The sequence below is a fragment of the Phocoena phocoena genome, chromosome 15 (genome assembly GCF_963924675.1).
Source record: "Phocoena phocoena chromosome 15, mPhoPho1.1, whole genome shotgun sequence".
Classification (NCBI taxonomy): domain Eukaryota; kingdom Metazoa; phylum Chordata; class Mammalia; order Artiodactyla; family Phocoenidae; genus Phocoena; species Phocoena phocoena.
Genome location: NC_089233.1, coordinates 558,655 through 696,657, shown reverse-complemented (window position 1 = coordinate 696,657; position 138,003 = coordinate 558,655). Strand labels below are relative to the sequence as shown.

At 58.9% G+C, this 138,003-nt stretch overlaps 4 protein-coding genes and 1 pseudogene across 5 annotated transcripts; 1 reads left to right on the top strand and 4 right to left on the bottom strand.

Moving 5' to 3' along the window:
- The first annotated feature begins 32,776 nt into the window (after nucleotides 1-32,776).
- C15H7orf50 (chromosome 15 C7orf50 homolog) lies at nucleotides 32,777-119,955 on the top strand. Of its 2 annotated transcripts, XM_065893154.1 has the most exons (6): nucleotides 32,777-32,905; nucleotides 34,626-34,633; nucleotides 97,327-97,355; nucleotides 113,357-113,513; nucleotides 117,501-117,582; nucleotides 119,770-119,955. In XM_065893154.1, exons 1-6 carry the CDS (start codon nucleotides 32,777-32,779, stop codon nucleotides 119,953-119,955), a joined length of 591 nt encoding a protein of 196 aa, XP_065749226.1. The 2 variants fall into 2 exon arrangements, with proteins under 2 accessions (XP_065749226.1, XP_065749227.1); XM_065893155.1 differs by lacking the exons at nucleotides 32,777-32,905; nucleotides 34,626-34,633; nucleotides 97,327-97,355; nucleotides 113,357-113,513 and having other exon boundaries at nucleotides 117,569-117,586.
- Nucleotides 60,552-61,766, bottom strand: GPER1 (G protein-coupled estrogen receptor 1). Its single transcript, XM_065892779.1, has one exon. The coding sequence runs from the start codon at nucleotides 61,614-61,616 to the stop codon at nucleotides 60,552-60,554; it is 1,065 nt and encodes a 354-aa protein (XP_065748851.1). The 5' UTR covers nucleotides 61,617-61,766.
- LOC136135011 (homeobox protein OTX2 pseudogene) lies at nucleotides 72,722-73,583 on the bottom strand (annotated as a pseudogene).
- Nucleotides 81,227-82,222, bottom strand: GPR146 (G protein-coupled receptor 146). Its single transcript, XM_065893702.1, has one exon. The coding sequence runs from the start codon at nucleotides 82,220-82,222 to the stop codon at nucleotides 81,227-81,229; it is 996 nt and encodes a 331-aa protein (XP_065749774.1).
- A 7,056-nt stretch (nucleotides 119,956-127,011) lies between the features above and the next one.
- Nucleotides 127,012-132,795, bottom strand: CYP2W1 (cytochrome P450 family 2 subfamily W member 1). Its single transcript, XM_065892261.1, is given in 11 exon segments — nucleotides 127,012-127,208; nucleotides 127,336-127,478; nucleotides 127,815-127,960; nucleotides 127,963-128,006; nucleotides 128,093-128,231; nucleotides 128,565-128,738; nucleotides 130,008-130,165; nucleotides 130,233-130,382; nucleotides 130,697-130,859; nucleotides 131,762-131,959; nucleotides 132,769-132,795. Coding segments are annotated over 11 exon segments (1,539 nt in total).
- Nucleotides 132,796-138,003: the final 5,208 nt, after the last annotated feature.

Sequence of the window (138,003 nt, the reverse complement as noted above, 5' to 3'; positions counted from 1 at the left end):
TTCTGCTCCGGCCTCTCCCCCATCTGCCTGTCTGCCACAAACTGTGGATGAACACGTTTTAAAGTACAGTGTGTGCAGCCAGTATAACGTCAATGTGTTTTCTCTTCTCCATCAAGACCATCAAGGCCCTGGGACTTCCCTGGTGGCTCACTGGTTAAGACTACACGCTCCCAATGCAGGGAGCTTGGGTTCAATCCCTGGTCAGGGAACTAGATCCCACATGCATGCTGCAACTAAGAGTTCGCACGCCGCAACTAAGGAGCCCGCGAGCCGCAACTAAAGACCCAGTGCAACCAAATAAATAAATAAATAATTTTAAAAACACAAAAAAGGCTAGGCCCTGCAGTGACACTCATGGCTCCACGGAAGGGTCCATCTAGACCAAAGAAGTCGTTGCTCAGATTTGAGTTTTAAACCTAAACTTTTAAGAGCTCATAGCAAGCCTTAATCTTAGAAGCAAGGCTTTCAAGAGAGAGGAAAGGGAACCATGAACCGAAGTTTGTGAGATTCACCCTTAGAACAAGAAACCCAAGGCGATGATGTGAGAGAAATGCCCCGCAGCATAAGGAGAACATTACTTCCAGGGCTGGGGAGAGATCTGATGGGCTTTGAAAGGGAGACGCCAAGCTTGTCATGCTGGCTGGGTCCCTAAGAATGGACCCCGGCTCATCCTGCAGCCCTCAGATGTGGGACTTGCAATGATAAACAACCTGGGCTTGGACGGGGTGCTCTGAAGGCGTGGGGCTCCCACCTGTACCTCTGGGAGAGGCACACACCTTCTCTGTGCCAGCACAGGGAGGGTGCGGTGGATGATGCCTGGGGCGCAGCCAGGCAGGGAGAGGACCTCAGCTGGTGCCCCAGAGCCGCAGTCCCCGCACACAAGCTAGAGGAGCTCCCCAGCCCCGCGTGCCCTGGCATGGAGGGCGGACAGGGTCACTGGACCTGAAACCGGGGGTCAGGACAGTGCACGTGATGAGCTTGGGATCAGAGGTCACGACGGAAGTCCTGACACCGGCAGCAGGTGCTAGCACCTGACCAAAGGCTGTGGACAGGGCATCACCTGCAGAGGCCAGAGCCTCCACCCTTCACTGCCACGGGGTTATATGCGCACCTCCGAGCCCAGGCGCCACGGAAGGAGACGGGAACGAGGGATTGTAGGAAGAAGGCTTGAAATGACTGCGGTTTGAGCTGGACAGTGACCAAGGTCACCAAAGGAACCGGATCTGAACAGACTGGTGACGGGACGGGGCCCGTGTCTGCCGGCGGCAGGCGTCTGGGGCTCCAAAGGAAAGTGGAGCTCAATTTTAGAAAACTGAGAAAGTTGCAATTATTTTTCGTTCAGCTGTGTAAAGTATGTGTACTTTATACATATTGTCTCCTGCCCACCCCTCAAGGTCATGCTTAAAGCTTTTCGGCAATACCCCTTTGCACTCAAAATAAAGCCCCGAATCTTTTCATGACGCTCTGGGTCCTATGACCTGGCACCTGGCTGCGTCTCCATCCCCACCCCTGGCTGGTGAAGGTAGCAGAGGGGAGTTAGGAATGTGGACTTGGGGTGCGGTCTGAATCCTGGCTCCTCTTGGGCGTGTCCCTTCTCACCTCTGTGCCTCAGTCTCCTTGCAGGTAAAACAGGGATCACAACAGTGAGCTGTTGGTGAAGGGCACTGTGGTCTCTTGATAGAGAATCACGTGTCTGGACACGCACTCTGGCCTCTTCTCTCAAGTAGAACTTCCTGAGGTTTGCTAACTAAGGCTCCGAGGTCCGCCTCCCCTCCCGTCCCCCGGGTCACAGTGGTACAAGGTCCTAGCTCCCCTTTATCGGGATGTGGTAAATTACTTAGGTGGATGGTGGTCACCTAACTTAACGCTTTGGGCATCTCTCTTTGTATGAAGGCAGATGTTCAGTTAATGACAAAAACACTGCATTTAAAAATTCTGACTGATGGTCTTTTGCTCTCATGACAGTTTGGTGTCATCTTGGCTGCATCAGGAACAGCAGAGGTGGGCCAAGTGCCCGCCTGTGACACCCCCGGGGTGTCCGCTCTCACACCTTCTCCTGACCTTCCCTGATGCTGGGTGTGAATTCTGGTTCTTCGGGTTATAAAGTCAGGGTTAAAAAATAAATGGGGAAGGCAAATCATTCCCTTATGGCGGAACGCCAACTAATAAATGTAGAGGAAATGATGGAAATTTTAAAAAGCATAGTGAACGTAGTGATACAGGCAGAAGCGACTGACAGAGTCAAGGTTGTCAGAGGTTCATGAAGAATAACAATGGTGGAATCTTGGAATCTCTCCCTACGAGATACTAATTAATTCACAAATGAAAAAGTGGAGAAACTTAGCAAACATCGGGATGACGATGTCAAGATAAACGTCACCCATGCTAGGAGGGGTTGCAATCCTGGGCCGGCGATGAGCGCAGTACCACTTCTGTGATGTAACCACCAAGAAAGTATGACCCGAGTCTGCTCCTGAGGAAACGTGGATGTACACTGCCTGAGAGTCACGTTATATGAATGAAAGTCTGTGATCTTTAATAAAAACCGTCGGGGACAGGAAGACACTCAACGGGTAACTGGTGACGGGCTCCTGGAGCACAGAGGAAAGAGACATCGACGACACGGTTGGCAGAAACCTAAATGGGGTCTGCGGGTCGGACCTTAACATAGTGTCACCACTGATTTGCGTGCCGGGCGGCTGGAGTGGTCACGTAGGGAGTATTGGGGGCGGGGGGGGGGGGAGGTGATGGGGCATCATGTCCACACCACGCTCTCACGTGGTCCAGAACACGGGTAAGGAAAATGCGCACATACACGTACACACACACGGTCGATCCTTCATGGCTGTGGTTTCCACATCTGTGAACTTGCCCACCCGCTAAAGTTCCTCTGTAACTGCAAAATCAGTGCCTGTGTCCTCCCCCCGCACCCCGGCCCACCCCGCCCGGACTCAGCGCCCCGCTCCGGGTGCCGGCCCAGTGCGCCTGCGCAGAGCTGCCTCACCCTGACTCCTCAGCCCGAGAAGCCGCCGGACTGTTCGAGAAGAGGCGAGGAGTGGGCGGGCCGACGGGGCCGCGGAGGGCGCGATTGGTCGGCCTAGCGGTGACGTCTAGGGGCGCGCCGGGAATGCCTGGCCGCGGAGGGCGCGATTGGTCGGCTCGGCGGAGACGTCGTCGGGGGCGCGCCGGACACGCCCGGAGGGCGGTGGCTCTCTGACCCGGCGGCTGCGAATAAGTGGCCGGGAGGTCCTGGCGGCGCGATGCTGGGCTCTCCCGCGGACTCGGACCGGCCTCGGCCGTCGCTCGGATCCTGTTTTCTTCGTCCCTTTGGCCTTGTCCCCCGCGGCTGACCGCGGGCAGGGAGACAGCTCTTGGTCTCTGCCACCTTCCGCTCCCCTCTGCGGCTGCCCAGGCCTCAGACGAGGGCCAGGTACGGGGTCGGCCTGGGGGTGCCGGGCGGGGGTCGGACGGGGCCGCGAACCTCGGACTGGCAGGGCGTTAGTGTCCTAGCAGAACGGGGCTCTCACACCGCGGCTGCGGCGCCGAGAGCGCGACCACGTCGGGATTGAGTTCGGCTTCTCGTCGGTCCTCGATCGGTCGATTCCCGAACGTCCGCTGGGTGTTGCTGATCCAGGATGGGCAGACCCGACCTGGGCCCTGCGCTTCGCGGAGCCGAGAGTAGGGAACGAAGCTGCAGTGGGAAGCCGAGCGAGTGGGTCCTGGGAAAGGACTTACAGAGTAGAGGAAACGCGATTTGGGTGGGGCCAGGTGAGGGTGTTAGGAAAGGCCCCGAGTGACGCTTTAAACCGGGCCCTGAGGGCATGAGCGGATGTCACCTGTGGCCAGAGTATCCCAGGCCTCCCGGCAGCGGGAGAGCTGATGGGCAGGTCCGGAAAAGGCCCCGGGGACGTGAATTCTGGGAGGGACAAGAGTTTTGAGAGGTTTGGTGGGTGCCAGATCACGGAGGGGCCCCTGTGAGGCGTGCCGTGGACTTCAGTTTTCTCTCAAGTGCAGTGACATCACCGTTTGTCCACCTGTTTTCCACTGGTGAGTTAACGACTTCCCCTTCCCCTGGTCAACTCCAGGTTGATTGTCATTAAGGAATAAATTCTGAGTAAAACTCAATGCATAAGGGAGTTAAAGGCAGCAACAGGGGGCTGAGTCGAGTGTCCCCGGGATAGTGTAGTCAAGTAACGTGACTTAGCACCTGGTAACAGAGTTTTGTTTGTCAGGTATATTCAGCAGATGAAATTGCGATTTAAAGTTCACCGAGGCTGTAACTTTCCCTAGTAGCTGTGTAGTTGAATATGGGACATCCCTGTCAATATGGGTCAAAGTATGGATTGATGAAAACTTAAATTCGGGTTGAGCTTGATAAACTAGGAATTAAAAGAACTGAAAAACAATCTGTCTGCGAAGGGGTTTGATTCTGAAGGAGCTTGTACTTACGCTAAACCTCCCATTTTCTGTTCGCTGAAAGACAAGAATTTGTGACACTTAGGCCCCTGCGGGAGCCCAGATGACTCGGGCATTTAATGCTCCCTACATGTTTACTTATATCAGCTGTGCGATATAAACCCTGGTGACTGAAATTCGGACCATCCTTGCTTTCCTCCTAATTATTTCTAATTCTTGCAGGTGACATTTCACTCTGTCATCTGTGTTTTGGATATTTTCTCATAATGGAGTTCCCTGATTTGGGGAAGCATTGTTCAGAAAAAACTTGCAGGCAGCTAGGTAAGCACTTCTAGGAGAGCGTTAACGGGAAATGGGTGTCTCGTCATCTATTTGGGAGAAGAACTGGCCACTGTCTTCATTAGCTGTTGTTCTCTGGGCCTTGGCCTTTCCGGCTTTTCAGTAAGGAGATGCTGGCCTGAGTTTTTGGTTCTGTACAGCTAGGTACAAGGCTGGCTGCCAGCACCGAGTGGATTTAAATGCTCTGCTTAAATACGTGGTACCCCGTGAGGTGGGGTCTCTTTGGAAAGGATAGCTATGCCGGTTCTTCAGTGTTGCTGGCATTGTCAAATTCATGGCCCCCAATTTTTTTCTCATGTGGTACCTCGAGGATGTATTTGATAGCATAATGTGAACTCAGCAAAGGTAATATGATCTATGATTCTCCTGTTCTAGTCTTTCAAACACTTTACTGTTTTTTGTGTGTTTTTTGTTCTTTTTTTTTTAGATTTTCTTCCGTTAGAGTGTGATGCATGTAAACAAGGTTTCTGTAAAGATCATTTTACCTGTGCCGCACATAAATGTCCCTTTGCATTCAGGAAGGTAATTGGTCGTACTTCATCCTAAAGATTCTCATGCTCGCTCTCCAAAGCTGCGCTGCCCAAGATGGTGGACACTAGCCGCATGTAGATAAAACCTAATTAAAATTAAATAAATCTTAAAAGTCCTGTTTCTCAGTGACGCCAGCCACGTTTCAGGTTTTCGGGAGCCGTGTGTGGACAGAGCAGATGTGGAGCTTTTCCATCGTTGCAGGAAGCTCTGGACGGCACAGCTCTAAAGCAACAGATTATTTTCCTGGAATCAAATTGTTGTACCTAAACCTTCCGAGCTTACTTTACATGTGGAAACAGTTCCTTTTATTCAACACACGAGGAAAAACAGCTCTGTCTTCATGGGGCACAAGAAACGCAGCGCAGCGCTTGATGGGGGCTCTGATCTGGGCAGAATTGTAAATGCTTGCTTGTCTGGGTAACCTTGCAGCCTTGGCATCCTCCCTGGGTGATTCAGACAGTTCGTGGTGGAAGCTGGAGGATGGCTGTAAGGAAACAGACCTGCCTAAGTCCAGAGGTTTAAGACCGTGCTTATTGACTTTTCAGGTGGTCCCAGCCTGAACTCACTTTGTTTTGGGTGCTTCAGGGAGCATTTTCGTGAGCTCCTCAGTCAGCGCTCTGCTGCTCCCCCAGGGTGGCAGTTAGAAGTGCTACACCCTTTGACCAGTGTCGGCTGGGCTCTGGCCCTTTGCTGATTCATGGGGGCGGGGCAGGGTGACCCATGTTCACCCGGCACCGATGACCAGGCCAAACTACCTGGCCTGTTGCCTTGACCTTCCTGTGTCCCTGGATAGGGAGAGTCTGCCTAGAGGTGACTGAATGATGCTTTATTTCTTAACTTGGCCAACTTGCCAGCTGCAGGAGCACCGCTGGGTGGCTTTCCAGCTCAGTTCCCAGACAGCTGGCCTTGCGATTCTGTGATTACCTGTTACTGGTCCACATGTCACTTCAGTGTTCTCGAGCTAAATTAGCTCAGCTCCTGCCCTGGCCCAGAGGGATTTTAACCATGCTGCGCGTTCCCTCCAGAGCCCCCCAGTGCTGGCCTTGGATGGTGGTTCTGAGCCTGAGAGCTCAGCCTGGCCACGTGCGCCCTTGACTGATGAGCTAGTCTGCCTGCGTGGCCGCGGCGGAAGCTACAGGAGCATCGGGGAGGCCGTTGGCCGGCGAAGGAGCTGAGGCTCTTCACGGCTGGTGTTTCTTCCTGGCAGCCCCACCCTCGAGGTGTTTGGGCAGCTTCACTGCTCACTACAAGGTGCTGGACAGATAGCCCTGTCCTTCTGGATCGGTTCACCAGCTGCCTTCGGGGGCTGCGCTTGACCTCTGTCTCAGGGTCACTTCTGCGGGTGGTTAATAGTCTGTTTCTTCAGTTCTCCTGGGTTCCGCTTCAGGCAACTGTCTTCAAGCCCTAGGGATGCCTTGCTCGATCCCCTGTGCCAACCACACTCTCCTCTCGTGGGGGGCAGATGTCAGTGTTTGTACTCTGTTTGCTTTTCAGTGTGCTGTACCACTGTGCCTTTGTGTGTGTGTGTGTGAGGTTTGATTGTCTGAATCTGGAATATCATCTTATATTTGTTATTTTTAGGATGTTCAGGTCCCAGTGTGCCCACTTTGTAACAGCCCCATCCCAGTAAAAACGGGAGAGGTCCCAGACGTGGTGGTCGGTGAGCACATGGATGGAGCTTGTAAACACCACCCCGGGAAGAAGAAAGAGAAGGTGAGGATAGAGTCTGTGTCAGCCCTCTGGGGGCTGGTTTCTCCTCAGAGGAAAGAAGGTCAAGTTATCCAGCGAGGCTAATTAGTTTTAATAGTTTTTGTACAGAGTAAAACGCTAACAGTTGATCGGTGTTTTCCTGGGTTGTGAACAGGATGGGTTTTTACAGTCATATGAGCATATTTCCTAAACGTTAGGGCCTATGTTAGGATTTGCTTTCGTTACAGGAATTCCTCCCAAGATGGAAGGTTAATGTGGTTTTCTAGAATCCTTCTGTTAGTGTGTGGTTTCTCCCAAGCTCCGCCTGGGAAATGTCAGGGTTGTAAAATCAAACATGGGCGTTCCTGCTCTGGTTGCCTTGGTGCTCGTTCTGAAGTCCCGCGTCTGTCCATTTGGAGTCGGCTGTGGTGGAAGGAGCGGCCACCTGCCTCTCCTTAAATACGTGGTACCACGTACTTAAGCAGAGCATTGAAATCCAGCTCGCGTTTGTCTCGTTCACCCTGTAGTGCTGGGTGACGCCCGGTCCCCGCGGTGCGCCGGCCGCTGGGCTCCGGCGCCCTCGCTGCGGCTCGCCTGGGTGTTCGCTGGCGTCGGGGGTTTTCCCGCTTCTGCTGCTGCTCAGGGAGTTCCCGTGAGGGGCCAGCTGTCCTCCTTGTCCCCGGGTATGGCAGCTTCCCCCGGCTGACCCTGTCGCCATCTCCTCTGGACTCTCCCTCCATGGGGCTGGACCTCCCGGGCCGGCCTCCTTTTTCCCCTCAAGTTCCCTTTTCTCTGTGTGACCCACGTGCAGGTGGTCTTTCCTACGTCGTGGTCAGTCGTCCCCATGCGCCAGGTCCACAGCTGACCGCGCGCGTGCGCCGGGGACAGAGCGGCTCTGCCGTGCGGGCGGGGGTCCTCCCAGACGCGCGGCCTCCTCCCGGGCCCCGCGTCACCCGCGCTGCCTCTGCTGCTGTCGATTTCTGAGCCTTCGGGGATTCTGTGTCACACATACGCTGCTTCTTGGCCCTCCCTGCCGGCTCATAGTTCAGCTTTTTCATGTCTGCTGAGTCCATTACTGCTCGTCCACGTGCTTTTTCTAAAATCTTGTGGCTGTTTTGGGCTTCCCTGGCGGTCCAGTGGTTAAGACTCTGTGCTTCCACTGCAGGGGGCTCTATCCCCTGGTCAGGGAACTAAGATCTCGCGTGCCGCGTGGCACAGGCAAAAAAAAAAAAAAAAAAAAAATAGAAATTAAAATCTTGTGGCTGTTTTCTTTTTATCTTTTGCCCTTTGGGGTTCATCCATCCTTTTTCAGAACATCTCTTTGTGGTCACTTTTATAGAACTTCAGGCAGGATCGGAGCCGCCACCTGTGGTCACTTCTCCATCCTCAACTAGAGTCCAAGGAGACTCGGGTTGGACATGGCCCGTGGCAGCTGGTCCACTCCTCGGACTGGAGACTCTCGGAGCCCTGCACGCGTCCCCAGGCCCAGCCCAGCACTGCACGCTCCCTGGGGCCTCCGGGTTTATTTGGGTGGTTTCCCTAGGATGCGGGCTGCGCTGCCCCCTGGTGTCTTGGCCTTTAGAGCTTATCTTTAGGGCACTGGCTTCTGACCACCTTACCTCACGGTTTCTATATGTTACACTAAATACAGAGCAAATGCAATTATGACAAATAACCTGGAACAGGAGAGGGTGAAGTCTGTCCCTGAACTTCCGTCCCAGACCCTCTGATGGGAGCCCCCCCACCCCCCGACCCCTTCCTGGCCCGTCTCCTCCAGCCCGTTGCTGCTGCTCGTGCTTGCCGTGCCTCCGAGCCTTCCGGAAGCTTCGGTGACCAGGCCCTCCTCCCTCCTGGCTCCACCCTCACTCCCCACCGCGCGCTGCCCCTCCTCGTCTTCCGGGCCCCGCTGGCACGCACCGGGTCACTCGCCCTTCTTGGCCAGAGGGCTGCCCCCAGGCTGCCGGCCCCCCTCCTCCCTGACACTGTCACCCGCACAGAGTCGGAAGTGCCTGGGAGTTTATATCACCCCAAAGACCCCGCAGTAACTAACGGCTGCGCCAGCTCCCTCTAGGGCTGTGCGTCACGCCTCGTGCCTGGCCTCCTTCCCCCTGTGTCCCCGTCCCCTGCCCCCCCGTCTTGTTTTTTTTCCTGGAGTACCCCCCCAAGCATCTCACATGAGACCCCAACTTAAAATGCTGCTTTTGTATTTACCACTTGTTAAAACTTTTCTGTCTCCTAAACTAGTATTTCCTAGTTTACCTGACGGAAAGACATCTCAGTGAAACCCCGGTGCCTTCATTCTTCATTCTGTTTAGCTAAGGACCGTTTCTAGTTTAAATGCCTATGGTCTTATAGGGGGGCGGGGGCTTGTTGAATGATTGCTCGGTGAGGCTGCTGGAACATTGAAGCAACTTGTACTTTCTCAGATTTTCACGTACCGCTGCTCAAAAGAGGGCTGCAGGCGGAAAGAGATGCTGCGGGTGGCTTGCGCCGAGTGTCGCGGCAGCTTCTGCATTCAGCACAGACACCCTCAGGACCACGGCTGCACCCGCGGAGGCCCCGCTGCCAGCACGGCGGGGTGAGGAGAGGCCCGGCTCGGCCTGCATGGCGTTGGGACAACCTGGACCCGTGCTGCGCGCTCAGCGCTTGGTGTTGAGCATTCGCTGTAGGGGTTTGGGTGGATATGATCTTAATTAAAAGCGGATTCCAAATCGAAGGCGGATTCGAGTCATCGTTTGCTGGGACTGCAGTTCTGGAGCCAGAAGTGCCTGCTCACCGTGCGGGGCCATGGGGAGGGTCTCCCCCGGCCTCCCCCTCGCGAGGGTGCTTCCCGTAGGCTCGGGGCTCTCTGGCTTGTGGACGCGTCACCCTGGCCTTCCACCTTCCTGTGGCGTTCTCCCTGTGCACGGTGCTGTCCAAGCGTCCCCTCTGCATGAGGACACTGGTCTGTGGGGTCAGCGTACTGTGAGCTCACCCTCCCTAACCTCCAGCGACCCTCCCTCCAAATAGGTCCTGGGTGTCGGAATCCACCCCCACCTTCTGATGGGGGCAGTTCAGCCCCTTCACCCGTTATTTACAGGGAGAACCTTCCTCAGGTCGGTGGAAAGGTCTGCCCCCACCTTCCGTGGGTAGAAATGGAAGCCCGAGTCACCTGTCCCTTCCACTCGGCCGTTTCTCGTGGTGTCTGTGCCCGAGCCGGGCTGGGGGGTGACCTCGTCCCTGCGTGCGTGGCTCTCGGCACCGGTGAGGGGTTGGCTGAGCTCTGACCTGACCCTTCTGCGCAGGTGCTCGGCAGCAAGGGACTCGGAACCTGGGCCGTCGGGGGCTTCACGCGAGGGGCCGGGCGGCTGGCTGGCTCGGCGCTTCAGGTACTGGTCGGGGGCGCGCGGTGTGGCTGCCCCTGTGTCGGGCGGGGCGGTTCTCTGTCCCGCCGGTGAGTGCTCAGCGGTTGTGGTACGGCTCATGACTGGCCACCCGGAGCTCCGCGCTCCGTCACAGCTGGATGGGATGGAGCGGGACGCACGCCCGGCCTTGGGCTTTGTCAACCCCGGGTGCGCACGCAGGTCCCGCCAGCACAGGGCGACGAGAGTAACACTTTGTAGCTGGTTTCTGAAGCACTGTGATTAGCGAATGTCTTTTGTACGATCACCCGCTTGTAGTTAATCAAGACAAACCTAAGAACATAAGCTGTTTTCTTCTCTTTCAGGTGGAGAGTAAAGCGTTGATGTGACTGTATCTGTTCAAACTGGCCTCTTTCCGTACATGATTTGCACTTTGTGGATACTTTTATGCTCTAGCACTTCCATACTTCCCACCGTGAGCAGCTCTGCCCTGAGCTGAGTTGGTCAGGGGCTTCTGTCACTTAAACCACTGACAGTGGATCTCACTGTGTCTTCCTCACGCGGCATCTGAGCTCAGGCACGGGGGCGGGACTACACCTACCCTGTTAGGGGTCCTTGTCCAGAGGTGGCCCCCAGCCCACCGCTCCTGTTCGACTGAGAGAACAGCCTGTGACCCTCTGACTGCAAGCATTGGGGTGACACCGAGGGCTTTGGGGCCTGTCAGGAGCGCCGTCATCTCCTGGGACCTCAGGGAACCGGATGAAGAGAAATGCCATCCCAGGCATAGCCCCAGGGGCACCCAGCCATGCGCTCCAGACATCCCACTGCTTGCGGATTAACAAAAATCCAAGCAGTTTCTCTTCCTTGTTTGGTTTCATAGCCTCAAAATATAATGTTTGTGACCAGCTAGAGGGGTGGGATAGGGAGGGTGGGAGCGAGGTGCAAGAGGGAGGGGATATGGGGCTATATGTATACACCTAGCTGATTCACTTTGTTGTATGGCAGCAACTAACACACCATTGTAAAGCAATCATACTCCAGTAACGATGTTTTACACACACACACACACACACACATACACACACATATATATATATATATATATATAGTGGTTGGGGGGTGTATTCAGTTCCCATCCCACGGGGGGGTTATCCAGCTCTTTCTATGCCCTGTCCTGTTGGTGGCGTTAGATCTGGACCCGTGGTTGTCCAGGTGCACCAGAATCGTGCGGGGCCTGGTAGAGCAGTGCCACCGCCCCCCACCCCACCCCAGCGGAGTTCCTGACGCTGTGGGTCTGGGGACTACATGGACGGAGCCCTTTCTGCGGTCCAGGGCCAGTGCAGCGGCCACTGGCCGCTAGGGAGCACGTGGAGCCAGCGTCCAGCGTAGCCGCAGAGCTGTCACCTTCATTCAGTCATTAGGAAACCGTGTTGAGTATGTCAAGAACATGAATATGTGAATCTGGTTTTTCAGCTGTAAATTTTATAAAATCTAAGTACAGATCAGGTCTTTCTCAAGTAAGGTTAATGTCCAAATTGAGACACTGGGTTTTGAAGTCAATGCCAAAAAAAAAAGTGAAATATCTTATTGCTAAAAATATTTACAAGTCGAAATAATATTTTGGATATGATGGATTAAATAAAACATTAAAGTGAGTTTTACCTGGTTTTGTTTTGTTTTTTAATTGTGGGTACTAGAAATTTTAAAAGTAGGTAGATGGGGCCTTCCCTGGTGGCGCAGTGGTTGAGAGTCCGCCCGCCGATGCGGGGGACACGGGTTCGTGCCCTGGTCCGGGAAGATCCCACATGCCGCAGAGCGGCTGGGCCCGTGAGCCATGGCCGCTGAGCCTGCGCGTCCGGAGCCTGCGCTCCGCAACGGGAGAGGCCACGGCAGTGAGAGGCCCACGTACCGTTAAAAAAAAAAAAACAAAAAAAAAAAACGGGGCTCACGTCATACTTTTTAGCGCCATTCTTGATCATCCAAACTAAAGGACAAAAGACGTGCATGTTTTATCAGGAATTATCAACTTAGGAGTCCACTCATGTTTCTTAACTGTGATTGGAGTATTTAAGAGCTTTCTGAGAAGTTAGTATTTTCCTTAAGGACCTGTGTGAATAGACACTGAAGTGGCGCAGAGGGTGAAAGGTCAGGAAAGCAGTCAAGGTCACAGGCATCCTTACGGCTGCTGCGTGGTCTCCCAGGACCTGGGCGTGTCATCGCTCCTCTGCCCGGCTGCTCAGAGAGGGTTTCCTGGACGGCCTTGCTGTGCGGGAGGGGACGTGTTTCAGAGTTTGGTGGAAGGTGCCAAGTTGCCATCCAGAAAGTCATGCCAGCTTCCTCTCCATCAGTTTCCGCACACCCTCATCAGCTGTTTCATTGGCTTAGTTTTTTCTTAATGTGATGAAAACATGGTGTCACCGTGCTTTAAATGGGTACGTCTTATATTAGTAAAGTTAAGCATTTTCTGAGAATTGCCCATTCGAGGAGTTTAAGGGCGTCAGTGGGCGTGGCCGAGGGACCAGGAAGCCACAAGTGTATTTTAAATTTTCATAGAGAGTGCTAACATGAGAAAGTTCAGAGAATTCCTTTGAGTGTCACAAGTTTGCATGCATTTTTGAGAGAAGGCTTGTCAGGAAGTCGTGTGGTTTGTGGTCACCCGTTGGGCGGGAAGGGCTCACTTCCTTAGCTGCTGGGGCGCTTCATTGGAAATGTTTGCAAGACGTGGGATGATGAGGTCGTGGCTCGGCCACTTGATGAGTGACCTTGAGCACGTAGTGTAACGTTGGCTGTAGTTTCTTCACCTACAAATGGCAGCCTCAGGTGGGATGGGGTGAGGCTAACAGGCACTCTAACAGGTGCCCCGAGGCACAGGGCTCTCCAGGTGTGCAGGCTCTGTCTAGGCCTCGGTGCCCGGCGGTGGGCCCACCACTGCCCTACTGGACGAGTGGGCGTCAGGTCGGCCTTTTCAGGGAGTCGATCGCGTCTCTGGAGAGGGTCTGGCTCGTGGGGAGGGAGAGCCAGGGAGCAGCTGAGCGTTTTCTCCCACTGGCTGGGGTCTTCACCCACGTGCGGCCGCGCCCTCCCTGCCGAGGCTGCGGTCCTGCCTCTCAGTTCCGAGCAGGGCGAGGGGCCAGGCTGCCTGCCCAGTGTCCGGTGACTGGTCCCCCGGCCGAGGTGGTGCGCGGCTGCGGTATCAGAAGTGCCCACAAGGTGTCACTAGAGGGCCTCCCGAGAACTGAGAGCTGGTGGACTAGGTAGGACCTTAGTTCCTGCTGGAAACTGGGCCCAGGATCCTGGGAAGGACAGACGCGATCAGCCCGTCAGCCCCAAGTCAGTGTTTGCAGGTCATTCATGTTAAAAGTGATCGGGGGTGTTTTTAAATGCATCTTTAATCCGGCTTCCCCATTCATTCTTGGCAGTAATGCTATGACCAAATCTGAAAGGTAGGTTCTGAAATGAGTTCCTGAAACGTTCGTAGTTTTCCAAGTTTTAAGCTTGAGAATGAGCACCGTGGACATTTACTCACCTTTGCAAATGTTGTGAGACGTGGTGTGTTTGGGGAAGGTGGTGAGAGGGAGACTAGTCTGACTTTTCTACTTGGTCTGGTGTCAACGTTCCCCAGATAAATGTTCATTTGTTTGCTTTATTTCACTGAAAGGCTGTAAGAACAGCAATCAGTTTGCTGTACGAGGTGAGTAGATGCCCTGGAAGAGCCGAGAGGAGAGCGTCGGTGCTGCAGGCGGGGTTAAATGTTGTGTGAAGAGCGTGTTCGCTGTTTGCCTCAGTTTCTTCTCCTTTGATTTCTCCCTCCCTGTCGTTAGGGCGTCTGGGGGCTCCCCTAAAACCCACGTTTGTAGAATTCACACACATCCCTATCTACGTGACGAGCCATCCTTAGAATGCGTTAAAAGCTAAGATCTTCTTGCGACAAATGCTACACAAATTACCTTTACAAATGGTCTTTTTCAAATCCCATGCCGACGGCAGAGCAGCTGGTTACTTTCACATTCTGGAGAGTTCTTTGTCGTTCTGAACTAAACTGAAGCTACTTGTACATTTGTGCAAACATTGCCTGGAGAAAGAGCTATTAGCAAGGTCACTGTGCCCGTCACGGTCAAGGAGAAGCTTATGGGACCCCAGGGAGAGGGAGAGCCGCCAGGCGTTGGCATACACCGTGCCCAGTTGTAAATCACTTGCTGGGTGGTGGTTGGCTGCCGTTAGCTGAGTGTTTGCTTCCTCACGTCCACCTAAGCTGTGCCACCTGCACTGCCCACCACAGACACGGGCCGGGCAGGCAGCCTGCTTCCCAGGAACCAATAGCCTTCATTCCCGCAAATGATAATCAGAAGATAGAATGGGGGGCTGCCCTGGTGGCGCAGTGGTTGAGAATCAGCCTGCCGATGCAGGAGACACGAGTTTGAGCCCTGGTCCCGGAAGTTCCCACGTGCCGCATCTACTGAAGCCCGTGCTCCTAGAGCCCAGCTCCGCAACAAGAGAAGCCACTGCAATGAGAAGCCCGCGCACCACAACAGAGACCCAACACAGCCAAAAATAATAAATAAATAAAAATAAAATAAATTTATTTTAAAAAAAGATAGAATGGAAGAGAAAAATCCAATTTACAATGGCAATAAAGATTAAATACTTGGGGGGCTTCCCTGGTGGCGCAGTGGTTGAGAATCTGCCTGCTAATGCAGGGGACATGGGTTCGAGCCCTGGTCTGGGAGGATCCCACATGCCGCGGAGCAACTAGGCCCGTGAGCCACAACTACTGAGCCTGCGCGTCTGGAGCCCGTGCTCCGCAACAAGAGTGGCCGCGATAGTGAGAGGCCCGTGCACCGCGATGAAGAGTGGCCCCTGCTTGCCACAACTAGAGAAAGCCCTCACACAGAAATGAAGACCCAACACAGCAAAAATAAATAAATAAAGAATTTCATTTCTTAACAAAAAAAAAGATTAAATACTTAGGAATAAACAAGATATATGCAAGACCTAGATGAGATAAAACTTTAAGACACTCATGAAAGACACAAAAGTAGACACAAATCAGTGGGAAAAAAGTCCTTGTTCTTAGGAAGAGTCAATCTTATAAGGTGTCTGTTTTGCCGAAATTAATTTTAAGTCTAAGATGATCCCAATAAAAATACCAACAGGCTGTTTTCTGGAACTAGACCAGTCAATACTCAAGTTTACAGGGAAAGTCAACGTGATAGGACAGCAAAGGCAGCCCTGGAAAGGGGGCCGTGAGAGCCCCTGTGGCCTCCGTGATCACGCCAGTGTCCTGCTGGTGCAGGAGGCAGGAGGGAGCGCAGAGCCCGGCCAGGTGCGTCAGGACAGAGTGTGTGAGAGGAGGCCTGTCTCAGAGCACTGGGGCCAACGTGGATTTTTTCAAAGTTGGTGTTGGTTCAACTGGACAGCCATTTAGAAAAAGGTAAAATTCGACATATACCTTACATCACCCACCAAAAAGGACTCATATCAGAAATCTGAATGTAAAAAATGAAACCAAACCAGCCCTAGAAGAAAACACGGGTGGTCTCTCCGAACCTGGGTGTGGGAGGGCTTTCTCACTCAGGTTCAGAAGTCAGGTGAGGCGAAGGGAGGCCTTCACGGGATGCAGAATGCTCGCATCAGGAGATGGTGTTTGCAGCGCACATCACAGATAAAGGTGGATTTCTCTAACACGTAAAGGACTGGAACATTGAGGGGGAAGGATCAGAAGCCAGATAGAACGATGGGTGAAGGACGTGAACTGACCGGAAAGGGTGGATCCTTAAAGGGGTGTCTGACCTCACACGCGTTGGGAGATGTGAACGGAAACCGCACTGGGTGCCTGTTCCTCAGGTTAGATTAGCAAACGTGCAAAGCTGAGCGGCTCTGCTAGCCAGGCTGGGAGGCGGCAGGCACTTCCACACCCTGCTGGTGGGGATGCCAGATGGCACAGCCGTTACAGAGGAAAAGTTGGCAAAATCTGGCAAAATGAATGTCTACGTAGCGGTCCCACTTCTAGGAACCCAACCTGGTTTACCACCAGCAATCTTCAGAGGCACGTGCACTGCAGCCTGGTTTACCGTTGCAGAATTGGAGACGATCTCCACGTTTGCCCTCACGTGGACAGTGGTTAAGTGACGGTGGCAGCCCCCCCCCCCCCGCCCCACGGGGCACTGTGAGGCCGTAGGAAAGGACGGAGAGGATGTTGGTAAACCGATCAAGATTTCCATGATGTACTGTTGGTGTAAAGGACTGCGTAGCATGCTACTTTTTTGGGCAAGACAGAGGGGATAAATACCCAAACACCTGCTTACTTTTGCCGGGAGAAACACAGGATAAAGCAGAAACGAGTGAAACCGGGTACCTGAGTCGGAGGCGGGGGAGGGAACGATACCCTCCGGTGAGCTTTTTCTGTATTCCACAAAATCAACAAAGGCGCAGAGGGCCGGAGGCGCCTAGAACTGGAGATGAACAGAAACAGATGGACACAGGCCTCTTTCACGTGAACAACAAAACCACATTAAAGGGTGAACAGACACTTTTTATTGTAAACACATAAAACTCACCGCTCTCAACATCTTAAAGTGGGTAACTTAGCGCCATTTAGCACACTCACAATGTTGCAGCGCCACCGCCACCATCTGGTTCCAGAACATTCTCAACCCCCAAAGGAGACCTTGTACCCGTTAGCCTTCGCTCCGTTCTCCGCGTCCCCCCTGCCCCCAGCGGCCACCTCCGGTCTCCTTCTCGCCTCTGCGGATTCGCCTGTTCCGGACGCCTCCTCGGGACAGGATCATACTCTGTCTGGTCCTCAGGACTGGCTTTTTTGACGGTGTCACCCGTTCCTGGTTCATCCTCGGGGTGACGCGTAGCAGAAGGTCATGCCTTCCATGGCCCAGTAACAGCCCGTCGGGTGGATGGGGCACATCTCGTCCCTCTGTTCACCCGCTGGTGGGCGTCTGTGTGCACTCGCCCCTCCCCACGGGCACCGACGCCCTGAGGCACCGCCGAGTGGAGCAGGGCGTGGCCCGGAGCTGCTGGCTGGTGGACACAGGGTTGGAGTTGACACTGGTCCCAGTGACCTGACGGGGTCCAGGTGGTAAGTAGGGTCCTGGCCCGAGCCTGTCTCACGGTAGGTCCTGTGGCTGCACAGACCCCCTCGGGTCACCCGTCTCTAAATGCCGGCTGACGGGGGAGTGCTTGCGTAATAGCCGACAGAAGCTTCCCGTCAGAGCTCCGGTCTGCAGAGCAAAGTCCACATGGCAGCCACTCGGATCTGCCCTCCGGCCGGGCGCGTCCGTTAGAAGCGGTACCTGGTCCTGGGTGGAGCTGAGAGGTTGGGCCCCTCAGGTACGAGTGATTTCCAGATGGGTCGTGGTGGGTGGCAGTCAGCTCTGTCAGGCGGCTAAGCGGCAGCCCCAAACCACAGCTGCCACGATTATAAGCTGTGCTATGTCTGTCCAGCCAGAGCACAGCACTGGGCACCCGGTTTGTCCCTGTCTGCGTTCCCGTGGGAGGGGCGGAGCCCATGCTTGTGGGTCGGCTCAGGGCCATGGTAAGTCCCTGCTCCCTGTTGGGTCTAATGGACGGGGCCTCACCTTCCTCTGGTCACTGTGTTGGTGGTGTCAGGCTGGGCGGAGCTGGTGGGGCATGAGTGGCGTGAGCTGTGGATGCCCCCTGAGACGTGTGCGTCGGAGCCCCGAGCTTTGCGTCTGCCACATCACTGAGGTTTTAGGGGACTGGTGGTCTGGGGGAGTTAGAACACCCCTACAAGGCCAGGCCCCTGCTACTGCACCTTCCACCCCCTAGCTAGGAAGCCTCTCGATACCCCCATGACCTGCCCACTCTTCTGCAACCTCCTCCCTGTGAGTGGGGCTGGCTGAGGGACTTGCTAATGAACCAAATGCAGCAAAATGATGGGGTGCCCCTCTGAGGTTAGGTTACGAGACTGTGACTCCATCATCTCTGGGCCCCTCTTGCTCGCTTGCCCCGGGGGAAGCCCATGCCGTGCTCCAAGCCTCCCTGTGGGGAGGCCCACGGGGCAGGCGACTCAGGGAGGCCTCTGGCTGACGGCCAGCGAGGAGGTGACCCTCGGCCCCACGAGCTTCGAGGGGCAAATCCTCCCGGTAGCCAGGTGAGTGAGCTTGGAAATGGACTGTCCCCCAGGCCAGCCTGCCCAGGAGGCTGTAGGAAAGGATGGAGAGGATGAAAAAATCCCAGTTTTTTCCAATCACCTCTGCCCACAGACCTGGCGGCCGCCCTGACCCCACCTTTGTGGGAGCCCTTCTGGCCAAGGCACAGAGCTAAGTCACGCCCGTATGCCCGCCCTGCGGAGACTGTGAGCTAATAAATGTTTGTAGTTTTCAGCTGCTAAATTTTGTGCAATCTTCCGTCACGAAGAAAGAGCCCTGCTGCCCGTGCTTGGCCCCTTCGGGGTGCAGGCAGCATAGACCACATGCAATATGACCACCGCCCATTTGTGGGCTGGTTTTGAGTGGGGCCCAAAGCAAGAGATCCAGTTTGTAGTACAAGTGGTCCCGCACTTGGGTCACATAACCTGGAAGATCCAATAGTGCTAGAGGCACACGCGGTGAGTGAGACCCTGGCAGGGGGCGGGGTGGTGTCCGGCACAGGCCCCCGGAGTGTGGAGCAAAGCCAGGCCTCTGCTGCAGGGGATCACACGTCAGGCTAAGAAGCTCCAAGGCTTAGTAGAGACTGAGCCCCTGACCAGGGGCGTCATGTTAGCACGTGACTGTGAGGCCCTGGGTCAGATCCATTTTACCTGCTCAACTGGTCAAGGTCGTTTTAAGACTGCATGTCCTCCAAGCGGCATGGACCCTAAACGATGAGATGCTCGCCTGAGTTGTTTTTCAGGAACTTGGAGTCAGTTGTGTCTGGTTCCAGCTGAGCTGGTTAAGAATGGATGGGAGGACCACCGACCCTCCAATGGCCATGGTCCTCTCCGTGACCTTTTGACGTCAGAGAGCTGAAAACTCCACCCTCAAGTCCGTGCTCCCATTTTTGAACGTGCAGAGGCCTGTGGCTCAGCTACACCTTTGCGGAACGAGATTATCCCAGGTTTTTCCAGTCGCCTCTGCCCACGCTCCCCGCCCTTCCCAGGCCTCAGACCGCCCTGCTTCTTTATCCCATAAATACCCTGAGCCCCTTGCCTTCGGGGAGGTGGAGCTGAGGCTTGTTCTCCCATCTCCTTGCTTGGCTGATTTCCTGCAAACCGCAGCATCTCAGCGTTTTGGCTTGCTGTGCTTTGGGCAAAATGAACCTGGTCCAGTAGTAACTGGGGCGGTCTGCCTTCGGATCCATGAAGCCACGTTGGGTGGGTGGGTCAGCAATCCAGTGCATGCTGACAGTGGTGGTTTTTCTTGGTTTTCTATCACATTGTCTCCTTGTGTACATAGCTATTTTCTCCTGAGCACGGGTCATGCTACATGAGCAATTATAATTTGGGGTATAGGACATTATGGTCTAATACAAAGACTTTAACTTTTCTTCTTTCAGCAGGCTAGAGGCACCGACAGTAAACCCTGAATCACTTAAATACAGTTTCAGAAATTGAAATGAATTCAGAATGGATTTTATGAAGTTCCTGCAAGGGCTGGTCTCTGTTCATATTCACACCGACATTGTAGCCTTTCAGGGTTTCGACCCAAAGATGGGACACTTACAAGGACCCTCCCCCTTGGCAGCCCTAAGCCCGCAAAGCTGACCAAATTTTGTTCAGGTTCTCAGCCTTTCAGCTGTTTCTTCCGAATTGACTGACCCTTGAGGGAAGAACGGCCCCAACTGGAAGGCTCACTTCTCTGGGCTCCTCTTTCTTCCCGTGTTATTGGCCCCATAATATTTCACTGCCAGATTAGCACTCTGATGTCATCAATATATATGTATTTGTTACATAGGTTTTTTTTTTTTTTTGCGGTACGCGCCTCTCACTGTTCTGGCCTCTCCCGTTGCGGAGCACAGGCTCCGGACGCGCAGGCTCAGCGGCCATGGCTCACGGGCCCAGCCGCTCCGCGGCATGTGGGATCTTCCCGGACCGGGGCACGAACCCGTGTCCCCTGCATCGGCAGGCGGACTCTCAACCACTGCGCCACCAGGGAAGCCCTGTTACATAGAGTTTTGAACATTTTTTTAAGCTGTTCTCAATGGAAGGCTGATCTGAGTCACCTCTCCCTTTTACTGAACCAAACTTGGGTCCTCTTGCCCCGGGGCGGGGGGCAGCAAAGCCAGGCTACTGACACTGGGTTGTGGTGAAGGAAGATGCAGGACTTGTTGCAGGCACCAAGCAAGGGGGCCTGGCAGCTAATGTTTAAAAGACCTGAATTCTCCAAATTCTTTCAGGGAAAGGTTTGGTTTTTTTTAACATCTTTATTGGAGTATAATTGCTTTACAATGGTGTGTTAGTTTCTGCTTTATAACAAAGTGAGTCAGTTATACGTATACATATGTTCCCATATCTCTTCCCTCTTGCGTCTCCCTCCCTCCCTCCCCCCATCCCTATCCCACCCCTCTAGGTGGTCACAAAGCACCGAGCTGATCTCCCTGTGCTGTGCAGCTGCTTCCCACTAGCTATTTTACGTTTGGTAGTGTATGTATGTCCATGCCACTCTCTCACTTCATCCCAGCTTACCCTTCCCCCTCCCCATATCCTCAAGTCCATTCTGTAGTAGGTCTGTGTCTTTATTCCCATCCTGCCCCTAGGTTCTTCCTGACTTTTTTTTTCCCTTAGATTCCATATATATGTGTCAGCATACGGTATTTGTTTTTCTCTTTCTGACCTACTTCACTCTGTATGACAGACTCTAGGCCCATCGACCTCACTACAAATCAGGGAAAGGTTTTTAAAAACACGGTGAGGGAGAGGGTTGTGGGGTGCATGACCAGCTCGTGGACATTCTTCTGATTGGTTGGTGGTGAGGTCATCGGGAGTCAACATCATCAGCCTTCTGGTTCCAACCGGTCTGGGCTCTACTTGCTCGCGGGCAGCATGCACTACCTTCTTCCACCTGGTGAGGTTTCAGTATCGGCAAAACAGCTCAAAGGACGTGGCTCAGAATATTATCCATAGCCCTTGAGGAGGAACCAAAGGTCCTTGACTTTAATGGCTAAACTATTATTATTTTGTCTTGCTTGACTGTTTTCCTTTCTGCCTTTTCTCACTTCTCAGATTAAACTTATTCTTCGACTAAAGCTTTTCTACAGACAAGAGGCAGGCAGAAGACATTGGGTGAGTGGGGTCTGTTCCCTTCCAGGAAGGCTCCATAGAGTTCTGCTTGGTTACATCCCTACATTACCAGAGCTAAAAATAAAAGCAAAAGTAAACAATACAAGGTAAACATACTTATATTTTTATATTCTATATTAGTTAAGCTTAGGTATGGATGAGAACTTTCTATTTCAGTGGTCATGAAGCCAGTTGGAGCAGTTTGAAAACGGAATGGTTTTTCCTGGAGTTGGTAAAGTTGGACATGCTTACACCTGTGGCCCAGTCTCCGTACGTGCCTTTCAGACTCTCACGTATGTGCACAAGAGAAAAGCAGGGTGTCTGTTACTCGATTAGAAACAAGTTAGTTGTCCGTAGAGAGTGGAACTAGAGAATCCTGAGTTGCTGTCGTATCTCCCACCCCCAGAACCTCCCCTTGATGGCACAACCCCGTCCAGCGGTCCCCAGATTAAAAGTCCGCCGCACCGGCTCTCCCTTCTCTCCCGTTTTCGGTGTCGAGACTATAAAATATTTCTAAGAACCGAACAACGATTTAACTCGTGGTTACTTTCACCGGCGTGGCGTAGCCTCCGACCCCAGACACCCTCCGCGGTTGGGCCCGCGTCTGCCTTCATCCCCTCCCCAGGTGACCTAACCTGGGTTTACAGGTGTCTGCAGACACACCGCTGCATTGGCAAACTTGCGCGCAGGTGTAACGCTGGGCACCTCGCAACACTGCGCCCACTTTTTAAGTGACAGCAGTTATAATCTACATCCTGTTTGAGACCAATCCCCGTGGACGGACAGGCGTCGTCCGCTTTGAGTCCCGGGAACCTTGGGGAAAAACCCGCTTAGCCCCCGACCGGAGGGTTGCCTGGCAACCGGCGGCTCCCGGCGCCCAGGGGCGCCCAGCGATGACGCCACAGGCCCGCGCCCGGCCCCGCCTCACCCCCCTCGTGGCTGCCGCTCGCCATTGGCCGGCGGGGAGACGGAGGCGGGCCCCGGCCAATAGGCGGTGCCGCTCCGGTGGGCGGGACCGCGTTACCTGGGCGCCGCGTCTGCCGGAAGCCGGCGTCGGCAGCCACGCGCAGGTAGGCGAGGGCGGCGGGTCGGCGGTGCAGTGCTTGGGTACGAGGCCTGCCGGGCAACCGGGGGCGCGCGGGGGGCTTGGCTGTCCTCCCGTCGGCGGCCTGAGGAGGACGCAGGGCCCCGAGCGCCGGCCGCGCCGGAACTCCCCACAGCCCCATGGGTGCCTCCCGCGTGTCCGCGCGACCGGCAGCCCCGAGCCAGTGAGCTCGCCTGGGGTTGGGGGGAGTGGTGCTGATGAGGAAAGGAGATGTTGCTCAGCGTGGAGGAGAGAGGTGAAGCGGGGCGGGGCTCCGGCCGGGGGAGGGGAGGAGAGAGCCCTGGGGGAGGGTCCCAGAACTGGTGGGACCTAACCCGGCTTAGGTATTTCACGAGCCCTTCAGGATGCTGAGTCGGAAAATGGCCTGGAGGGGCTAGGGGCGGGGCGGAGGCCAGAGACCAGTTGGAGACTTTCGAATGATCCAGGTGGGAGACGTGGTTGGACCAGGACGCTCGCGGTAGGGGCAGTGAAGGTCCACGTCTGGATGTACTTCGGGGGTGGGGCCACCGGGGTTTACTGTGGGATGGACGGGTGTTTGAGAAAGAGCAGTTGTGGGTGACACTACGGTTTTTAACTTGAGCTGAAATACGCATTTCACCAGCTGGTCTTTTATTGAGGGGGCAGACCCTGCAGGAAGGTCAGGTTTGTGGAGGATGCTGGGGAGTGTGGACTTGACACGGTTTAGTTTGAGACGATGTGTGTGTAGGTGACACACGTGAGTTGACAGTGTAGTTGTGCAGTTCAGGAGAAATGGGGACGTCATCAGCCTGTGGTTGGTGTTCAAAGCCACACGACTAGGTGAGATCTCGGAGGAGTGCTGAGCTCAGGGCCCTTCTGTGTCCAGGGGGCGGGGAGGTGAAGAGGTGGGAGGAAAGCGGGAGAGCGTGGTGTGTCTGGGAAGCGGGGAAGCGGAGCGGAAAGGGCAGAGTCAAGAGGAGGGACCAGCTGTGGCAGATGCTGCTGGGAGGTCAGTTATGTCCAGTCAGTGATGAACAGAGATGAGCAGAGCCGGACTGGAGGTGGTGTAAGTGGTGAGGTCGCATTTTAATCAGGGGTAACTACTGCAGCAGGGGCCTTGGACTTGTGCAGGGGAGAGGGCGTTTTAAAGGGAGGGTGAGGGAGTGGCAGGGGGTGGGGGTGGCACTCTGTAGAGTTGGGAACTGGATAATTACAGTGAGCAGAAGGGGGTCGGTGGTGGTGTGAAACCCTTCGGGGCTTGCTGACCTGAGGGGGCGGTGCTTCGGGAAGTTAGGCTCCTGCCCTCCCACAGGGGTGGGGCTGAGGATGGGGCTCTGTCTTCAGGTGTTGGCTGGATCCTCTTGGTAGCCTTGAGTTTTCTCAGGCAGGAGCTTTTTAGGGGGGCTAGAGTCACTGTAAAGATGTGGCCTTGAGCTGCTAGAAACTTCAAGTCTGTACAGGCCCAGGTTGAGGCCTGCTGAAGGAGGGCTTAGAGGGGCCCCGGCCAGGCTGTGATCAGAGAGTCTGGCGTTAGCAGACGGGTGTCCTTGGTGGTCGTTGGTGGTCTCAGTAAGAACCATCTGGCCAAGTCAGATGGCAGCCTAATGGGAGAGTGGCTGGAAAGGAGGTAGGGACCGTGCCAGTGGACAGCTCCTGAGGGTTTTTGTGCAGAAAGCACCAGAAACGGGGTGGAGAGCACGTGGAGTCAGGGTTTTTAGATGTGGGACCTTGTAGTTGACTCTGTAGAAGGACAGCTGATGGGGAAGGGGAATTGCTTAGAGCCATGCGTGCCCCTGGGACCAGAGCGCGGCAGAGGCTCGGCCCTGCTCGGAGCAGGCACGGTTCTGCAGTGTCGCACGAGGGAACGGTGGGAGGGTCTGAGGGGAGCTTCTGGAAGCTCAGTGATCAGGAATGAACGGAGGAGGCGAGGATGTGTTGGAGGTCTGAGAGCTTGAGAGGCAAGAGGAAGAGCTGGTCGTCTGGGCGAGTGGCCGGAGTCGGGCCACGGGGCTTGTTGGGCACCCCTCGAGGCTGGGGCTGTGCCATGTACAGTGAGACCAACCGTGTGGCCCTGGGGACTTCCCGGCCAGGCAGGAGCCAGAGCTAGAGTTGGGGCTTTGCCAGGAGAGGGGCTGAGAGTGTTTGTAAAGGCACGATTGTAATGATGGGCTGTGGAAATGAAGTTGTGGGAACGGGAACATGAGAGGTGAGGGGCATTGAAATGTGTAGGGTCGGTGGACTGCGGGTCCTGGTGAGGCTGGAGGATCGCGCCCCAGGGCACCGAGGGGGGCCAGCTGGCAAGATGGGAGGTGGGCTCAGTGAGTGGGATGCTTGGTGTTAGGGGTTTAGGCCACAGGAGGGAGGGTGTGGGGTCAGGTAGCAGAAGAGCAGAAGCTGGAGGCCGTTCATCCGAGTGGGAACTTTGAATAGTCCTGGGTCAGGGTGGACAGGAGCATGACCGTGTCCTGGGCGCCCGAGCTGGGGCTCCAGGCACTGATTCCTGTGGATTCCTTCAGGGGGCCTTCCCTGGACCTGCCGGCTCACATCAGAGGTGACTCAGATGCACCGGGTGAGAGGGGATGTTAGGGGCTACAAGTGATACTTTCAGATTTTAAAAAAGATGTTTTCCCTGAGGCTGATTTATGTTTTAGGTCCTGTGGAGCCCGGGCAGCCTCAGCCTGTGGGTGCTCACTTGTCCTAATCAGTGACTCCAGCCCAGCCCAGCGCCTTGCTGTCTTCCTCCTGTTGGTCAGACCTGGGTTAGCAGCTTTCTGCTGGTGAGGTTACTTTGCTTCACTGAACACTTCTGAACTGATATCTTAAAATGGCTTTTCTTTCTTTCTTTCTTTTTTTTTTTGGCTGTGCCACGTGGCTTGCGGGATCTTAGTTCCCTGACCAGGGATTGAACCTGCGCTCTTGGCAGTAAGAGCGCGGAGTCCTAACCACTGGACCACCAAGGAATTCCCCAAAATGTCTTTTATTGTAGAAATTGCTGGAAAGTATAAAGGAAAAAAAGAACACTTATAATTCTACACCCTAAAATGTTGATGTTTAATGTATTACCTTCTAGTTTTCTCCTTTGTGCATATCTGCATATAATTGTTCTTAAAGACGAGGGTCGTGTTGCACGTACACAGGTTTATAGTCCATCCTTCCACTTTACGTTGTGTCGTGAGCACCCACTCGAGTGATGGAACAGTTGAGATCACAGTTGTTGCTGGGTGTATGGGCCCGTCCCCCGGCACGAAGGAGTCAGCCGTTCCTCAGCCTGCTGCTGGGCAATTACAGTGTTTTCCACTTTTTAATATTAGAGGTAGTATCATCCTTTATATCATGTCATTATCATCCTTACATAAATCTCCGTCTGTGATTATTTCATTAGGGTGAGTTCCTTGACATGGAACCACTGGGCCAAAGCACTTGATGAAATGTTTTCAAATTACCTTGAGAACGGCTGTACCGATTCTTTCTCCATCAGCGGGGCACGATCATGTCCTCTTCATCATCCTCTGGCTAACGCTGAATAATGTAATTTTTCAAAATCTGTGTAAAAGACACTGGATCTGTCAGATTAACTAAGTGATGTGTGCATATGGCTAAGAAACTCCGTGGTCCTGGAACTTACCAGAAACCAGCAGGCAGACTGCTCCTCAGAGGCGAGCACAGTTTCGTCTTTCCACTGTTTCTACTGGAATTACTTCCATATTTCTGAATAATAGGCAAATTGGGTGACTTTTTTTGATTTACCAGTTTTAGGCCCAATCTGTTGATTTGCCCTGAGACGTGTGCCTCTGTGACCTCACCTGTGTGCCCGCCTCGTCAGCCACAAGAAGCACACGAGCTAACACGTGGAAAGCACCAGGAACAGGGCCTGGCACACGGGAAGCTCTTGGTCAAGTGATGGTTATGATGCCGACCAGCTCTAATTCCTGCCCCCCAGGTCCTCCTGACCACCAGGTACAGGGAAATCTTAAGTTGGTGTTGCTCATAGAAGTTAACCTGAGTCACTGGGATTTTTGCAGAAAGGCCGGTAAGGAAAGAAAACACAATAAAGGTCTCGATGCTGTGACACAGCAACGCCAGGCCACCCATGACGGCCAGTGGACAGAGTGAGGGCGGGGAGGTCCCAACAGGCCGGGGGACGCAAGGAACGCCTTTGACGGCATATGTACATTCGCTGAAACGGTGGTGGTAGGAAACCGTACTTTTCCCTGTTTATTTTTACAAACAGTATTGGGGCCTTATGTGTTTTAATTTACAGCAAATAATTTGGGATTAGAGGTTTTTTTTTTTTTTTAGTGGTACGCGGGCCTCTCACTGTTGCGGCCTCTCCCATTGCAGAGCACAGTCTCCGGACGCGCAGGCTTAGTGGCCATGGCTCACGGGCCCAGCCACTCCACGGCACGTGGGATCTTCCCGGACCGGGGCACGAACCCGCGTCCCCTACATCGGCAGGTGGACTCTCAACCACTGTGCCACTAAGGAAGCCCTAGAGGGGTTTTTTAAAAGTATATTCACAGGGTGTGCAACCATTACCACAAGCTAATTTTAGAACATGTTTCTTTTCCCAGAAGAAACCTGGTACCAACCAGTCACTGCCACTCCTCCCCTTGCCCAGCCCTAAGCAAACACTGATCTGCTTCTGCCTCTGTAATTTGCTTATGCTGAACATTTCATATAAATGGAATTATACAGTCTGTAATATTTTGTGACTGGCTTCTCTCTCTTAGCATGTTTTCAAAACGGTTCATCCATGTTGTAGCAGGTGTCAGTGCTTCCTTGCTTTTTGGCTGAATAATCTGTTGTGTGGATAGAATTCAGTTGTTTATCAGTTGATAGACATTTAGGCTGTTTCCCCCTGATGGATATTAGGACTTACACTGCTGGGAACAGCCAAGTTCAGAGTTTATGTGGGTCTATTCATTTCACTGATTATTTACATCTATAGGTAGTACTGCGTCACATAACTGTTCGACTTCTTTTTTTAAAAAATATTTACTTATTTATTTGGTTGTGCTGGGTCTTAGTTGTGGCAGGTGGGCTCCTTAGTTGTGGCATGCAAACTCTTAGTTGCATCATGCACGTGGGATCTAGTTCTCTGACCAGGGATTGAACCCAGGCCCCCTGCATTGGGAGCGTGGAATGTTATCCACGGCGCCACCAGGGAACTCCCAACTGTTTGACCTTTTGAGGAACTGCCAGACTGTTCTGCAAAGTGGCCACACCATATTCTGTCCCGCCCGCAGTGATGAGCGCTCCAATTCCTCCACGTTTTCACCAACGTTCCCTATTATGTGTCTGATTTCAGCCATCCTCGTGTGTGTGAAGTGTGTCATTTGACTTGCGTTTCCCTAATGAGGACCATTGTTGAGCTTCTTCATGGCTTCCTGGCCATTTGTATCTCTTCTTTGCGGAATTGTCTGTTCAAGTCCTTTGTCCATTTTTTGTAAATTTTAAATTTATTTTTAAAGATTTTTAAATTTTTATTTATTTTTGGCTGTGTCGGGTCTTTAGTCGTGGCACATGGGATCTTCCTTGAGGCATGCGGGATCTTTTCTTGCAGCATGTGGGCTCTTCACTGCGGTGCATGGGCTTCTCTCTAGTTGTGGTGCTCTGGCTTCTCTCTAGTTGTGGCATGCGGGTTTTCTCTCTCTAGTTATGGCGCGCAGGCTCTAGGGCACGTGGGCTCTGTAGCTGTGGCACGCGGGTTCCAGAGCGCGTGGGCTCTGTACTTTACGGCACGCAGGCTCTCTAGTTGGGGCACGGGAGCTCAGTAGTTGTGGCACGCGGGCTTAGTTGCCCCACAGCATGTGGGATCTTAGTTCCCTGACCAGGGCTTGAACCCACGTCTCCTGCGTCGTAAGGCAGATTCTTTGCCACTGGACCACCAGGGAAGTCCCTGTCCATTTTTAAAGTGAGTTGTTGGCCTTTTTTGTTGAGTTATGGGTTCCTCATACATTCTAGATACAAGTCTCATGTCAGATATGACTTGCAGACATTTTCTCCACTCCTGTTGATTGTCTTTTTACTTTCTTGCTGGCATCATTTATAGCACAAAATTTTCAATTTTCATAAATCCAATTTATCTTTTTTTCTTCTCCTTATGTTTTTGGTGTCGTAATGAAGAAACTGTTGCCTAATCCAAGGTCATAAAGATTTACTCCTATGTTTTCTAAGAGTTTTATAGCTTTAGCTCTACATTTAGGTTTTTGCTCCATTTTGAATAATTCTTCTATGTAGTGTGAGGTAGGGGTCCAGTTTCATTCTTCTGCATGTGGATATCCAATTGTCCCAGCACCACCTGTTAAAAAGACTGTTCTTCCCCGTTGAATTGTTGTGGCCCCCTTGTTGAAGACCAGCTGACGGTAAATGTAAGGAAATGTCTTTCCTACAACAAACACTCCTTGTCTCAAAGGTATGAATCACCGTCTCTTGGGACTAAAAAAGAAAGCTTTTTTTTTGTTTTGGTACGCGGGCCTCTCACTGTTGTGGCCTCTCCCGTTGCAGGGCACAGGCTCCAGATGCGCAGGCTCAGCGGCCATGGCTCACGGGCCCAGCCGTTCCGCGGCACGTGGGATCTTCCCGGACCGGGGCACGAACCCGTGTCCCCTGCATCAGCAGGCGGACTGTCAACCACTGCGCCACCAGGGAAGCCCAAAAGCTTTTTATAATATGGAAAAGTCTCTCCCCCCTTTTTAGCAAATAGACTTAGTGATTAAACTTTATTTATTTATTTATGGCTGCGTTGGGTCTTTGTTGCTGCGCGCGGGCTTTCTCTAGTTGCGGCAAGCGGGGGCTACTCTTCGTTGTGGTGCATGGGCTTCTCACTGAGGTGGCTTCTCTTGCTGTGGAGCACGGGCTCTAGTTGCGCGGGCTTCAGTAGTTGTGGCACATGGGCTCAGTAGCTGTGGCTCGCGGTTCTAGAGCGCAGGCTCAGTAGTTGTGGTGCACGGGCTTAGTTGCTCCGCGGCATGTGGGATCTTCCCAGACCAGGGCTCGAACCCGTGTCCCCTGGCGGGTGGATTCTTAAGCACTGCGCCACCAGGGAAGCCCCCTGATTAAACTTTTTAACGATAACTCTCAATGAATGTAGATTTAACTTTTATGGTCACCGGTGTGTAAATATTTGCTAGGCTTTTCTTACTGTCCAACAAGGTAATTGGCTGGCAGAGCCCTTTGTCTTTTCAAAACCCTGTGTCAACAGTCTAATTCCTTCAAGATTTCTTATTACACTGCTAATTGAAGCTTGCAGCCTCTGGCTTGGGACACTTTCTTAAGATAAGGCTTAATTAAAGACCTTGGCACCTGGCAGTTTTCTGATGGCACAGTAGTGATATTCCTTCGGTGTGCTGTAATCAGTCATGGCCCCAGAGCGTGCAGAGGGGCCCTTCACCCTGGCTCCGTGTCCTTTCCGCCGTGGCCCTGCGATTGTCTGGCTCGGTTTGTGGTGCAGCTTGATACGCTGGTTCACCCTACGCGTTCCTTGCTCCAGACGGGAATCTTAAGGCAGTCTGGCTCTTTTTTATAGAGAATGGTATTTAGAACTCAAATCTGGGTTCTGGGCCCTTTCCGCTATGATCACCCTTTTCATAATCACCGTTTCCCATAGCCCTTTCCTTCATTCCTTTTTTTTTTTTGCCTAGCATCATTCTCATTTTCTGACATGTTTGTCTCCCCCATCAGAACGCGAGCTGCGTGTGGGTGGGCACTCTGGACCGCGTGGTCCAGCCTGGAGCCGCTCCTGCGTGTGGCCAGCACTCCGCGGTGGAGACGGTGACCGACAGGTGACGAAGTGCAGGGGCCTGTGGGGTGGGGCTGCTGGTGACTTGAGCGCGCTTCCCCTCCCCCCCACGTTGATGTCCTTTGTCCGTCTGTCCCTGTGGAAAGTTTTGCTTTGGGGGAAGTTAAGGTCTCATTAAGTGGTTCAGTGAGACTGATGCCTGGGTGAGAGACCGGAGGGCGGGCAGCTCTGCTCCGGACGCCCCTCCTCCCCCTGCGGACCTTGCTCCTCTGGGTGCTACCTGGCCCGGGGCCTCCTCCAGTTCTTCACACGCTGCCTCCTCTGTCTGCCTCTGGCCCCTCAGAGGCCCCTGAGCCGCCCTTCCCGTGGCTGCCAGCCTCCGGGGCGCCTGCTCACTCAACCCGGGTCTGCTTTCTCGACAGTGTTTGTCTCTGTGTGAAAGCACTGGCTCGCTCACTTAAATAGGTCTGGATCTCACACCAGAAGGAGGCTTCTCGAGATCGAGGCTCTTCCTTCCCTTGCTGTTTGCTCTGTGTTCAGCGTGCAGCAGTGCCTGGCACAGAACTGGCTCTCGATGAACACTTGTGGAGTGAATGAGTTGCCTTTTCGAGCATTTGTGGATGGAGTCCAAAATGAATTCTGGTGTCAGAGGAAGAAGGTATTGGGTTTGTGTGTCCATTCCCGTGCAGACAGCCTGGGACAGCGTGTCCGAAGTGAAAACACCTGTATTATAGTGACATGAGCGTGAATATTGTGGGTGTGTGTAACATACATGTTACATGCTTGTGTCTGTATAATACATACAGTACACATGCATGCAGATGAAGCCAGTGGAGTGACTTTAGGATAAATTAAACAAAATACATGCTTGTAATTTGTTAGAATAAAAGCTGATACTAGCAGCCCTTGTAGATAGAGTTTTAAAGGGCTAGTATTAAAAAAATGAGACTGAGCTGTGGGTGTGGGGGAGTCCCTCGCAGTCCCGTCCCAAGACAGAAAGGGAGAGCTTTGGCTTATGTCCTTCAGACATTTGCCTGTAAGTACGTGCATAGCTTTCTCTGTTGTTATTTTCTTAAACAAATACAAAAGTGCGATACTACTCGTCGTGTTCTGTTCCATCCTGTACATGTAGCGCTGCCTCATTGATTTCAGTTATTGAGTGATATTCCTTTTCCAGGTTTATGCTGACTTACTCACCCCCTGCTTGACTGACGTGTGACGAGAAGCGTGCGCGCACGTGTGTGTGTGTGTGTGTGTGTGGCTTGTACGAGCTGGCCATGGCCTCTGTGCCAAAGCGCCTTCTACCCTGCACCTCGGGGTGCTCACGCTGTAGCTGCTGGGACTCCGAAACTTTCCTGTGTTTTCAGCTCCTTTTGGGCTCCATCCAAAGGGGGCGGGGTGGGGAGGATCCGGTCAGTTTCCCGCATCCCCCTCGGGGTGGGCCTGGGGCCCTGCGGGCGGCCTCCCCCCATCCCCAGCCCTCACGACGCCCCTCGGAGGTCCCCGCAGCCAGTGACCCTCGGGTGGAGGCCTCTCCCCCGACCCCTGCCTAGTTTCTGGTGCCCTGACCGTTTCCCTTGGCTCCCATCATCCGGCCCCACAGGGGAAGCTGGGTTTGCAGTTCATGTTCACGGGCGTTCTTCTGTCCTTGTGCGTGGAGTTCTAGATACTGCTGTGCTTGAGGAGGGAGATGTAATCAGAGCCTCTTGGACCTGTGTCGCTCCTTCAATGCAGCCCCGGTTGGGGCTGCTTCCACAGTCCAAGGAGGCCACCCCAGACTCATCATGGCCACCTCCAGCCACAGGTGACCGAGGGCCTAGTGACTGCATGGTGGTCACTGCCAGCCGGTGTAGGGCTGCAGCATCCCTAGTTGATGGGGAAGTGAGTTACTCCGTAATAGTAGAAAATGAAAATAATCCCAGATAGTCATCAATTAGGGAATAGACAAATGTTCGCAGTTTTCACTTTTGGAAAATTTGGATACTGTCACTAAAAATGCTATTTCTTTTCCTCTTTTTTTTGGTGAAGGGGCCTGCACTGCGTGGCATGCGGGGTCTTAGTTCCCCGACCGGGGATCAAACCCGTACCCTCTGCAGTGGAAGCATGGAGTCCCAACCACTGGACCGCCATGGAAGTCCCTTCTTTTACTCGTAAAAGCTTATGTTCATGTTGAGTTAGAAACAGAGTATATAATCTGTGTGTGATGGCAGCTATGTTAAATAAAACACTCAGAAGAAAGACAGGAAATCCACCACAATGGTTAAGTTGTCCACAGGTGATGAAACGAGAGCTGGAATTTGTAACAGTGATTGTATGTTTCCCACACTTTCTGAAATAGCTTTGTATCTTTTATAATGCCCTCCCCTCTCTGTTAATTGAGAATTTTTATTTCCTGTGTCTTTATAGTTTACTTTCTCTGTTACAGGATGGCAAAACAGAAGAGAAAAGATAGCCAAGTGACAGAGAAGAAGAACAAAAAACTGAAGAAGGCGGCAGCAAGAGAGACGCCTCTGGCACCTGCGGCCCCGCCGGGCACTGAGGGGGCCCCAGCCGAGGTAGGTGACGTGGGCGCGCTGGCCTCGCCTTGTTTCTGGACCTGGAGGGGGACTCAGTAGTCACGTGGCAGGCGTCAGGGGGTGGACAGGCCCCCATGGACATGCCCAGTGCCTTTTAGAGGCAGTTGTAGGGCAAATAAGACTTGCAGTAAACTGTAGGTTGGAACCGCACAACTGCCGTTCTTCAGCTACCAGACCTCAGGTTGCTGTTGGTGTCCCCGGTGTGACAGGGTTTCGATGGCATGGTGGCCCGGTGGAGGCCTCTGTCGGCCTGGCCGCAGCCGGGCCTTTGAGCCCGTCAGACAAGGGAGGGCCCTTCACATGGCGCCGCGTGGACCGTGGCCTGGGGTCTGTATTTACGAGATCACAGCTGAAAGTGGTCAAGGCCCACCACAGAAGCATGTGTCTACGTTTGAATTTGTTTGCTGTTACCTCTCAGGTTCTGAGTGTTCATACTTTTCTTCTGTATTGAGCTGACTCTGCAATTCCTGGTGTGCAGTTCCTCGTCGTCCTCGCCTTCTGTGCCACTGGAGCCCCAGTTTTGTCAGGGCTTTTTGGTTTCAGTTTTAACCCTAGTGTGTAGGGTTAGGGTTAGGGTTAGGGTTAGGGTCAAAATGGCGTAAGATGTTACAAATCTTGACAAGTTATTCAACATGAAGTAAAAGTTGATGGGCGACTCACGTCATGAGGGGCGGCTTTGCTGGGCCCTGAGCGGTGGGTGAAGGTGCCGACCGTGCATGAGGCTTGCCTGGTGCGGCCTCGAGCCCGCATCCCACGTGAGCGCCCGGTGACCCTGTGCTCACCCTTGGTCCACGGGGAGGGAAGTGTCGTCGGAGCCGCGCCGCATAGCGTGTCGAGTGACTCGGGGCCATCGTCAGACTCGCCTGTGAGTATCTACCATTAATCGGCGACTAGATCAGGTCCTCGTTTGGGTCTTTCTGAAAGGATGCGATGGAAATCCCCCGACAGGATGGGTGGTGTGTGGCTGGTGGGTTTCATCACTCTTTTTTTTTTTCGGCTGCGTTGGGTCTTGGTTGCTGCGCGCGGGCTTTCTCTAGTTGCGGCGAGCGGGGGCTGCTCTGTTGCGGTGCGCGGGCTTCTCATGGCGGTCGGTGGCTTCTCTTGCTATGGAGCACGGGCTCTAGGCGCGCGGGCTTCAGTAGTTGTGGCTCACGGGCTCTAGGTGCACGGGCTTCAGTAGTTGTGGCTCACGGGCTGTAGGTGCGCGGGCTTCAGTAGTTGTGGCTCACGGGCTCTAGGTTCACGGGCTTCAGTAGATGTGGCTTGCAGGCTCAGTAGATGTGGCTCATGGGTTCTAGAGCACAGGCTCAGTAGCTGTGGCTCACGGGCTTAGTTGCTCCGCAGCATGTGGGATCTTCCCAGACCAAGGCTCGAACCCATGTCCCCTGCACTGGCAGGTGGATTCTTAACCACTGCACCATCAGGGAAGTCCCGGTTTGGTCACTCCTACGCCCTAGTGTTTCCAGCTCTGCCTTTGTTTCAAGCCTGGGCCGTGCACGCTGCTGAGACTCGGGGCGCATGTACCCCCTTCATATAGCGGAGGGGCTGGGGCAGGAGGACCTGCCCATTGGCCAGCCCCTCCTCGACTGCAGGCCCAGCCGGGCCCTGGGGTGGATCCCAGGCCACTGTGCTGCGGGCTCCATGCAGGACTGCTGGTCCGACCCCCAGGACACCGGCTGGCTGGGCAGTTCTGTGCCAGGGGGACGCGTGACGGCACTTTTCCTCTGTGGTGGGTGGGCAGGTGCAGGGCCTGTGCCGACAGAGAGCGGCTCCACTGGGTCTGGGGTCGTCTCCCAGCTGCCACCTCCGGGTGTCGGGGAGGAAGCCAGGCCGGCACTCAGGCCCGTACCTATCCTGGGTGCCCCTTCCTCTGCCTTCTCTCCGGCTGAGAACCGCAGGTCTGGTGCCACCCGAGCCCGGGCGCCTCTCCCTGCACAGAAGGCCCGCGCTTACAGGACCCAGGTCAGCCAGCCGGGCCGCATCGCTGGCCCCCATGTCCTGCTCTCACCCGGGCTCGTAGCCAGTCCCATGTCCCCTGGGCCCCTTCTCGTCGTCGTCGCCTTCTGTGCCACTGGAGCCCCAGTTTTGTCAGGCCTTTTTGGTTTCTAGACCCTAGAGGGAAGCTGTTTTTTTAGAGCTATTCCAGTTCCCATTCGGTGGTCTGGCCCCCAGTCCCTGCAGAACCTCCAGTACATGTGAATTTCTTGGGCCTTTCCTGGACAGTTTCCTACTTTTTCTAGACTCCTCCAATTTCTTTAAAACGAGCTCCAGGTGACTTCAAGTGACAAGTCCTGGTGACGTGTAACTTTGTTCTAAATCTCTAGCTTTCTGAGTGGTCTCTGCTTGCCGGCTGCTGGCCACTGGCAGGACCCCCCAGACTGCGTGGGTTTATGATAAGTAATGGCACAGCTTCAAGGTTCTGCCTGAGATGGGTAATGATTCTGAAATTCAGGCAGTTTTTTAAAAAGTGATTTTTTTGTTGTTATTTAAGTACATGTTGATTAAAAGAAATTTGGAAAACAAAAGCAGGAAGAAGAATTTGGGTATGTTTCCTTCCAGTGTCTCTTGCTGCCTCAGTTTTTGGTTGGTTGGTTAGTAACTTGTGCACATGGTCCCCATGGGGTCTGTGCTCTGCAGCTTCGCCTTGGTCCCCAGGGGTGCTGGGGGAGCTCGGGTGGGTCCCTGCGCGGTCAGTGCTGGGCTCGGGGCTGGTGTCCGGAGGAAATGGAGACTGTGCTTCCTCGAGACCACATCCTGGTCTCTGCTCATCAAAATCCTCTTCACCCGCTCTCTCTCCGGTTCTCGGTTCTCGTGGGAAGCTGGGGAGCTGCTGTGTTAGGCCTTTTTAAAGGAGGGACCCTTCCGTCTGCAGAGGGTGGGTGGCCAGAGCCTGGAGAGAGCGTTCCGTCGCTGGGAGCCCATGGAAAAGTACTGCACCGTCCCCGCCCCAGCTCCTGCGCCAACCCCCGCAAGGAGCCCCAAGGAGCCTCTGCCCCCTCTTGGGCCATGGTGCTGTCCTCCCGGAAATGCCCGTCCAGGGACCCTCGGGTCCCTGTGCAGTCACTTCCCACAGCCCAGGCCCTGAGCCTGCGCCAGGAGGGCTGAAGGATCCCCCCGGGGGCGGGGGGGCGCTCGGCGGGGGGGACCCATCCCTCTCCTGTCCTGTCCAGTCCCCGCTGCCCTGGTGCCCTTGTCCACAGCGTGTGACATCTGTGTGGCTGAGCCCTCCGTCCACTTCTTGCCCCTGCCGTTGACCCGAGGGGCGCGTGGGCTGGGAGAGTGGAGGAGGGGTGGCCTGTGGTGCCGCTGAGGCGGGGACAAGTCCTCCCGGCGCCGGTTCTGTGGTGCCAGCTGCTGCTCCCGGGAGGCCCTGCCCCGCGCCTGTCCTCTTCCCTGTCCTGCTAGAGGGGCTTGCGAGGTGGGGGGTTCGAGGGTCTTCCCTCTTCCGAGGGTGGTGCTCGAGCACAGGGTTCTCGGAGTTGGCCCATGTCTGCCCGTCTGGTAGCTTCTTAAGCCTCCCCGTGAGCTGGGCTTAGGGCTGGGCAGATGGGGTCCGGTTCTGTCTTCACGTCCCTGGACCCCTTCCAGAGGAGGCTCCGGCTTGAGAGGGTCGGGCGGACAGGTCTAGCGAGCACGGCTGTGTGGTGGGGAGGGGTCTGCAGGCCTCAGCCCCCCCCACCCCGCCCTCCCTGGGGAGGTACCGCCCCAGACGCAGAGCCAGACCTGGGGGGTGGGGAGACACACCAGAGCAGCAGTCACCCTTGGAGCCAGTGACTGCCGCCTTGGACAGGCACCTAGGCTGAGCTGGCTGCCTCCCGCTGCTGTAAATACACTCAGGCTGTCTGCAGATTGGGGGGGGCGGAGTGGGGGGATCTTGGGGGGTGTGAGGGGAGCTTGGGGGGAGTGGGGGGAGCTGGGGGGAGTGGGGGAGCTGGGGGTGTGTGTGGGGAGCTGGGGGGAGTGGGGGGATCTGGGGGGGAGCTGGGGGGAGTGGGGGGGGAGCTGGGGGGAGTGGGGGAGCTGGGGGGAGTGGGGGAGCTGGGAGGAGTGGGGGGAGCTGGGGGTGGAGCGGGAGGGGGAGTGGGGGGAGCCAGGGGCTGGTTAGCTCAGCTCTTGGCTCCGGGTCTCGCTGAGAAGAACCTCTCATGTCTGCAAAGCACGCTTCTGTTCACAGAAGCACTTTGACCTTGGGTTCTGGCAGCCCTGAGATGCCAGGGGCGGAGGTGTGGGTGCGCTGCCGCTTCACAGGGGAGTTGGCCCGAGAGGCCGGGTCACGGGCATGGTCCCTGGGCAGCTGGTGGAGAGGAGCTTGCTTGGGTTTCCTGATGGTGGTCGTATAAGGACACGGGCTGAGGTGTCACTGCCCTCCCCGGCCGCCTGGCCCAGACCGTGTGGGGAGTGCGTCCGGCTCGCCCTTGGCTGTAAGCGCTGACGTCCAGGGAGGAAGAGCTCGCACGTGTTGACCAGATGGCCCTCCGTTGGTTGGAGTGACCCTCTGGAGTGGGGAGTGACGCGTACTTTTGGAGGGATGGGCGCCACTTTGTGCCTTTGGAACACGATGTGCGCCACCCCCAAGCCCCGGGCTCCCGAGGGCCCAGCGCAGCCATGTGTGTCTGTCGTGTCCTCGTGGGTCCTGCTGACACGTGACAGGGGCAGCTGGGCTGTAGGAGGCCACGCCGTGTCCTTCGTGTGGAAAGGAAGCAAAGCTCAACATGGGGCATCTTTTCTCCTTCCTTTTCAACCTGGAAAAATCAGAGGAATTACATGGGCATTAAGCCCACAAGTGCTTCAAAACCATCAGACGAGGTTGTGAACCTCATGGCCTTGAGAATTTGCTCAGCAAAATGACTTCATACCAATGGTATTTTGCCTCAAGAAATGTTTCTGGTCTGGCAGCGGACTCCTGGTCGTTAAACTAGCCGGGTGAGAGGTTGTGATCTTTACAGACAGCTCCCTGGGAGCCTGACTTGTTTTCCTTTAGCAGAAATTCCCTTGTTCCACTGTTTTCGTTTCCTACTTTGTGAGCACTGAGTGCTCGGTGATCAGCCCGTGGGAGCTGTAAGCTGTGGGCTTGCGGGGCTAAGAGGGGTTCCGAGACTGGGACCCTGAGACCAGAGAGGCTCTGTGATGCCCCGAGGCCCTGTTCCTGCCTGGGGGATCCAGCCTGCTAGCCCACCCCCTCCCGCCCTGCTCCCCGTGTCCCCCTTTCCTTTGGACTCATCACACTGCTCTCTCCATCACCTGGTCTAGACGTTTGGGTTGTTGCCAGTTTGGGGCCGTTTTGAGTGTGCTGTGTACAAGGGCCTCTGTTTTCATTTTTCTTGGGTAGATTCCTAGGACTGGGAGGGATCGTATGGAAGCGTGTGTTTACCTTACAAAACCGCTGAGCTGTCCTCTAAGGAGGCTGCGCCACTGTGCACCCCGCCAGCCGCGTGGAAGGTTCTCGGTGCTGCACGTTTGCCACCACTTGGTGTTGTCGGCCTCTCTTGTGGGTGTAGTTGTGTCTTCCTGTGTGTGTGGTTTTTCAAAACAGCTTTATTGAGGTGTAATTGACAGAGTAGACTGTATATATTTATTTATTTTTCAGTTTTATTGAGGTATAGTTGATTTACGATGTTGTATTAGTTTCTGCTGTATAGCAAAGTGATTCGGTTATACATATACATTCTTTTTCATATACTTTTCCATGCTGGTTTATCCCAGGATATTGAATATAGTTCCCTGTGCTCTACAGTAGGACCTTGTTGTTTATCCGTTCTATTTATAATAGTTTGCATCTGCTCATCCCAAACTCCCACTCTATCCCTCCCCCACCTCCCCTCCCCCTTGGCAACCACAAGTCTGTTCTCTGTGTCTGTGAGTCTGTTTCTGTTTTGTAGATAAGTACATTTGTGTCATATTTCAGATTCCACATAGAAGTGATATCATATGGTATTTGTCTTTCTCTGTCTGACTTACTTCACTTAGTATGATCATCTCTAGGTCTTCATGTTGCTGCAAATGGCATTATTTCATTCTTTTTTTACGTCTGAGTAGTATTCCACTGTGTATATGCACCACATCTTCTGTATCCGTTCCTCTGTCCATGGACATTTAGGTTGCTTCCATGTCTTGGCTATAGTGAAGAGTGCTGCTGTGAACATAGGGGTGCACGAATCTTTTCCAATTAGTGTTTTTCCAGTTATATGCCCAGGACTGGGATTGCTGGGTCATAGGGCAGCTCTATTTTTAGTTTTTTGAGGAACCTCCATACTGTTTTCCATAGTGGCTGCACCAATTTACATGCCCGCCAACAGTGTAGGAGGGTTCCCTGTTCTCCACACCCTCTCCAGCATTTATTGTTTGTAGACTTTTTAATGATGGGCATTCTGACCGGTGTGAGGTGGTACCTCGTTGTGGTTTTGATTTGCGTTTCTCTAATAGTAGTGGTGTTGAGCATCTTTTCACGTGCCTGTCGGCCATCTGTGTGTCTTCTTGGAGAGAGGCCCATTTAGGTCTGTTTGCCTGTGTGACGCTTCTCTTGGAGACGCAGCATTTGAAGTCTGATACATGATGCCTCAGGGCCCCAGCATTCATGTCCTGGCATTATAGCGTGCACTGGGTACCTTCCATCTTTTATTCTTACCAATCTGGTGGGTGAAGAGTAGAATCTGTTCTTAATTTATATTTTCCTGGTCCTTGGTGAGATGGACATTTTTCGATTAGTTATTAATCATTTGTCTTCTATGAATTTCCTCATCACATCTTTCGCTTGTTTTTCTGTTGAATTGATCACCTTTTGTAAAAAAGGACTTTTTGTGTGTCTAATACATGGACTTTCTCCCCACGTGTCTTTTGTCTCCTGAATTTGATGTTTCCGTGGGGCTTTCAGTAGTGCAGGCGAGTGTCTGTCAGTTTTGCTTTGTGGTGGCTGTTTTTGTTCTTTTTTTGTTCCCTTAAAAAGCCCTCTCTTGCACAAACGTTTTCTTATATTTTTCTCCACTTTTTGTAGTTTTTTTTTTTTTTTTTTTTTTTTTTTTGCGGTACGCGGGCCTCTCACTGTTGTGGCCTCTCCCGTTGCAGAGCACAGGCTCCGGACGCGCAGGCTCAGTGGCCATGTCTCACGGGCCCAGCCACTCCGCGGCATGTGGGATTTTCCCGGACTGGGGCACGAACCCTTGTCCCCTGCATTGGCAGGCGGACTCTCAACCACTGTGCCACCAGGGACGCCCTGTAGTTTTTTAAATGAATTGAAATTTGTGTTATGTGAGGCAGGGATCTGACATTTCTTTTCTTAAAGAAAGATTCGGTTGTCCCGTATCATTTACTGAATATTCTGTCCTTTTGATAGAACATGTTCTACCCTCCAAATTTTCTAGGGTCTACATTGTGTTCTACTAATCTGTTTTTCTTTTCTTGTTTTTTTCTATAGTGCTTTAAAAACAATATTTATGTTTTTATTAGGTAATGCAGGACATGATACAAAATTCAAAACATTCTCCCACTAGGCCAGACTTGCATCAGTTTCTTCTGTTTCCTCGCACTTTTATGGGTGTTAGTCTCTTTCCAGACTTTTTTTTGTGCATAGCCATGTCTGTGCACGTGTTTACACAAATGGTAGCATGTTGTCTGTCCCGTCCTCTTTCTCACTTTATGTATTATGGGTGATGCTGCTATGAACACAAGTTTTTGTGAGACGTATATTTTCTTTCTTTCTTTCTTTCTTTTTTAACATCTTTATTGGAGTATAACTGCTTTACAATGGTGTGTTAGTTCCTGCTATATAACAAAGTGAATCAGCCATATGTATACATATATCCCCACATCTCCTCCCTCTTGAGCCTCCCTCCCACCCTCCCTATCCCACCCCTCTAGGTGGTCACAGAGCACCGAGCTGATCTCCCTGTGCTGTGCGGCTGCTCCCCACTAGTTATCTGTTTCACATTTGGCAGTGTACATGTGTCAATGCCACTCTCTCGCTTCGTCCCAGCTTCCCCTTTCCACCCTGTGTCCTCAAGTCTGTTCTCTATATGAGACACGTATTTTCATATTTATATTTCCAGGAGTACAGTTTTTGTGTCGCATTTTCCCCACCTCTCTGCCAAGCCCTGCTGTCCATGGTTGATTTTGGCTATGGTCCCTCTGCTGGGCGTGGGGCGTGTCCCTGGGCTTTGATTGGCATTTCCCTTGTGACTGATGTTGGGCATCTTTTAAGCTGCTCATTGGCTGGCATCTCTCTCTGCAGAAACGTCTGTTCAGACCCGTTGTCCATATTTGAACTGGGTCCTTTGTCTTTTTATTGCTGATTTGTAAGATCAGAAGTGTCTTAGTTTCTTTTGAATCTCTCATCCGTCTGTTTATCCAAACTGACCCTGTGGAGGCTTTTTCTAAAGCAGACAGTCACGTGTCCTTTTTAGGGTAGTTCTGTTTTTTAAAGTGCTGGTTGCCAGGATATTCAATTCATATATTTAAGAATTGAAATGGGGATTGTTGGTGCACAGAGACGGACACGGCAGCACTAACATAGGCGGAGCTCAGGGGGGTGTGGTGACTGAATGAAACGTCCGGGATTGTGATGGGAGCTGACAGGCCAGGTATAAAGCTAACCATTTTACAGCAACACTTCAGTACACAGACGTGTTGTGTGACCGTCCCTCTGTCTAGCCACACAGCATCGTCCTCACCTGGAGGGAGACCCTGAACTTGCAGGGCGCTCCCTCCCGACCCTGCGCCCAGCTCCGGTTCCCCCCCGTTCTGTCTCCCTGGGTTACCTATTCCTGTACAGGGAGCGTACAGTATGTGACCTGCGTCACACATCGTGTCTGAGTCCCCTCACTTAGCATCAGGTTTTCGAGGTTCATCCATGTGGTCGTGTGTGTCAGAGCTTCACTCTTGAATTTTCGTGGCTGGATAACATTCCTTTATGTGGATACGCTGCATTCTGTCTCGTTACTGGTCAGGCTGTGTTCACCTGTGGCTGCTGTGAGCAGTGCTTCTGGGAGCATTCGTGTGCCCGTTGTTGTTTAAATACCTGTTTTCAATTCCTGGGCTCTAGACCCAGGAGTGAAACTGCTGGACCGTATGGTAGTTCTGTACTTAACTCCTAACCACCAGACTTCTCTGCAGCATCTGCGCTGTTTTACGTCTCGTTCCACTACCAGCCTCGTGTAAGAATTCCACTTTCTCCACGTCCTTGCCAGCACTGTTCTCTGGTTCTCGCCGTCCTGCTGGGCGTGAAGTGGTGTCTTCTCGTGGTTTTGACGTGCATTTCCTCAGTGGTCAATAGCGTTGGGCATCTTTTCATGTGCTGCTTGGCCATTTGTATATTTTCTTGGGTCAAAGGGTTTGAATAGACATTTCTCCATTTTAAAAATTGTCACATTTGGGGCTTCCCTGGTGGCGCAGTGGTTGAGAGTCTGCCTGCCGATGCGGGGGACACGGGTTCGTGCCCTGGTCCGGGAGGATCCCACGTGCCGCGGAGCGGCTGGGCCCGTGAGCCGTGGCCGCTGAGCCTGTGCGTCCAGAGCCTGTGCTCCGCAACGGGAGAGGCCACGACAGTGAGAGGCCCGCGTATCGCAAAAAAAAAAAAACTGTCTCATTTATTAGTTGTAAGAGTTTTTTATGATTGCTAGGTACAATTCTTTTATCAGATTTGTGGGTTGCAGACATTTTCTAATGTCCCTTGCCTTTTTACTTTCTCTCTGTTTTGTTGTTTTGTTGTTGTTTCTTTTTTTTTTTGGCTGCACGTCTTGGGGGATCTTAGTTCCCCGACCAGGGATCGAACCCAGGCCCCTGGCGGTGAAATCGCCACGTCCTAACCGCTGGACCCCCCAGGGAATTCCCATCTTTTTACTTTCTTGTCCTTCGAAACACAGACATTTTAAATTTCGATGAGTCTAATTAATCTGTTTTTTCTTTTGTTGCCCGTGCTTTTGGTGTCATATATATCTAAGAAACCATTGCCAAATCCAGGATCGTGGAGGTTTATAGGAGAAGATGTACCTTCTTCTGTGTTTTATAGTTTTAGCTCTTACATTTTAGTCTTTGATGCATTTTGAGTTAACTTTTGTGTATGGTGTGAAGTAAGGGTCCAGCTTCATTCTTTTGCATATGGGGGTCCGGTTGTCTCAACACCATTTGTTGAAAATACTATTCTTATTGAATTGTCTTAGAATTCTTGTTGGAATAGCCTATATCCTCTTAAAAAGTTGTATAATATTCTGTTATCTTGTTGTACCATAATTTAACTTGCTCCTTGCCACACTGTTTAATACTTTAGTTCTTAAAAATACGTTTTAATATCTAATACACTAAGTACTTATTGTTTTTTGGGACAGGGTTCTGGGCCTTTGTCATATTTTCTTTTTGGTTTGAATTTTGCAATCCGCTTTCAGATTTCCTGAGAAATCTTTCCTGCTTTATTGAGGTTGTTTTTTTATGTCATTCAGGAAAGTTTTATGGTTTTCTCTGGAGAGATCTAACTTGTTTCTCAGTGAGTACGTGACCTGGACAGTGTCCCTATAGCACACCTGGTGTGGACTTCGTTTGTCTGTTTTCTGTGTAACATACCATTAAATGCACCACTGTGGTGAAGGCGGGTCTGTGCAGGACTGCACGCCTGTTGTGATCCAGGGTGGAAGATGTCCTGGGGTTCTCGGTCCCCCCCCTTCTTCCCGTCAGTCCTGACTCAGCCACGTGCTGTGCTCCTCCACCGTCCGGCACATTCCCTCTGCCCCACTTCCTTTCTGGAATTGATCCTCTTGGCCTGGCCAACCTTCTGGTTTTTCTTCTTCTCCCTGTTTTCTCACATTCTCCATGTTGACCCTTAACCTAACTTTTCTTGAACCGATAAAACTTAGCAGCAGCTCCCTGAGATCAAATTGCGACACGTGTTCAGCAAATACATATTAAAAATTGGGATTTTTGTGCTGCTGAAAACAGATTTTATTTAATGTTGCATTAATTTATATGTAATATAAATGTAATAGGTTGTGGGAGTGTTAATTATTACATCTTTTTTTCAAAGAATTCTGATAACCTGAGAGTTTTCTAAAGGCAGGTGAATAAGGTGAGGTGGGGAGTGGGGTAGAGGTTAGGGAGCTTCAGGGTGTCCTCCTAGTGGTAGTGATTTGCAGTGGCTTTTTCAGCCTATACTTGTAAGCCAAAAAATAGCAGGTATGTCAGATTCTACTCGTTTTTAGATGGAGCTGTGGTTAACTTACCACGTCGCTTAATGTCGGGTTTACAAGCACATTGGTTCCTGTTTGGGTGGAAAAATCTCACGCAACATAGAAAATCTGATAGCGAGTGGCTTCCGACCGTGGAAGTAGTTGCTGTTTTTCACCAGTTTCCTCTGATTTGCACTAAGTAGCAGACAGCGTGTGGGTGGCTTTGGGAAGCTGAGCCTGGCCACCGGTAACCCTTAGGTCGGACGTGTCCGCGAGGATGGTGGCAGGCTTTTCTGTCCCCACACACACCTGGAGAGCACGGGGTAAGATTCAAGCTACCAACGCGATGGAAAACACACAACCCCTCCCCTCAATAAAAACCTCTCCCCAAAGAACCAGTTACGGCTTCTAAAGTCAGACACACCTTTTCGAATCTCTTTTATCTCAAAAGGTGAGCATTTCTCAAGAAACCAGAGACTTCAGTGTGATTCCGCCAGATCATTCACTCTGAAACGTTGACCGCAGCCCAGTGTGAGACACGTGTCTTACACGTGCGCACAGCGACACAGGGACGGCACGGGAGCCCCGGTCCCTTGGCCAGAAGGCGTAGCTAGGGGCTGGGTGCTTACCGCCGGTCGGGGGGCATGAGCCGGCCCCAGGGGCCCTCCCGGATCAGTCCCGCCCTCTGACCCTCCACCCGGGGGCCCTGAGCTGCATTTCCGGCCCCTCGCCGCTGCCGGAGGCCGCCTGAGCCCAAGGGCAAACTCCCGGCCCTGCGAATCGCTCAGGCTGGAGCAGCCCCGCGGCGGCCCATGGTTCCTGGGCTCCAGACGCCTCCCCTCCTGCCGGCTCTTCGCTTTCCAGAAGTGGTTGGTTTTGTACTTCTGTCGATGGTTTTGGTTGCCGTCCCCTCTCCCCCCTCGTCAGAGTTAGTCTAAGTCAACTCAGGATCTGGGGAGCCCCTCCTGGGGGGCATCTGGGCTCGGCGGCCCGGGGTCTCTGTCGCAGCCAAGCACTGCCTCCGGGGCAGGAGCCCCCAGGGCCGGGCTGGCGGTGCCAGGCGTGGGGCCGACGTTGACGCCCCCAGAGGGGCGGTGGAGGGGCCCTGGCCTGGCCGGAGTCCCCCCACAGCCGGGAGGACAGCCCCTCCCGGGCCCCCCGAGTCTGAGCTGCTCCCCGGCTGCAGAGCAGCCTCTCCCCAGCCGACGTTGCTCAGGCACTAGATCTTTCTGCCCCGAGTTCCGGGCTCTCCTGGTCTCCGACGGCAGGAAGCCCTTCCCTGGGCCCGTGGCTTCACCGACCTGCCGCCGCCCCGGGAAGGTCGGGGGCCTCTGGGCTCTTGGCTGCCGTTTGAAGGTTGCCGCGGGCACCGCCCCACACAGGGCTGATGACAGGAGGACCGCGGCATCGGGGAGCACTGAGGTGAGACGCCCGGTGGGCAGGGGGCTGCCGCTGTCCTTCCAGATCTTACTCCACCACGCGTGCCCTGGAGCGTGGCGCTGCATCGTGGCGTCGGGTGGTGTTGGTGTGGACTCTTCTCGCTGTGACAGGAGCCGCGTTCTGAACTCCGGGCTGAGCCCCAGGCCTGCCTGGAGGGTCCTGGACGGGTGGCCGAGGGGCTCAGCGTTCATGTCGAGGGCCTGGGGCTCTCGCTTTTGTTAAAGAGAATTTATTTTTGAAATAACTGTAGGTTACGTAGCAAGTTGCAGAAGCTATAGGGAGGCCCGTGTGCCCTGTGCCCGGTTTGCCCCATTGGTAACAGACTGTGGTGTTGCAGCCAGGAGGGACATCGATGCCGCACACAGAGCTCGCTCACATGCCATTAGTTTTGCGGGCGCGCGTGCGTTTCTGCACAGTTTTACCGCAGGTGTCATGACACAGAGCTGCTGTCACCACTGGCTCCTGGGCCACTGCTCTGCAGCCCTTCGCTGTTCAGTGAAGGACACTCGGGTGGTTTCCCGTCTTAGCTTTCCCACCAAAGTGCTGTGAACATCCATGAACGTGTGTTCCTCTCTCCGGGGAAATCGCCCGGGAGCATAACGGCTGGTCGTGTGGTCCGTGCTCGTGTCGGTGCTCGGCAGCTACCCACCTTCGTGGCGGTCGCCCCGTACGTGCCCCTGTCGTGCGAGGGATCCGGCTTCTCTGCATCTCCACTGGTGTTTGGCGTCTCGCTGCTTTAATATTTCAGTCTTTCTGATCGCGGCGCTCACGTTGATGAGGACGGCTGGAGTTGTCCTGGGAACTGGCAGGAGCAGAATTAAACTCTCTTTTTTCCAGAGTTTGGTGATATGTGTGCTGTTGGCCTTATCAATTCTGGGTGCTGCTGGGTGGGCCGTACGGGAGAGCCTTCCCGGCCTGCTGGCGGCACCGTGCTGCTGCGTCCGTGCTCGATGTGGCCCTTGTCATCCCTGCTGTGTGACGTCCTTGTCCCCTTTTCCAGGAGCTCCTCGCGGCTGCGGCCCCAGGGCCCATGTTCTGTTAGGAGGCTGGCTGCGAGCTTGTGTACCTCTGTCTCTAAAATGGGTTTTGCCGGCTCATTTGTTGACTCTGAACCGTTAGGGAAGAGTTGGAAACTGCTCAGCGTCCTGCTGCCGTGGAGACCCATCGCCTTTGTCCCCTCCCCGCCCCCAAGTCCAGCTGTCCACATGTCGGTTTCTAATGCTTTAATTGCCGCTTGGTCAGCCAGGGCCGTGTTTGTGAGCTTTGCTTCCTCGTGGTCAGCAGAAAATAGCTCAGCAAAATGTACTTTTAAAAAAGGAATGTTTATTATTTTTCCTGAGTTATATATACATGGCCAAATGGAAAAAAGAAATAGAAACATACAGAAGAAACCAGACAGATGAATCCTGCCACCCCGAGAGAGCTCTGTGGTTTATACTCTGGGGTGTGTCCTCCAGTGGATACAGTGTCTTCTCCGTGTGTGAGGGTGCCCACACCAGATCTGGGTGTCATAACGTCTTTCACGTTTCCTAGTGTGACAGAGAGAAAAAGGTCCCTCGTGGTTGTTGTAACTTCAGTTTCTTTGATTGCTACCGTGAACCGTCACTTGTTTCTCTCGTGAGCTGCCTGTGTGTTTCTACCAGTTCTGTCACAAAGTTCACCTTTTCTGTATAGATTTGAGAAAACCCTTGTGCTGAGAGCTCTCTCCTAATGGTTCAGATATTTTTCCAGCCAAGTTATTTTTATGGCTTTTGCCCTAGACAGACAGCCCCTTGGCCACTCCCAGGCTGCAGGGCCCCGCTGCCGGCCGCCAGGTTGGTGCCTGTGCCGGCCCTTTGGTTCCCTGGTCAGTGTAGGAAGGTGGGGGGCTCCCAGGAGCACCAGCTGCTCCGTTTTCTGTAAGATCTGGAGGAACACCCCCCCCGCCCCCCATCAGAACGTGGCCTGTTCGTCCCCGCCAGTGACCTCTCTCTGCTGCCTGGGTGCACTGTGGTCTGGCTCCTCTCCACCGGTCTCTCACTTGGTCCAGCTGCCCAAAGACCAGCGTGGGGGGTTGCCTGGAGGTGCTCACGGGGTGTGTGTCTGAGCGAGCAGCTAGGTCTCAGGGTCCCTGTCCCCCGGGTAGCATGTTCTCTGGCCGCTTTTGCACTGTCTTCTCTACGGTAAAGGACGTCCTAGATCTGACCGCTTCCCCCCAAGCCCTTCCACTCGGACTGCGCTCCTCCCGACTCTTCTCCCTCCACGCGCCCTGGCCCACGCTCCCTCCACGCGCCCTGGCCCACGCTCCCTCCACGCGCCCTGGCCCACGCTCCCTCCCACGTGAGCAGAGGCCTCCAGCCTCCGCCTGCCTGTCGGCCTTCCCCTCCGGCCATGGGCAGCCAGGACAGATGGCCTCTGCTGTCCCCTCCCCCAGTGCAGACCTGGGACGAGGAGGCAGGTCCTCGTTCTGGCTGGTCCAGGTCTCCCGCTGGTGCCCACGTGCGCCCTGGAGTCCGGGAGGTCCTGTAACGTCCCCACGGGCCACTACCCCGGCATCTAAGATCGTGGGAATGAAAGCCCCTCATCCCAGTGAGGACTTCGTGCTGCGTGCCCTGCGCCGCTGTGCCTACTTCCTGAATAAAGAGCGTCGAAATCATAAAGGAAAGTTGAAAAAGGGAAGCTCCCCCCTCCTGCCCCCCAGTTCCGCCCTGAAAGCCCCGCTCTCTCCCTCTCTGGTCCCTCTGTGAAGGTCCCTCTGTGAAGCGCATCTGGCACAGGGGCCTCTTGGTGCAGGCTCAGTTTGTAGTGTCATTTCCAACATCATCCTTAATTTAATTTTAAAAAACCACCTTATACCAGCAGAACACACCCACTGGGGGAAACACAGGGAACGTGAAGGAGCACAGAGCGGGGCCGGCCCACTGACTGAGCCGGGGCCTTCCTCCCGCCTGGCTTGCAGGCCTCCCCACCCCTCTTTAGCCCAGACGGTCTGTGACGTGAGTGACGATTAAACTCTCACTGCTGTGTGGTCCTTTGGCCATTTTGGGGTCGGAACCACACTCTGACCTGGGGTCAGGCAGCCCCATCCTTCTGCCGCATCCCTTGAAGCCCAGGGTTGCCCCCCCTCGTCCCCGAGGGAAGCTGGGGCCGGGACCACCCCCTTCTGTGCGAGGAGGGACCTCACGCGGTGATGGCAGGGCTGCCCAGAGCCTGGTCTCCCGGGGGGCTCTGCTGGGGGGTATTCTGTGTCCTGGCGTTGGGAGGAGGCCGCAGTCACTCCCTGGACTTACACATCACTGCGACCCCCTGGCCTGGGGTTCTGTCTCTGCTGAGATCACCTCCACTTCCCGCCGTTGACAGGAAGCCACTTGGTTTTTTGTTCTCGGTTAAGTGAGTTGACACCACATTTAGTTCAGGAAGCTTATTTCGTTAGAAGGTTCACTCATGATTACAAGGAATGTTAGTCACTGGTTCATCAGACCACGTACTCAAGAAAGTTCTCCAGTTTTGGGTCTAAAATACCAGAATGGACAGATGAAGCCGAATATTTGTTCAGTCTTTTCAAAAGTATTTTTGCAGTGGAATGAAAAGCTTTCCCAGGATGGGGTGTTCACAGCTGGGAAAACAGTTGCTGCTTTGAAGATGGTTTTCCCAGGCACAGCGCTCATGTCTCCCGCTGTGAGGGGCAGAAGTGGCGTCTGGTGTAAACGTATGGCCCCTGGGGGGCTTCTGCTGGCCGAGGATGGCTGGTCTAAGCTGGGCCAACCCCAGGAACATACACTGACGGACGTTTGCCCAGATGCACACCTGAGCGCGGCTGTGGAGGTGTGGGTGTCAGGACACACCTGCATGTACCGGAGGCCCTGGCCTCTAGGTATGGATCAGCTCTGAGTGTGTGCTCAGAGGTGATGTCTTAAAAGGCAAAGGAAAGTGGCGGTTGAGGTCCTTGCTCACCACCAACGCCAGGTTTGGCCCGACGATGCTGTCTTTGCGTCCTGAGCCTCTGCTGGCCTGACAGAGCCCTGCCCGTTCTTGAGGGCTTAGCACGGTGGCCACCAAAGCCAGGCGCCTCCACGCAGCAGCCTGCCTGGCCTGGAGGTGCGGGACGGCTGGAACCAGGCCCCACCTGGCACGGGGCAGGGGCTGAAGTGTGTGACTGAGGGACCTGGGTCTGGGGTGTGTGTCGTGGTACCATGGCCAGGAATGGGGCGGGCGCCAGCACAGGGCTCAGCGTGCAGGAAGGACCAAGAGCTGGACACAGATGGAGGCTTACGGACAGACACGTGTCAGGGCACAGGCCAACTGCCGTGACGCGGAGACCCCAAAAGCCAGCGCCTTACACAGGGTGGAAATTTCACAGTGCGGAGGCAAGCGGCCCGGGCTGGCGCGGCTGATTCCTGGGGTCGTCCAGGGACGCGGCTCCTCTGGCCTCGCCGTCCTCACGCCCCTGGGCTGCCGCCCTGGTGTACGGTCAGTGGGAGCCCCCCCCACATGTGTGGTTAGTGCCGGGCGGGGCAGACAGTGAGGGTCAGTGGCCTCATCTCCCGGAGCCGACCAGGAAGCTGCGGGCAGCCTGGGCCTGTGACCTCCAGCTGGGCAGCAAGGAGCCCAGTCAGAACAGGCACCCGTTACTGGAAAGACGGGGGGTGCCGGGGAAAGGCCCGCCTTCGTCGCTGGCCAGAGCTCGCCGCCCCACTTCCAGGGTCAGAGCAGGGCTGTGGGGTAGGACTTGGTACCGCTTGGCTCAGGTGGACAGAGGCTTACACAGGGCGCCGGGTGGTCGTGACCTTGGGCACCACGCTTCCACCGTCAAGTGGAGACAGTACGGCCTGATCACACGGGGTCGCGCAGGCTGCCGCGGGGTGACGTGCTAAATAGCTGACACGGTGCCTCGGGGACACGCTGTGTGCGGAAGCTGCGTGTGTTCTGTGGTGATGCGGGCGGGAGACGTGTTGGCGTATGTCCTTTCCGGAGGGTGGAACTACTGTTTGTGTAGGGGGCATGGAAACTGATTTGAGCAAATCTCTACATCTGTTGGGATTTAGCAGTTTTATGAATTAGTCCTCCGTTTACACTGAGTTCTGGCTGCGGGCTCAGACCCCCCGGAGCCCCCGGCCCCTCCCCCGTGCTGTGCCGCAGAGGAGCCGCAGCCTGTGTCGGTGCCAGGAGCTCACGGGATGGAGGGCAGGCGAGGGCGGTTTGTGTTTTAACATAAGTAGTGAATGCAAGTGTGCGTCCTGGACTTCATACCAGGAAGTCAGCCTTGGGCAAGAGTCTCATCAGTAAATGCCTGACGATACAGCTGAGCGCAGGGAGCCAGCGGACAGATGAAGGGTGACTTGTGTGACAGTGACCTTTCGGGCACGGAGCCTCCAGGGGACCACAGCCCGTCTGCCGCCGTGGCAGCCTGGGGGCTGCTGGCGACCCTGGAGGCGGGGGCCTCCCGCTCAGGTAAAGCGCAGTGAGTTCTGTTGGCCCACGCGCGGCAGACGGTGCTTCTCCACACGGGCAGCTCTTGCTCTTCCTTCGCCTGAAAGAAGGCTGCACCCCGAGCCCTCCAGCCGGGCCGGCCGCTGGCCTCGCCCTGAATGTCTGCCGTGTGGTCAGCACGGGGCCCTCCGCAGTGGGCTCTGTTCGGGAGAGGTTAGTGGAGCACCACGCCTGGGGGACCAGAGGGGGGTTTCGAAATGTGCCTCCCGATGGCGCGGAGGGTCCCCCAGGGCAGGCTCAGGGACCCTGCCAGCCAACATGCGGACAGCGCACGGGGAGTGCGTGCGTGTGTGCACGTCTGCACGAGCGTGTGCTTGCGGGTCTTTGTCATGAGGGCATGTGTGTGTGGCTGTGTCTGTGTGCACGTGTGTGCAGGCACACTGGCGAGTGTGGACTGGGCTCCGGCCCTGGCAGAGTATGTGTTCCCCGGGCATGGGCGTGCGTTCCGCCCCATCTGGCCGAGCAGGGCTCCTGGCCCTGGAGCCTGGGCTGTGTAGCTGGCGCCAGAGCCCTGCCAACCATCGGGGTCCCCAGGGTGGAGGCGGGTTTTCTGAGCAGCCGGGCTGCTGGCACGCTTGTCCTCTTCTCTCTGGTCGCCCAGGTGCCCCGCGTGTCTGAAGAGGGAGTGGGAATTTGTAACTGGCGGGGAGGTTCCATGATTCCCGTGCATGTAAACTGCATTTCCCTGTAGTTTGTAAGAAAGACACTCATCCATGTGCCATTTTCTGTGTGTCTTGCTGCCCCGTGTTCTCCCCTGGCTGGAGCCCTGGGGGGCCCCCGGGGACTTGGGTGGGGCTTGGGTTAAGTCAGTGTGGTGGGCTGCTACCCCCGCACCCCAGTCCATCTTCCTGCCCTGTCGCTCCTCTATTCATGTGCAGCTCTTTCTTCTCAAGCTTACCCATTTAGGGGAAATTCTTTCCTTCAGACTGTATTTTGAGGCAAAAAAGAATCGCTGTCCTTTTCTCATTGAAGTTTCTAATTCTGGGTCTGGTGTTACCAGCATCGTATCTAATTTCTAGCCTTTACTTGACCTAACTTTCAGAAACAGGTGCAGGGAGTGTGGGTTAGTGAAGGTGACCCCTTTACCTGGGAAATGGTAGTGACTTTCGGTATTAAATTCTGATTTGAGCCTGGAGTTTTAAACTGAGCAGCTGTGATTTACGTGGAAGAATTTCATTTATGGCCGCAGACAGGCATACTTTGTATGGTGGATTTCTTTCCTTCCTTTTTTATTGTAAAGTAAGCAAATAGGAGGTACATACAGCTTAAAGGAAACCACAGCTGGGTCGAGAAACAAAACTCAGCGCCTCTTTCATCCCCCTGCTTTTCTTTAGACTTGTATCAATATTTCCTGCGATGCATCCCTAAATAATAGTTTGGTTTTGCTTGCGGTTGAACTTTACATGGTTGGAATTGCATTCTACTTTTGTATTTTGCTGCTTTTTAAAAAAATTTTATTTTATCATTATTTTTTTATACCACAGGTTCTTATTAGTTGTCTGTTTTATACATATTAGTGTATACATGTCAATCCCAACCTCCCAGTTCATCCCACCGCCGCCACCATCCCCGCTTTCCTGTATTTTGCTTTTTTTTTTTTTTTTTTAATAAATGTATTCATTTATTTAGGCTGCGTTGGGTCTTCGTTGAAGTGCGCAGAGTTCTCATTGCGGTGGCTTCTCTTGTTGTGGAGCACGGGCTCTAGGCACGTGGGCTCAGTAGTTGTGGCTCACGGGCCCTAGAGCTCAGGCTAGTGGGATCCGCGGCATGTGGGGTCTTCCCGGACCAGGGATCGAACCCGTGTCCCCTGCGTTGGCAGGAGGATTCCTAACCACTGCGCCCCCAGGGAAGCCCCTGTGTTTTGCTTCGCTGACTAACGTTGATTGTGAGCGTTCTCCATGCTGTTGTCGTAGCTCTAGATTCTTACTTTTTATTGACGCAGGAACATACTTCATCCATTAGGTCCTCTGAGTTGTTGGCAGTTATGGGTGATGCCCTCACAGGTAGACACAGCTTCTCTGGGGTGTTGGCCTGGGGTGGAATTGCAAGGTCTTGGGATTTGCAGGTCTTCGCTTCTGCCGGATAAGCCCTATATGTTAGTCACCTCTTGCTGTGTAACAAATTACTGCACAATTCTGGGGCTTCGAAGAGCTGGGCGTGGGGGTCTGGGTGGGGCCTCTCTACACTGTCTGGTTCAGCCCTTGGGCTGCAGCCTCGCCTGAGGGCTCGACGGGGACCATCTGCTTCCACACCCCACCCTTGCTCCCCATCAGCGAGGAGAGGTCCACTCTCCTCGCCGGCCGTGGACCAAGGGCCTCGCCCACTGTCAGCCACAGGCTGCCCTCCGCTCCTCCCCGAGGGGTGCGCGCTCCATGGCGCCCGCTCCCTCCACACGAGGAGCCCTCTTCTCCCCCCGCGCCGCCCCGCGCTCCCTTGGCATCTTGGCTCTCGGGGCTGCTGCCACACGCCCGACGTGTGTGGCTCCCGCAGACTTTCCGCGTGCGCCACACCTGTAGCCTCGCCCCTCGGCGGACGCCTGGGTGCCCGACCGTGACCTCAGACTTCGCTGCCCAAAGTCCAGGTCTCCATCTCCCCGGGCGTTCATCCACCACCTTCCCCAGAGAAATCACAGCAACATCGCTGCTCAGGCAAAAACCCTTCTCTTTATTCTTTTTAATTTGATTCTGGTAAAATATGCGTAACGTAATCAAATCAACCGCTTTAGCCGTTTCTCAGTGTCCAGTTCGGGGGCATTAAGTACACTCTCACTGTTGTGCAGCCGTCACCACTGTCCGTCTCCAGAACTTTCTCATCTTCCCGAACTGAGACTCTGCCCCCATGAAACACGGACACCCCCTCCCCTCCCCCAGCCCTGGCCCCCACCCTCTACTTTCTGCCTCTGTGACCCTGACTCCCCCGGAGCCTTGTGAGTAGAACCACACAGTCTGTCCTTCTGTCTCTCATGTTCCACGTCTCTTCCATCCGGGCGTCCTGCCGAGCCCTGCTGACTTCAGAATGTACCCAGAGTCCAGCCGCCCTCACCACGCCAAGTGCCCCCCTCCTGGTCCAAGCCCCGCCCCACTCGCCGCAGCGGCCTCTCCCTGCTCTCTGTGTCCCCTCCCTGGACACGCTGGACGCATTCATCCAGTTCCCCCTCCCCCACCCCCACCCGCAGCCGCTGCTTTCGAAAAACTGTTAATGGCGTTTCCCAGCTAGGCCTGTGGCGGCTTCACACTCCATCACTCACATCCCCTGTTTAAAGCTTTCTTCCAGAAATTGGTCTGGGAGACCCCGGCCTTTCTGATTTTCCATGTCTTTAAGGGGCTGACTTTTACACATGTTGCCCAGTGCAGAGGTTACCACGGTTGTCAGGGTGGGGAGATGGGACTTCTGGGGGACCTCACTGGACTTGCTCAGCGGGACGTGCCCTGCAAGCCACTCTTCACACCCAGGGAAGGTACGGCAGCCGCCCTGGGGAGAGTTCTGCGCTGTGGCTTCAGGGACAAAACCGTGCTGTTGACTCTGCTAAGGGTGAGACTAGCGACCTGAAACCGTGGCTGCTGTGATTTTCTTCATTTCTGGGCGGTTTACATTGTTGAGTCGGCAAAGAAAACTGTCCTATCTGCTGAAGACCGAATGTTCTGAGCAGGGGGCGGGGCCCACCTCCTGTCTGGTTGGCTGTGGGCTTTGTTGTGACCTCCCTGGAAGAGCCCGAGTCTCCTGGGGGTGGGGGACCCACATGTGTCTGGTGGGGGGCGGCCCAGCATGGGACCGAGGCTCCCTCCATGTAGGGGCCCAGCCCGTACAGGAGGCCCGAGCCGTGCGGAGCCCTGTCCAGACCAGGGTATGGCCCACCCTCTCACGGAGCTCGGGCGGCAGGAGGTGGGAGAGTGCAGTAGTGGGGTCCAGGCAGAGGGAGCAGTGCGGGAACAGGGACTCTGCGTGAAGGGTCTGTTCCCTCTTCAGAGACCTCGCATCCGATGTCCACTGTCCTCGGGACCAGACCCCTGGACAGATGGGGACGGCGCTCTTTCTAATAACTGGACTCTCCAGGACTCCCTACAGCTGATTTCTTGTGATAAGTTTTAGATCGATTCCACCTACTTATAAAGGCTTAGAATTTCAGTCAGGTTTTCGTCCACTTTTGTTCTCTGTTCCTTTGGCCTTTAAAGCCCTTGTTCCCGGATGAGATCCCCACCCACTGGACCTTGGCAAAAGTCAGATGAACTCAGAGCAACTGACCTTTTCTGACGACACTGAACTGGGCATTGAAGGCAAAGGCTCCAGCAGGTGCCTGTGGGGCGCGTGGAGCGTCCTGGGACGGAAGAGCCTTTCCCAGACTCTCCAGGCCTCGTGGTGCTGTGTCGGCCGCAGCGCCTGGTGTTGAGGAGCCTGGGCGGGTCCTGCTCTGATGGCCGGTGTCCCCACTTCCTGGGGACCCCTGTCTTGCGGACCCACAGCCGTTCCCTGAGGGCCTGCTGGTTGATGCAGGCTGCATCGGGCCTTCTGGGGTCTGCAGGCTGTGCCAGCAGGCAAGGTGGGCTCAGAGGCTCAGACACCTTTGACCAGGAGGCTGGTGGGCACTCAGTGGGGAGCGGGGTTGGCGCAGGTGACTCTGCCCTCCTCCTCCCCCTTTCCACTGTCCCTGGAGTCCCCCCAGCTGCGAGGCTAAGTGCCAGCATCATCTTCAGACAGGCCTCGGTGATGCCCCAGAAGGGTGCTTGGCAGGCAGGCCTCCGTGATAACGACTGATGCAGGAGATGTTCAGACAGACACCTCACCTGGCCGGAGAGGAGGCGCTTCTGTGCGGCCGCCGCGCCCCGGCTCAGGAGGCGCTCTATCACAGATCGGAAGTCGCTGGGGAGGAAGCGGCACGGGAGTAGCTGGGACGTGCCTATTTCCCGGGGCTCTGAGCCAGCGCCCCGGCGAGACGGCGCTCGATCCGCACCCTTCTGCCCTCGCGCCCTTCCTTCGTGCCGCAGAGAGCTGGGGGTGCCTGGGGAGGCGGTGGGTGAGGGATGCCCCCCTGGCCCTGCCCGGGTGCTGGCCATACTGCCAGGCCGCAGGTCCCTGGGTGCCCCATAGAGAGTCGTCACAGGGACAAAACCGGCCTTCGTGGCTTTATGAAGCGCCGGAGCGTGACCTAGTACATTCAGCTATAGTTTTGACTGAAGTCTTTTTCCCTTTATTTTTGATTTAAAAACATATCAAAAGACACCCCAGATGATTAGTCTCCCACTGTGGAAAAGAAAAGAAAACCTGAACTACTAGGCAGTAAGGAAGAAGAGAGAACTTTATTGAGAACACCTGCAGTACACGTTAGCGGAAGCTTCTCAGATCCCAGACAGCTTAAACCTTAACGTTTTCAGGCCGTGCAGGCTGTCTCCCCTCTGTGGGCAGAAGCGGACGGTGGCCTCGAGGCGTGTTGCAGGGCTGAACGTCCAGCAGGGCAGGCAGTGTGGGAGAGGACCCAGTACTGCGCCCGGTTCTTTCCAGGAGCAGCTTCCCTGAGATGCAGCTTGCCTACTGTCCCCGCACCCTTTGCACTTGGGTGCGACGGTGATTCTCAGGGGCTCACAGCGGTATGGCCGTCATGGGTCACTAACGAGAGACGCTTGCTTCACCCTGTCCCCGTTTGCAGCCCCTGCCCACCCGTCCCCCAGCGCCGGGCACCTACTTCCTGCTTCCTGTCTGCGGATTTGCCAGCTCTGGCGTTTCACGTCAGCGGACTCACCCGGTGCGGTCCTTTCCTGACTGGTTCTCACGGAGCACCGTGTGTTCAGGGCTCCCCCGTGTTGCAGCAGGTGTCATGCTTCATGCCCTCCTGGGGCCAAGGAGCCGTGTGGACGGACCGAGTTGTATTCCCCTGTGGATGAACAGCTGGGTTGTTTCCACCGCCAGCTCCTGTGATGGGAGCTGCCGTGGACACTCGTGCACAAGGACTTGTTGGAGCATCTGCTCTGACCCCTTTGCGTGTGCACCCCAGCGTGGAGCTGACACTGTACACACTTGGCCCAGTTGCTTTGCCGCCTCAAGTGCTCATGCCTTCTCGCGCTGCGTGTGTCCCCTTAGCGTGAGGGCATCACCTCACGTCCCCCAGTGGCAGAGTGGCCCTCGGTCTCGGGGAGTCGAGCGTCAGTGTGATACTTTAGTCTACTGGGGGGTCCACTTCCACCAGCTGACCCCCTGCTTGTAGCACTTTTTCTTCCTGGGACCGTCCTCCCCAGGACCACGTTCCGGTTTAGATGCTTGTCTCCCGACCGTCCCTTAATTTGGAGCAGCCCTTCGCCTCCTTTGTCTCTCGTGATGTGGTGTTGTGGGTGGAGGCTGCCTCCTGTCCCTGTTTCGGACCGGGTGGTGCTTCCTCCCCATTAGATTCTGGCTGTGATCCTGGATTCGGACGTGGGGATGCACTCCCTGCCCTGGGGTCCGCGTCTGGACTCCCGTCGGGTGGGCTCCTCGGAAGCCCCGAGTTGCGGGCCGTCCCGTCTCTGTGCTGTTGGTCACTGTTCCCCGCGGTAAAGCGGTCGGGCGTCCTGCTCCTGGTCCAGCGAGTGCCCCTGCTTTAGCCACGTCAGGGGTCTCGCCTGTCCCAGGCTGCGCGACAGTCGTGTGTGACGAGCCCTCCAGGACCCTCTGCCGGACCAGTCAGCCGGCCTCTGCTCTGAGCAGGGTCCTTCCCGTCTAGTCACTCACTCCTCCCTTCAGTCCTTCCTTCATTTCTGTGGGTTCTTGTATTTACTTCATTGCTCAGTTTATGTAGGTGATATTTATGTTTGTTATCGGGTGGACTCGTGGATTCTCATTTTTCAGTAGTTGAGGGTTACTTACCCGTCTAATGATCTCCATGTTCAAACTGCCCAGGTCGTCCAGTGGGAACCCGTGAGCTGGGTCCCTGTGTCCTGGTGATGTGGCCCTGTCATTGTCCTGATGCTTCCCGCCTCCTGGCAGGACACCCTGTCCAGGACCCCGAGGCGCCTGCCTCCTGTGAGGGTATGGATGCTGGAGGCCCAGGCCTGGGCAGGGTGGGCTGGGGAAGGTACAGGCGCCCGTGGCAGTGTGTCCGCACACACCCCGTCCGCGTCTGAGGTGCTCACGCCCAGCAGGCACACGCACACCACACGCGCCCGTGCACGTTCCCGCCACAGACACTGGGGCTGAAGCCCGAACTCCAGTTCCCACGCGCGCCCACGGGTGCTCGCCGCCTGCCCTTCCCCCTCCCGTCTCCGCGTCCGTCAGGGCAGCACCCTCGCTAATGTGCTCGGCCATGGTGGTTTAGGGTCGTCTCAGAGGTGCCCCCACACCCCGGCCAAGACGGAGGTTAGGGCCCAGCCTTCCCTCCAACGGGGTGGGTACACAGCCCTCCCGCAGGGCCCTCCCAGGCTCAGGGGAGTGACTTACTAAGCACAGGGGACGTTAGGAAGCCGCGTTCGGCGCTGACACCGTGCCTTCCGTGCTGGCTGCTCTCCACTTCTGTGCTCTTGGTGGGGTTCGGAGAGCGTTGCTGCCCGGGAGAGCGGGGTTACCAGGAAACAGCAAAGCCGTCGGACGCCTTGACTTTACCTTGTGCTGCTCTAGCGAAAATCGTGAAACCAGGCTCCGCTCTCAGATAAACGCCCCGAGAAGGACGTGTGTGCGCCGGCGGGCAGCTGTACTTGCTCGGAGCCCGCTGGGGGCGCTGATCGTGGCTCTGCCCCCAGAGCCAGGGCTCTCGGGTCTCGGCTGAGAAGGGACTCCGGGAGCACCTGGTCCAGCTTCTGGTTCAGTAAGAACCCCTTTTGGTTAAGTCGGGGCCTCTGCCTTGTACCTGCCTTCCCCCCGACGGGCCCTCGGAGCCATTGTGCCGCTGTTTTTGCAGATCAGGAAATGGGCTTCCAGAGCTGAGTGGCAGGTGCTGCGCGGGGCCCTGTTTGACTCATGTCTCTGCCCGCAGAGCTCTCGAGGCCTCGGTGCTTGCTTGGGTGTGTGTCAGGTGTGAGGAGCACAGGTTTGCTCTGTGATCTCAGGTGAACCAGGGACTGCGGGATGGAAGCTGCCTCTGATTAGCCAGCGGGGGTGGGGGGTGGTTCTGTGAACACCCAGCCAGCCCACGGAGTGAGGGCTGCCCCGTCCCTAATCAACACTTTAGGGCCTCGGTCGGACGCAGTTCCCACCCAGATATCCTGATGTCGGGCACCTCTGGGGAAGGACGGGGAGTGTGACCTCGGGTGGCTTTGCATGGCTTCCGCGTGGAGACCAGGGGAAGCCGAGCACACAGGGAGGGGGCCTGGTTCCTGGCTGTGTCGTTACTGCTTAAGGTTTCCAGCGGTCAAGTCAGACTCTTGGGGCCGCGCGTGCACCTCCTGGGTTTGCTGGAGGGTCGGGGACAGGCCCCGTTCACTAACACGTTGTCTGTCCCTGTCCCGGCCATCACCACCCTCCCAGCGGGGATGAGAGCAAGTGTGCACTTGATGGAGCCCTCAGTGCTGGGGCTCCTGCGATGGGGACTTGCGGGGGTCAGGGAACTTAATAACAGCTCTCACCTCGTAAGATGCGAGTCTGTGTGGAAAGCGAGGCTTCGGTGGAGCTTGAGCCACTGGAGACGGCGCTTGTTGAACGCAGATATTTCCTTGGGACAGATACTCTCTGTCGGAGGTTTGCGCTCATCGAGAACTGTTAACACTAAAAACGCCTCGCTGCCTGTCACTTAAACATTGCTCACCGTGCTCCCGGCGAGGCCAGCTGCGTCCCATCTTGGTTGTACTTCTGGGGAGGAGGGGGCCCTGGGCAGGGCGGGTGGGCCCAGCCCTGTAGAACCCCTAGAAGAGCGAGGCTGTGTGATGCGTTTGCAGTAGAGATTATCCTGGCGCCCAGAGAGCGTGTGGCACCCGTGTCAGGCACCGTCCAGGTGCCAGGAGCGTCCGGGGCTTGGGCTGGAGTCCGCAGAGTCCTCCGGGCAGTGAGGGCGCCTCCAGACGCTGGGGAGCTTTTTCTTGGTGAGGAAGGGGTGGTCCTGCTGCTGGGGCTCTGAGTGCCCCCCCACCCGGCCCCTTAGGGAGCTGCTCAGGTGGAGAATTCGGAAGAATCGGCATGGTTGTACTTTATTGACAAAGACTGGACATTCCCAGACTCAGTTGGTTTTCTTTTTTACGTTTTGACGAGAGGGGTCTGCGTTGTCGTTGTTACCGTTGCGTTCACTCTGCCCTTCAGGAGGCGCACGGCAACATCCCTCCCCAGGCTGGCGGGAGGTGCAGGGCACCCGGCGTCCTCCCACTCAGCACACACGCACACACACACACGCCGGCGCGGAAAGTGTTCCGCCACCTCCAGTTCACGCTAGCTGCGTGAGTTCTGTTCCTCTAAAATGGCAAATGTATGGCACGTCCCAGTGTCCCCCTCCTTTTCGCTCTCGTTGGCGGTGTCAGAAACATCTGCCACATGATCCAGCGTGTGCGGGGGTCCGTGCCCTGTGCTCATGACCCAGATGGATGGAAGCTCTGTGTGTGAGTGGCCAGCGGGAGGGTGCCTCAGGGCTGCGCGGGGCACAGTGTCCGGCCCTTCCCGCCCACCCCACCCCCCACCCCACCCCCCTACACGGCACTGCTGAACTTCACCTCGGCCTGCTCGGTGCTGTCCGGGACCGCCGCCTTGAGGGCCGCGTGGCAGAAGCGGTTCAGGGCGGACAGGCTGGTCTTCTGCTCCAGGTAGAGCCGCAGCTTGTCTCGGAAGGTCTCCCCGAGGAAGCTGTAGACCAGGGGGTTGAGGCAGCTGTTGGAGAAGGCGGCCAGGTTGACCACGTGGCCGGCCAGCGGGTGCGCGTGGCGGGGGGACCTCTGGCAGGGTCCGGCCCCGGGCGGCGCACGCTGCAGCAGGTGCACGCTGATGAAGACGTTCTCGGGCAGCCAGCACACGAAGAAGACCAGCACCACGGCCAGGATCATGCGCAGAGCCTTCTGCCTCCGCGGGCGAAGGCCGTGGTGCCGGTGCGCCGTCACCAGGACCCTGACGATGAGCGAGTAGCAGAGGCCGATGATGGCGAAGGGGACCACGAAGCCCAGCGTGACCTCCAGCCACTGCACCTCCCTGACGTCCGCAAAGCAGAAGCAGACGTCCTCGCTGTGCTGCAGGTGCACGGCGGTGAAGGGCACCAGGGTGGCGGACACGGAGGCCATCCAGATGAGGCCGCAGCTCAGCCGCGCGCGGGGCTTGGTGCGGAACGGGCCGCAGCGCGTGGCCTTGGCCAGGGCCAGGTAGCGGTCGAAGCTCATCCAGGTGAGGAAGAAGACGCTGCTGTACATGTTGACCTGCAGGAAGAGCGACATGAAGGTGCAGAGTGCGGTGATGTCGTAGTACTGCTCGTCCAGGTTGAACACCTCGATCAGCGAGTCTGCCACCAGGACGAGGTCCGCGGCCGCCAGGTTGGTGAAGTACAGGTCGGGGATGGTCATCTTCTCCCGGAAGCGGATGTTCACCACCAGGATCAGGAGGTTGCCCGCGAAGCCGATGGGGAAGAGGAAGATGGTGTAGAGGCAGGACAGGAAGAGCCCGACGGCGCGCTGCTGCTGCTCTGAGAGCGCGGCCGAGCTGTTGGCCAGCGCGCGGGGCAGGCCGAGGCCGCTGGAGGAGCCGTTGGAGGCGCCCGGCGGCGTCTCCATGCTGGGCCGGGCGCCCGGAGGGACAGCCGGCCTCTCAGGATTTGCCGCAAGGCTCCCAGAAACCGTTTTTTAACAGGAAATCCCTCTTGAGAAGGAAAGGGGATGCTCTTGGAAGCGAGCCAGGCATCCGGAAAAGCGGAGCAGGCCCCAGGGGCACTTGTGCAACCGGAGGTGGAGGTCGGCGCCTACGCTCTGGCCTGTGCTTCTGCCTGGCCTCTGGGTCTGCGGCTGTGTCCACGCCACACCTGAGCCCCTCACTCCCGGGCACCTGGGGAAGCAAGAGCAGAGGATTCAAGCCCGGCGGCTCCAGGGCTCGCTGATGATGCGGGACGGTGCCGCACACGAGCGCGCGGGGCAGGCCTGGACGTGTCCCCTCCGCTTGGAGGGCCGGCCGGCCCTGTGCTGGAGCAGGGGAGTCAAGGGCAGAACACGGCCCGTGTTCTCTCCCCAGGGCCCCCAGGGCCACCGGGTCTGAGTGCAGCTGGCGGTGACGCGCGCTCAGGCCCCCGGACACAGCTCAGGAGGGAGCACGGCTGGATGTTCGCGTGGAAGCCTTAGGAGGGCTGTGCTCAGGAGACGAAATAGTTTTATTTCGGCGGCTGCTGAAAGAGAACTAAGACGGGAAGGGGAAAAGCGGCCTTTTCTGGAAGGGAGTGGGCCCAGCACGCTTGGTGAGAGGTAGAGCAGAGTCTTTTTTCTTGCAATAATACAGATCAAAGAAGTCTAGCATTTTCGGCTAACCCTAAGTTTGGGTGCCGAACACGGAACTGTTTTCAGAACATGGAATGAGAGAACATGAGAAATAAAGGTGGTCATTGTTTCAGGAAATAAGATTTGAATTTTTTTCACTGTTTTGACAAATTATTGTAAAACCGAATGTATTTCTCCACTGCTGTTTGCAACCTAGAAACGCTGTGACTTGGAGGCTAGGAAGAGCAACCCTCCCAGACCTCTGCTTCTGACCGTCTCGCCCTGGTGGCCGCTCACGCGCTCGGCCTGACACAGGCTCTGCTCAGCGCGCTCCCCAGAGGCTCTGCGGCGTTGACGGGGCACCCTGGGCAGGGTCTGCGGTCTCGGGCATCCCGGCTGGGGAGGGGCAAGGTGGCCCCAGCTTTGTGGGGTGGCCCCGTCGGCAGGGCCGGGGTGGAGGAGCCTGAGTGACCACCTGGGAGAGTTTCTGCCTCTCCTGGGAGGTGGCCAGGGAGCGTTTTCAAAGTTGCCAGAGCAGCCGGTGCTTACTGACCTATTGCTTGAAAATAGAGTTTCTAAAAAAAAAAGAGGCAAGAGATGAATCGGGACCTTGGTGTCAGTTATTTTAAAAGGGTTCAATAACCTCTGCTTCACTGGGGTTGACAAACTGGACTTTACTCGTTGTGTTGTGTTCTTTATTCATCTTTGGTAGGTATTCCCAGTTTGAGCCACATGAATGCCGTTGTTCTCAGGTTCCATCTGTAATGTTTAAAGCCTCTGTTTGTGAATTTCTCTGTAAAAACCCCTTCGAGTATTTGTTTTGCTTTTTAAACGTGGGAATTTTGGCAAGTTTTGCGCTGATTCTCAGGAAACTCCAAGGTGAGCAGAGCCCTTGAGACACACCTGCCCTCCCCTGTGCTCGTTAGGTGTTGGCCGTCACTTTTTTCCCGGGTCAACGGGTCTTTGATCCTTGACCAATGCTGTTTTCATGGTGGTTTGATGAAAAGGTGAGCACGAATCTTACTGCTGACACACTTTCCTCGGGAAAGTTGGCCACGAATTTACAAATAGAAAGTTGAGTATAAAGCAGTCAGGAATCATTTTGTTTCAGATTGCCACTGCTTGTCCAGATCTAGAAAAATGAACCACATTTTTGTCAGGCCTACGAGGTATCTTTTATACATTAAATTAATCTCGGGTTGGCGGGCATCCTCATTGAGGGAGTAAGTGAAGCGCCGCCGTCAGAGCCCTGGCGATCTTCTTGGAGAAGATGCTTGTTTGAACAAAACAGGACGGAAAGCAGCTAGCATTGTGTTCAGCCGGCGTCCTGAAAGACCCTTCCTGCTGAGCCGCCCTCGCTGAAGGCGCCCGGTCTGTGCACATCTGCCCTGGCTGTGCACCGTCTCGTGCTGCACCCAGCCGAGACGTCCTGCCCCGTCTGCCCGGCCCGTCTCCGTCCCGGCGCCGACCCGAACACAGACCCAGAGCCTGGGTCACGCTTACCTGCGCGGCCGCCGCTGGCCACCTGCGTGTGTCCTCTGAGCAGACCCGTCCCCCGTCCCTGGGAGGGCAGCTCAGCCAGCCTCCGGGATGCGCTCACGGCTGGGGGGTGGCAGCGATTCTGGACTTGGGGGTGGAATCGGGACCTTCGCGGGACGCCAGAGAGGAGCGTGGAGGCTCCGGAGGCCAGCCCGTTGTCCTCGGCAGGCATCCCGGTCGGTTGTCGGCAGTTGTCGGTTGGTTGGCCCCTGGCGGCCGCAGGCAGGCTTTATAGGCCCGCGGCTGGCGGGCGGGCACCTCCCACAGGTCCGGATGTAACCCCTTTTTTGCTGGGCCTTTTTCTCCCCCTCTGGCACTGAGCTCAGTCCCACCAGTCTTCAGGGAAGTTTCCAGTTGAACAGCTTTTTTTCACCCACTGATACAAACCTCTTTTTAAGTTTGAAGGGATTGTAAATGGGTCTTATCTTTTAGATAAAAATCTGTCATCCTTTGGCGACGCTTACATATTCTTGCTTGTTTTAGCAATGGACTGCCTTTAAAACTAAAAGTAGATTTCCTAAGTTCGGAGAGTAGTGTGTGAATTATACATAGAGAATTTCACCCAGGAGTTTCACAAGACACTTGTAGAAAGAAATGTAAACCCAGCGAGTAGCAGGTATTTTCGGCAGGTGAGCTCAGAGTCGGGTAGACGAGTAGCCTCCGCTCCCCTTCCCTTTGCTCCCGAAGCCCCCGGAGGTGCCTGTCCTGCAGGTGTTGCCTAAGACCCCTCTTTCCGCCAGGGCTCCCGCCCTCCCGCTGTGCGCCTGCCCTGGTGCCGGCAGGACCGGCCTGACCCCACTTCCAGTGCCGACTGACCATGCGCCCCACCTACCGGCGGATGGATGTCACCATCGGCCTGGAGAGGCTGGCAAAACCGCCCCAAGCGTCCCCGGACACGCTCAGCTCGGGGCCGAGAGCTCTGCAGGCTCTCCGTGCCCTGGCTGCCGGCGAGAGTTGCGTGGTTGTCATCAGCACTGCATTTTAATCCATCTCCTACCTTCCTCTGGGGTGCCCCTTTTTTCACCTCTTTGGTTTTTGAAGCTGTGGGACTGAACTCCGAGTGGATGAACGAAGCACACCGCTGCAGTGTGAGCCCCCGCCTGGTGGGACGGGAGTGTGGGGTGAGGGCAGGGTCCCTGAGCCCCGGGGTCAGCGCGCTGTGAACCTTCTGCTCTGTTCCCAGCTGAGTGCGTGTGAGCTTGAAGGTGCTTTTTGAGCGATGCTGATTTAACATCCTTTGGGAAATGTGCACGTTTCCACAGAAGACAGTGTTGAATTTTTTATGGAAAAGTACTAATGTTCAGGGTTCTTTCCAGCTGTGCTTCTAATAGGTTCGCTTTTTAAAGAATGGCGTGATCACATAAATGGGGCTGATTTGATTTTAGACCTGTTTCTGGCCAGCTGCACACGCAAGATGGCTTCAACACCAGAAATGCTGGAGACACCATTTTGAGAGCAGTGAGTCATGAGAAAGTACAGTTTCCCCTTGAGTTAAATAAATGACTAAAACACAAATTCAGACCCTGAAATAGCCGAGTCACGTCACTGAAGCACAGCCGCTCCCTCCTGGCGGGAACCACGGCCTGCAGGCCTGCCTCTCGTCCGCGTGTCCCCGATCTCACCTGGGGCCGATGGTCCCGGGCCGAGCTGGGGCCGCTAGGCCGCGGGCCCCCTTTTCTCGTGGCCCCCGGTGGATAAGTAATGGTCAACCCTCCTGCAGCTGGTCAGCGTGAGGGCCAGCCCACGGTGTTGGGGGGGCGTTAGGCCACTGAACCCCAGTTGATGTTCGCACGGGCAGGGCCCAAGAGGCCTCGTAGACGTTTTCGTGAGGCGAGAAGCCCGTCTGTACGTTTTAACATCCAGCCTTGAAAGAGCGCTTACTCCGCACTGGGCAGCGTGGCGCCCACTGTCTCGGAACCCTCCGTGAGCTCCGTCAGGTGAGGCGGTATCCCCGTGTACTGATGGGAAAACCGAGCTCAGAAGGAACGTCACCGGGGCCTCGGAGCTGGGGCTCGGCCCGTCTGAGGGCCTCCGAGCCCGAGGTCTCCTCTCCTCGCTGGGAGCCTCCCACATTGACCGTTGGCCTGAAGGGTGCTCGTCTTGGGGCAGAACTGCATTTCTTGGGATCTTCCTGTCCATCCCCGAACTGGGTCAGCAGCTGGGTGGTGCCCCTTGCCGCCCCTGCCCCGCCTCACACAGCTCTCTGCTCTGTGTGGGGCTGTGGGGCGGGGCAGCCGGAGCCGCGGCTGGCGCTCCCCTCGCCGGGCTCCTCGCATCTCGACACAGCCGTCGTGCCCCTGTTGGTGTCGCGAGTCCCGGTCCTGCACGTGCGCAAGTGCGTGTGCCCGACAGCTGCCGGCGGAGGGCAGCCCCGTCGTGGGAAGGGTTTGCTGCTCCCCAGCCCCAGCGCAGGTGCCCACTGCGCGCATGGCCCCGCGGTATTTACGGTATTTACGACTCGAGGCAGCGGCCCAGGGCCCGGCTGGTGTTGACTCTCAGGCAGCTGGCTCCTCTGTGCCGTTGCCAGGAGCCTCCTGGACGTTTCCTTTTGGCCTTTGAGAAGGACCTGCCAGCAGCACAGGAACAGGGGTCTGCCCAGGGAGGGGCTGTCCCATCCCTGGGGGCTCTGGGTGGAATGCTCTAGAAGGCCTTGTCCCAGCCCCATGCTAGTGGCCCCAGCAGTGTCCTGGGAGGGGCGAGGAGCCCCAGGAGGCGGCTTCCCACCCCGTCAGCCCCGCTTTATCCCACACACCCTCTCCTGGAGTCAGGTGCCCCCCGCCACCAGAGAGCCTGTGTGTTTGCTTAGCTCTCGGTTGGCTCTGGAGCTCTCTCTCCGGCTCTGTGTGTCCTCACGGGGTGCAGGATGCGGGCTGAGTGGAGCAGAGACGTGGGGGCGGGGACGGGGTGGGGGGTCTGGGGGCCTCGACCTTCCAGCGGTCAGCCCCGCCCCCTCCTCCAGCCAGAGCAGCCCTCTGTCGTCTCAGGCTTTGTTTAAAGAAAGGCTCCTGCTGCTAAAAAGAAAGTTTGGGAGCCACCAGTTTACATTCTTCTGGCGGGTCCTAAGATGGTTCCTTTAGCCTACATACTTAGAAACGCAGCGTGAGCAGCTTCTCCAGGCTTGGCCGCCGTTTCTTCAGGGAGCCCTGCACACTCGTGGACTTGCCGTCGCCTCGTCTGGTTCTAAGACTGGCAAGCCGTTGGCGTCTGTTACTGGGAATTGATTGATTGAGGTCCTTTCCCTTCTGGCCTGCACTCCTGCCACAAACCATAGGAAACTGGATGGACTCTAGGAAAGGGCTCTTCTCAGGTGCTGGCACCACAGGCCGAGCAGCAGGTGGACCTGAAGGGAGGTGGGCTGGGGAGTCTGTGTGCCTGCCCCTGGGCCAGGAGGGGCTGTTCCCGGGCGCTGGGGGCACAGGGCTGGGCTTCTGGGAGGCTGAGCGCGGTCCTGGAGGGGAGGGGCCAGGTCTGGGTAGCAGCCCCTGGACTCTGGCTGCATCTGCCTGCGGGGCACGAGCGTCCTTGGAGCCACAGGCTGAGCCCTCCCCCGCCGCCCCAGCCCCCAGAGGCGGCCTGTCCTAGCCCCGCGCCATCTGTGAGCAGTCACGACAGTGCGCGGAGACCCTAGGATGGACCCGCGTCTCGAGGCTGCTCTGCACCTCGACTAACAGCCTGAGCACAGCCTCCAGAGAACCTGCCGCCCAGGCAAACAGTCAGTGCTCTGTAAGGACGCCGGCGATGCCCTGAGCACAGCCCTCCAGAGAACCCTGCCGCCCGGGCAAACAGTCAGTGCTCTGTAAGGACGCCGGCGATGCCCTGAGCACAGCCCTCCAGAGAACCCTGCCGCCCGGGCAAACAGTCAGTGCTCTGTAAGGACGCCGGCGATGCCCTGAGCACAGCCCTCCAGAGAACCCTGCCCGCCCAGGCAGACAGTCAGTGCTCTGTAAGGACGCCGGCGACGCTGAAACACCCAACAGGGAAAATTTCACATCCAGCATCTGCTGGTAAATGTGTCCCACAAAGAAGCAGCCTTTCCACGTCGGCGCCAACGCTGCGTGTCCTGCTGATGGTCTGGGTCGGGGGGCGGCTCACCCCTGACCCCCAGCTCTGTCCCTGGTGGGCGTGCTGCATGGGGTCCGTGGTAGAGGTTTCATGAATATGTGAGTAAGTGACAGAGAAGTAGTAGATGTCATTATACACCTGTCTCAGCTGGGCGGCGGGCACCACCCAGTGCGCCCCAGTGTAGAGGCTGTACCGGGGCCGTGGAGGTGTGTCAGTGCCGCTTCATCGGTCGTGACACCTGGAGAGGGACGGCTGTGCCTGCTTGGGGGCAGGAGATAAATGCAAAATTTTAAAATTCTTCGTATTTTTGTTGTGAATCTAAAAACTAAAAAAGCAAGGCCTTAATAAAAAATAAAAAAACCGAAGCTGTCAAAGGTAGAGGTTTCATAAAGCCAGAAAGATGCCTTCCCTTTGCGTGTCCCTGTTCTCTGCTCAACCAAGAAAACCGTGATGTAAATGCAGTGAGACTGATGGATGTAGCTTTGGAGTAAGACTAATTACCCTCCCTTGGATTTTTATGTTTCCTGTGTTACTAGCCTTTCTGCACGTACTGTCGAATAGAACAGATGAGGCTTTTGAAACAGCTTTTTGCCGGTCTATCCAGAGCTCCTGGTGACGGGCCCCTGCTGTCCGCCGGGTCACGGACAGCATGACAGGTGTGCGACGGTCACCACGGGCTCACACCCGTCGTCTTAGTGCTGGACACCTGTGCCTGTGGGTGATGTCCTCAGACCCCCAGTGATGCTGCATTAAAAAGACAAAACCAATGTTTGTTCTTGCTGAGATCTGTGCAGCCCCTGCTTCCTGGCAGAGCTGGAGGTCAACCAGCCACGACCGTTTAGGGCCAGGGTATGACAAGCCCATAAAGTTATTTGAGTAATGTTTTTATCTTCAAGATTCCTTCCTTGCCCTTTGGTTGGGGTAGGGGAGAGATGCTGGCCAGCAGACAGGCTAGAACCTTCCACCTGGTCAGGTGTCAGCCCGCACTCACTCCCCACTCCAGCCTCAGGTGTGAGTATTGGTTGGGCTAAGGTGTCATGCTTTTGTATAAACTGAGTTGAAAGCCGTAAAGCTCGTTTTCAGTAAGCACCTTCCGGACAGCCGGCATCCCTGTTGGCTCTCAGCACGCCGCTCTGGGTTTCTGCAGGGCTGGGAGAGCCCCCCGCTGGCCTGTGTGGCTTATGTCCACGGGCAGGGGCTCCTACTTGAGCCCCTTCGGGGGGAAGCTGTTGCCGGCCTCCCCGGCCTGCACCTCTGCCAGAGATGCTCCGACACTCAGCGGGGCCCAGCCACACGGCTGTGGGGAGGAGGGTGGCCGGGAGCCTGCACAGCTCTCCCCAGGCAGGGCCAGCTCCGCGAGGTTCCCAAGCGGCTCGTCCCTGGGGGAGCCTCCGTCTCTCTGCAGCTCAAGCCTGGCCTGCTGGAGGAGAGCCTTGTGGTAGGGGAGGTGGAGGGCGATGGTGGTTAGGGCGACCAGGAACCACCAGCTGAGCGGAGGCCGCGCCCCTCTGCGTAGGAGCTGCCCGCCTGGCCCGCTGGACGCCGAGCGGGACGCCGAACGCCGGCAGCGGGACGAAGGCCAGGCTGTCATCTGGTCTGCCTGACACAGCCTGGTTTCGCAAAGCTCCCCAGACGTGCCCCGGCAGGGCCGCTGCCCCCGATGGCCGCTAGGCCAGCCCCCGCGGACAGGACAGAGGGCGCCATGGCAGGAATGCGAATGGCATCGCCAGCTGCACGTCCTGCGTGTTGAGGTAGCAGATGTTGGGCAGAAAGGAGAGGACGGCACAGCCCAGGTCGGCCGTGGCCAGGAAGTCTGGTTGGCCGATGGCCGCGAGTGACAGCACCGTCGCCAGCAGGCCGGGGCTGTGAAGTCCAGCAGGCAGGCTTCTGCGCCCCAGCCTGGCGAGGCGCCGGAGGAAGGTGGTCGGGTTAAAGAGCCCACGGGGACAGAGCCGCGTAGCCAACGCCACACTTTGCGCGGCCACGACGTCCTCCCTGGCTGTGGACACACGTCATGGGAGCCAACTCTCACCAGGGGGACCTGGGCTGCCCTAAGTTAGGGACGCCCTGTGACCTCATTGAAAAGTTTTCTGGGTCCCACCCCGATTGCCGAGGAGGGTGGGCGGCCGTGGGAAGCGGTGGATCCCGGGCAGGTGCAGGTGGGATACAAGGACCCCCCAGGACGCCCCCACCTCCCTCGGCGCTGATGGGGCGCATTCTGAGAAGCACGGTCGCGTGTGCGCCGCAGAAGGGCTCAGTGCCAGCTCTCCAGGGCGGGCTCACGGATCTCCGTTTCCAGCCAGTCGGTGCCTCCTGCGGGCCTCATGGGGCCTCTGCCCTCGTGACGGGAACGAGCAGCCAGAGCCCACGCTGCTGGAAGGCGGGTGTCGCCGCCTTTGGAGCCAGAGAAGTTCTGACCAGTTCTGGCCTCTCCCTGGGGATGGGGGCTCTGCTCAGGCCTGAGTCCTGGAGAGGGAGGCCTTGAAGTAACAGTGCCCGCGGGCTCAGCCTTCCCGGCTCGGAAATCATTTTGTTTCCACGTAAATGTCTCCCCTCCGCAAACTTCACCTACATTGAGGAGGCAGGGAGAGCGCTGCTGTTGTTCAGAGGAAACTGAAGGCGGTAAGCTGCACACCATTTCCACAGAACGCCCAAGGGGGCCGGCTCCGCCCACGGAAGGGCCGCGGCCGAGCTGCCGGTGCTGCGTGACTTGGCACAGGCCCCGCGCTTGTGACGGCGTTCTCAGGCACGCTGGCCGCCTGACTGCGGTCTCCGCATCCACGGGTTTGCTGTGGCCCTCCTCCTTGCTGTCTTCGGCACACGCGTGTGATTGTACACACATGCCTGTACACGTGTGTGCAACGCTGATGCCCTGCCTGAGTGCCGCTTGGTGTGCTGGCTTTGTTTTGACCCGCAGAGAGCACTGCCCACGTCCTCACCCTGCTCTCCACCCTACGCGCGGGCAGGGGGGTCTGGACCCTGGAGCCGCTCGTTCCCAGGTATGTGCCCGGCTTTCTCCGTCCGAGAGACACAGTGCACAGTGATGTTTTCCATGTGCCGGTGCTTAAGGCCGTGAGCGACTGCCAGGATGCTGGGTGACGTCAGAATTAAGATTGGTGACCAGACTGAGAGGAGATGAGTTGGCCTGTCTCTTTAATTAAGGCAAATCGGAAAAAAGATCTCGTGAACATCGACCCCAGGTCAGAAGACGGCATCAGGCTGTCCTGGTGTCTGATCTCCACGGCGGCCGGCGTTTCAGGCCCCTTCGGGCATGCGCCTTGGTCCCTGCTGGTGGTGTGGGGTCAGGGCCACGCAGCTGTGGCTGTCAGCTGTCACCTGGTGGCCGGGCAGGGGGAGGGTGTGTGTCCGAACCTGGCCCCAGAGTGCCTCCCGGCCTTCCCTCCAAGGCCAGGGCCTTCCTTGGGTGAGGAGAACCCCAGTGTGTGTGTGTGTGTGTGTGTGTGTGTGTGTGTGTGTGTGTGCGCGCGCTAGAACCATTTTAATATAATTATACATACCTGCCAAATCCAGGAAGAAAGGTTCACGCGTATATAACTTTTCCAGTTAACATCTGCAAGCATAAACAGCGAGGATCTCAGCTTGTAAATACATCAGGGTCAGAGCAATTGACCAACGTCTCTTTACGGCTGGGCTCACCAGCAGCAAAGTACAGATGAGTTAGCGTCCTTTTGTTTCTCTTCGCTCACTCTTCTTGTCCAGAGACATTCAGTTGTAAAGGTTCAGTGTGGCTCACCTCCAGCCAAAGGTGTAATCTTTCTAGATGAGTACTCAGTTGCTCTGAATTTGCTTGTAATCGTAACCCATTTAATCACAGAAGAACCCCTGCAGAGGCGGAGTTCAAGGTTGCTCTGCCATAACAGGAGATCGCCGTTTTGAAGCCCAGCACAGACTAAAAACCTCAGGCGCACCGTGTGTGTGTAAGACGCGCACTGACTGTCTCGTAAGCACACACTGACTCCTCGTGAACATTACTCTTAAAGCAGAGCATCTGGGACAGCCAGTCGCACGACTCGCACAGCCTGGAAAGTTCTCAGTGCCGGCTGCCAGTTGGTCGTGAGACGTAAGTGAGCTCGAGACCCTGTCCATTCCTAAGATCCACCCAAGGATTGGCTGAGACATTGGAACACCCCTGCTTGAGAAGGCTACGTCCTTCCCGCCTTTCCCTCACAATTTCGTTTTGTTTGTTTACCTTTGGTGGTATTTGGTTGCACGTGGCTAGAATGCTTTCATCACTTTGCAAATCAGCAAAACCAACGAACTGAAACTATGACAGGATCTGAAGTATCGAATGGTTGGTCCGTCTCAGGTAGCTGGTTGGCAGGCCCCTCCAAGGCCTTTCACTTTTCCTCCTCTGCCTCCCGGGACACTGATCACATGAGTGAGCACCACACCGTCTAACGCGGCTGACCAGTGCCGGGCTAGAACCGGCTAGAACCGGAATGCCTAGCTCAGCCTAACCAGTGCCTGGCTAGAACGGGCTAGAACGGGCTAGAACCGGAATGCCTAGCTCAGCCTAACCAGTGCCTGGCTAGAACTGGCTAGAACGGGCTAGAACCGGAATGTCTAGCTCAGCCTAACCAGTGCCTGGCTAGAACGGGCTAGAACGGGCTAGAACCGGAATGCCTAGCTCAGCCTAACCAGTGCCTGGCTAGAACGGGCTAGAACGGGCTAGAACCGGAATGCCTAGCTCAGCCTAACCAGTGCCTGGCTAGAACGGGCTAGAACCGGCTAGAACCGGAATGCCTAGCTCAGCACGTTTAAAAATCACCCACAAAAAGAGGTTTTGCAGGTCCTCACAAAACCTGGAATTTCCACGAAGATGTCTGATCTTTATAATCCAAGCAGCCAGCATTGAAGTTAAGCTTCCAGGAGACAGTTTGGTCCTTATAATCCAAGCAGTCAGTGGTTCGGTTAAAACCCAAGCCTGAAGCTCCATATCCCTGGGTGGAAAGAGACGCTGGGGACTGATTGAGATGGCTGGTAGACTGCACTGGTGCCCATGGGACTGAGTGTGGTCCCTGGTCTGGGAAGCTGGTGATGCATAGGGGTCAAATGAGATCCACAGTCCACGCCCCACAGTAGGAAGCTGAGCCAACATATCCTTGACTATAACCTGAAGCCTGAGTATAGGTCGTGGGGTAGGACCTCTGCGTGCAGGAAGAGGAGGTGGACAAGGGGTCTGACGGTGGGGGGATGGAAGCTGGGCTCCAGATAGACACAGGAGTACTGCTGCTGGAAGTGGCTGGGCCTGAGGTGCTAGAGGGGGCAGTGGACTGGCCACTTGTTCCGCCCTCGGAGCTCACCTCCCGAGAGGAGACGTCCTCTCTTTGGCAGGCCTCGCTGTTTTGACCTCCATTCTCTGTTGCTGCTGCTGCTGGCCGCGCTTAGCGCTTCAGTTCTCCAGCCACACCTGTACCCTGGACTCGGGCAAGTTGATTTTCAGCGCCACCTCCTCCCACGTGAAGACATCTGGGTATCGGGTCTTAGCAAACAACGCTTCCGGCACATCTAGCTGCGCCCGGGTGAACGTCGTCCTCTCCCGCCGCTGTTTCCAAGGGGTGCCGGATAGCCCATCAAGGGGTGCAGCAAGTCCATGCCCGAAGTGGTCAGACTCAGCCCACTGACTGCGTAAGGCGGTTGCTTAAGATAAGCCATCGTGCTAAGGTTGTTTGGAGGGGCAAAGTCGGCCCAAATCCGGGGGACCCAGCCGGAAGGTCTCGCTTCGCCCGGGGTGGACAGATTCAGAGTCCTGGTGGGTGGGTTTGGAGTGGTGGAGCTAAGGCAAAGCAAACAAACAGAGGTGCTGGTTTACTGCTTTGGGGGACGCAGCTCTTCCACGTTCCACCACTAACTTAAGAAGAGTGAACCCCAGCTTTACGGCATCATCTTTCTTCCCCCACGCCGTGGGCTTTCTGGCGGGGGGCCATGGACGTGGGGTCCACAGATGGGAGCTGGTGTCCTGGCGTGGCCACGGCTTGTTGCGCCTGGGCCACCTGAACTCTCGGGTCCTGGCCTCCCCATCTGCACGGCGGACACCAGAACAGCCTCTTCCTAGGCTTGGTAAGCTTCGCGGACAGGAAGACCCTGCAGAGCCCCTTGCCGGGGTGGGCGCTGGGGCGCTGGTTTCCCCATCGGGCCGGCCCACCCGGCAGGGCTCCGTTCCCTCTCCTCCCCAGGCACGCGAGCAGAGGGTAGAGTTCGTGGCTTCAAGTACCTTGCAGACCCACATGGATGCCCACGCCTTCCTTTGCTTTCAGAATCCGGCCCGGGGGCCAGGTGTCCTGGCGGGTGGGACCTGGGACCTGGCTCCCTGAGCCCCTGGTCTTGGAGGGCCCGCCTGGCGCAGCATGGTGGGTCTAGGGGCTCCGAGCCCTCCTCCCGGCGGGGCCCCGGCCACACACCTGACCGAGCGACAGCCTCCTCACCAGCCGGGCTGACCAGCTGTCCTCAGCTCCATTCCTGGGTGTATTTGGGAAGATAGCGTGAAACACTGGAGGTGTTTTCTCCGGAAATCGTCCACGGTCCTGTCCCACCCCCCGTTCCCACCCCTCTGTAGCCTGGGATCCACTGTAGCCTTGAGGGTCTCCCTTCCCCTTCACCCCCAACGAGAAGCGGGGGGACAGGGCACAGAGAGGGGTGGGTGAGCTCTCAGGAGTCGGGGCACCCACCACGGGCAGACACGGTGGTAGCACTTTCTGCACGGATTTGCTCCGAGCTGACAGTGATCCACACGAGGCGGTGCAGGCGTGATCCCACCTTACAGCTGAGGTGTGAGTCAGAGCGATGACGCGGGGGTCGCTGGTGGCGTCCAGCCCTGCGCCTGGACTGCCGGACCCAGGAGCCGGAGGGTGTGTCAGCATGTGCCCACGTGAGGTCTGTCATCGGGGGGCATCTGGCCTGTGAGCGCAACCCACGCCAGGCGCCTGGCATCCTGGTGCCGGTCCTCGATGGTCGGCGTCTGGCCTGGCCAGGTGGGGCCTGTTCTCGGCAGCCGCATGATGCAGCCCGAGCAGGATTCGCCGTGACGTTGGGTCGTTTCTGGGTTTGGGCTCTACGAGCAGAGGTGCCATCAGAATTTGTGGGTGGGTTTTCACCTGAGCGTAAGTTTCCTTTCCCCGGTGAGCGCCTGAGGGTGTGCTCGTGGGTTCGCAGGGGAAACGTTTGAGGCACGTGAAGCAGCCAGCATTCTCCCACGTGGCCGGCCACCCGCCCTCCTGCCGGGAGCCTCCCTTGGAGGCTCTTATGTGAGGCTTGGAATTTCCCGGGAAGACAGACCCCCGGCTTGTTCTGGTGCCAATTTCAGACCAAGGGCCAGGGCTTCTGGGGCCCTTCCCTCAGCCTTGCAAAAGGGTCACCAAGGTCCAGCCCCGGGTTCCCCGGGAGCACCCGTGGCCCGAGCCCAGAGGATGCTGTGCCCTCCGTGGCAGCTCTTGGCCGCCGCTCCCGACACAGTCCTGAGAGGGTCTACAAAGCGGGCCTTGCTCACCAGGATTGCCTGGGTCAGAGGGTGGGGAGACGAGCCCGTCCCGGTGGTGGGGGTTCTGTGTGGGGTTTGGGTGGTCCTGCGTCTACATGGAGTAGGCTCCACGTCAGGCGGGAGTGCTGCCAAGCCCCTCGGTGCTTTGTGTGCTCCTACACAGTTTTGCAGACATCTCAGTGGGTACGTAGCTACGGTAGCGCGGTGACCGTCATTTACTAACCACCGCCTCTGTGGACGCTTGCTTCTGAATCTTTGCCGTCATGGGTGCTTTTGGGTCCTGAGTGTGAACCTGTGCAGTCAGGGTCGCCCCAGTGGTTCTGTGCATCCTCGGCTGGCCAGGACGGGGCACGGCCTCTGCCAGGCTCTCCTGCGAGCACTTGTCACCACGCTGCCCTGTGGTCCCATCTGACTCAGATACTGACCTCTTGGGAACTGTCTTGGGCTGCGTCTTCTGAAGGGCCTCAGCACGCTGACTTGTAACCCTGAAGGTGCGTGAGACGTGGTGACCGCCCCCACACCCTTCGTGTCAGCCTGCTGGTGGGAGGGGGCGGGCGGGCCACATGGCTCTCTAGCCCTTTCCACCCGGCCAGTCGCTGCCTGCCTCGTGCCCACCGGCAGGACTCGGCCTTTTAGGGCCTTCCTGGCTGCGTACATGTCCGCTCCAGTCCCCTGTGCTACGCAGACCGGGGGCCGAGAGGCCAGGTGCGGCAGCGTGGTTGACGGTACGCACGTGGACCCTGGGTCTCTCACGGGTCCTGCCTGGGTTGGTGGCCCTGGGTCACAAGGTGGCGACTTCCTGCTTCTTCTCCCTCCTCTCTCCTTCCCTCTGAGTGTCTGCATAGACTTTTTTTTTTTTTTTTTGCAGTACGCGGGCCTCTCACTGTGGTGGCCTCTCCTGTTGCGGAGCACAGGCTCCGGACGCGCAGGCTCAGCGGCCATGGCTCACGTGCCTAGCCAGCCGCTCCGCGGCATGTGGGATCTTCCCGGACCAGGGCACGAACCCGTGTCCCCTGCATCGGCAGGCAGACTCTCAACCACTGCGCCACCGGGGAAGCCCCTGCATAGACTTTTAATTCCACGCTCGCTGTTGTTTTTACGCTCAGATAGTCCCAAGCGAGGCTGAGGGGAGAGCTCCCGGTCCTGTTGACACGAGCCATTCGTCTTCTAGCTCTTTCTTGCTTTCTGGTGAAGAGAGATGCCCGAGGCCAAATCTCTAAGGAACCCTGACCCTTCGTGTGACCCTCTGTAGATTTGGAAACTTCTGTGTGCACAGGTGACGGGCAGTCCCCGCGGGCCTGGCAGCTGGCCATCGTAAGCAGGCCCCTTCCCGTCGCACCAGTCGCTGTTGCCTCTTTCTTGATAAAAAGTTTTTCTACAAAAGCTCCAGCACTTCTTACAAGTCCATGTCACCTGACTGCTTTGCTCGCTCTTTACCTTCCTGCCGTGGCTCGGCCCCTGCGTGCAGTGCTCTGCCTTAGTGACCCGACTGCTGGAGGTCAGAGATTCGGCATGAAATCCAGTGTCGGGCTGCCCCCGTGAAAGCCGGGCCCCGTGGGCTCAGTGCCGCCGGGTGTGCGTGTGCGTGTGCGTGCGCACGCGGAGCGGCACCCCGTGGGCCGAGCTCACCTTCCCTGCTGTGAGGGCATGTCTTGTAAAAGCAGGATTTGCTGTGAGTCCTGAGAGACCCGAGGCTCCTGGGCCAGAGCATCTGCACAGCCCGACTTCTGAAGGAAACTCTGGGAAACTCCGGGAAGCGGGATGGGGCCTCCTCGTCTGGGGTCGGCGCTTCACGCTGTTAGGAGCTGCCGGGGGCCAGTCCCGCAGGCGCGCCTGCGTGGAGAGTGAAGGGCCGCGGCGGCCACTGGAGGGCGCCCCGTGAACACACCTGCTTGGAGGCTGGCAGTCGGTCACCCAGCCGCCTGTTATCCTGCTTAGAACCTAAAAGCGCAGTCCATCGGCGACCTGCCTCGTGGGCTCACGTGGTGGTGAGGGCGGGAGGTTTTGCAGTGGCCCTGCCCCCTCTCCCCATGGAGCAGCTGAGAAACCCACAGGCGTGAAAGAAGCGCTGGGTTCTCAGTGTCCAGGGCGAGGAGTGTTGACAGATGGCACAGCTGTGTGAGCAGCCCTCCGAGGAGCCCTGGCCTCGCGGGAGCCCTAAGCGAGGCCAGTGGGTGTCTGTCCCCTTTGGAGGGTTGTGTGTGTGACGTGCAGAGCGGGAGTGAGATGCTCTGTCACCGTCTGTACCGTGGCTTTGGCCCCGCAGTGACGCAGGCACGTGGGATCCGACCTGCATTGGCCCCGTGGACGCACCATGGGCCCTTGGACGGCTCGGCAGCTGATCCACGTAGGACTTACGGGCCCCCACGGCTGCGGGCGTCCAGACCCACGTGGTGCAGGGTCAGCTGTGAAGAGGACAGAGGAGCCACAGAGTAACTGAAGAGGCTGGGGTTTAAGTCATGACGGGAAAAACCTGTTTCTGTGATACTTTCTGCTGTTTGTCGACACGTCACACACCCCTGGAAATACACACGTAAGAATTCAGAAATTGGCTGATAACGATCACATAATTCAGTCTTCAAGCCTGCGAGTCTTCAGCAGTTTCCTCTTTCTCAGGTACATATGCAGCAGTTCAGACCATCTGGGTGGATGTAACAGGCTCGAAGTGACAAAGCCCCCAAATTTACCAGCTGACTTTAAATTCAGTAACTTGATGTGTAGTTCAACTTCTTAATGACTTATTCCTGGTTTATCCTTTGTCAAGTGCCTTTTTTAAAAAAAAAAATTTATTTATTTTTGGCTGCGTTGGGTCTTCGTTGCCGTGCGCGGGCTTCTCATCGCAGCGGCTTCTCTTGTTGCGGAGCATGTGCTCTAGGCACGCGGGCTTCAGTAGTTGAGGGCATGCAGCCTCAGTAGTTGTGGCCCGTGGGCTCAGTAGTTGTGGCTCACAGGCTCAGTAGCTGTGGCGCATGGGCTTAGTTGCTCCGCGGCATGTGGGATCTTCCCGGACCAGGTCTCAAACCCGCGTACCCTGCATTGGCAGGCGGATTCTTAACCACTGCGCCACCAGGGAAGCCCCTCAAGTGCTTTTTATAATGGAACAAATGTTTGATATCTTGATGTATCTGCTACAATTAGCAAAAGATCCAGTTTCCTACACTAAATTTTATAACCTTCATGAAATAAATTCAAGGTTAAACTCACCTTTGGGATCTTAAATAATGAAGCATGGCAAGGTAGGTGAGCTTTTGTCTACTGACAAAAATAAGATCGTTAACTTTAAAATCATAGTCAAGAGGTGTCAGTAGCAGAATTAACGACCTTAGAACATAAACTGGAAAACTTCTGGTATCTTGCAAATGCATTTGAAGAATATAGGACTGGTAAGTTAAGAAAACAGGATTGAGGGGACTTCCCTGGTGGTCCAGTGGTTAGGATTCTGCTTCCACTGCAGGGGGCATGGGTTCAATCCCTGGTCAGGGCACTAAGATCCCACATGCCGTGCGGCCAAAATAAATAAATTAATTAAAACACACAGAGAGATTAAAAAAAAAGGATTGCGTGTACCATTCACCTTGGCTTTTTCCAAGTAGTTCCTCCTTCTCTTCTAAGTGGCTCGAGTCTACGGCCACACCACCCCGAGCCCCAAAATCAGAACGGCTCAAAAATTCACTGCAGTGTTTGGCAACGTGGCAGGAGTACTGGGAATCAAACCAAACATACTGGGACAGCAGGAAGTGACCGAGGTGAATTCAGCATGAGATCGTCAAGCAAACGTCCACAGAAAGTAGTTCTGTGTTGTGGCACCAGCGGCCGAGGCAAAGGTGGGCTTGTGCCCTGCGGCACGGGGGCCCTGGGGGGGGTGTCTGAGATGCAGCAGACGGGCCTGCAACTGAGACCCCACTGTGTCCCTCTGTCACCAGTAGAGGTGGACACCGGGACGGGGGAGGGACAGAAACGCGTGGCTGCTGCTGTCTGACACCTCCCTACCCAGGAGGCCCCCAGAGACTAGACAGCTTGCGACCAAAGCCACTGAGAAATTGATCAGAAATAAAGTGATTTCAGGCCCCCTGTCCTGTTTGGGGAAGACCAGCTGGGCTGAGCGGTGCAGGACTGCAGGCAGAGATCTGGGCGCTGGGGGTTTACCTTTTCCCAGGAGCCGTGGGAGCAAAGAGCAGAAAGGGAAGCGGGGGTGGTGGGGTGGTGGTAGCTTTTATTCTCAGCTCCCACGGGGCTGCCGTACCTGCCGGGACCCTGTGGGGCGCCCTCAGCACAGCCCACTGCTGAGGCAGCTGCTGGAGGAGCTGAGGGGATGGGGAATTTGAAGACAAATCCCACCACAGCCCGGGGCCCTGGAGGCGGCTGTGCTCTTGTCACCAACCGACCGGAGCCGCCCAGACACCTCTTCAGTCCCTCCCTCCCCATCCCCGAGGTTTACTGTCCAGAACCATCCCCAGGGCCACATCGGGCAGGGCGGGGACCATCCCCGGCATCCAGTGTGTGTCTGTGCTTTTCTGCACAGGCTCTTCAGCCTGGAGGGGAAACAGTCTGCACGTAGAAAAGCACTGCAGCTCACTCAGGGCTCAATTTCCCAAGAGACTGGGACCAAATGGGGCGATTTCCCCGGTTGATGCCACAGAAAAGAGCCAGCCTCCTCCTCAGGGCAGCTGGGTGGTCAGAAGTGAACATGCGTGTATTTATGTGGCAGAAGCCCAGGGGCTGGGGCAGCGCCCACCATCACATTCATCTTTCCTCAGAAAGGTAACCTCGTACCTTTGCTGCAAACTTGAAAAACGAATCTTTGTTTCTAGGGAGTTTGGGGGTTTCAGAACTGAGGGTTGTGGGGCAGTAATTTCTTCGTGAAGACTTGGGGTGGGGGAAGGGAGGCTCCTCTGCGCCCCGCCCCGTCGGTCAGGTCGTCTGGTCTGTACCGTCCCGTCTGTCTGTCCCAGGAGCAGGCAGCACCCTTGTGGCCCCGGTGACGCCCGCCTGTCCAAATCCCTCTTTCCCGTCGGCAGTCCCATCGGCTTTCGGGTTAGGTTAGAAATCCTAACAGCACTTTTCTTCCTTCAGTTTATTTACTTTTGTGCACTTTGGGGACTTGTTTAGGACAGACCCACGCTGGCCCAGCGACAGCGGACGTGACCCGGGGGCACACCTGGGGTCAGGAGAGGCCCCGTCCGGACTCTTCGCCCACCACGTCCACGTGGACGCAAGTCGCCAGCAGCCCCGGCCCCGCGAGCCCACCACCCACCCATCCCCCGAGTGCGCTTCCGTGTGTCTCCTTCATTTTAATACCTTCTGACTTTCCTACCAAACGCCTCTTCGTAAACAACAAAACAAGAGGGAGGGGGGATGGAGTATTTTAACAATACAAAGTATAAATAGTGGCGTTAGATTTTCATCACTCATTTGAAAGCCAGACATGAGGCTGAGGGAAGCAGGCTGCTGCAGGCGTGGACCTGAAAGGTGCCCGTAGGAGACAAGCACACACCCTGCGGACGGCCAGGTACCCCGATGGCACAGCTCATCCTCACACCTGGCGCCTGCTGCTCGGACATCACGGCCTTGGCCTCAGGGTGGCTTCTTGTGGGAGGACACGGGAAGCTCCCAGGGGACTTGCCTGGTTCTGCCTGGTCTCCTGGGGAGAGGGAGGGAGGGAGCGAGTGATGCAGGGCCAGCAAGTCTCCTGGATGCCAGAGTGGGGGGGGCGGGGGAGGGAGGGAGCAAGCTGCGGGCGCGGGGGACCCGGTCACTGCGGGCTGTGCCTTCTGCCACGCGCCGTCTGCCCCTCGGTTGGCCGAGGCCCGTGGAGCAGCGTCTACGCCATCACCGGCTGTGCCCCCGCTTCGTCCAAGGAGCAGCTCTGGTGCCCACGTTGCAGCTTCTTCATCAGCCGCCGGAGTTTGCCGGGGAAGTTTCTGTCCATGTGGCGGTAAAGAAGCGGCACCACAGCGCTGCTGGCGAAGGCCAGGAACCTGGACAGGTCCTTGGCGAGGAGCAGCGCCCCCAGGTGGTGCCCGTCCGCTGGCCTCCCCCGCGCAGCCAGGACCGTGCGCCCCAGGAGCGTCAGGTAGTGGGGCGTCCAGAGCCCGAACTGTGCACACACGGTGGCCACCAGCAGCCTGTGCGCCGAGGGGTCCGGCTGGCCCGCATCCCGGTCGAGTGGCGTGTCCTCCTTCCGGATCCGCGCGAGGAGCACGAGCGCGTACAGCACGGCCAGGACGGGCACCAGGTACCCGCTGAGCAGCATGATGGCGTCGGCCGCCTCCGTGTGCCGCACCTGGGAGCACTCGGCCAGCCTGGCAGCCACGTGGCCGCAGATGTAGAAGAGCAGGGAGGAGAAGCCGGTGAGCAGGGCACCGCCCCACACGAAGCCGCACACGTGCCTGGTGTTGTAGACACTCGACATGTAGGTGCGCGGCAGCGCCCGCTCGATGTAGCAGTCGAGGGCCAGCAGCGCCGTGGAGTACAGGGTCACCAGCGCCGCCACGTTGAACAGCACCAGCAGCGTGACGTGGACCTCGCTGCCCGCGTCCCACACGGCCCAGCCGGCAGCGCCGGGGCCCAGCAGGTGCGCAGGCGCCAGGGCGCCGAGGACCAGGCCGGCCGCGGCCATGTTGGCGAAGTAGACGTCGGGCATGGTCATACCGCCCGGGTCGTGCAGGTTGACCAGCAGCAGCAGGGCGTTGTAGCCGAGGCCGAGGGGGACGCCGACAAGCAGGTAGAGCAGCGAGAGGGCGGACAGGGCCCGCTGGACATGCTGGCAGGGGAGCTGGTCCTCGCCGCCCGTGCCGTTGAGTGGGCAGCTCCACATGGCGGGCTGTGGGGAGAGCAGCGCGTGAGTCCTGCCTTCGACCGGACCTGGGCCCCTCCCTGCCCCCTGAACCAGCTGGGACGGCCAGAAACTGCCACATGCGTGTTTTCTGTGGTCGCAAGGTGGCGGGAGCCTCCCTGGCCCCGTTTGCCAGGGAAACGTACAGCTCTTGGAGCCATAACGTGCCTGCTGTCACCTTTTGGTGATGGGTGGTGACTGGGTGGGCCACGGTGACAAAAGCCTGTAGAGGAGGGGGTGGACCCGAGGCCTGGCCTCCCGCAGCCCCGTCAGCCCCCTCCGTGGGAGCTGCAGCCCTGCCGGCGCATCCCTGGTTTCCCATATCAGTCGCGGAATCCTGCGATCACCCTGCTCCACGCTCCCCACCGTCCTGCGTCTGGGCCGAGGCGTGCCAGGTCGGGGTGACGCAGGTCCCGAGCTGCTGCCCTCCTGCCGGCTCCGTCACGTCTGGAAGGGGCACGGCCGCTGCAGGGACACGGGTCCTCCCTCCAGAGCCCTGGGGTCAGGGGAGCCGGCGGGAGCTCCAGGCAGGTGACACGCCCTCGTGGGGTCCTCGGAGCCCTCTGCGTCCTCTTCTTGCCGACTCAGTGCTGGCTCCCTCTCTCCCATCTCCGTCCCAAATGCCTGCAGGCTCCTGCTTGCTGAGCCACGGCCTGGAAAGTGGCTGGGGGCCGGGGAGCCGGTCCACCAGAGCGGCCTGTGCGTGCTGTGACCAGCCTGCGGCCTGGTCCCCCTCCACTCCGGCCTCACACGGCTCACAGGGCGTCCAGCAGCCCCCGGGCCTCAGTCCCTACCCTCCTGCCGTCCACGCACTCTCACTCTCCCACCACGCCTGCCCTGCCTCACTCCGGGCCCCACGTCTCCTGGTGCCTGGGCCACACTTCTGCACGCGTGGGCGTCCATCTGCGGGTTCTCGTGACGCCCCCCCTCCCGGGGCGGGTGCAACGGCTCTTCCCTCTCTGTTTCCAGCCAGTTTGAGGCACGAGGGTTGTGTCTGGAAGGACCAGCGTGTGGGATGGGCAGCCCTGCCCTCTGGCTCCCCCCATGGCCCCACGGCAGGTCCACTGGCGCCCCCGCCCCTCCTGGGGGTCCCCATCCATGTGGCTCAGCCAGGGGAAGTCAACTGAGCAGAGGTTCTCGGAAACCGAGGACAGAAGGGGGGGCCCTGTGGGCTCGTGGGCCACGGCCAAGGAGGGCAGGGGGGAGCGCTGTCGGAGGAGGGGCAGAGCTGCTGTCAGGGGCCCTGCCCTGGCTGAAAAATGGCTCCGTTCTTGGGAGGTGGTCACGTGGAGTCAACCTACTGAGAATTTTCTTCACACACTCATGTGCTCGTACAGCCTGCTCACTCGCCCCGAGAGGGGCTGTGTCTCAGGAGTCAGTGCCGGGTTTTAGATTAAGAACCTACCCGAGTTTGTGTTCTGGCAGTTCATAAACACAGAACTTAGAAACCCTGCCCCATGAGCTACAAGCAGCTCTGTGTGCGTCCTCTTAGTTATGAACTGTGAGGACACTTCTGATCTCAGGTGCAGATAGTGAGCTAAAAGTACCAGTTTGCACTTGCTTTCCGTCCATCTTTGCTTCTTGTCCCTAGGTTCTTCCTGGAGGCCCCTGGTCTACAGGTGTCATTCAGAGGGCCCAGGGCAGGGACACCTGCTGGGGGGGCCGCCTCATGCACAGAGGAAGGTGCCTGGCGTTTTCTGAAGTGGGGAGGCCCATCCTCACCTGCGTGGGCACACAGGGTGAGAAGAAGGGAAGGAAGCAGACGGGTGACACCGCTGGCACCGAGGGGACGTGTCACCGGGACACTTGCAGGCTGGGGATGGGGGGCCACCTGGCTCAAGACTGCGCGGGCGGTGCCTGTGGGCTTCCAGGGGAGCTGGGGGATCTCATTTGGGGACGCTTGGCAGGTGGCACTGTGACACCCCCAGACCTGCCGAGCGGCAGTGAGCCTGGCGGGAGAGCAGCGGTCGTGTCGGCGGCAGGGCAACCGGTCAGGCCCGCTCGAAGCCCAGCCGGGTATCCCGAGGACGGTGGTGGGGGCGGCCGTCCTGCCCTGTCCAGGTCCCGGTGCTACTTCTGCAGGGTGCCCTGCCCTGCTGGCCGCAGACTGGCCCTGCCTCCCCCCCTCGCTGCCTGCAGTCCCCCCACTTCCCTTTGTGCTCTGGTTTTGCAAGTGCTGGAATCTGGGAACAAGACCCTCCTCCCCACCCCCGCACCCCCAGGCCCTGTGAGGAGGGGGCCTGAGAACAATGGCTTGGCTCACCCCCTCCACACGGCTGGGCTGGGCTGGGCTAGGCTGGGCTGGGCTGTCTTTCCAGTTACCAGCTCTGTTCACTTACTTCCCGAGAAAGAGGAACTGGAGAAAGAGGAACTGGAACGGCTGCCAGCGCAGAGACCAAGATTCCAGGAAGGGCCCTCTCTGCGGTCCTGCCCCTCCCAGAGGCAGGAGAGAAGGGGCCAGGTAGGCCCTGAGCAGCTGGGCTCCTCCCCTGTGCCTCGGCGGGCTGTCCCTGGTGGTGCCGAATGTGGAGCGTTTGGCGCTTTTCATTCTGGAAGTTGTCACATTCTCCCCAAGTGGCAGGATTAATAATCCCACTTCCAGTGGCCCCGTCACCTGCTGCAGCCCTCTCAGCTCCAGGGGTCAGCACGAGCTAGGACCCCAGTGGCCTCTTGTCCAGGCTGGCCTGAGGAACAGGCTGGTCCTGTCGCCCTGTCCTTGGGGCCTACCTGACACCTCCTGGTCAGAGCTGCCCGCGCTGCTGCCCGCTGGGCCCCTCGAGGCTCCCGGGCCTGCCCTCTTCTGCGCCCTCACGCCCTCCCCCTCCCCCTCCCCCCCACCGGCTCTGCCCTGTCCCCCCAGCTCTGTCCCGTCCTCCCGGCTGTCCTGTCCTCCCGGCTCTGTCCTGTCCTCCCGGCTCTGTCCTGTCTGGCTGCCCTCCCGCCTGGCCTCCTCCGGGCCCGCCTCCAGACTCGCTGGCCCGGGTGGCCGCCTTCCTCTCATGCTTTCGCTGTGTCTCCGCTCTCCAAATCTCCCCCATGCCTCCTCCGGCACCAGCACCCAGTTGCAGCACCCACACCAGGTCTCGTCCACGGCCCCTTCGTCAGACAAGACACCAGGAGTGGCCCCGACCTCCTGTCCTCCCACGGGACTGCACCCAGGGGCCCTCCGTGGACTCCCACTCCTGCCAGCCCGGCTGGGTCCCGGTTCCATGCCCGAACCTCTCTTCTGCCTGGTTGGGATCCTGGCCTCCTCCCAGGGACCCTGCCTGACTTCCCTCCGCTGGGCCCGGGGAACATACAGGTGTGTGCACGTCCACCCAGAGGCAACCCAGTTGCTCTCGGACCCCGGCCTGCGGTCGCCTCTCTTCTGCGGCAGGCGTGCCGAGCCAGGGCTGCAACCAGCCTCGGTCCACGGAGCAGGGCCGCGCCTGACGCGTGCAGGCGTGTTGCCTCGGGGATTGCAGCGATGCCAGCGGGAGGACCGCCGAGCCCCGATCGTCTGCTCGGCCGGCGTGTGGCCCTGGGCCGGGGGAGCGGGCTGGTCGGCACCCGTGTCCTGGCCCGGCAGAGAAGCGGGAAGCAGCTCCGCAGGCTGGCACTGGCACGCGCCTCGGGCCGTCCGCGGTGGTCCAGTTTCAGCTTTATCCTGTTCCTCCTATAAGGGGGTTAATCACTGATCTAAAGGTGACTTGCACCCCCGCCGTCTTGCTTCTGATTATGCTTCTGAAGCAGCAGCCTTGGCCCTGCCAGCACGGCGGCTTTCACCGCGTCCGTTCCCCGGCCTGGTCCCGGCATGGCTGCTATGCAGCGGGCGTCTGGCCAGTCTCGTTCGAGGGGATGGAGAGTCTTTAGCTCCGGGCCAGGGTGGTTCCAGGCTTGGGGCCAGCAGTGGAGAGGAGAGAGGAGGGTGGTCAGCCTGGCAGCGCAGAGAGTTACCTCGCCTGCGGGAGGGCACCGCCGGCCTGAGACTCCAGGGTGGATGGAGGTCGTCTCTGTGGGCCGGGGTGGGGGGGCTCAGCTGGCTCAGAACGTTGCCCCTGGCGCTGAAGCACCTGCTCAGGGTCTTTCTCTGCAGGCTTGGCTGCATGCATGGCACGAGAGGGTAGCCTTGGGAGAGGCTGGAGCTCAAAACTCATGCTGCTTTCAGAGAGTCTGAGAGGACCAGGAAGGCGGGTGGCGTTGGGCCCGATGAACAAGCTGGCCTGCGCGTGGCCTGCCGGGGCTGCTGCTTTGTGAGTGTGACGGGGACGCTCTCAGGCCTCCCTGCCCACCTGCTGCGTGCGCAGCACCGGGGGCTGAGGGAAGCCTTCAGGGGAACACAGCCGAGGGCACCACTGCCACAGCACGGAGGGTCCCCTCTCGGACCCCAGTGGCCTTGCCCTCTGGAGGGAACCAGGCTGAGGCCCCAGGGCCAGAGGTTCACGGTCAGACAAGCTGGCGTCCACCTGTGGTACCTGGGCAGCGGCACTGCCACTGACCTCAAGCTAGCCCGTCGGAAGGGCATGGTGATAGGGCGGCCACCTCCAACGGGGCAGGCAGGGCGAGCCCTGCTCGGGGCTGCCGGACGTGGAAGTAGTGGTTTTGTCTCCACGGGAGGCCCAGGGCACGGAGCCGTTTCGGGGTTCTGTCCCACTGCACCCGTTTCTGAGGACTCAGCTGTCTCTAGAGCCCCCTCTCTTCCTTGACCCTCAACTGGAGTGACTGTCATTCATCACAGATGTTCCCGTGCACAGAAGTACTGATAGTTTTCTTCCAAGACCCTCTCTGGGTTCCAATGATTATCTTTCAAGAAGACGTTCTCCCAGACTCGCCAACTTCCAGCCCTGGGAAGGCTCGGCCACCCCGTGGTCACGCTGTGTGCCCCTCGGGTGGGAGCTCCCTCGGCTGTGCTGGGCGGGAGGCTCTTCGGCGGGGTCGTCGGCATGGCACTGAAGAGCTGTCTGCTCCAGGCTCGGGCGGGGAGGAGCGGAGACACCACGAGAGGAAAACCCACGGCCGCCGGGCTCCAAGCGGGATGCTGACATGAGCACAGCGTGCGGCGCTGGCCGAGCACCCCAGGGCAGCTCTCCTGCTGTCTTGAATTCCGGAGAAGATGGTCCCCGCTCTGCTCTGGGCCCTGAGCAGGCACTTCCAGGATGTCTGCCGCTCTCTCTGGCACCCAGGAGGCCCTGTCGGATGGCCCTGTGGCCTGGGTGGGTGCCGGGCTGTGCTGACTGGAGTCACATGTGGGCCGAGAGGGTCTTGCGGGACACGGGCTTAGTGTGGAGGCCCGCTCTAGGTGGGCGTGGCTGGGCCTCAGGAAAAGTGAGCTGACACGGTATAAACCACGCCTCTGCTCAGCGGCCCAGGAAGCCATGAAGCCCAGGAGGGGCCGCCGTGTCCAGGGCCGTGGGGGCAGCGCAGTGAGGCAGCAGCTCCCCCCCAATGATCGGTGACTGCGGGGCCCTGGCGGGGGACTGGCCACAGGCCTGGTCAATGGAGCGCAACAGCCGGGGCCCGCTGTGAAGCGGTGCCCACCTGGGGACCTCGGGGCCACGGGGTGCACGTCCAAGCCCTGCTGCACCAAGGGCCCTGCTTTTATACTTAGAGAAGGCAGCTCAGATGCGCCCCCTGGCCTGACTCAGTCCTCCCCTCGGGAGGGACCCACGCTGCCTGCTGAGAGCTCTTGCCCGAGGGCTGCGAGGGAACCAAGCAGTGGCCTGTGAACTGGGCCGAGGGGCCGAGACCGGGACTCCACATGGTTGACGACCGGGCTCCCTGGGCACCCTGCTCACAGCTGCCTGGCTTTGGTCCCTGGGTCAGGAGGTTGTCGCGAGGGTGGAGTATGTGCCGTCAGCGGATGAGCCTGGCCAGTCCCCGGCGTGTGCAGTGGGCTGCGGTTCCTCCTCCTCCTCCACGGTCCGTTACTGCAGAGGAAGCTGCCGCGTGAACTCTCACTCAGACTCTCTGCCAGCTGACACGTGGGGAGAGGACGCTGGCGGAGAGAGGACAGAGGGCTTGAGTGCGGGCACAGGCCAAGTGCGAGTTCTCACGGGGAGAGGCTGCAGGCCCCATCAGACCCCACAGCACAGCTCAGAGTCCCTGGGACCCCACTAGGGCCTCGGTAACAACGCAGGCAGCTGAGCTGGGGTCCCAGCCCCGTGGGGCTGGTCTCCACCCCAATGGCACCCCTGCTTACAGATGCTCCGCCGTCCCTTCTTTCATTCTCTGCTGGCAAGGACTGCACGTCAGTTGGGCTAGCTGCTGGAAGTGTTTTGAGGCCAGATGTCAGCGTCTTTCTTCCATGATTTTTTTTTTTTTAAAAAAGAACCCAGAACGGTATAAACCAACCCTTCAAAAGTGAATGTCCACAGGTAACTAAAAACCTTGCTCAAATTCAGGACTACAGTGTACGGTGATCTCTGTGGAAATTGGAGGATGCCAGGAGCGCGTCAGAGCAGCAGCCTGGCGGGGCGGGGAGCGGGCGGCTGTGGCGGGCAGGGGGTCCTGAGTGAGCGTGTGCGCATGCATGAGTGTCAGCGTGTGCGCGCACACAGCCCGCAGAACCAGCTAACTCCCGTCCGAGGTTGCTGAACTTGTCCCACTGCACCCGTCTGTTTCCACCTGCCGAGAGCTCCCTGAAGGGGGAGCATTCCTTGATCCGTGCCCTGCAGCCTGGCTGGCTGTGTCCGGGAAGAGGAGGCCTGAGATGGTGTTACAGGCTTTTCCCCAGAGTGCCTGGGCAGTGCGGCTCGGCCTGGCTTTAGTCCTGGAGACCCGCGCGCACCGTAATACCTGGACTTCAGCTGAACGCTCTGGAGCCCTCAAAATGCTTTGAAAATGACTCCTGAATGTTTATTTCCTTTTGTAACAGCGGATAGAGGCTCTAGCTACAATTAACATGCAGCTGGTAGGAGCCAGACGCTCCGGAAAGGCTGATGTTTTCATAGGTCTTCAGTGTAGACAGCTTACGCCTCTGATTCCTGTCACAGGCGCTGCGCCTTCCTGGCTGTGATAAGAAACGGTCCATTCTGTAGATGGAGTGTCCTGATTTTTGTAGCCTGTTGCTTTTGAAGGTTCTGAACCGAAGAGTGGTGAGCGGGAACCAGGCAGCCTGCCTCAGGCATAAACCGAGCTGCCTCTGGCTCTCCGTGGGAGAGAACGGGCACGTCTGCCGCTCAGGAAGGGCTGCAGGAACGGGGACCAGCGGCCCGGGACACCCGCCCGGGGTCCCAGGCTCTTCACCCTGGGAGAATATGGGACACGTGTTCTCTTGTTTGTGGAGCTCTAGTTTCTTGCCTTCTTCTTGTCCGCTGACTACCTTGGTTTGAGGCTAATGCTCCTTCCAGGTAATCTCAACCAGGGGAAAACAGAACCAGGAAGACTCGCTCAGAAATTCAATGGCCACACGGAGAACAGACCGGGCCTCCGCTCAGGTTCCGCAGCCCGGCACCCTGCTGGGCTCCCCCACCCCACCCTGCCTCTCCCTGGAGTGCTCTTACCTGGGCGGTGCTCGGAGCCACAGATCTTATCGCTGCCTGTGGTTCTTTCCAAGGGAGGAACGCCCATGACACTTGGTGTAATAGCCTTCCTTGGTTCTCATTAAAACTGGGAAACTCCTAGGTGCGCTCTGCCCTCCCACCACGTGTGTGGGAGGAAGGGGACCCGAGGGGTCGCATGGGACAGGCGGCCCGTGTCACCCTGTCCCTCTGCTATTCAAGGGGGGCTCTGTTGGCAGGTCTTGGGGGCCGAACTCGGCCCCTTGGCCGCATCACGTTTTAGCTTCTCAAATTAGAAAGTTCACTTTTACTCCCTAGACTGAGTCCCCTCCGCTCTTTGATGCCTGGCTAGTGTTCTGGGCTCCCGGGCCTGTGAGACCCCGTGGACAGATGCAGCCTGGTGTGGCCCAGTCGTGCAAGAGGCTTTAGCCATAGAGCGCTGAGGAGCCGGCGGCGAGCAGGGGGAGGTAGCTGGGCGCTCTGCTGAAGGAGGGAGCAGCCTGGGTGTGTCCTGTGCAGAGCACAGCAGCCCTCACCCCAGACAAGCCCTGGGGTGCAGCTGGGGCATGAAAGGCCGGCGGCAGGTTGTATTTTCAGGGTCCAGATGACATCCTAGGGCCTGGAGGATGGATGCAGCTTGCCCGAGGAGCACCTTCCCCTCCCCGCCCCGGAAAGCGGCCAGTCCCTCTTCCCACCAGCAATCATGTACGCATGCTTCCTGGCAGGGATCTTTGCAAGCATGTCACTTTTTCGTTATATAATAGGTATAAGCAGCTCTCCGTTCTAACCTAAAACCCCACACACCCACATCCAGCGGCTATGCGTGCCTTTCTCCCGTCACCTGCCTGCCAGGGGCTTCTGAGTTCCAGGGACCCCAAGTCAGTGCAGAACTGATACTGTGCTCGTCTCAGGGTGTTTCCCTACCCCCCCAGGGAGGCAGGACAGCAGTGGTCAAGGGCAGGGCCCCCCCAGCTTCCTCTCCGTGACTCGGCACAGTACGCACTCACCAGATGAAGCTATGGTTTTTCAAAGCCTGTTATCTTAGGACTTCTTCATTTAGGAAGATACTAGAGGTTCCGGTATGGGGAGCTGGACCCTGCAGCGGGTCATGGAGTGTGTGGCCGTCCCCTCAGCATAATTTTCAATAGGGCCTCTTTTCCCTCTCAGTGGCGCCCTGGTGGGGAGCCAGTTGCGACGGTAGTGTTAGTGTCTGGTCCCCCTTACGCGTGGGCAGCCTGGAGCATGGTCAGTCAGAGTCTTCGTGTTCACACTCTCGCGTCTGTAGAGGCCTGGAAAGCAGGCTGCTCGCCCCCCGGGTGACTGAAGGCCAGCCCGGCTAGATGCTGCAAACAGAGCGGGGAGGAGGGGGCCGCTGCTCGCAGAGGCACAGAGCTGGTTGTCGGCAGGTGGCCTGGAGCTGCCAAGTGAGTGCACATCCAGCGGTGGGGGAACAGTCTGTCAGGTCCAGACGCACCCTCTGTCTCCCCACCCTCTGTCTCCCCAAAGCCCGGACGGACGGACTGCGACACTGAGACCAGGGCCCCACTGAGACCATGAACCCGGCTACCGTGTTCATGTCATTAACTTGGTGTTGGGTTTCTGGTCCTGGGTAGATGGGCGCTCAGAGGCTGGGGCACTGCCTTCTTCTCAAGTTTTGAAGGAGCCTGATGCCCAGGGGTTTTTATCTTTTTATCAAGTGTCCTAGACCATTAACGACACTTGATATTTCCATTTAGACGTTGCTCCAGAAGTTCCTAAGATTTTGTAATCATAAAAGGGGACGAAAGTTACAACCACGGTGACCCAGGAGCAGGCGGTCGGTCCCCGGCAGGACATGTGAGGAGCCGGCGGTGTTGCTGAGCCTCCTACGCGGCCAGCAGCTCTCAGCTGCCCCGAACAGGTGAATGACCGCAGGGCAGCGGCCCCGGCCGGCTGGGCTCTGCACGGCTGGAGGGCAGCCACGGGCGGGGACAGCGCTCCCACCCGCCGGGGGACAGTGCCCGGGCGGGGCCGAGGGGACCCGAAAGTCAGAGCTCAGAGCGGAGCACCGGCCCCGGGCCGCTGCGTCCCGTGCTAGTGCCGCGCGGGCCGAGACCCCGAGTGTGCCCATCCGCCCCCGCCCCGCGTTCGGCGCCCACTCACCGGCTCGCTGGGCCGCGGACCGCGCAGTCGCCGCGAGGGGGGCAGCTCGGGGCTCCGAGAGAGGCGGCGGGGCTGACGGCGCGCACGCCGTGCGGGCCTGTGTACACACGTGACCGCGCCGCTCCCGCCCCGCCCCGCCCCGGGAGTCCGCCCCGCCCCCGGGGGCGCGCCGGTGGCCGGCCGAGGTCCTGGGCGGGCCAGATTGCTGAGTCAGAACGCGCTCTAATCCGCAGGGGACAGGCACCCCGCCCTCGGAGGTTGTAATCGGGGCCTGCCAGGCGCACCTGCTCCTGTTCCCCAAGTGTGGTTGCTGGCTCCAGGTTCACCCCCTACTTCCTGGCCTGAGGAATTTCTTTGTAAACAACTGGCCGCAGGAAAACCATTTAAAGAGACAGTGCACTGTTTGCAGCCTCATTGATTCCGTAGTTGCTGTTCTAATTGGGTGTTGGGAAAGTTACAGAACAAGGTCGTTTTCTCTGCTCTAAGGCTTGTGCTGTAATAGTGCTCCCGGCAACGCGATCTGGCTCCAGAGCTAAGAACATTTCTGAAAATCCACGTGTGCTGTGTGACCAGGGGTGGACGGAACAGGAATGATGGGAATAGTAACCAAGGCTGGCCCTGGGTGTCATGGTCCTGCCGGCTGGGCTCAGGACTCCACCTTGGGCCATCCTGCTTGACAGGACGGCTTCCTGACCCAGGGATCGGAGAGGGAAGTTGGGGGTCAGCTGGGGGACCAGACTGCCTCTCGCTCTCTGTCAAGGTCATGTACAGACTCCTGGGGCCCCCACCCTCCCCTTGGCCCTGTTGTCATTACCGTAACTTGCTCGCCATGCCAACACCAGGTCTTTGTGGCAGCAGGCAGGCATCCAGCCGTGGGAAGGCTAGTCCCGTCAGCCGGCACTGACATCCAGCAGCAAGGGAGGATGGGCTGTGTGCCAGCTTCTGTTCTGGGCCCTCAGAGCAGCCTTTCAAGGTATATGCGCCATGTTTCATCAAGTCGGAGACTCCGTGCGCGCTGCACACGCCAAAACGTTATGGACCGCTCCAAGAAAACAGTCGGACGCTGTGTGTTGTAAGAAGCGTGCTGCTCTGAGAGTCGCCAAAGTGAGGAAATATGCCTTACCATCAATGGAGTACGGCTCCCTGCTCGTTTTAAATTGTACTGAGATTCAGAAAACGTAAGCAGCGTGCCCGGGGTCATGAAGCAGAGTGGAGCCAGAATTTGCACTCAGGTGGTCTCTGCTTTCTAGATCAGGGCTTGGGACTTTGGGTCGTCCTAGCGATCTGCCTAAGACATGTTGTTGTCTACTTTTTTGAAAGGCCTAGGACCCCAGAATTCCTGGTCAGAGTCCCTGGAATGCCAGGCTCAACAAGGTCTGCCCACGGGTGCCCACGCCTGGTGAGCTGCCGATCGTAACTGGGAAAAGCAGGCGCTCAGCCCCGTCCCAGCCCCTCAGCCCCTCGGGTCACCCCATTGCCTTATCTGCAGAGAAAGACTTCCTCCACCAAGCAGGCCCCGGCCAGGGAGAATGGCAGAGTCTGTGTGTGTCGGGGGATCTTCAAAGAGGACTCACCCTCCAGCTGAGCCCAGATCAGCGTTCTCTAGCTGGGGAATGTAAACACGCTCCGTGGGGCCCCAGCTCTGTGGCCTGCTGCTAGCTGCTCCCAGAGTTCAGGCCAACTCCTGGGCAAGACCCAGGTGTCTGCAGGGACAGCTGTACCGTCCTGGGGGCAGGAGGTGTGGGAAGCTGGTCCTGGTTCATGGGTTTCCAACTGCATCTCTGGTGTTGACTTTTGAAAACCGCGAGGAGTCGGCCTCCCCTGCTCTTTCTGGTTAAGGCCCCCAAGGAGCAGTCAAGTGCTCCCAGGCCCCAGGCCTCTACCTTTGTAGTTGCACACGCCGTGTTCACAAGGCTGGTGCCCTAACTGCGTGCCACACGGTGCAGCACTCTGGCCAGCGCTCCGCTGGGGTCGTGGACATGACTCTCCGTGGATGCAGACTGCTCACCAGTCTTGAGACTTGTCTTCCCCGGTTGTCCTCGAGCGGCAGTCGATCCCACGCCGGGGGCTCTGGACTGCTGGCTGGGGACTCGAGGGTCACCTGCTGCAGGAGCCGCAGTTGGTCCTTCCCTCAGGGGCGGGGAGGGTGACAGCTGCCCTCACCGACAAGGCAGGTGGGTCTTTCTTTTTAGGAGTTCTGCCCGTTTAGGAGAGGCGCCTTTTTAGGAGTTTCACACCTACAAGGAAATGTGATTCTATGTGAAACGTGGGTCAAGGGCAAGGAACGTTTAAAGTTCCCTTATTAGTTCTTGCGAGTGTGGCTTGTAGTGAGGTTATGTGTTTTGATGTCTCTGTGGCTCTGTTACTATAAGTCGTGCTGCTCAGGCCCCGGTAGTTGACTTTGATAAGGAAGCGTGAGGGTCTGGTGAGAACCTGAGTCCCACCCTGGAGGGGCCGGGGGTGGACGTCAGTTGACAGCTGGGCCCGTGGTTTCTGTGTGGTCATCCTGGGTCGTCACTCTTGTCAGCGCAGTTGCCTCACTGCCTCCCCCTCCTTTCTAAATCCCACCCTACTCGGCCTCTGCCGGCACCTCTTCTGTCCTCCGTGGAAGCAGATCCTCCCCATTATTAACGTGAGAAGTGCCCGGGGTGGGTGTGTGACAGGGTCCCTGCCCTCGGCGTGCAGGGCCTGGCGCGGGGACCACCCAGACTCCAGGAGGGCAGTGGAGCGGCACCCGGTGTCAGCCCTGCCCGAGCTGTGCCTTTCCTGGCCTGGGGGAGACCGGTGGCTCTGAGAGGTCGGCACGCTGACGGGGCCCGCCCTCCAGGAGCCCCAGGCCGGCGCGAGGCAGGCCGTGAGCCGGGGCTCTGGTCCCCGACGGCGAGCACCAGGGACGCCGGCAGTCGGCAGGGGTGCAGCTGGGCCAGCCCTGGAGGAGGGCCACCGAGGCTGAGGCCTGGTCCCGGTGCTCTGTCTAGCCTGAGGCCGACGTGCGCTCCGCACGCCTAGCAGCCCTGGCACGGCCTTCGTGGTGCTTCTTAGGTCTGGAAAATGTGGCCCCTCCCGAGAGCCCCTGGGCGGCCGCCTGACGGCAGCCGGCTAGGCAATAGGGCGGCCCCTCCGGCTCTCAGGTGTCCCGACGCTCGCCCGACAGCGGCCTGCCCTCCCCTGCCCCGTGGCCGTCTTCTCATCCTGGCCTCCATGTGCGAGGGACCACCGACCCACGGTGGTGGGCCACGAGCCTGGCTGTGGCGAGGACGCCTCCCTACGGACGCGCCGCACGGGCCCCGCCGCCCACTCCGATTCCGGCGCCGCACTGCCCCGCGCACCCGCTGCTCCGCAGCCCTCGCCAGCCCAGCTGCCCCGGCTCTCGCACGGCCGCTCCAGCCGCGGGAGGGGAGACGAGGGCACGCCCCCACCCCCGCTACGGGGCACGCGCATGCAGGGGGAGGACGGGCACGTGGGGGCTCCACACCTGGGCTCCCCTCACCCAGCAGCAGCAGCGCGGGTCGTCGCGGGGATTGTAGGTTAACCCGCGATGTGCTTAACTGAGGTTCGCCGCGGCCCCGGCTGTTCAGCCACGTCGGCTCTTGTGTCCGAGAGAAACAGGCGCTGAGCACCACACGAGGGTGCAGGGCGAGCGGGTGCCCGCGGGACCCGGGAAGGGGCTTTACGGAGTGATTTCCTGCACTTAGTGGGATTCCCAGTGGCCACCAGGCCCGGTTTAGAGAGGCCGGGGTCCAGGGGATAACAGACCCCTGAGCAGAGCAGACAGCTGGGGCTCCGTGCGGCCCGGCAGCCTTATCAGAGCGCCCCCCAGCTCCCGGGGATGCTTTGGCAGCTCCGCTTTGCAGGTGGGGAGACCAAGGCCCCGAGAGGAACTGACCTACACAGGGTCCTGCCACGCTCATGGGCTGGAGCCCAGGTCGGTACCAGGTCGGTGGGCTTTGGTGGCCCCTCGTGCTCCCTGTTCTGAGGAGCAGGGATCAGTCCGTCGTCTGCGGTGGGCGCAGCGCCTCAGCCTTTGTGCAGCCCCGCCCGTGGGCCCCAGGGTGCTCCCCGGCTTGGATAGGGCGGGTTTCCCCGTGGCCGTCTGAGCGGTCCTGGAGGGGAAGAGCCAGCGTGGCTACAGGACCGCGTCCGCTCGGTGGTTTTCTCGAAGCTGGATCTTCCCTCGGAGCCGAAGATGTGGAGGAAGTTGATGGTGGGAGCCCGTGCGACGCCCAGTCGTCGTCTGACTTTGGGAGGCCGGCCTCCGCGGTGCAGCCTCAGAGGCTCCTTCCCAAGGAGTCAAGTCAGCGCTCCCCAGAGTCAGGGGAGCACGTCACCCAGCTCTGCTGACGAAACTTTTCTGCCACACTTTTAGCCAAGAAGAGCTCACGGTCCGGCTTCCAAATAATGCAATCAATGACAATATTCCGTTACTTAGAAAAAGCTGTTCCGCTGTAGTCATGTGTGCTTTTATTTGTGTGTACTGCGTGTGTGTGGTATAAAACACACGATTCACATCAGAGCCGTACACTGAAGTGTTCCAGGTGCGTGTGAAGAAATGATGAGATGTCTGGGGCTGAGGGGCGGAGGGGGAGATGGGCCACACCGTTGGACACAGGGGGTCACCACACTTCCCTTAATAACAGAAAGAGGAGAAAAGAGGGAGGGTGGTGGGCCTGAGCACGTCCCGGGGCCGCCTGCTGGGACCTGTGTCCTGCCCCATGTGCGCTCACGCCTCCACTCCTCCTGCAGGAGGGGGTTCACAAAGCAGGACTCGCTGTCTTGCTGACGGTTGGCGGGGAGCCTCTGTCATGCCCTGTCCCTCGAGGGAGCCCGTCGATCGCTGCCAGACTGAGCACTGCTGCTGCTGCTGCCGGGTAGGACCTCGCAGGCACGCACCTCGAAGCTGGGGTTAGGAGGGGAAAGAACCAGAGTTTTTATTCCGGGAGTTTATTTTTTCTCTTCGCAAACCTTTAATCGACGTTAAAAATAGTGCACGTGGGGCTTCCCTGGTGGCGCAGTGGTTAAGAATCCGCCTGCTAATGCAGTGGACAGGGGTTCGAGCCCTGGTCCGGGAAGATCCCACATGCCACGGAGCAGCTAAGCCCGGGTGCCACAACTACTGACGCCCACACATCTAGAGCCCGTGCTCTGCAACGAGAGAAGCCACCGCAATGAGAAGCACGCGCGCCGCAACGAAGAGTAGCCCCTGCTCGCGGCAACTAGAGGAAGCCCACGTGCAGCCATGAAGACCCAACACAGCCAAAAATAAATTAAACTAATTAATTACTTAATCTAAAAAAATAGTGCACATGACACAGTGCTTCCTGGAGAGCAGGAAAAGGGTCGCTGGAGGGGTGCATGGCCTGGGGTTTCCTCTCAGCAGCCCGCGCTGGGGGCATCCCGGAGTCTGCTGGCCACCTGCCGTTCAGGCGTGGCCCCAGAAGCCAGGGCACCATCCCCGCTACAGTGAAGGGTCCCAGGCCCAGGTCTGGCCGAGCCATGTGGGGAAGGCAGTCTGCCCCGTGCCAGGATCCTGCCCGAGGACTCAGAGGAGGGTGGGTGGGGGTGATGGGTTTTACCCCACGTGACCTGTGGAAATGATGGGGGCTGGGTCTGGCAGGCTCCCCTATACAGAAAAGCGTGGGCTCAGGGCCGAGGCTAGATGCTGGACATTCGTGCAGGCTGGTTCCCCACCCATGGCCTTGCTCCCTCTGCCTTGGATGGATGGCCATCACTGAGACATGCAGTAGATTTTAGGACGCAAGATCAACATACAGAAGTCAACTGTATTTCTGTGCGTTCGCCATGAACGCTGAAACTGAAATTTAACATGGCAGTGCGGTGCCGTTCCTACCAGCCCAGCCTTGCTGCTGGTTTTCCGTACCCTTTGGGCATTTGCACTCTTCATGGAGCAGGTTTTTCCATGCAGGAGCTTTTGTTCAGGGGTAAGTTGGGGTTTTTCAGGTGCCTCCTTCCTTATTCTCTTTCCTAACCCTATGCAAGCACCTCTGGCCGCCATCATCTCCTGGGAGGCCGGAGGGCTGCCACCCAGGCTCTTGGGCCCAGGGGTAATGCCTCCTAGAGGGAGACCGCACTCTAGTTCTCTGCCGTGGCCTGAGGTGTGGGTGGGCATGCTTGGTGGAAGGCAGGGGGAGGTGAAGGGGAGAGGTGGGAAGGACTGTTGCTCCTTGGAGCTTGGTGAGGAGGGTGGGCCTAGGGCTTGGCAAGTGCCACTTATGGCAGGTTTAGAAATTTCCAAATAAATCTCTGTTTATTAATGGTAAGCAAAAACAAACAGTGTGGTATTAATGGAGGGAGAGACACAGATCTGAATAGAGACCCCAGAAACTGTCCCACATCCGCACCTTGATTTTCGGCAGAGGTGTAAAAGTAATTCAGTGGAGAGTCTTTTCAACAAACCGTGCTGCAGTAATAAGACATACACAGGGGAAAAGTGTGTTGATTCCTTGGGCTCTTCTATGTTGACCGTCATGCTATCTGTAAATATAGACAGTTGTATTTCTTCCTTTCCAATCCGAGTGCCTTCGCTTGTACTTTCTTGCTTTCTTGCCCTGGCTGGAACATGTAGTGCTGTGTTGAATAGCAGTGGTGAGGGTGGGTCTCCTCACCTTGTTCCCAATCTGGTGGGGGGAGGGGGCAGTTTTACATGTTACGTACCAAGTTGAGGAAGCTCTCCTCTATTATTAGTTTTCTGAGAATGTATATCATAAATGAGTTTTGAATTTTGTCACACGCTTTTTCTGCATCAGCTAATATGATCACGTGATATTTATTCTTCAGCCCGTTGATATGATGGGTTTATTAGATTGATTCTTGAAAACTGAACCAGCCTTGCATCTGTGCGATAAACTCTGCTTGGTCATGGTGTATAATTTTTTTTAATATGTTGCTGAGTAGGATTTTTGCATTTACATCTATGAGAGATTTTGGTCTATATTTTACTCTCTTTTTCATTCTTTTTCCTTTGGTACTATTTTTGTCTGGCTTTGGTGGCAAGGTAACACTGGCCTCCCAGAGCAGACTGGGAAATGGTTCCTTTGCTTCCGTTTTCTGGAAGAGCTTATATAAAATTGGTGTTAATTCCTCCTTAAGTGTTTAATAGAATTCCAGCGAAACCATCTGGGCTTGGACACAAGGTTCTGGAGTCAGGTCTGCGATAGCTTTAGTGACAGCCAGGCCCTGCGATGGCCGTCCCTGGAGGGGCTGGCGGGCCGGCTGCACCAAGACCTTGAGCAGCACTTTGCTTCCTCTTGTTGTGGCCGACGGCGGACCCTGCTCCGCTGGGGCTGGGGCTCCCCCCCCCCGTACTCACACGCGCACTCACGATTTCCACCCGCCAAATGCTTCCAAGCAGGGCCTGACCCGCTGGCGGGGCCACGTGTGAGGGAAGGGGTTTGTGCGGGAGCTCTGGGGGCTGCGAGCAGATGTGGGCATCCAGGTGGGTGTTCCAAACCCCCTGCAGCGTTTCCTGTGATTTCACCAGTGGTCGGTTCTCAGGAGGCGCCAAGCCCGGGAACACTGGGCTTGCTGATCAGCTGGACGTCCCGGCTAATAGTATCTGCGTGGGACTTATTTATTCTTTGCGGAATGACTCAGAATGATCCCCATGATCTTGGGGTGCTGGTTTCGAGAGCTTGTTCTTACTGCCTCGGGGGAGGGTTTGGTGGCAATTCCATGCTTCTGGAACACCAGCTCGGCAGAGTTGTTCCACTCCGCCCCCCACACCCCCAGCCATCCTGGCTTCTCCTCTGCTTCACGTGGGCCTCTGTGCCCCCTCCCCGGGATGTGGCTGCCTGCTCCCTTTGCCTGGACCACTTCTCTCCCAAATATCCACGGCTGTGCCCTCACCTCTGGGTCTCAGGTGTCACTGTCCTGACGCTGTCTCCTTGACCTCCGTCCTCCTCCAGCCATTTTAAATGACAAAATGTAAGTCAACCGACTCTCTGTTGTCCCTAGTTTTCCTCCTTAGTGTTATAGCCTTTCGGGGCAGTCTAACTATGGCAGGGGGGTCTTAGTTCAGGCTGCTATCACAAAATGCCATAGGCTGGGTGGCTTATAAGGAACCAATGCCTTTCTCACGGTTCTGGAGGCTGGAAGCCCAAGACCAAGGCACTGGCCGTTTTGGTGTCCAGTGGGTTCTCTTCCCCAATCTCCTTGCTGTGTCCTCACGTGGTGGAGGGGTGAGGAGCCAGCTCTCTTAGTGACAGCCAGTGCCCTCTCTTAGGAAGGTACTGATCCCCTTCACGCGGCCCCCATCCTCGGGATCTACTGACCTCCCAAAGGCCCCACCTCCTAGTGCCATCGCGGGGTGGGCAGTAGCGTTATGATCTATGAGTTGTGGGGGCGCTGGAGCGTGGTTTGTGGTAGCAGGCGTCCCACAGTAAGCTTGGCACTTAGAAAAACATCTCACGTGAAGACGTTGCTTAACGAATGTATGTGGAAGGCATCCAGGTCTGTTATGTAGCCACGCTTCCTGGCCAGGAGCTGCTGGGCCAAGTTGCATGGGGTTCTAGGGCCTCTGTGGGCCCTCAGGGGTAGACCCAGTGTGCTGCAGCCGGGGCCACATGGCAGGCAGGCCTCTCAGCCACACCGTCCCGCTCCACCAGCTGGACCCTGGCCACGAAGGCCCTCGGGGCTGAACCAAGCGCCTTTTCTCTTGGGGTCCCTACAGGTAGCCCCAGGGTGCACTGAGTGGCCCTGTGCCTGCTGCTGTCTGACACAGGCCAGGGACAGACAACCAGGGGGTAGCACAGCCCAGCAGCACCTTCTGGGGGTGAGCCTCACCTGCCTCTGTGTGAGGGCTTGCGGGGACAGAGTGTGTCCTGCAGGCGGGTCCCTGGGCAGAGAAGGGCCTGGGAAGGAGCTGGGTCGGGAGCGGCAGACCCGGCCCGTTTCACACCCTTTACCTCGTCTGCACAGCGTAGGTAACAGGGCGGCTGGGAGCGTGAGACAAGCGGGCACGAAGCTCCCTCTGCGCTGCGTGTCCCTGTGTGCGGTGTCCGCCCCTCACCCTGCCCCAGGCCAGCTCTTCCCCTCCTGCTCTCTCCTTTGTCCAGCCTCCCACGGTGGCCCATTAGAGTCACCAGAATAGTACCGTGAAGAAACCAGATTGGGGGTTCTTGGGTTGCAGGGCTGGCACAGGAAATGCACTGGGAAATCAGCACGCAGATCCTCTAGGACTCGGAAGACCCCAAGTGAAGTCCATTCCACGAGACTGGCTCGTGGCTTTGTGTTAGCATTTCTGAGTCTCGGTTTCCTTATCTGTAAAGTGAGAATGCGGACGCCAGCGTCCCCAGGGCTTAAACAGGGTCACAGAGGTGCGACTGTGCTGGTGGGCCAGCGAGTCCCTGCCCTGTCCTCCACTCTCCTCCCCCACCCAGCTCTGGCCCCCGCCCCCGCCTCGTGCCTGTCCCTGTCCCTGTCCCTAGCAGCACTCCTGAGGAGCCTCTGTGTGTGGACCAGCCTTGGGTGCTGGGGAAACGGCCAAGAGGAAACGCACAGAAAGATGCAGTCTTGGCTCTGGGACCTTGGGAGGTCCTCATCGGGCTGGGAAGCTGGGACACACACCCGCCAGCCAGCGCACGGCCTCAGCACCCAGGGGACAGCGTGTCCTCACGCCAGGGTGCCGGAGCAGTCCCCCCGCCCCCAAACCAGCCCCGCCTCCAGAGCCTGCTGCAGGCCTTGGGCGGGTTCAGCAGGCTCCGGCTGCGGGAGCGTGGTTTTCCTCGGACTCTGAAAATTGATTTGCAGTATTGTCTTAGGAGAAGGACACCTTCATTCATTTACTCCGTGAGCCTTTATTGAGCACCTGCTTTTTGCTGGGTGGGTCTGCGGTGGGCAGACCCGGCCTTACGCTTGTGGAGCTCAGTTTGAGGGGGTGGAGCTCTAGGGGCTCTACACAGCGGGTTCAGCGGGTGAGGCAGAGAAGGCTTCCCCGAAGCTGAGGGTTGACAGGCGCTGGAAGTGAGCGCTCCAGTCAGGGGAAGCGCATGCGCAGACGCCCTGGGAGGAGACAGCAGGCCAGGTTACCCGGCTGCAGGGGGTGGAGATGGGGGGTGGGGACCGAGCCGGTGGTCGGCAGACGCGTCCGTGTTAACTGCACCGCGTGGTTTTCCTGCCTCCCCTGTGGGGACCTGCCAGGGAGCCCGGGCCACCGCACCGTGAGGAGAGCCACAGGCAGACCCCTGGGCGGGGGCTCAGCGTCTGCCACTCGGCGGCCGAGCTGTGGGCCGGGAAGTGCCCGGTGCCCTGGGCTGGGCCTTCCCCTGGCCCGGAGATCCTCCTCCTGGCCCGGAGGTCCTCCTCCTCCCCTCCCCCTCCCCCGCCCGGGGCCGCGCAGCAGTCGCCGCCCACTCGGCCTGGAGGGGAGGGGTGGTCCTCGCCCCCCAAACCCCGTGCAGGGGCGACCCCGCCCACCTCCCGACCCCGCCCCGCCAGGAGTCCCGCCCACACGCCCAGCCGCGTGCTTGCGTCACCGCCCAGCCGGCTGGATCTGGTTCCAGCCGAGCCCAGCCGGCCTGACATGCGCAGTGCGCGGGGGCTGCGGCGGCCGGGAGGTGCCGCGCTCCCGGGCACACCTGGCGGCCTGGGACGCGGAGGTCAGTGCGCCGGGCTGGGAGCGGGCCGTGGGGGCTGGGGGGCGCGGGGGTCCGTCCTGCAGGGCGGGGCGGGGGCTCGGCGGCGCCCTGGAGACCCGAAACCGGGGTGGGGGCGGGGAGGAGGAGGGGCCCGGCCCGCTTAGTCCCGCTTTCGGACGAGAGGGTTCGGAGCGCCCCGCCTTCCGGGCCCGGGGTCCCGAACCGCGGACAGACTGCGTGGGGCCGGGGCTCTGAGACGCGACTCGACGCGCCGCGCCTCCCTCTCCCCGGGCGAGGCCTTGGGTGCCCGCCGACCGTAGGCTGCTTCTTCCATCCCGGGACCCACGCCAGTCCCCTGGGCTCTGCCGGCCCCACCTTCTCTCTGTAAGAGCGTGGAGTGGTCTGGACCACGTCGCTGCCCCCTCCCCCAGGCTGGGCTGTCATCACCGTTGGCGACCCGCCTTCGGGGCCTTTATAGCCGGAGGCCTTAGCCCGGCAAGGTCCACCGCCACGGAGCGCATTGAGTGTCAGGGCTTGGGGGCGGAACCCACCAGGGCATCTACCATTTTGCTTGTGAAATTATCTGGGTATGCGTAGCTCTTTGCTTGGCAATGTGAGTGTTTAGTTTTTTAATTCATTGTTACACTAAGGAATTCTTACAAAGTGTGGGGGTTATTTTCCTAGTGTGATGAAATGACTTTGGAAGTTACACTTAACAGCGGATGGAGCACAGCGGATGGAGCTGACATCGTGAGGTGCTACATGCACGTTTAACGAAGCCTTTGGATTTTCCTGTTTCCTTCTTTTGGAGCCACTAACTTGTTTTGTTGACTGAAGAGCCTGCAGCCTGGTGCCTGTGGGGCTGGAGGGCAGCTGGGCCCCTGTAAGGCCCGCGGTGGAGGTGGGTTAGGATGCGGCCCCAAACGGGTATATCCACTGTGTGCCCGGTCGTGCAGTTTTCTCTCCCAAGGACGCAAGGCGCAGAAGCCGCTGGGGAAGACAGTCCAGAGTCTGCTGGGTTGACACGGGGTGAAAACGTAATTGAAAATTTTGAGCAAAAGTGGGATTGTTTTTGCTTTGAGGGAAGCAGTGTCGGACGCTGTGGGAAGCCTGGCGCCCCAGGCCCACCTCGAGTATGGGGGAGAGAGGTCTGTGTGGTCTTATGGTATGCTTTTCATGCGTTCAGAATATGATTTTCATTAAAATGGCAAGATCAGTACTGTCAGATTAGGAACGACTGTCTGCTAGTCTTTCAGAAGTTGCTGGAAGTTACGCTCTCTGTGTGTTAAACGTTACGTCTAGACTCGCAGCTCGTTCGCTTGATGTTCCGCTCGGCTCTGCCCACGCTGGCTGTCCATCTCCCGGAACTGCATTTCCAGGTTACACACAAAATGCAGCCTGAACTCCTGGTCAGTCACACGTTTCCAAAGATGGAAGGAAAGCAGCTGCTTGTAGGGAGGAGGTGGGCGTGGCCGGGGCCTGCAGAGCCCGGGGGCAGCTTCTCTGAATACACGAAGCAGACCTGTGTGACCTTTGCCTTCCGATAACGGGACAGTCCACATTAGGCTGTTGACCGTGCAGAGTGCAGCTGGGCCCCAAGCTGTGTTGGCCTCTCAGCAGCGAAAGTGATGGGGAGGGTTGTACATCATTCTCCTGCCTAGAACCAAGGAGGGCCCACGGGCCGGTCCTGCGTGTGGACATCAGAGCTCCTGCAGAGGCCAGCCAGCCAGGGCCTGTTTGCTCCCTGCGTGTGGGCGAGATCAACCCAAAAGCTTAGCCGAGATTCTGGGAAGCAGTGAGAGCCGGTGGCCCTTGTGATCTGGGGGCCAGGAAGGCCTGTGCCGTCTGCAGCTAGGAGGGGGTGTGGGGTCCTGGCCCTGGGCCACTGTCCTGGGCCTGCTGGTGGGAGACCTTGGGGCTGTGAATGAAGGTCTCCAGTGGGCAGTGGGGGTGGGTGACAGTCTCTTCCTGTCCTCAGGAGGCCTTAAAGACTGGGTGTGTAGGAGCCAGGTTCCTGCTAAAAGTCAGCCAATGAAAGCCACCCCCCATAAATGCCTGGTAAGAAGAATCGGTGGACCTCAGCCCACCCCCGCCCCGGGGCTCATGGGGAAGCCGGGTAGCTGCTCTGGAAATGGAAGTGGTACCAGGGGAGGGGTAGATCGTGTGGCCCTCCTACCAGCTTCGTTCTTGCTGGGCTGGAGCTCTCCCTGATGGAATGTGCTGCGTCTTCTCTGTTCTCCTGCCTCCTCTGCCGTGGGGTCTGGGGTCTCAGCTAAGACCTCAGTGGCCCTGAGGTCCCCGTGCCGCACCTCAGCAGCACGTGACCACCCCGCCCCCAGCCTGTGGTGCCAGTGTTACACCTGAGCCGGGTGCTCCTCACCCTTCCCCCACGCCTGCGGCAGCTCGGCCACAGCTCAGCCTGTGTCCCCCGAGGCCCCAGGCCCGGGCTTGTCGGACACGGTGCCTGGTGGGGGAGGTGCTGGGTGCACCGGGTTCCCGCGTCCGGGCCCTGGGCCTCGCGTGCCGGTGCTGACCTGCCCGTGCACCTACTGGCTTTGGCTCTCCTTTGACCACGTTGTCCCTGCGGCCTTTCCCCCCGGCTCCTCCCTAGACCGCAGCCTCTGAAGGGAGCCGAGGGATCTCCCCCATCCTGGCTCTCCCCCGAAGCTGTAGCCTGGCTTTGCTCCATTGTCCATCCACGGGCAGGAACGGATGGACAGCCTGTGAAAAGGTAAAATGAGTAAAGGTCTCAGGACTTTCTGCTTCCAGAAACGAATCTGATCTCTGTAAACACGGTTCCTGTCTCAGGGCAGTTAAACCAGGTCTCCTGCTGTCTACAGGCCAGAGGGGGTCCTGCCCGCCCCCCCCCCCCCATCTTGCAGGTGTGGGCCTTGCAGAGAGGCTGTCCTTGCTGACCGGGACCCCCGTCCAGAGGAGATGAGAAGTTGATCACAGCACGGCCTTGGGAGAGCCAGGAGTCCTGCCATCATCCAGGCTGAAGCGCTGGGGGACCTTAAGAGGGTTTAATAGGGCTGGTCATCACAGCACGGCCTTGGGAGAGCCAGGAGTCCTGCCGTCATCCAGGCTGAGGCTCTGGGGGACCTTGAGAGAGTTTTATAGGCTGGTCATCACAGCACGGCCTCGGGAGAGCCAGGAGTCCTGCCGTCATTCAGGCTGAGGCTCTGGGTGGTCATCTACTCCCTGGCTTTGGCACCCCGATCTGTGTTTCGTGTGTCTTCTGGCTTTTCAAGTGCCCGGTGGCACGTAACACACGTTCATATGAATCCTTGGGTTATACAAGAGAAGCAGAATGGAAGTTAAGTCTTCTGGTCGCCGATGCCCCCGGCCCGCTGAGCGTGCAGCCGTGCTCAGAGTTTTTTGTTCTGAAGCTGGTCTCTGACAAGGGCCAGTGTTTCCAGCCCAGGTGGGGGGCAGGTCCTGCCGGCAGCCAAGGCCACAGGCTTTGAAACGGTTGATGTGGAAGACCTTTCCCAGAGCCCTGGCCTGTCTGCAGGGGCCACCGTCCCTCGGCGGCACAGCCCCCCACCTGGGCCGTGGCCGTGGCGACCCCCCCACCCCTTGAAGCCCTCACCTCCTCCTCTGTAACCCAGGAGCTGGGCTCCAGCGGGATCCGCGTGTGTTTCTGGCCAAGAGGGTCTGACGGTTTCGGTAACGTCCAAGACCCACGTGGAAGGGGACCAGGGGGTGATGGGCTGGGAAGGGGAGAGACGTGGGCCAGGGAAATGATGCCTTTCCTCCCAGGTGCTGTGTGGTGGTAGAGCCCAGGGCTGCAGACGGGGCGGCGCTGGGCAGGATTCTTGGGAGGGCTCCATCTCACTGATTCTGGGACCCACTGGGGTTGAGCGTTTCCTTGTGCTGTGCGTGTTGACAGCAGATCACAGTGGCCCTGAGGGGCGGGGCCAGGCTTTCATGTACTGTATGGGGACCTCTCACAGTGTCACCTCACGTGGATCTGCCCTGGTGTGGTAATGAAGCGCGGAGGCTGTATTTTGTGATCTGGTATCTGTTTCAGCGTGGGCCCCTGTGCTTGTGTATCCTGGTTCAGGCATTTGAAAACGTCTGGTGTCTGCAGCATCTGGATGGAGGAGCTGTGCCCTGCTCTGAACGGCCGCTCAGCCCGGGGCAGCCGCTGTCCCTGTCCTCCAGGAGCTCACTTACCTCCGGCCGTGCGCTCCTTGAGGCCAGAGCCCGTGTCTGCCTCAGCACCGGCACCGGCAGCAGCAGCGGCAGCTCTGCAGGGCACCGGGCCCGTCACCCACGGCCCACAGCGCTCGCAGCATCCCTGCTTGCCCGGCCCAGCCGCTCGCTGGGTTGATCAGAGCAGCGTCCTGCGTTGTGTGCGTGCTTTCTGAAGTTGTTTGGAATTGGGTTGGTTTTTTTTGGCGGAGCTGCGAGACTTGTGGGATCTCAGTCCCCTGACCGGGGATTGAACCCGGGCCGCAGCAATGAAAGCCTGGAATCCTAACCGCTAGGCCACCAGGGAACTCCCTGGAATTGGTCTAGTTTTAATCAGAGTACTGCAAATAAAATGAAGAGGGTACATACCACTGTTTCTATTTCTGAATTAGCAGAGGAAACTCAGCATCACTCACAGGTTGGGGGAATGAGCGTTTAAAGAGTCTAATAATTCGTAACTGACATCTTAGTGTCTCCTGTGTGTTTCTGCTCTTGTTCTGCAGGGAAGCTGGGTGGGGGGGAAGGCTCATGGCGTCTGTGTTGCCTTCAAGTTGCGTCTAGTTATTTCAAAACACAAAGTTTTATTTAAATATTATAGGAAACACTCCCTCTTTTGTTCTTCATCATTTTCAGGAAAGGAAAAAGGAATTGATTGGCTACCATGAGTTTCCCTTTTGACTTTTAATAATTGCAGCAATGGTCCTGATTAAGGTTTAGTTTTCAAGCTGAAGCAGTGTCTCAAAGGAGCTGCAGGCGGGGACTGGGCGTCCTGCCCGCGGATGCCTGGCTTCAGAAGCGGAAGGAAGAAGGGGCTGTGTGGCCTGGGGAGGCGCCAAGTCTGGGACCAGTTTCCTCTTAGGTGCCCTCCCTTCCACCCCTGAGCTCCCGTCGCTTCAAGGTTCATCCGGCTCCATGGGACTTCTGGGAGAGAAGCCGGTGCTTCTGGCCTCAGCGGTGTTTGGACAGAGACCTGTGGTTAAGGATCACTCTGGGGGGGGGTGCCTGGCGGGGACCTGCGCTCTGACCACCTCTGGAGAGTTGCCGTGCCCTTGGGGACGCTGTGTGGCCTGTGGACAGACAGCTGAGCCGAGTGACTGGACTGCTTGTGCGGCCCGGGCCCCTGCCCCCGCCGCCTCAGGGTCACTTCGACCCTAAACCCAGCCCTCACACTGGGGTCAGGTCACGCCTTACAGCTCATGCCTGGTTCAGGCTTACGTTTCACTGGCAAGGATTTTTAACGCACACCTTTCTAGTCCCCTAATTCTGTGGTTGATGGGTTTCGCCTGGACAGAGTGGGTGGGTTAGGGGCCCCACCCCGGCCTCCACTGTCAGCAGGCTGGCCGATGACCCTGTCCCCGTGTGTCAGTGGTCAGCAAGGAGCAGCCCCCCCGACCCCGGCCGGGAAGTTCCACCCGGGGGGTGGTCCCTGCACTGCTGGCTCCAGCCAGGTGCAGGCTCCTCATGAAAGCAGGTCCGCGGCCACCACTGCCCAGTGGCGCTTGCCGGGTGAGAGAAGGGAAGCTGGACCCCGACACTGAGTTCCATGCTCTGAAGTAGGAGGGCACTGCCCTCTCCCCACCGTGTTGGGCCCTCTGAGCCCACGCCCCTGGGGCTCCCCCAGCTCTGCTGGCATCAGGATCAGAGATCCCGCTGTCAGTCGTCCCAGCCCCCCCCGCCCCCCCCCGCCCCCCGCCTCCCAGCTGAGCAGGACCTGGCTCTGGGCCTGAGCTCGGAGGCGGAGAGAATGGCCTGGCTCCCCGCGCTTCTCCTCCTGAGCTGGTGGGGGACCAGAGGGTCTGCAGGCAGGAGACCCCCTCCCGGGCTACACTGTTCCCCGCAGCTGTGTAGTGTAACCTGTGAGCACGAGGCAGCAGGGGCCCCCCAAACATGGCCCGTCTCAGGCCACCCCAGCTGACCTTTCCTTCCTTGGCTCCCCCACAGACCCGTGACCCCCAGAGTGGAGAGCCAGACCCCCACCCCTTCCTGTGTGTTGGGGCCTCCGGGCGAATCCAGTTCAGAGCCCTGGGCAGGAGCTGATTAGAGGGTCTGAGCCAGGCCAGTGGGAGCCCATGCGGGAGGTCGGGGAGGTCGTGGTGGTCTAGGCGCCCCTCCCAGAGTGGGGCCTGAGAGGCCCTGGGGGGAACCACACTGGGACAGAGGGGTCCCCAGGACCGCCCACCTCCAAACGCACACACAACTCGAGAAAGCCTCACCAGAAAGCCTAACACGTGGTCGGGGTGCAGGAGGACCCCAGAGAAGGAGAACCGACCCATCTAGTAGACGGGCTCCTCTGTGCCCTCCCGGGCCTGTGCTGGGCCTGCCCCACCCTCCCGGGTCAGCCTTGGTTCATAGCGGAAGACTTTGCTCCCTGAGACTGGAGGGAAGGAAAAAGGTGGTTGGAAGAGAGGCCCGTTTGTAACCTGGGACACCCTCACGAGGCAGTGGGGACGGGGGGCCACTTGTGCCCGGTCGATGGAGCGTTGCAGGACGCCTGCCCTGTCAGTGTCTCCTGATGGCCCCGTGCCCACAGGCCAGGGACCGAGGCTGTGGTGCTACTCCCTGTCCCCATCACGGAAGTGGCTGGGGAGGTACGAGGCAAGGGGTCCTCCCGTGGTGGCAGCGGTCCCACGGTGACCGTCCTTCCAGTGTGTCCCATTTTCATCTGCATTCCTGGCCAGTCCTCAACGAAGGAACTGGAGACTGAAGTCCAGCCTGTGGTGCCAGTGGTCGGTGCCAGCCTCGCTTCAAGGGATCACGAAGGGAGAGGGGGGTCCCCCTGCACATTCTGCCGGTGCTTCCAGTGCCTTGAAGTTGCAGGACCCCCGGGCTCCCCGGGGTCCTCCTATAGGGGCAGGGTTGTGGGTTTTCAGTCTCTGGTTCCGCTGGGGTGTGGCCAGTGACACTGCCTGTCTCGGGGTCAGGGCAGGGCCGGTGGCCAGAGCACGAGGCCCGCCAGGGGTCCAGGCGCCCTGCTTGTGGACAGGGGCTGATGGGCCTCCTGGCCTGAAGGACCCGAGCCTGTCCTTCAAAGCAGAGGGTTCTCTGCCTGAACTGAGCCCGTGGAAGCCTTTCCAAATCAAGGTCATGCCGCTTCTGCTCTGTGTCTCTTGCCCAGAGTCACGGGGCTGGATGCTTCCTTCATGTAGTTGTGTTTTCTCTGTGTCGCTATTTCCGTAAGAAGTCAGCACGTTTCCTTTTGTTTTGTTGTTTATTTGGTGCATTTCCTGGATGTACTCAGTGCCTGTGTTGCCCAGAAGCCGGTGAGGGTTTAAGTGCTAAACGCGCCGTTAATCGCCCGTGTGATACGGTGCGTGCAGACGTCCATGCGTGGATGCAATCTGTGCCTGGTCCTCCAGGGCCCGCCAGGGCCTTCCGCGGTCCTCCAGGGTCCTTCGGGGCCCTCCAGGGTGGCCGTGGCTTATCAGCTTGGGTGCACATCCTGCCAGAGGTCTTCCACACAGGTTGACTTGTTTTTGTGCCCTTTGAAACATAGCCCTGAAGAGCTCTAATTGGGGAGGGGAATATGTTGCTGAAACTTAAGTTTTCACCTCACTTCGTGTGAGGGCCTGTGTTTTGTCTGGAGCAGCAGCGCGGTGCGGTGCTTCCGAGGAGACCCCAGCGGTCAGTTCCCCATGGTTGTGCTAAGTTGGGGAGACGGGGTCTGTGTTCCAGAGAGCAGTCGTGTTAACAGCACTGACCCTGCTGCCCCCAGGCCTTCCCCAGGAGTGGGCCTGGCCTGTGGGGAATCCCGGGGTGGCTGTGGTCCGCGGGGCTCTCTGGGGGTGAGGCTTCTCCTTTCCCTGAAACTTGGTCCCCAGAAGGGCCCTCACTGGCTGCGGTTGTGGACTCCTGTGTTCCTTCCAGATGGTCTTGGTGTTTTCGTGGGCTGTCCCCCCCGCCAGCAGTACCAGCGGGAGGGGCGGGGGCCCCCAGGCCCGAGTGAGTTTAGGAAAAGGACACAGGTCCCACAGGGGGACCGTCCCTAGGGCTTGGGCAGGTGTGCAGAGCCCAGGGGGTCAGAGGTGCTGGCTTCCGCACGTGGTCCACACCAGGGTTTGGCCCGGTAGTGTACGTTGTTTAGTTGGAATAGCCAGCATTTAAAGTTTAGGAGATTCACCTGTAAACGTGTTTCCAGCTTTTCTTGAGTCCAGTTAGCTCAGCGTTTGCCCCGGGCCCCCAGCTCCCCTGGCTGCCGCGCCCCTGTATCTTGCCTGGCCCCTGGGCCTCATGGCTCCAAACAGCTCCTCTCGGGGGCCACGGAGTGTGGGCTCCCCCCACTGCCATGTCAGGGGCACCACCGGCCAAAGCGAGAGTGATTGAAAGAAGCTCTTTTTGTAGTTTCCAGAGTCCGTGCCTAATACAAGACCTAGATCCTTAATGCTGGATGTTCCCGCAGCCCCAGGAGAGGCAGTTGGACCCTTCAGGTGCCCCCCTCCATGGGACTGCCGGGGTCCACGCCCCCTCCCTCCCAGGCCCACGCTAGAGCCCTGGCCATGTCCCCCTCCAGCCTCCTTCCTGTGCCCTTCCGTGGGGACAGGGGCACCTCGGGCCATCACTGGGCCTGCGGAGTACCCCAAGAGCCCTCAGGGAGTGGGACCTGGCTCCCGTCTCTTGTGTGACCAGGCTTAGCCTCGGGGAAGCAGCCAGCACCCCATAGGGTGCTTGGGCAGCAGGGGCCTGGACCTGGATTTGGAGGACACCACCGTGTCCTAGTGACAGTGGGAGCCATGGGGGGGGGGTTGCATCCACCCTGGGGGCAGATGCCTCTGACCCTTCCATTCCCTTGCCAGACCTGCCCAACCTGCTGGCCTCCCTCGGGGGGTCAGTGTTGGCCAATCCCCAGCCCTGACCCTTCCCTGGGACTTAGGGCCTGGTGGCCGGTGCAGTGCCCCCCTGCGTGGCTCAGAGGGGCAGGGCTGGCCTGCCGCTTTTAATGCCAGCTTCTCTGTGAGCCAGGGGGTGTGTCTCCTAGACCCCAGTGCACCCCACTTCGGATTTGTGACAACGTGGAAGGGCCTGGAGGGTGTAGTAGTGCTGGAATAAGTCAGACAGTGTGATTTCACTCACGTGGAATCTAAAACACAAGCAGGCAAACCAGAGATGCAGAGGTCAGTGTGGTGGCTACCAGAGGGGAGGGGTGGGGGAGGGCGGGGCAGGTTAGAGGCTCAACCCCAGGGTGACAGATGGAAACTAAAGGTTTGGCTGTGAGCACGCTGTTGTAGAAGTTTACATAACGTTATGAGCCAGTGCTACTCCAGTGAAGAATACCCTGCTTTAAAAACGGGATCTTATTCCCGGTCCTCGGAAGTCTGACTGACACTGGTGTTGGCGTCTCAGGCATGGTTGTGATTTTTAAAGCAAACACACACCCTTCGGGCAGCTGTGTGGTCAGAGCCCCTGCTGCCCTGTCCTCCAGGGTGTTCAGTCTCCTGCCTCTCCCCATCCCTCTCCCCCTCACTGTCCCCCTCTCTCTCCCCTCTCCCCCTCCCTCTCCCCCTCACTGTCCCCCTCTCTCCCCCCTCCCCCGCCTCTCCCCCTCCCTCTCCCCCTCACTGTCTCCCTGCTTCTCCCCCCTCCCTCTCCCTCTCCCTCTCCCTCTCCTCACGGGCCCCTCCCTCCCCTCCCTGTCCCCCTGCCTCTCCCTGCTCCCTCTCTCCCTCACTGTCCCCCTGCCTCTCCCCCTCCCTCTCCCCCTCCCCTCCCTCTCCCCCTCCCTGTCCCCTCCCCTCCCCCTCCCTCTCCCCTCCCCTCCCTCTCCACTCCCTCTCCCCCTCCCTCTCCCCCTCCCTCTCCCCCTCCCCCTGCCTCTCCCTGCTCCCTCTCCCTGCTCCCTCTCCTCCCACTGTCCACCGCCTCTCCCCTCCCCTTCCCTCTCCCCTCCCCCTCCCCCACCTCTCCCCCTCACTGTCCCCCCCCCCGCCCTTCTGCCCGGCTACAGTGCAGTGTGGGTCGAGTCTGCATGGAGCATACATGCAAGGTGGCGGGTCACCACTCCTCCCCAGGAAAGGAGCCCTGAGCCCCATATGGAGGCACCTCCTGGGCAGGTGGGCCGTGTGTCCCATGTCAGGGCTGCCAGGAGTCACCCGGTGCAGCACTGAAGCTCCACGGCAGGTAAATCCCAGATGGTTTACGGAGAAGGAGGAGCTGGGGAAAGCAGCTCTTTTGTTTGAGAAGATTCTGGAAGGAGCGGGAGTGGAGTGGGAACACAAAGATGGTCAGGGATTGGCATTTGTGACGGCCTGCCTGCCGGGGCATGAGACGGTCCCCGCTGGGCCTTGCTCTCCGGGATGGGGGCTGTGGACGCTGGGTGTGCGGGGCCAGCGCCAGAGGCCTCCCTGGAAGTGCTGGGGCCGTGGCCGGGTCCCCAGGGCTTCCGGCCTGCATCACAGTGAAGTCGCTGGGTCTGGCCTCCGGGGTGATCAGGAGACCTTGGACTCCGCTCTTGTTTGGTTTGCGGGGTGGGGGATCGCATCACAGGTCCCAGCGCCTCCTTCCCGCTCAGCCCCAGAGAGACTCTCCCAGGCACCTCCTGCCGCCCTTGGAGCCGGGGGGGGGGTCCTCGGCGGGTGCGTGCAGCACCCGCCCCACCCTGCAGGACTTCCCCCGGGATCCCAGGACGAGCGGCCCAGCGTGGGCCACGGGGTCCAGGGAGCCGCGGTGGCACCTGCTCCCGAAGCCCTGATGGTGGTGCCCTTGCTTCCAGGGAGCCGCGTCCCCGGAGGAGCAGAGGGTCCTGGAGAGGAAGCTGAAGAAGGAGAGGAAGAAAGAGGCCCGGAAGCGGCTGCAGGAAGCGGGCATCTCCGTGGCCCAGAGCCCAGCAGCCAGGCGCTCGGGGGCCGCGCTGGCCTTGGACTACCTGTGCAGGTGCGCGGCCCCGGAGGGATGCAGGCAGACGGACGCGGGCTGCGGGCTCAGGGCCCCCGGGGGGGGCGGGTGGTCGCAGCCTCCGCAGCTGTGTCTGGCGCCCGGAAGCGCAGCTTCAGCCATCGGGGTCAGCAGTGACAGGTCAGTGGTTGCGGGCGCTTGGGCAAGGCCACCCCTCAGCCTCCACCTCAGATCAACAAGATGCAGGTGAAGAGTCTCACTCACCTGCGCCTCGTAGTGTTGCGACAGCCTGACAAAATACCGGCCTTGGAGCTACCATGAAAGACTCAAGGGCCGTGTGCTGAGCATGGCATCTCACCGCCACTGTCAACCTTGTCACCCCACCTACATCACCGCCCGCACCGACGTCACCACCGTCACCATTCACGTCACCACCACCACCAATCACGTCACCACCCCCCCCGACATCACCATCCACGTCACCACCCCACCGTCATTGCCACCGTTAGCATTGTTGCTGTCACCACCATTGCTCTCGTCACATGTCGCACATGCCCCACATCTCCCTCCAGGAACCTGTGTTCTTCCGTGGAGTCCTCGAGATCCAGCCAAGGGTTGGGGTTGGTGGCTTGGAGCCAGTTCAAGAACAGAGTTTCTGGGGGCCCTGCAGAGGATTCTGGGAGGGCAGGGGGGCCTGAGGACGTGTGTGAACCCAGCGATAGGCTGGGAGGGGGCATTTCAGAGCCCCGTCTTCCAAGAAGGAGGAGCTGCCCGGCCGCCCTGGCTCTGTATGAAGCGGAATCTTCCTGATTCCTGGACCGGGCTGAGCACCGATGAGTCAGCTGCACAGGCAGCCCAGGGTCCAGGCCTCCCCCTCCTCCTCGCCCCCGTCCCCCTCCCGCTCCCCCTGCTGTCTCTGAAGCCCGTGAGGCTGTGGCAGAGCGTTAGACGCTACCCTGCGTCTCTCCCAAGCCTGGGGCCCCGCTGGGCCCGGGCCGGGCTCCCACCTGCTGGATGGACTGGGGCTTGCCATTCCCCCAGCCCCAGCCGGAGCCTGCTCTGGCACAAAGGGGGGCACAGGCCGTAACCAGGACGGGTGCCCTGGGGAGCCTCGGGCCTTGTGCTGGGCCTGCCTGAGCCCCCGGGAGCAGCCCTTCTTCGGCTCTGCTGGAATATCCGAGCGCGCCGTCCCTTCCTCGTGGGGGCCTGCTCCCGTTAAGGTCTGCCCGCCTCCCTCCCCGCCCAGGGAAGCCCGGGTGCCTTCCTCGCACTGCAGGGGCCACCATTGGCTGGCCGGTGGGGGCCACGTGGAGCCCAGCGGGAGGGGAGGCCCAGCCTGCGCACCGGCGGAGGGAGCTGCCCGGCAGCCTCCCCTGACCCTGGGCCTGGCCCTGGGCTGTGTTCAGGGGATGGGGGGTACGGGGGTGGCCAGCAGGCCCCTCGTTGACACCTGGTCCCGTCCCGGCACCTTCCACCTGCAGCTGAGGTGATATTTTCCGTGCTGAACACGGCCGTACAAAGCAGCCAGGAGAGGCACCTGCAGGCTCCGCTGTCACTCGGGGGACTGCTCTGAAGACGGGGGTCCTGGGGAGGGGACCGCGGACCCACTCAGCAGCGCAGACGGCCCTGCCCAGCGCTCCCCAGGGGACCAGAAGCTGTGGGGTGCTGTGGCTTCAGAGCAGCCGTCTCATCTGGGTCCTGCACCGCAGGCAGCGCACGTACCTGCCTCTCACCCCTCTGGGTCGGAAGAACATCCTTCGGCCCTGACCTCACGGTGCTGAGAGCCGCGTCCTCGTGGGAGCTGCTCGCGGTGCAGCACCTCCTCGAGAGGGTCGGGCTCGGCCCTCACCCCCGGGGCCTGCGCTCCCTCCCTGCTGACCTCTGACCTCTCACTTCCCCTGCTCACCAGAGTCACGCAGATGCTCCATCTGTGGGTCCCTGCCTTCTGGGGAGGCATTTCTGGGCGGGGCTGGGGGCCCCCGTGGTCACTCGGTCATCATTCACGTGGTCCTGGTGTGTCTGGGAGCCTCCTCTGTCTGTTGTGGATTTCCGTGGGGCTGCACCACCCCCAGGCCTCCAGCTGGGTGCCCTTTGCTCCCCGTGGGCCCGGACAGCCCATCTGAAGCCAGTCCGATGCTCCAGACACCTGAGCTGCTTCTGGGGCCCGGCGGACCACAGGGTTGAGCTGACCCTGGTCAGAGCCCTGGGGTCAGGGAGGAGGGAGTGCTTCGGGCCGATGCCCAGCTCGTCTGCGTCACCGGTGCAGCAGTGAGGGAGCCAGGCCTGAGGTGGTCCTTCCCTCCCAAACCCTCTGGCAGCTCAGGAGGGACCTTGAGACCCTGGGAAGAGCGAGGTCTTCCAGGGCAGGTGAGTTGGCCAGGGCGCGATGCAGGTGGGATGACACAGTAACTGAATTGGGGCCAGTGCGGGGGCATTCTTTATTCTAAAGACTGCTTAACTGGAGCGAGAGCGAGAGCCCTGTGGAGACTGCAGAGGAGCAGATGTGAGGGGCCGGGCCGAGCCCAGGGAGCGTAGGGGCTCACGGGCAGCAGGGAGGTCACGGGAGCTGCGCCAGCACACTTGCGGGGAAGCGGTGCACTGCAGAACCACGGGGGGCACCGTGGACATGGACACCAGAGAGGGCTGCTTGCCCGCGCTCGGAAGGAAGCTCCCTCCTCCCCACCCCGTGTGTCCAGCATCTTCTGTGTAACTTTGCTCCGTCTGGGAAGGAAACATCTTGAAGGGCCATGTCCACTTTCGCAGGCAGAGGATGAGAGACAGTTCCGTCGTTACTGGCAGCAGGGAGCGGCCCCACTGGTGGCGGTGGCCCACACACAGCGTGCCCTCCCAGTCGGGCCAGCAGAGGAGCCTGAGATGGCCAGGGGCCGCTGACTCCCCAGCCTGGTGGCCCTTCCTCTCTCCCTTTCTTCCTCCCCTCCCTCGAGTCGCCCACCTCCCTCCCTTCCCCCTCCTCCTGGTGGGGTGCCCCTGCGGGTGCAGAAGACTGAGCTGGGCCCTGTCGTGGGCACACACGTCACCCCGGCCTCGCCACTAAGCGCTGGAGGCGGGACTCCAGGCACAGGCGGGGTGTTGGTCCCCCAGGAGCTGTGGCCAGGTCCGGCTCGTCGGTGGCTGCCACGCGAACTGCCCGTGGTCCCCGGGCAGACATGGGGCGGGGCCTGGGTGGCTGTGCCGTCACGTGACACGGCATGTGGGAAACTCCGCAGGCGTGAAGAGTGTGCTTCTGCCTCAGCCCCGCCAGCCACGGGGCTGCTTGTCCTGAGGGAATGAGCCGGCTGGGCGGTTAGGGAGGCCAACCCTCCCGCCGTCCTGCAGCCCCAGAGCCCGCACTCTGCCCGCTCCACGCCGCCAGCGCCCGGGTCCCAGACACACAGGCCTCTGTCCGTCTCGGGGCCTCCGCCCCAGCGTTCGGGTCTCCCCTGGGCACTGGCTCCCGACGTGGCCTGCTTCCTCCACCTCGGGCCCCTTCAGCCTGGCTCCACAGGAGCAGCCGCGCTTTGCCGCAGCGTCCTCATACCTGGGGGCCCGGTGCGTCCGAGGCCTTTGGGTGGTGACGTGCGGGCTGGGCCAATGGGACCCCTGCGTGGCCCTTGGGGTCAGGGCTCCTGGCTCCTCCCTGACGCCCAGCTCATGGCGTGAAGGCCACGCCTGCTCCAGTCGGTGGTCCTGCCGTCCTGCACGATAAACGTTTCTGGAAGAAGGACTGAGTTCGTGAAAGTCGGAGTGTTCACGTTAGGATCGTGGAGCGATGGCTGTGCAGGGCTGAAAGAAAGTGTCCTTGTGCCCCCTGGTCCTGCCGTCCTGGCCGAGGGCCCCCGGCAGGCGTGCGGGGGCGACGGTCCTCCTGGTGCAGAACCCCGAGAGCCCCCTCCCGCCCTCGCGCTGGGAGGGTCCTCTGCAGATGTCCCGCCCCCCCAGCCAAGGAAAGCCCACCCAGGCCAGTGGGTGCAGGCCTTCCGGCTCCCGCTGTGCGGTACCTGAGACGTCGTGTCCTTGCCTCCCCAGCTGGGCCCAGCAGCACGAGAGCTGGAGGTTTCAGAAGACGAGGCAGACCTGGCTGCTGCTGCATATGTATGACCGTGACCAGGTGGGTGCACACTCGGTGCGGGGGCGGTGCCCTGGGGAGCACCCCGTCCAGCCCTTCGTTTTACAGAGATGAAACCCGGGCTCGGGGAGGGACCCGCTCAGTGTCAGGGAGTCAGAACCCCTGCCAGGCTTGCCCAGCGGCCGGACTCATCCGTGGAGCTCCAGGCTCCCAGCTGCAGGAGGCGGCTGCCGTTCCAGGAAGGCCCCGTCCGCGTGCTTGGAAGTTCCACTCTCCCCCTGTGGATGCTCGTGGGGTGTGGCTATCAGGCCGAGGCTGGGAGCTGCCATCACCCCCAGACACTCCAGTGTGCGCCTGCTACACCTCAGGGCGTCCTGCGGGACAACCCAGCCTGAGTCAGGGCTCCACGTCACGTGGTCACTACTACACGTTCTTGGTGACATCCTTGGGCGGGGTCCTGTCGAGAACCGCACTCACCCGGTGTCTGCCCCTCTGTCTTGTCCAGTCTGGCATGTCCCTCATCTTACTGACCCTCGTGACCCTGACGTGCTTGCAAGGGCAGTCGTGTGGTAGGGCGTGGCCGGCGTGGTTGGTTAGGTGCCCATCCGACTCGGGGAAATAAATGTTTGTGTTCGTCCTCCTCGTAGCTGGTCCGTGTGGCTTGGTGTCCATGTTGATCACGTGACGTGGGTGGTGGCTGTCGGGTTTGTTCCTACAGAGTTATTGATTCTTTCAGTAACAGGCCCGTGTCTTTGGGGGCTGCCCGTCTCTCGTCACTCTCACTAGCCCGCTGTGGCCCTGTCTGGGGCTTTTCTGTTTCCTTCATCCCGTCTCCGATAAGGAGGAGCTTCGCCACCCCCGCTCCAGTGGACTGTGGCTTCCCGCTTCAGCGTGGACTCTGCTGTTTTATTCAGTGGCTTGTAATCCATTTATCTGGGGCCGCCGTCACCATCTGTGACGATTGTGTGGCTTTCATTATGATGGTTAAGTGGCTCCACCGGCGGGGAAGTTGAGGGCGGACTCGGCCCTGCGTGCACTTGATTGGGGGTGGGGCACCCTCCGTGGAGGAGGCACCTGTGAGCTGAGTTCTGAAATCAGGCCATGGCTGTTGGGCGGGTGGGGGACAGCGGGGTGCAAAGCCTGGGCTGGGCCAAGCCAGCAATGCTGCAGGAATCGGAGCCCCAGGCTGGGGGATGCTGCCTGGGCCTCCTTCCCCAGGACCACCCCCCACTCCCCACTGGGCCAGCTCAGGGCACCTGCCCCTCCCCCCTGTGGCCATCAGGTTTTGAAGTCGGTGTGAGTCACTTGCTGCTTTGGAAGTGGACTTCAGTCGCCCCTGTTTTTAGCCCCATCTTTTGAGTCTCACTCCAGCAGTGCCCACACGGCCAGTTCTGGAGCCCGGGCTTGGGTGCGGGCGTGGTCTGCAGCGTGACTTGCGTTTCTCGGCTTTAGCTTCACCTTCATCAGGTCTGCGCCACCATCATTCATCTCCAGCCCCAAAACCTTGTCGCTCTTACCTTTTCCTCTACTCTCTTTGTTCTAAGAGATTTAGCTCTTTATTGTTTTTTATTAATAAATTTATATTTTTTTATTTTTGGCTGCATCGGGTCTTTGTTGCTGCACACGGGCTTTCTCTAGTTGTGGCGAGCGGGGGCTTCTCATTGCGGTGGCTTCTCTTGTGGAGCACAGGCTCTAGGCACGTGGGCTTCAGTAGTTGTGGCACACGGGCTCAGTAGTTGTGGCTCACGGGCTCAGGAGTTGTGGCCCACGGGCTCTGGAGCGCAGGCTCAGTATTTGTGGTGCAGGGGCTTAGTTGCTCCGCGGCATGTGGGATCTTCCCGGACCAGGGCTTGAACCCATGTCCCCTGCATCGGCAGGCGGATTCTTAACCACTGCACCACCAGGGAAGCCCGATTTATCTCTTTAAAAATGTATCTGCTTACTGTTGACTTAGTGGCATTTCAGGAGGGTGTGAAAACTGACATCTGCCAGCCTCTGGAACGCAAGCCGGAGTCTGTGGGGAGAAGAGCGGGGGCCAGGAGAGGACAGCGGGCTGGCCGCCCTTTCCACCTCCCCCAGCCCGTCGTCCTGGAGCAACTCCTCGGGGCCCGGCCTGAGGGTGCTGAGGGCTGGACGGTCCCCTCGCAGGCCCGGGGCCCGCAGTGTGGACATCCTGCGTCTCCACGCGCCCCCCGCCCAGCCCTGACGACTGTTCTCTGCCCCGTCCAGGTCCCCGACGAGCACTTCTCCACCTTGCTGGCCTACCTGGAGGGGCTCAGGGGCCAGGCCCGCGAGCTGACGGTGCGGAAGGCAGAGGTGCTGATGCGGGAGCTGGACGAAGCGCGTGCAAGCGCCGACGCCCCGCTGCCGGGGAGGACCCAGCGCGTCCGGCAGGTTCTGCAGCTGCTCTCCTAGCGGGCGGCGCGGGGGTGCGGGGATGGGGTCCCTGGCCCTCCTGGCCCCTGACCCTTGGAGGGACCACTGCTCTCTCCTGATTCCTCGGCCAGACATTGTTTATAGGGGATGACAGTTTTAACCCCTTCACAGCAGAACACAGTCACTCTGAAATAAGCCGCCCTCCCAGTGGCCCTCAGGCCCCCAAGGAAGTTGCTTATTAAGGGAAATGCCCGTTTTTGTCCCAGGGGTGTCTTAGAGGTCACCAGAGCTGGCCCTCCCCGCCCGCTGTGGTCCATCCGTGTGGGGGCTTGGTCCCCCGCCATGGGTCTGGCGGTCCCTTGGTGCCGGCCGCCTGGCCACCTGCCTGCGTTCACCTAGGGGCCTGGGCTGTGGCTCATCCATCTCGCCTCCCTCCTCAGGCAGGCCACGGCTCCGCTGGCCACTTAAAGGGAAAACCTGGGTGTATTTTCAATAAAAACCGGCCTCTGGAGGCCGTGGCTCTTGTCGTGTGACTCGTTCCCTGCCTGTGGGGCGTGGGCTCCGTGGCCTCCCGGGACGGCATCCAGGCGAGCCCCTCGTATAGTTTTCTGGCTGCAGGCTGACCCCTGCTCTTCAGGCCGTGTTTCCAGGTGTCGGCAGGGGACACGCGCTGCCCTCCCGCACCTGCCCAGCCGGGAAGCACCTGCTCTGTCCCCCATCCCCGGAGGAGCGCGTGCAGCCAGGCCATCTCCACAGACAGTCAGACGTGGTGGCGGGTGGCTGTGCCGTTTTGAAACTCTCCACCGAGTCTGTGATGCTCTGCCCCTCGAGCATGGTCAGCTCCAGCCTGGGGGACGCGTGGGCACCACGCGGCTTCGAGGCTCCCGTGATGGGGTGGGGGGGCTGCCCCCGGTGACCCCGAGTGAAGCAGAGGGGCCCGAGCCCGGAGTCCTGCTCCGGTTGCAGGTTTGTGAGCCACGTAACCAGGGGGCAGTAGGAAAGCAGAGTCCAAGAGACTGCGTCACGTGGGCAGCTCTGTCGTGAACTCCATGCTGACAGCCCGTGAGTAACGGGGGCCCTTTATTCCAGAATGAGGTCCCGGGCCTTCCTGTGGCCACTCCTGGCTTGGCTGGGCCCTGACCGTGGCCCTCGGGGATTTCGCCTCAGAGCAGCATCCCCAGTTCAGTTCAGTTCAATTCAGTGTCTGAATGGCGGAGGTGGGGGTGGTGGCCCGAGGAGGGGTGACCCGAGCCCAGGAGGGCCACACGTCTCGAGGGCCTGGGCAGGTCCCTCGCTGACCACTTGGGGCCTTTCCCTCTTCTTACCTGTGACCCCGGACTCAGGGTCACGCCACCCCACGTGGCGAGTCTCGTCCACGCTGGAGTCTCGTCTGCTCCCCCCCATGAGGGGCTGCTGTGCTGCTCCCTGAGGGGCCTCTGGCCTGCCCCTGCCCACTGGGCACACAAGCACACACGTCCAGTTCTGGGTGGGAGCCACTGGCCAGGCACCTCCTTCGGCCTTGCAGACCTTGGAGACGGAGTGAGGAGGCCCAGCCCTCCTGGAGGCCCTCAGGTGAGGTGAGGTCCCCGACGGGAAAGCACCCTGTGACGACGAGCCATCGCGGTTCTGCAAGTAATCTGTGGACGATGCAGCCGCCCGGGTGCCAGCCTCACTGTCCCTAAGCTTTGAGGCATTTTAAAAACACTGAGAAATAGACGTACAATAAAGGAAGGTCCACAGGACACAGGGAAGGGGCAGGTTCTCTTTAAGGGATCTGGGCTGAGAAATAGACGTACAATAAAGGAAGGTCCACAGGACACAAGGAAGGGGCAGGTTCTCTTTAAGGGATCCTGGTTGAGAAATAGACGTACAATAAAGGAAGGTCCACAGGACACACGGAAGGAGCAGGTTCTCCTTAAGGGATCCGGGTTGACTGATCAGGAACATAGCTCTGGGTTTCCTGGCAGCCAAATCGAAAAGGGAAACATGGTGGTACTGGGTCCTCATCTCCTGTTAATGTGAAACGGCCCAGGAGAGCCAGGCGCTCCCCTTGTGCACAGAGGCTCTTGGACACTGACTTAGGGGGCTCCCGTAGGGTGTGCAGTGCCGTCCTCTGCGGCGTCCCCCCAGCAGAAGGCGCAGGGGAGGTGATGCATCGCTTGGTGCGGGACCAAGCTCAGGGTCCAGGCGGTTCCTGGGGTCCCTGTGTGGTCATAGGTGGCACTCTGATGGCCCCAGGGGTCAGTTGATGTGGAGGGTCTGAGCCTGGTGGCTGCGCACGGGTACTAGGCTCGCCGGCCACCGTGTCCGTCCGTGGGCCGAGGAGCATCTCCCCGAGGGGGCAGGTGGAGCGCCCCCACCTGTTGTGGGGGGCGTCCCGGGCGTCCGTCAGGTCAGCGGCCACGGCACCCCGAGGGATCAGGATGGAGCTGCCGGGGCTTTTTCTGAGCTGCGGCCGAGCTCACTGGCCTGTCAAAGCCTCAGCCCCCGCACCCTGGCCCTCCGAGGAAGCCACCGCCACGGAGCCGGTAGTTGTCAGGTTTATGGCTGAGAAGCAGGTGTTTCCTATTGGCCTCGCCTGTGGGATGTGGGGACTCAGCTGCTTCTGCACCCCCAGGAGGCTCGCGTCCACTTTGGGTAAACTGGTGTTGAGTGTGTCCCGTCGGTCCTGTAAGGATACAGTGACCAGCCAGAGTGTCCCTGCGCGGCGGGAAGGAAGCTGGGACGGAGGGGCCTTGGGAAGTTAGACGCCCGAGCCGGGACCCCTGCCCCCAGTGTGCTCTCCCCCACCACGGGTTTGCCCTGCGAGGTGGGTGGCGGCCACGCAACACCGTTGGGTTCTGGTCTCACAGAAGAACGTCTCCAGTCAAAGCCCCTGCAGCCCCAGGAGCTGAGACCGCAGCCTGTATGTCTGTTCTGGAGGGTTCGCTGGTGCTTTAGGGCTGATGCGGTGTGGCCAGGGGCCAGCCCTGGAACCAAAGGCAGATCTGGACCAAGAGCCACCCGCTGGCCCCCAGAGGTTCCCCCTCAAGAGGCTGGGGCACTGCAGCCTTGGGAACAGACTGTCCAGGGACTGACCAACCCACGTGAGCCCAGTCCTCACGTCCAGCCCACCTGCCCCCTCCTGACCCACGATGCCAGGGGGCCCTTGATGGACGTCTGCCCGCGGACGCTTCTCCCAAAAGCCGCACAGCCAGCGAGAAACAGGATCTAAAGCTTGGAGTGTCCGACAAAGGGTGAGCGGTTAAAAGGTGCTTCATCCGTAAGATGGGCTGTGACTCAGCCTTTAGAAGGGAGGAAACTGACACATCGTGATGGACTTTGAGGACGTGATGCTCAGTGAAATAAACTGTTACAGAAGGACAAATACTGTGTGATTCCACTTCTGCGAGGTCCCTGGAGAGACAGAAAGTAGGGGGTGGGGGCCCGGGGGAGGGGGAGGGGAGCTGGTGTTTAATGGGACAGAGTCTCAGTTTGGAAAGACGAGAATGTTCTGTGCGTGGATGGTGTTGACGGTTCCTCAACAGCGTGAACGAGCGTGATGTTCCGGAACTGGACACTGAGAAGCGGGTAGGACAGTAAATTGTATGTTCGCTATGTTTTACCACAGTAAGAAAAATACTTTAAAAAATGAAACAGGGCTTCCCTGGTGGCACAGTGGTTGAGAGTCCGCCTGCCGATGCAGGGGACACGGGTTCGTGCCCCGGTCCGGGAGGATCCCACATGCCGCGGAGCGGCTGGGCCCGTGAGCCATGGCCGCTGAGCCTGCGCGTCCAGAGCCTGTGCTCGGCAACGGGAGAGGACAGAACAGTGAGAGGCCCGCGTACCTCAAAAACAAAAAAGAAAGAAACAAAACCAACTAGAATGTGAGATGACTGACCTGTCAGCTCCCACCCTGGGGTCGATCTGCACACTGGGTAGCGGGGAGGGTTTCTGCCTTTCGGCAGGGGTCGGGGGCAGCCCCAGGGGCCGGGCAGATGTCCACCGTCCCCAGTTCCTAGTCCCACATCCGTTGCTGAGGAGCTGAAGAAGCTTTCAGACTGTCTGAGTCCGGCAGGCGGGTCCAGGGGTTGGTTTCGTGGGTCAGACGACAGACGTCAAACTTGGCAAAACGTGCTTCGTTCCTGTCGACATAAAGCAGGGGGAAGGGATCGGTTTCCCCAGAGGCCAGGTGCTCTCGGCTCTCTTGGGCCCCAGCCAGCTGGTCCGGCTCTGGCCATTTCAAGGCGGGGGCAAGGGGAGACTGAGAATGGAGGCCTGGGTCCCCTGCCGAGAGAGGGTGGGGCCCAAGCCCTGGACTGGGGGGGGACGAGGGTCTCGCTCACACCAGCCCTCTGCCCAGTCCCCCACAGATGTGCATCTGGACTGGGGTGACCGCCCCCTGGGGTGGGAGGCGGAGATGCTCTGGGGCAGGTGACGAGCAGCCCACCGCCTGAGGGCGCCAAGCGGCAGTGATCTGCATGCCTGGGCGCCGAGCCCCCGCCTGACGTCCCAGGGGCGTCCCCCCAGTGAAGCCCCATCCCCGCCGGAGCCTCGGCCCAGAAACAGGGTTCCCCAACTCCCAACGCCATGCACGGACACCCCGGGGTCACCGTTGTTCCCAGCTGTGTCTCTGCCCGCCGGCGCCCCGCCCCCCTCAGCTGCGTTCGAGCCGCCAAGGCCACCTGTGGGGCCGGGCTGCCCCGAGCAGCAGCGCGTTTGTATTTTTTATTATTTTTTAAAAGTTTATTGATTTATTTTTGGCTGTGTTGGGTCTCTGTTGCTGCGCGCAGGCTTTCTCTAGTTGTGGCGAGCCGGGGCTACTCTTCGTTGCGGTGCGCGGGCTTCTCATTGGGTGGCTTCTCTTGTTGTGGCGCACGGGCTCTAGAGCGCAGGCTCAGTAGCTGTGGCGCATGGACCTAGTTGCTCCGCGGCATGTGGGATCTTCCCAGACCGGGGCTCGAACCCGTGTGCCCTGCCTTGGCAGGCGGATTCTTAACCACTGCGCCAGCAGGGAAGTCCGAGCAGCACATTTTTAAATCCTTTTCTGCCAGGATCTACCCCTTCCAACCCAGCAGGACGGCTTTTTAAATTTGTTTTTGGCAAATTAAAATAACTGCCGTAAACCGTCAACCAACCAACCAGATTCTTTTGAGAAAACTTAACATCACCTTTGAAAGTGGTTCATCTTGTCACCTATTCTTGTAAGTTAGAAAATAAGCGCCTTAGTTTCTGGGTCCTGCACCTGGGCCCAGTGGGATGTCCCGGGAGGTGCCGCGGCCACGGTTCCTGCTCTGGGTCCACGGCAGAGAGCAGGGGTCTTGCGATGGCGATGCTAGCATTTTCCCTCCTTACAGCTGTACCCACCTCATCCCACCAGGGCCCGCTGCCAGAAAGCCGAGTCTCTTCCCACAGCAGCTTTGGGCCAGTTCTGTGGCCTCCGGAACATTCTGCCCACCCTGCAGAATGAAGCTTGGTACCTCGGCTGTGCCCTGGGCGAGGCGGGCTCCCTGCACCCCGCGTTCAACGCCAGGTGTTCCAAACCGACAAGAAGAGAAGGACACAGTGAACCCTCGCTGCCCTGCCCCCAGCCCCTTCCAGGGATGTGGGGACCACCCTCCCCTTCCCGGGCCCACTGTAATGTATCATGGCCACAGCCCTGCCCTTCATTATTAGGAAGCTTCCCCTCCCCACACCCCACCCCCTGCCCCAAGATCTGCGTGCTGACTGGTGCGTCCTGGGTCGTTCCATTTGAAGCCCCTGGAGGGTCACAGGGTGGCTGGCACTGGAAGCCCTGGGCCTCGCTCTCCCACCCCACCCTGCTCACCAGTTCACGTCCCAAGGGTAGCCTCCCCACGTGGTCACTGCGGCTTAGCGCGGTCACAGGCTTTTCAATTTGCACTCATCTGACACTCCCCAGTGTCCGCTCTCCTCCAGGAAGGCCTTCTGGTGCCCAGCTGGGAACAGAGGCTTTTCCTGTGTGCCCCCAGCCCTGTGCCTCCCTCTGGTCCAGGCGGCAAGCTCTGAGCTCCAGGAGGGCGGAAGCCACGGTTTGTTTGCCCCCATCCAGCTCATGGACAAGGTGTTGGGAAGGCATCGGTGTGGTCTCAGCACTTTGTGCAGAATCCTCCAGCATCGCTAACCTCCTGCCACGTCCCGGGCCCCGGCCCTCCACCCACCGCCAGCTGGCCCCTCTGTGCTCCTCCTCGGAGAGGTGACCTCCACGCAGAGACAAGGAGCCGGTTCATGGGGAGGGTCTGGGGGCAGATGTGGAAGAGGAGTGGGGGGTCAGAGTGGACCAGAGAAGAGGCTTGTGGAGGCGGCCTCCCTACAAACTCGTACTCACCCTTCCCACCTGAGCCCCGCCGTCGCCCTCTGGGTGGCTGCTGCCCCTCAACTAGCTTGTCTTCTGCTAAGGGCGTCTCTGTGGTGGCCCCAGGGCTCAGGGGCCTAGCTCCAGGGGCAGAGTGCTGCCTGAGCACGGTGCCCAGGACCTCTGAGAACGGGGTGGGGTCTGCAGGAGGCCCGCTGGACCCAGGGCAGGGCCGGGCACGGCACAGAGCAAGCGGGAACGCTGGTCTGAGGCTGGCCTCTGGGTGGACGTCATCCCGGGGCCCAGCAGCCCCTGCCATCTGCCTGCATCCCCAGCTGCAGGTGGGTGGCACCTCTGTGCCTGGCAGGTGTTGTCTGGCGACGCTGGCCCTGCTGGGGAACCAGATGGGGACAGTGTGGAGGGGGATGCAGCAGGGAGCTGCGGGGAGGCCTGTGAGGGGCTGCTGCACCCGTGGGGGGGGCGCCCTGGAGGGTCTGCAGGGGGCCCAGGTGCAGACAGGCAGCAGCGATGCCCTAGGGTGTAGGGATGGAGGGAGGAGGGAACCCAGCTCTGCCCTGTGGTGTAGGGCCTGGGAGAGGCAGAACAGGGTCAGGCCTGGGTGGGGCTCTCAGGCCGGGGTTGGGATATGCAGCCTGTGGTGGCCACGGCAGAGAGCCCAGTGGGGGGAGCCATCCGTCCTTCCGTCCTGTCTCCATCACCTGCCGAGCACCCCAAGCTGGGAGTGACTCAGACCCTCCCCGGCCCTGGGACTTTGTCCCATAGTCAGGCCAGGCCTCCCGTGGTCAGCGCCCCTGCAGCCTGGGCACCGCACACAGGGCCTGGGCCGGCGGCCGCGTGGTGAAGGCCAGGGCGGGCGTGGTGCCCAGGGTGGCGGAGCTGAGGCCGGGCGGGGGCAGCAGGCGGTACCTCTGCAGGAGGCCTGAGAACAGCAGGAACAGCTCCGACCTGGCCAGGCTCTCCCTGACGCAGACGCGGCAGCCTGCAGGGGACGCGGGGTGCGGGGTGGGTGCCGGAGGCCGTGGCGGGGTGGGGGGAGCCCTGCGGGCTGGGGACCCTGAGCTCTCGAGGCCCCGGGGACCAGGCCGCCGCCCGCGGGGCTGTGGTACCTGCAGAAAAAGGCAGGAAGGCCGCCCGCTTCACGAAGCGCCCGTCGGCGTCCAGGAAGTGGCCCGGGTTGAACCGGCGGGGGGTCTCCCACTGCGTCTTGTCCAGGAGCACGGAGCTCAGGAGGGGCACCACAGGCGTGCCCCGTGAGGGGCGGCAGGTGGGCAGACGGACGCCCCGTCCACCCAGGCGGCCCCAGGCGGGGAGCACAGGGAGGGGGCCCTGAGGGGGGTGGGAAGGCGGGGCGGGGCCTGGCAGGGATCTGCTGGGGGTTCGTGCTTAGCCCCAGGTGACCCCCGTGGTGTGGCCCCGGGTCTGCTGTGAGGGGCTGTGCGGCCGAGGGCTGCCTCCCGATGAACCACCCGTCTCCTACCTCCTATGGGGAGCCCCGGCATCAGGCACCTGAGTCCCTGAGACCCCCAGCCCCATCTGCTGCGAACGAGAGGAACAGGTCCGGGGTGGGGGGCCTGGCCCTCCCACCTTAGGGAGCAGGTGGCCATCCAGCTGGGTGTCGGAGGCTGTGCACCGCGGCACGTGGGGCAGGAGGGTGATGAAGCGCTGGACCTCATGCAGCATGGTGTTGGTGTAGGGCAGGGAGCGCTGGTCCTCCAGCCGGGGTGGGGGGGGGGCCGCCCGGGCCCCAGCACTCGGTCCAGCTCCTCCTGCACCCGGCCTGCGGGCAAGAGGGTGGGCGCCAGCGTCCCGGGGAGCCTCTGCCCCTCGGTCCTGGGCCCTGCGGGAACGGGCTCACGGGCTCACCCTGCACGCTCGGGTGCTTGCCCATCAGGAGGGCGGCCCACTGCAGTGTGGCGGACGTGGTTTCCGTGCCAGCCATGACCATGTCCAGGGCACAGGCCACCACGTTGACCTCGGCAAACAGGCCCTTGGGGTCTTTCCCCTGCAGAGGTGGGTGGGGCTGGGCTCAGCTGGAGGCTGGCTCCATGGACCCCCCCGCCAGCCCCAGGCTCAAAAAAGGCATAGAAGACAGAGGCCTGGCGAGAAGGATACTGCCAGGATCCACCGAGCGCCTACGGCATTCTGGGTTCACCGCGGCCTTACAACCGTCCCATTTCACAGATAAGGAGACTGAGGCTTAGAGAGGCTCCCCACCAGGAGGTGGAGCAGTATGGCGTAGGGCCAGCATGCCTCCCTCCCCAGCACCTCTCCTCCTGGGTGGGGCCCCGGGATGCCCCCCAGGTCTCTTGGGTGGTGGGGTGGGTCTTGCCCACACCTGGCCCTGCTGGATCAGGGCGTCCAGGTAGCTCTGCACGGGCCCTCGCCCGGGCGCGGGGGGCCGCCGTGCCTCCAGGAGGTTCCTCAGGATGGCCCGCACCGCCTCCACCTTCCGCAGGACGGGCCGGTGCAGCTGGAGGAGGGCCCCGAGCCAAGGGTAGATGTTGAACAGCTGGGGGCAGGGGGCAAGACGGTGTAGTTGGGGGGTGAGGGCACAGGCGCCACAGCCCCACCTGGTGAGGGGCGGATCCGTACTCCGGCAGCTGTGCTCACCTGTCCGGGGGCCCCTGGCGCAGCCCCAGACCCCAGGTAGAGGTGCCACAAGGGGGCACCTGCTCCCTGCTCACGGGGCCCCTCCCTCACCCTCTCAGTGGGACCAGCAGCCCCAGGGGCTGTGATGAAGTCGTCTACCTGAGTGCAGGAAGGAGGGGCTGCTCGACAGGTAACACCCCTGGGGGTCCGTGCAAGTCACAGCAGGAGCCTGCCATCACGGCCCCCCTGCTCCCCCACCCACCAAAGCGGGGAAGAGGGAGAAGGGCGAGGGCTGCCGCTGTGGAAGTAACTTTGAATGTGCTGGGTCATTAGAAAAAAAGGGGGACTTGCAAACTTCAGAGTTTCAGCTCACGACGTCGTGAAACGGGGCTCACGGCACAGCCTGTCTGACACGGCTGTCAGCCGCCCTCTGACTACACTCGCACCACCGTGTCCCCCAGAATGCGAGCCATCCCACGGGGCACAGGCTCGGAAGGCCACGGAACATTCTGTCTCCCTGGAGCCCCCGGCCCTCTGGCCTCCATCCTCCTGGGGCTCCCTGGCGGGACTCGGCCAGGCTACTCTCGGGCGGAGGCCACATCTTCCTGCCCGTCCGAGCCTCCTCCAGCCGCGAGGGATGACTTAGAATCAGGACCCAAGCCATGAGTGCCCACCCCACGCCCACGGGCTCGGGTCCTGGAGAGACGGGGCTGAAAAGTACACGTGAGCCACGTGCCAGCACACGTGCGTACCCCGCCTCAACGTGCATGCCTAAGCACGTTATGGCTAAAACTGGTAACGGGGGCCACAGGTGACAACAGTTACCTTCTGGAAAATGAAATGCACGCAGCCCTGGGGGTTCTGAGAGCCAGGACGGATCCCTGTGATTCCTGAGCCTGAGGGAGGACCCCCGGTTCAAGGGCTGGGGGCCTGGGGGACATCGAGCCCCATATCCGGGGAAGAAATGCCCGGGTCCCACCCGCACCTCTGAGCAGATGCCTCTATTGCTGACGGAAGGTGTGAAGGAGGCTGCGAGGACCCCTGCCCCTCGTTTCCCAGGAGCACAGGGGACTGGCCTGGGGTCACGTGGCTGGTGGAAGCGCGCCTGGGGCCTGCTGTGCTGCTTCCCGAAGCGGCAGCTCGGCTCTCCCTGCCCCCACCCAGCAAGCGGGGAGCAGCGACCTCTCACCTGCAGGCCGGGCGTCCCCAAGAGGACCATGACCCTGTCGATGAGGCCCAGCAGGGACACGAACACGGGATCCCGGTAGTCGAACCGCTGGCCAAAGAGGAGCATGAAGGTGATGCTGGAGGGAGCCCAGCCGAGCAGGGCCAGCGGGAAGGGCCGGCCTGGGGGCGGAGAGAGGCCTCAGAGCTGAGGGGCCCCCGGGAAGGGGGCGCGCCGGCCCCCACTCACCTCCGTAGCTGTCCAGCTGCGCCGTGAGGCACCTCAGCTCCTGCAGGACCTTGTCGGCCACGGGCGCCCTCCCCACGCCCAGGCCACGGAGGGTGCGCATGGTGAGCTGGCGGGCGGCCCTCCAGCGCTCCCCGGAGGAGGAGAAGACGCCTGCGGGCCGGACACCCCGTGAGCAGCCCAGGTGATGCAGGAGGGAGCAACGGGGGGCTGACCGACGGGGCGGGGGCCTGGCTGGGGCCTCACTCCCTCCCCCAGGCCTGGCCCCTGGAAGCTGGCCTCGGCTGGCCCAGCCCTTTCTGGTGTTCCCTGGTCCCCGGTGCGCCCAGCTGGCCGCGTGGACACCCTGGCACTCCCCCTGGGCCACACTGGGAGCGCTCCCCCAACTGCCGCAGGTATGGGGACCGACCCTTCTCCTTGGCCCCTCTCTGCCTGGTGGAAGCCCCCTCACCCCGCCACACACCTACCCCTGCCTCCCTGGATGAGCTGGAAGATGGCGATGGGGGGCCGGCCGGCCAGCTCCTGCCCGGTGCCCACCAGGGCCTCCCTCACCGCCTCGTAGCCGGTCAGCACCGTCGTCTTCTGGCGCCCCAGATGGACAGCGAACACCGGCCTGTACTGTTCCGCGAGCTGTGGGGACAGGCAGGGATCGGCCTGCGGCTCCACCCCCAGCTCCCCTGGGAGCCCCTCAGGCCCCGCCCACCATATGTGGAGGACTCAGGGAGGCCCCTGGGCCTCTGTGTGGGCCCCCTCCCTTCTGTCCTCCCGGCACGCCCGCCTGGGCCGGGAGGGCTGTCGTCTCCCCACTTTACAGATGGGGAGACAGGCCTGGGGGTGGGAAGTGAGTTGCTGTGGACCACACGGTGCAGCAGGGCCCGCCACTCCTGTCCACTGCCCGCTCTGCCACCGGCGTGTAGACAGTGGCCTCCAGGGCCCGGCACTGGGCACAGGGCCTGAGAACCCTGGTGCCTGCAGGCTGACTTCGCGGGTCATCACGGCTCCCCACCCACCTGCAGGGCCTGGGGGCCACGAGGCAGCCTCATGGTTGGGTCCTGGAGGCACCTCAGCCAAGTGATCATGGGAGCTGGAGCTCAGTGGAGGGGGGCGGTGGGCTGGATGATCCCCGAGGGCGGGGCCGGGCCTGTGCCTCTGCTTCAGCGGGTCAGCCAGCTCGAGGTGGGCGAGGGTGTTCAGCCTCCAGCCCAGGTGGCAGGAGCCACACCCAACAGGCGTCCCACGAGGCCCCCCCAAACCTGGCCCTCCTGCAGGCACTCATCAGAAGCTGCCTTCTCCAGTGAGCCCTCCAGGCCTGCCACTCCTGGCCCCCTGCTCCTTGGTCCGCCCATCCGTTTCCCTGTGTGCTGGAATGTCTTTCTCTTCCCCGAGGCAACGCGGACACTTGGGCCTCCCGTGTCCCCTGGGCACGGACATCCCACCCCACGGGGGTCCTGGAAATTGGGGCTGGGGTGCCTTCAGGGCCGGCAGGGGCCCAGGCGCAGAGCCCAGCCGAGCACGTGCGTGCCCTGACCCACCTCCATCAGCGACTCGTCCTGCTGTGCCACACACAGCAAATGTAGGTTCCTGACGAGGGGCAGCGGGCGCGGCCGCGGGGGCCAGCGGGGGGCCGGGGAGGGGGTGTGGGTGCAGGTGCGGAGGAGCTCCCAGAGCCCCAGGAGCAGCAGGGCCGTGAGGACGGCGGTGGCGAGGCCCCAGCTCCCCTCCCGGCCGCCCTGTGCCTTATATGCGTCCCGGGAGCCCCACCCACCCCACCGCCCCACCACCCCACCACCCCAAGAATGTGGAATGAGCAGTTTGCAGGGGACAGCCAGGCGGCTTAAAGCCACAGGCGTGTGTGGTATGTTAGGTCGAGTCTGTGGCAGGGGGCTGGTGGGGCCAGGGCCGTCTGGGGGCTCCGCCTTGCTGGGGAGCGCACAGCATGGCGGCCAGTCTGCTCCCCACAGGTCTCGGCCCCTGCCCGGTCTCCCCGTCAGAACCAGGGCTCAGGGGCCTTGGGCCCCGTCCTCCCCAGGCTCTGAGCCTCCCTCTGAAGGACTCCTTGGCCTCTTCCAAACCCACCACCACCTGTGTCCACCCAGCTCCTCTCTGCCTGGAGCCGGGGGGGACACCAGGAGTGGAGCGGCCCACAAGGTCTGCACAGCAAACGCCTCAAATCCTGGGACTTCAGAGGCCCCGGCGGAGAGCTCGCCCGAGTGGCGGTCTGCTCCTTGGTGGCTTTTCGAGCACTGTCACCCAGGCAGGAGGCCCTGGCCGCGCCGGGACGAGGCGGGGGTTCGGGGAGGCGGTGGGCCGCTCAGAGGGGCCCACCCCTCAGGCAGGGCTGGGCGACCGGCGGCTGGGCTCACGAGCCCCCGCCCGTCTGGGCTGCCCTGTGGCCCAGCTGGGAGGGGAGGAGGTGCTGTTTTGGAAACGAGCTCTGAGGGGTGGGAGGGCTGTTGGCACCAGAAATGGCTGGGCCTGCTCTGGGCCTCCTCCCAACACGAGGCTGTGGGAACCCCATCCGCGCCCCTGGGCCCCTCACCCCGGGGCCTGTCTGCTGGGGCACCATGCGTACCCCTACACAAACCCCAGAGCCAAGGCCGCCTAAGGGCCCTTACCCGCTCTGAGCCCCGATTTGCACACCTCCCGTGACCGGGTGCTCACTACCTCACAGGCAGACCGTCCAGATACACAGCCGTGGAGCTGCAGTGAGGGAGGACCCCTCTCTGACTGCTAGGTCTCCGGATCATTTGGGCTGAGTGGCCGGTACCAAGGCCCCTACTGGGTGCATAGGCTGGGGCTCCTGTACGCCCAGGACAGTTCACTTAACTAGTCCAGTGTGCATTTACTGAGTGCCTGCGTGTACCAGGCTCGGCCAGGAGCTAGGGCTACAGAAACTGGTGGTGCAGGGATCCTAAAAGGGCCCTCCCCGTGTGGCAGCGACTTTGCCACGGGAAGTGCCTTGGGTGTCGGAGCCGGAGAGGTGGGTCACAGGAGGAAGGGCATTCTCGCAGAAGAACAGCCTGTGCAGAGCCTGGAGGTCTGAGCCGGAAGGGGCGCTGGGAAGGCCCGGGTCATGGCCACGGGAGCCCCGCCTGGGTGACCGAGCGGGAAGGACACTCGTGGTGGGAGGGCAGTGTGGCCGAGGCGCTGGAGACGGACGCAGGGTCCCTGTGGGGGGCCTCGAGGAGCAGGTGCCCCCACAGTCGGACGGTGCCGCTGGGGAGGACGTGTCCGGCCCCCGACAGCCTGGCGGGGTCACCCGGAAGCAGGCTCAGCTGGGAGGCGTCCTGGCCAGCACGGGGTGTGCGGCGGGGGAAGGTCACGGGCGGAAAGAGCAGGGGGGTCGGCAGTGAGGCCCCAGGACGTGAGTGCGTCGGGTCCCAGAGAAGTGATTCGGTGGAAGATGGACTGGGGCTGCTGGTGTCGTCCTCCGACTACAGGGCAGGAGATTATCCTGGGGGAACCACAGGGGCCCCGGGGAGGAGGGAGGCCGGCGGGGCGGGGAGCTGGCTCGAGCTGGGGGAGGACTTGTGTTTTTAGGCTTCAAGAGCGAGTATCCGAGAGACAGAGGCCACAGCTGATATCTATGACCTGTGACCTAGCCTTGGGGTCACCCTTGGAGGAGGGGAGCCAAGGTAAGGGGGAATGGATGGGGGAGGAGCAAGGTTCTAGAAGAGTCTGGGACAGGGGAGGTGGACGGCTCTCAAAGGGTCCAGTCCGAGCTTTCCGGGGCCCGTGCCCTGGGGCGCCCGCGCTGCTCTGTCTGCAGTGCCCCGGGTCCCCGAGCCTGGCAGTCCCCACAGGCGGGGGGTGGCGCCGGCAGGGCCTGCGGGCGTCTCTCCGGCACCGCCAGCCCCCTGCCACCTTTCCTCAGCTCACCTAGCGCCTTCTCCCCGCCCCGCACTCTGAAATAACAGCAATGACAATAATAAAATCCCTCCCTCACGCTCCACTCCTTTCGCAGACAAACTCCTAGAAAGCTGCTGCGCCCACTCGCCCCCTCGCCCCCGCCCAGCCCTCGGAAAGGGTCCTGCCAGCCTCCCAGCGACCTGTGTCACAGGCTCCGCCTGCGTGAGGTCCAGGGGCCGCAGCAAACTGGGCGTTTGGACAGCAGGAAAGTGTCCTCAGTTGCGCGGTGGGTGTGGGCAGGGCTGGTTCCTCGGGGCGAGGCGGGGTGCTCGTCTCCCAGCTCCAGAGGGCTGCTGGCGCCCCTCAGCCGGCCCTGACCCAGGATGGCCTCGTCTGGAGTCCCTTCCCTTTGTGACACCGGCCCAGGCCAGGCAGGTACATCTCTTGTGGGGCCACCAGTGAAGCCAGTACAGCCTCCCACACAGACTCTTTGATGAATGTAGGTATTAGTTGGGATATTTGTCTATTCCAGTAGGTGATAGACACACACCAGCAAAGAATCCGGAAGTCCAGCCAGTCCCTCAGCAAGGTGAGCACCCTCCCCGACGTACCACTTCCTCGTGCATCCTTCAGAGATGCATCCTGTCGTGTACACGCTTTTTTTTTTTTTACAAGTTTATTCACGTACGGTAAACGGCGCATGTAAAAGCGTACAATTGAATGAGCTGAGACGCGTAGACACCCCGGGACACTTTGCCACATTCAGGACAGTGAACATCTCCATCAGCCAAAGTCTCTGCATTTTATTTTTATGGTAACGACGTAGCCAGGACCGAGCAGGGGCCTCCTTCCCACTGCGTAACTGCTGCCTCGTCGGGCTGGGCCTGCCTGTCCGTCAGTCCATCTCAGGCCCTTACGAACCTCCTGCTAAAAATGCCTGTGTGGGGCTTCCGTGGTGGCGCAGTGGTTAAGAATCCGCCTGCCAATGCAGGGGACACGGGTTCGAGCTCTGGGCCAGGAAGATCCCACATGCCGCGGAGCAACTAAGCCCGTGTGCCACAGCTACTGAGCCCGCGTGCTACAACTACTGAAGCCCGCGCGCCTAGAGCCCATGCTCTTCAACAGGAGAAGCCACTGCAATGAGAAGCCCGCGCACCGCAACGAAGAGCAGCCCCTGCTCGCCGCAACTAGAGAAAAGCCCGCACACAGCAATGAAGATCCAACGCAGCCAAAAGTAAATAAATTTATAAAAAATAAAATAAAAAGACCTGTGTGCCTGTCCCTGTGCACAGCTGCCCGGTTGCTGTAAGATAACTTCCTGGCAGCGCTACCCGAGCCGAGGGGTTGCTTCTCGTCAGATCTGGCAACGTTCCCACCCGGGGAAGCAGCTGCACCCGCGATGCCCCACACCCCAGGTGAGGCCCCTCCTGCCCCCGCGTCTGCAGGGCCTCTGGAGGAGCCGCCTCCTCCGGGTGTCCCTGGTCTCCGCCGCGCCTTCATTTCCTGCCCCCCGATATCTGACACCAAATGCTGGGGGGTCTCCTGAGCTCTGCTCCAGGCCAGCGGTCCCTTTTCTCGGCAACAAGAGTGATTTTTCAAGCTCGTGACCCCTGAACTTTGAGGTGGCGCCCACACCCTGGAGTCCAGAAGGGCCCCCTGCCTCTGCATTGCATCACTTGAACCCAGGGGTTCTGTGCCTGCTGGGACTCTTCATAGGGAAGAAACCCCAAACTGGCTGGAGCAGGGCACTGGGTCGAAGGACATCCCCCCAACATTCACACCCACCCAGAGCCTCAGAATAGGACCTTGTTTGGAGGGAGGGTCTTTAGAGAGGTCATCCTGCCTCTCGCGCAGTGACAGAGGCAGAGGTGCAGGCCACGGCCACAAGCCAAGGAGCGTGGGAGCCCCAGAAGCTGAAAGGGGCAGGAGGGGCCCCCCTTCCGCTGGAGCCGCCGCTGGGAGATGGCCCTGCGACACCAGCCTCCAGCGCTGACAGGGTGTGAGTTGATGGTGTTTTCAGCCCCCTAGGATGTGGTCCTGTTAGGGCAGCCCCAGGAGACCGTGGAAGCAGAGTTCAGAAAATTACCCCACTCGCAGAAACGAGGCAAATGGGTGACGTGTGTCCCTTCACGGGGTCACTGTCTAACCAGCCTGCCGGGTGTCGTTCGGCCCAGGAGGGTTGCTTTCTCTGACTTGCCGTTTATTATCGACCAGGCCCAGGTGCCACGAAGCTGGAGGTTACCTTGCGGAAAATAGGAAAAGTGCAGGTGATTTTCCCCCATAAACATGCAGGTGACTTCTGTCTGGTGGAGAAGATAAGCGAGGTTGTGGCTTTATTGTCCTGTTAAGACATTAACCTGACGTCAATGTTAGACGTTAACTCCTGAGCCCAGCTCAGCAGCCTCGTTCCGGAGCTCCTTCTCTGACTGCATGTGGATCCGTCAGGGTTTGACATTCTTCTTTGAGCCAGCCTTGCCATCTAGACTCGTTCACCTTGTCAACGGGTGAGATAAAATGGTGACACGTGCTCAGTATATATTTGGCTGAAAGCCTTTTGAAAATGACACTTTGACAGCAGAATCTGTTAAAGTGGGAAGATCAGCTATCTCGTAGTTTCAGGCAAGGGTAGACCCAGGGACCAGATGATGTTATTAGGATTTGGATGAATTCTCCTTGCTCTTGGGTCTGCTGGCTGCACTCTGGGGCGAGTAACGGTGGCCAGACGACAGCCGGCCGCCCAGCCTCGCGTCCTTCTAGCCGCAGTCCAGTGCGCAGTTCCACTGGCTCTGTCCTGGTGCTCAGGCAGAAGCCTGGGGATTGTTCTGGTCAGACCTGATTGGCCAGGCCCCCCGCTGGCCAGGGGTCGCCAGGCTCCTACTGGGGCTTAGGTCACACCTGGCCTTGACACCCGAGGTTCAGGGTGTTCCCTAGACGGGTCTGGAGTTGCACACACCTGGCTCCACACTCAGCCCTTCCATCCACTTGTTAGCTGAGGCAGACGGCATGTTGCAATGACAGCACCCAGCCCATAAGTTCTTCGTATAGTTTGTCCTCCGCCCGTGGAGAGCAGGGGCCCTGCCCTTGAATTTGAGTGGGAGCTTGTGACCATGGCGGAGGCAATGCTGTGTAACATTTTTTTTTAATAAATTAATTTTATTTATTTATTTATTTTTGGCTGCGTTGGGTCTTCCTTGCTGTGCACACAGGCTTTCTCTAGTGGTGAGCAGGGGCTACTCTTCGTTGTGGTGCACGGGCTTCTCATTTCGGTGGCGTTTCTTGACCTCAAGCCAAGGGGCTTGGCCTCTCTGTGTCTCTACGTGTGACATGAGGGTAATAATACCTGCCCAACTACGTTCATTCTACAAAAATATTTTTTTATTTTTATAGATTGATTGGCCGCACCACATAGCATGTGCGATCCGAGTTTCCCTGCCGGGGATCGAAACTGCGCCCCCTGCAGTGGAAGCGCGGAGTCTTAACCACTGGACCGCCAGCGGATTCCCTCTTCAAAAAATATTAACAGAACACCTACTGTGTTCTGGGCACTGTTCCCGGCCCCGTGACCCCACACTAAACAGCCCGGCGCGTAAGAGGGGTTCCAAAAACATTAGCTCCTTCCCCAATTTTCGAATCTGTGCACTGCTAAACATCTCCTACAAAACAATAACCGCTTGTCAGGTACAGACATGTCAGTTAAAAGCTGGCCGTCACCTCCCGGTCACTGGGCCTCTGGTGCTTCACTGGTCCCTCAGGGCTGCCAGACGGAGAGGTACGGGCAGCCCTGGTGGGGATGGGCTGTTCCTTTTACTGCTAAGTGGTACGATCTAGTCAAGTGGAAAAGTGCTACTTGCTGGGTAATAAAAGCTTCCATTGTTCACCAGCCCTGGAAACATATTAATGAATAACCCAGTGTGCGGCCCCTGGC

Bases quoted from the DNA above. Each gene is read 5' to 3' on its own strand.
- GPR146 (XM_065893702.1), bottom strand. From the start codon at position 82,222: ATGTGGAGCTGCCCACTCAACGGCACGGGCGGCGAGGACCAGCTCCCC.
- C15H7orf50 (XM_065893154.1), top strand. From the start codon at position 32,777: ATGGCAAAACAGAAGAGAAAAGATAGCCAAGTGACAGAGAAGAAGAAC. The intron at 97,356-113,356 runs GTGGGGAAGGCA...GCTTCCAGGGAG, and splicing joins CCCAGGTCTGGCCGAGCCAT to CCGCGTCCCCGGAGGAGCAG. The intron at 117,583-119,769 runs GTGGGTGCACAC...TGCCCCGTCCAG, and splicing joins ATATGTATGACCGTGACCAG to GTCCCCGACGAGCACTTCTC.
- GPER1 (XM_065892779.1), bottom strand. From the start codon at position 61,616: ATGGAGACGCCGCCGGGCGCCTCCAACGGCTCCTCCAGCGGCCTCGGC.